This window comes from Peromyscus eremicus, chromosome 3, assembly GCF_949786415.1.
Source record: "Peromyscus eremicus chromosome 3, PerEre_H2_v1, whole genome shotgun sequence".
In the NCBI taxonomy this organism is placed as follows: domain Eukaryota; kingdom Metazoa; phylum Chordata; class Mammalia; order Rodentia; family Cricetidae; genus Peromyscus; species Peromyscus eremicus.
In genome coordinates this window covers 71,908,959-72,053,137 of record NC_081418.1, presented here as the reverse complement: position 1 = coordinate 72,053,137, position 144,179 = coordinate 71,908,959, and the positions used below count along the sequence as shown (strand labels likewise).

Genomic DNA, 144,179 nt, shown 5'->3' with positions numbered 1-144,179 from the left:
AGAGCATGTTGTGAGTAGTAGAAAGATAAAAAACGAATGGCCAAAAGTAAAGGAGACGGGCAAACAAAACTGTGGAGAATAAGCCTATCACAGGACACGCGGAAACGGTGCAGTAGAAATGTTAACTGTCACTTTTTTTTTTTTCTGGGTCTGGGTCTCCAGTGCCATTCTAGCCTCCACCATGGTCAGGTGACACCTAGGGCTGGGGAGACCCATCTCATATGGTCCTCCCCATCAATCTTCCATCCTGATCCTACCCTGTAGCTGCTGGATGTAGACGCTCATGGTAACTTTGGAAGCTTGTGTGGACTTTAGTCTCTATGTGTTGGTGATGCCAAACCTCACGAGCCTGTGACCTTGAATTTCCAAAACGTGGGGCACCTCCTTGTCACCAATCCCCACTGCTACTGAGAGAAAACTTCTACATTGTAGTTTACATATGCTACTTCACGGCACTGTTAGTATTTTAGACTTTAACCCAAACGTTTGAAGGGAATTTCTTGTAGATGGGTGCAGCCTGCCAGTGGGTTCTTGCAATCGTGCAGACCAGTGTGTCTTGCCCCTTACCTGGTATGAAAGGCGGAATATGCAGGGCCGGTGTATCTTTCCTCCTGGGTTTCTTCTGCTCTGACTCAACATTCAGAGTGGCCTGTGCGTTCTTCCCTTTTCTCGGCTTCTTTTTGATGTCACAGTCCTTAATGAACTGGTCTGAAAGGTCATCTGGTTTCAAAGAGGAAAAGGAGTAACACAAATAAGTCTTGAGCCACAACTGGGGGTCTCTAACCACATCCGATGTTAGGGACAGAAGCCATTAGGCCTGAAAAAGAAACGTGTTTATTTTTATCTCATCAATGGAAGAATTGGACAAACGTGCATGTTTTTGTTTATAGACTAGAAAATTAGAACTTGGTAAAGGTTGAAAAGTGTTTAGCGTTTATTATTATTTTATGTTTGTTGTGTTTTTCCCCCCTGCAGGTATGTCTGTGCATGCAGTACCTGCAGAGGCCTGTAGGAGCATCAGGATTCTACTGGGACTAGAATTTACAGATGGTTGTGAACTGTTACATGTTGGCTGGGACCTGTGGGCTTAACCACTGAACCATCCCTCCAGCCCCCTGGTAAAACCTTAAATTTAGAGAAATCAGGAGTCATCAAGGCAAGCAGAAACATTTGACCAGGGCTTCCAGAACTCGCTTAAGCTAAACTTCTTCAGGACAGTAAGTTCACTGTTCATAGCCTCTTTTGGTCAAGAATCGCTTTCTTTAAAGGTCCACAAAGTGTGGACAACAGAGGCTCTCTGGACCCTGGAATGCTCCACTAGAGTGAAGAGTGAATCTCTTACTTGCCTTACCTCTGTGGGCTGTCTAGTTGGGCTTCAGCATCTACAGGGCTTCCTCTGCCCTGTGTCTTTTCAAGTGTCCTCTTTATATGTCTGATCTCTTTACTTTTCACAGCCCCCTTTACTAGATCCTTTCCAGCCTAGCTTCTATGTTACATCATCAGAGGGTCTCACAGCGATGACTCCAGACCAGTCACTAGCCTTATCTTGGCTGCATCTTAAACCAGACATCTTTGTCTGCTCTGCTCTGCTCTCCTATGCATTTCCCTGCCATTATTCAAGCTCCCATCCATTGTTCTGAAATGATTAATCTTCTGCAATCTCCTGCTCCAGACAGAGTCTTCAAGAAGACAAAGATCACAACCTTTTTGGAATTTTGTTCTTAATTGCACCCCTCTCCAACAAGTGTGCTTTAAATGGAAGTTGGACAACTCTGTTCACACCCTTAGTCTCTCATTTGTTGATTCTAAGAACTTAATTTCTAGACGTGTTGATATCATCTCCACTGCTTTAGTGGGGATGATGTTAAATCCATGTGCATGTGTTTTTGTGGATCGGATTCATGTCACCTGTTCAGTATCCCGCCCACTGTGCAATGGCTCAGCCCGAGCTTCCAGCAGATCAGCAGGGAGCTCCAACCTTGTCAGTCTTACTTTCTTAACCACAGCCCTGACCATCCTTTCTCATCTTCTGAATATTAATAGCATCTTTGTTCAGGTAATATTTTAAAGGATGATGTCAGTATTATTGCTGCTATTAGTTTGTGTTTTTTAGATCATTTCAGCAGCCATGAATTCATATTTGTTCAATATATTCTTGAATAAATGGACTCAAATGGAATTAGTGTGAAGAGCTGTTCTACTAGGATTCAATGAAGCTACACAGCAAAGAACCCGCATGTTATCTCTAAGAACTCATAACCTTGGCTTGGATACAGTGTGGGTATTTCTAGAAATGTGAAAGAATGTGGGGAGTTCTGAGGCTAGCCTTTGGGCACTTCCCTGCCCCACTCACCTCTCTTCTCCTTTTCCTTTGTTTGCTCTCTTTCCTTCCACTCTCCCTTATCCCATCCCATAATCCCCTGTGTAGCCCAGGCTGCCCCTGAGCTTAGGATCATTTTTGCTTCACTCTCCTAAGTTTTGGGGTTACAGGTGTGTATGGCTGTACCCCACTCCCACTTTTCTTCCCCGCTTTATGTATTTCTGTGGGGGAAATGTTCAGTTAAACTTCTTTAAAATATTGAAGATTAAATATGTGAACCTTTTATTTCATTTTTGTGGGTCTAGACATATCCTGTGTCATTCATTACTCTATTCGGACAGCATTTCTTAACCTCCTAGTATCTGTCAAGTCACTTATTAGATTCTAGGGATAAAATGGTAAAAAATTGTTCTTGCCTTTAAGTTGCTTATAGTGTGTTGGGAAGATCTTTCATAGTCCATATGTTTAAGGAAGTTACACTAGAAATTTTTAGTAAATCATTCACCATGGTGCTTGAATTATCAACCATCATCATATACAATCAGAACACAAATCAGATGTCATGGTTCTCCTTGGTGACACTGAACAGTGAGCTTTTCCTTTAACTGGAAGACGTTAATGATGTCATCCCATAGTCTCGATCTAATCAACACTTATTGAGGCTGTACTCTGTGAGCGCCCTGGACTGTGTGAAGTTCACATAATAAGAAAAGGAGTTGTGGGAGATTTTACCCATTTCATTGTAGCACGTGGGCTGCCCCAGCTTACCAATGCCTATGTTTTGTCAGTTCGACATTCATTCCATTCCGGAACAAATTGTCTCATTTAATCTCCACACTAAGCCTACGGTTATTCTACAATCATCTCCAGTTTGCAGATCTGGCCAGGTTATTGATAAGGATCAAGCTAGGCTCTTGGAGGTTTTTCTCAGCTATCTGGTCTACCTGGCTAACACTGCAGTTCTTCAAAGTTGTTGCTACATAGGAGTTTATTAGCCCTTCTCCATGTTATACACACTAAAGGCATTGATTAAATGATGTTGCTTAGGATGGGTGCTGCCCAGCTGTGGGTCCCTAGGGTCATAGTTTGCATACAAATCGATTAGCGGTAGGCTACCATCTAAACCCAAGGTGCTACTTGGCACCTAGTACAAAGAGCAAGACATTTGTTTCAATTTTGACTTTCATTTCAATTGTAATTTTCCTTATTTTTGGAGGAATCCTGAACATAAAATATCTTAAAGGCAATCGAGGAGAGGGGAGACGAGATGAGTCATAACCAGACGAGGCATTAACAAAGGCTATGAATATGCAAAAGGCCCATCCATCAAAAGTCTGAGTGTCTCATTTTTAGAAATGGGTAGAGGCAGAAATGTTTCTGGTGTTTTCATTACAAAGGTTATGCAAAAAGTCAGTTCTGGAAAGGAAACAGATTGACAATAAAGCAGAAAAGGGCTATTTAAAATTCTGTCTTGATAGGCAAAGAGAGATATTTGAAATATTTTATTGGCGCTGCACATGGGGTTTAAGTGTGCTGGAAAATACTGGAAACAAGCTATATTGCCACATTCCATTTATTGCCTCAAAAATGCTCTGCCTGGGACTCTGTCACATCCAAAACACAGGACAATGCTTCTCTGCCTCTCTCTGTCTCTCTCTAATTCGAATGAACTTCTCTCCAGTACTTCAGCTAATATTTACGTGGCAGACCCCACAGACTCATGGCTATTTGCCTGTCCATCTGGTATAGGCTGTCACCAGAAGGCACAGGCGATCAGGTTTCAGGGGGCCTTCTCTCTGACTTGCCTGAAAGCAGGATGACAGATAAACCTTCTTTGGCTTACAGGACAAGCATTCCCAAAGGAACATTTACCTGAGTGACTGCAGTGAGGATCGAACTTGTCCAGTATGTCTTCTGAAAGCTCCAGAGGCTGCACTGACTCAGTGGTCATCATCTCAGTGGACATCCTCAGTGGGAGAGAGAGAGAAAGATAGGGAGAGACAGAGACAGAGAGACAGAGACAGACAGAGAGACACACACACAGACAGAGACAGAGAGAGACAGACAGACAGAGACACACAGAGACAGACAGAGAGAGACACACAGAGACAGAGAGAGACAGACAGAGAGACAGAGAGAGCCTTTTCCAGCACTGGAGAAATTAAAGGCAGCAATTTGTACATAAGTATGCCTTCTGTTCATTCATTCACTCATTTGTTCAATAAATACATTGAATGCTAAGTGATTATTATTGTAGGCCCCTACTCAATCCTACTTTTTAAGTCTGCTTCTTATAGTTAATTGCTAAATTTGAAATGTAAGTCAATATCAAATGAAATACACACACACACACACACACACACACACACAGAGCACACATACACACACACACCGCCCTATTAGAAATCGCTGTATATCAAATGTTCATTATTTGGCTAGTTAAGGGTTCCAGAATCCAATAAAGTCAAAATTAGACATGAGCTGGCTAAGAGTTAAAGAAAACATCAGCCATACGTCACATGTAGTTTCTGTGTTGAGTTCTGTAGAGTATGATTATATCTATATAACAGATGAGGAATGGGAACGCACAAATTCATAATTAATTTAGTTGTCACACGTCTTAGTTAAGCTTAGATCAAAATCTAGTCCCAGTTAGTTTTAGGCACTTTAGTCTCTTAAAAATAAAGCAAATCCTCTGAACCCAGAGTTGACTACATAAGGCTCCTGAGTCCTCACCACTGTAATTTATAAAATAACTCAGCTGCCACCGCATGCAATTCATGAGGGCAGTAGGTACCCAGAGAGGGAAAGCTTGTTCTCTGTGAATATTTCTACTTTCTTCCTAGGGATTCTTGACACAAAAGCAAGTCTCTTCCTGTCCTCAGATTCCTGCCTTTCCTGGAACACAAATCCATGAACTTTCACTGTGATAGTTATAGCCTTGTCCAGGAGGAGTGAAATTCTGCATGGATACATGTCAAGTCTGAATGAGAAATGCATTAGTTGAGGTTTCAAGAAAGTCTTTATTAGAGTCTGTTTCTTGTGTTCCCATCTGATAATTTATTGCTGGTATCCAGAATAACAAGGGTAGGGTCAGAGGGAATAATGAATAAGGTTAAAATGACTGGGCTGGTCCTCTTCTCCTGCGAGTCCAGAGCCTGCTACATGCAGAGAAACCACAGATCATCCACAATGACAGTTTGGGAGCCCCGAATGAATTAACTCCTTCGCCTTTCCTGGGAAGGCTGAGGGATTCTCCCCCAAGAGCTGAGGTCATTGCAGAGCAGATGGGCCATTAGCTGATCACTTGAGCCTGGCTTTTAGTGTCACTCTTAGCAGACTGTGTGAGTGACTTCAGCAGAAATCAATTCAGACCATTGTTCTTAGTGTCTGGGCAGAAAGTGCCGACTCCCTGGAACCATGAGACAAAGTGTTGTACCCTTCTGTAGGCTATCCTCTGCCAGTATTTTTGAAAAGGGAAGAGTGGGGTCTATGCCGAGGGCTCGAGGAAATGTGACAGACTCAACATGGTCCTATTTAATGAAACTTCCTCCTTTCTGCAATGTCTCAGGTGTGCTGGTAATCACCCCATGGTGGTCTGCTGATAGTATCCATCCATAGAATAAACTGAAGTTGAGAGAGTTTAGACTTACCTAAACTCATTACTCATGACACGCAACCAGAATCATTGCAGAGACTCAGGCCCTTTCTGTACACACTTCTCAGATGTGTCTGCGATATTCCCCTTCTCCTCTCCAGCTGCTTATACTGGGACCACATTTCCTGTGAGTCCAGTAGTTGGTTATTTACTTTGAACCTATATGTTTAAGCCAAACAGACTTGAAGTAATAATACTTTCCCCATAGAGTTCCTGTGAAGATGGGTTGGATTGCCTTGTGTTTAACACATTGAGAGTGCTTTCTGTTGGATAGCCACTATTATTTACCTTTGTCTATGACAGTTGATGAGAACTAGCTGCATAACTGAAAAATCCTAAGAAATAATAGAAACTTGCACTTTCGTGTAGATGTAGAGCTGGGGAGAACCTGCCTTCATCTGAGATAAGCCATCTCATCAGCAGTGGACCACCAAAGGAAGCATCTATACATGGCTGGTGAAGTATACATAATCCAGGATGTCGGAGCCACCTGGACAGGCTGGGGCAGCCAATACCTCATCACAAATCTGACAATAGCTCCTTTCAAAGACAACTCAGATTGCTTTGTCCACAGAGGAAGTGATTCTATTTTAAACCGGTATGATTGAAATCCAGCCGTGATGTACTACTGTTTGATAGATTGGAGGGGCCGGGAGACCATTTTCAGATCTGGGATTTTATGTTACAACAATATCAGAGACATTTGGCAGAGATATGTTTTGCCCAGAGGAGTATAAGACACTTTAATCTTGGATGATGTCATTATGACTGTCCCGTCATGAAATCTTCAAAGAAAATAAAGAACTTCTAAGAATGATGAGGGAGTGTTAGATTCAGGGTTGTCTCTTCGATGGAGGTCACTTATCACTGCCTGAAGAGTGTTGGTGTGAGATGAACAGAGCCCTACCCTGCTCTCCACTCCCATGCTCAGAGGAAAAGAAGCTCCTACCATGGTGAGATACAGGTCTGTCTCATTCCTGCCCCCCCCCCCCGCCCATGTATTCCCCTTTAGCTCCACCTGCATCCCACACAGGGTGTCATAGAGGACCCTGCACTTGTCACGATGTACAGGGAAGCTTTCAGTGACTCTCTTGCCTGTTTGTTGTCTGTAATTTTGGGAGTTTCTGGGGAACCAGTTATTTTCTTCCAACCTAAATAATTGGTCCTCTGGGTCCTTAGATTGCAACCCCAATGCTTAGGCCTTCTGAGGTGCTTTTTCAGAGACTGCACTAGGGGTGTTTCGATTTTAGTCAAGTGATTTGTGATTCCTTTGTCATTTCCTTGCCTCATGCTGTCTCAGCAGGGTCTCTGAATTCTCACTTTCACTCAGTGATGAGTATTAGCATAGGCACACCCACCCTCACCTGAAGCCAAATGTGCTGTGGAAACCAGGGCATTTTCATTATGTAAGATTCCCAGAAGGGCCTCGGGGAGCTCCAGCAATCTTATGCATTATTTCTACAGCCAAATGCAAGGATTCACAATAAAGGGTGCAAGGACAAGCTCCATGAAGCTTCATCTCCTTTCAGGTCAGGTTTTGCTGCTCAGTGAGTTTATGGTGAACTATATACCAGCAGCACCATCCTTTGTCTTTCCTGTTTTTCAGCTTTCAGATGTCTCAGAGAATAAAAGGCTGATTATCTGAAACATTTTCTTAGTGGTTATTGGAAAGAATGTGGGTGGCCCATGGAAAGTGTATACTAGACCAACCGTCTTAGTTTCAGGATCTTAGGGAGATTTCCAGGATTCTATATGCTAAAATCTTGAAACTTTCTTACTAACTCTTTCCATAATGGACCCAGTCTTTTTTTTTTTTTTACTGGAATACCTGCAGATGCAAATACCACTCACTGGGAGTGAAGACCCATCCACTGTTATCATACTACACAGCCAATGTTGATGACAGCTGTCACTCAATCTTTTGAGACTAGAATCAGAGGGCCAAGGAGCTAGGCATCCAGGAAGATACCTCACTAAGGTGAAGAAGAGCCAGAGGGCCAGTGCGTGTCAGGATAGCTATGAAAACTCAGATGCAAGGCCAATCTCCACTCACCCAGGCTACTTTCAAGGGGCCAGCTGTGCTGCCTCTGCAGCTTAGCTTGAGGTCACAAGCAGGCCCAGGCATTTTGTTTGTTCTCTTAAGAGTGTAAAGATAGACATTTTAACCCATGGGCAGGAAATTGCCCCAAAGGTGACACACTGTGAGGCAGCTCTAGGCAGAAGCAAAGTCTTGGTTACTTCCTCCACCGTCTAGCAAAGTTAGCTTTCTCATCTGTGCACTTGATCCTAGCCCAAAGGCCAAGAAGAGATAGCTTTTACACTGTAACTGGGTGTGCCAGATGCTGTTCCCTAAGGCAGCTGAGAGTGCCAGCATCCAGCCAGGAGCCAGGCACACACTGACCCACCCTTCTATGAGCGGATGCCTTCTTTGCTCGCTTAGTTCCTGTGATTATAATGCCTATATGTAAATTACTCTAAATTGCCACACCAATCTCATCCTAGTTCTGGCCCTTTCTAAAACTGCTAATAAAATTAGCACACCCAAAGGCACAGATCAAAGGCAGAACATCCCTTTCCAGGCCTCAAGATCAACAGAAGCAAGTCTCACAAGAGGGTGGGCACTCCGTTAGCCATCCAATATTCTAAAGGACATCCCCAAACAATTAAGTCTAGCTTTACTTGATGCAATAAAAGCTTTGAAAAAAATTATATCTGCAGTCCAGTGTAAATCTGGTTAGTACCCCCTCTGACTTTGCACAGTTCCTATCCCCGCCAACCTCTTTTAACTGAGGGGTGAATTCAGGCCCCAGCGCACCACATGCACAAACAGAATTTCTTCCTTTGGAAGACCCGAGCCTGCACGCAGTCTCCCTCAAGGACTGCCTGTGCCGTAAAGTAGGATTCGAGGGGGAACTGAGACAAGCACACATTGCCCAGATGGGGAAGGCCTCCTGGAGTATGAAGACACACCACACTCAGCTCCAAACTTCACAAAAGCTTTTGTTTGGGGGGGGACGCGTACTGTCAGAGAACTCAGGACCCTCGCACCCCCAGAAAATTGGTGTGACAATTATGACTTTGCCCCAGGGAGCCCTAGATTAGCCTTGCACACTGCTTTGTCCCACCAAACACAAGGAAGCAGTGAGTTACTGGAAGCTTGCTCTGTATTTTTTTTTTTTTTTCATCACAAAAGTTCCTGGGGTGAAAATCCAAAGCACTTACCAATCAGTGCAGGTGCTGAGTTGAGAAGGCAGAGGCTAGAGGCAGAGTGCTTCTCACCAGGCCCGGCTCTTACTCCTCAGGAGCACTGGCTGCCTCTGCCCTGCTCCAGCTCCTCTTATCTAGGGACCAGCTGCTGTGGTTGCCATGGGGATGTTCTGTTTCTCAGGCACCAGGGCCAGGGGGATGGAGAGGGAATGATAACTAACTTGGTCATTCCTGCTCTCTGCAGCAACAACTGTGTATTATAAACAACAGCATACAGAGTCTATGTTGAGTTCTTAGAAATCTATACAAACCAACTCCACCTGGGAATCCTCCTAAAAGTTCAGCAGCAGATTTAAAACCCTTTTTCCAGGGGTGGGGTTGCCTGCCATCACAAATGTGGAAACTGAGGCCCAGAGGTTAGCAGCTTGTCACTGAGGAGCCACACTGAAGTTGGTGTCCAGAGCACAGTGTCACAATGAGGAAAGAGATAATGGTGGTGTCACTCACTAACATTTACGGACTGTTAACACTCTGAGTGCCAGGCACCCCTTCCAAATTCCTTTAGCCTTGACAACCTTGAAGTGAACAGCTGTAGCAACCCCCATCTTAACAGGAGAGTGAAACTGAGAGGTCACACCATCACCACAAGTGTCTCAAAGCTTTACAGATTTGTTCAGGAGGACACCAAGTCACAGAAAACTCAGGACCCTTGGAAGACAGATGTGAAAGTGGTCTTACCATTATTAAACAGCAAGAGAAGGGCCTGAATCCAGCAACTGATGCTAAGTCTCCGTTCCTGGCCACTCTGTCCTACTGCTTATCAAAGAACATTTCAAAAAGCCCAAAGCAAGAGAGAGCAGCCCCTGACCACACTGTTTGGAGGCCAGAAAACCTGCATTCTTCTAAAGGAATCAAACAAGATGTTCCAAAGGAAAAAAAAAAAGAAAAAAAAAAAAAAGCATATGCAGATCACCAAAGGCTTGGGCTCAAGTAAGCTGCTAAAACACGCTGGCCTGTGCGAGAGTAAAGCTCTATATTCTGGGTCAGCTTAAATACCTTTTGCCAGTATTTCTTTAAAAAAAAAAACCACTTCCTGTAAAAAAAAATGAAGGCCTTTAATTCCAGCACTAAGGAGGTAGAGGCAGATGAATCTCTGTGTGTTTGAGACCAACCAGGTCTACAGAATGATTTCCTGGACAGAGAGAGCTCCACAGAGAAACCCTGTCTTGAAAAACCAAAAACCAACCAACCAACCAAACAAATAAATAAATAGAGGCTGCCAATGGATCATTTGGGAAGGAAGGTTCTCATGCCTCATTCAGAGAGTGTGACTAGAAGCAGCTCCCTGCTTCCAGCTGCTTGACACCTCACCAACAGCCTTGCTGGTCACTCCATTAGCAGTGTCTTCCTTCCAAACCTAGGTAGAAAGGATGCATTTTCTTCCAAAATGCTTAAGTTTTCATTTCAAGTGTCTTTTTGAGGTAACTGTTAAAAAGCATGCAACTTCAAGAAATAAATCAGAAGGAACCCCTGTAATCTCCAGGTGGTCCCCTCCCCGCAATGGAAGCACCTCGACAAACTAGTACAGTGTCAGCGCTACCACATGGTACGGATGTCATCATATTCAGAACATTTCTGACATAACATGGCACCCTCCTCAGGCATGTACATAGGAAGACCTCCCTCTCACTCACCCATTTCCTTACCACCAACCTGTTCGATATTTCTGTGATTTTGTCATTTCAGCACTATGATAGGATAAGCATGGAGTCCTGCAGGAGAAGGCTTGGGACTGGCATTTCTCTTTCAGTACAGTCTCTGAAGTTTCATCGCTGCCTACCCCAGAAATCCCTTCCTTTTTATTATGGAGTAATATTCTGTGATACCAATGTGCTTAACCATTCACCTCCTGAAGAACACTTGGGCTGTCCCCAATGTTTGGCTATTACAAATAATGCAGCTCTGAACATTTGTGTAGAGGCTTTTGTGTGAACAAAATCTCTTATTTCTCTTGGATAAGTGCCCAGAAGTACAATTTCTGGCAATCAAATGTTTAATGTTATGATACCATACAACAGCTGTACCGTTTCCCATCCCCACTAGCAGAGTGTGAATGCTCTGGTCTCTCATCTTCAGTAGCTTTTTGTATTGGCACAACTTCCTAAGCACTAGTCTCATTATGTAGTGATAGCTCATTGTGATTTTAATTTGCATCACCTAAAATGACTGTGATATTAAACATTTTTCATGTGCTTATTTGTCACATATATATTTTTCTTGTGAAGTGTCTCTCTGCATCTTTACTCATTTTCTAATTGGATTGTTGTTTTTTAATTGTTGAATTTTCAAAATTCTTTACATACTCTGGATACTAGTCCTTAATTAGAAGTTTAGTTTGCAAATATTTACTCATAATTTGTGCTTATGTTTTTAACCTCTTAGTAGAGTCCTTCACAAAGGGATGGTTCCTAAAATTTTACAGAGTCAAATTTATCACTAAAAAGCATGGGTAACTGAGGTATTACTGAGTTATACTGACTCCTCAGAACTGAACTACTTTATTGTAAGGCATTCTAGCCTGTGGAAGTTTTTAAATTTCTTAGTCACTTAATTCTCCACAGTTCAAAGCGTATGCATTCCTACATCTCTCTGTGTAGGCATATGCACTCTCAAGTTCAAGTTGGTGCTGCTGTGGACTCCCCTATCCTGCCCACATACATTCAACACACCCTCTAATTGATCATGTCCCTCCCCCACTCTCAGCATAGATGAAAATTGCAACTGAGATGGCAGATGGTAATGCAGATGTATGCCTCGGAGAGCTTTAAATAACAATCACACGTGCTCTGGTGAAATCACCGACCCATGGCCTGAACACTCCTGTGTAAGCGCAAGAGGCTACTGTGTCTGCAAAATTATCTGTAGTGCGCGAATCCCTCTGATAGATGGCTGAGGCTTCCGCCTTCCTTGTTGGATATCCAATACTAACTGTCTCTAAATGAATGCATTTTCATTTTTGTTACAAATATTGAATCCTTATGAATGAGACTGATCTCAGAAATACACAATTCCAAACAATTCATTTCAGTTAATAACCCATGAAATGGGCCCTTAAAATATTTGCTGTTCAAAATCAATTTACCAAAGTTTTCATGTGGATGGGTGGTGTGTGTGTGTGTGTGTGTGTGTGTGTGTGTGTGTGTGTGTGTGTGCATGTGTGTGTGTATGTGTGAGAGAGAGAGGGGGTGTGTAGGAGATCCCAGATATCTTGGAGATGTCTTGCTTGTCCGTATCTGCCTCCAAGGGAGGGAATTATCTTCCTGGGATCAATACTTTCTGGTAAACAGCTGTCTGTGCCTTTGCCCTGGGCACAGCTTTGGATATAATTTGGCTCCTGATAATGGGGGGCATTTGAATTAAGCACAAGAATATCTGATATCTAATGAATTCCTTGCACCAAAAACATATAACATAACTTAATCTTCAACTTTTCTTTCATTTCACTTGGGGTTATGTGACGAAATAGTGGAGACAGAGCCTTTGTATACTGCATTCATTTCCCTCACCAGTGACACTTTGTAACACTGGTCCAGAAGGTCCCCAGATCTGAAAGAGGATGTTGGTGTTAGGCCCAGCTGCCTTCTCATTGAGATTTTCCTGTATGTCTTTTGCATGTGGGTGTGTCGAGTTCTATACTTTTATTGGCCAGATAGGCTTATGTATGTGCTGGTACAGTGTAGGTACATGTATGCACCAGTACAGTTCAGGTACTGTATGCTCCAGTACAGTGCAGGCACTGGTGACTCCACAATGCCACTGTCCCTCCTGGAGCGGGTTTTGTAGGGGTGCAGCCCCTCTATCTTCCCCCCACCCTCCACAGTAGTCTGTGCAGTCACTACTCTGTCCTCTGTGGCTGTAATTTAGTCATTTCACCCCGTGTTCCCTGGCCTGACGACGTTTTCTGAAGTTCTCACTCCATCACCTCACTATATTCTGGTTAGTGCTCATCGCACCCCCATGAGGCGTATGGTCTCACATCATGGTACCAGTGTAAAACCTGATTTTCTGGGGCTTAGGTCCTGGCCAAGGCACACAGCTACTAGGAGTAAGAGGATGGCTGAAAGCCAGGTAGGTGTCTCTTCTCCAGAGTCCATGCTGTTCTTTGTCTCACTCTGTGATGAGAATGACACTTCCTGTGTGGCCTCTTCATGGTTCAGCTCTTCCACTCCCACACATTGTTGAAATGAATCTAGTCCATCATTGGTTCGTTCACTAACACATGTTCTCAAAGCTATACATCTGGCTTCTGAATAAAAGAGCAATCCCTAGTCAGGAGAGCAGAAGCTTTCCCTCAGTCACTAATCCAAAGGTTTGCTTGAGTATCAATTCTGTCGCAGCTGCCCAGATGTGCAAACCACATATGTACTAAAGATAAGATGCATTGCTAACAATGTACTGACTGATAAATCTCCAAGGTGTGAGAGGGGGGGATCCTGGTCACTGCTGACCTCTACAACACCCGAGAAAGAGTAGGACTGTGAGAATGAATTCTTTTGGTCACTTCTTTCCCAATGTGCTGTTATAATTTCCAAGTGTGAATTGTCCAGATTTTGAGAAAGCTTTACTACAGAGGCAATGCAGGAAAGGAAACAAGCCCGATCCCCACAGTGTTGCCAAAGCCTATCAAATGTTCTGTAAGTGTTCTTAGAAGGCTGCCTTGTTGGAGGGAACCAGAAAGGGGATTGATGTCAGCTAGCAGATGGCGAGAACAACAAACACAACACATGGTTTCTGCGGGCTTCCGAATGCAGGGGGAGCCAGTACATACACTCTCCCAAAGGGCACATAGAATTTTAAGGTATGTACAATGTACTTGAAAGCCTTTTTGTGCACAGGGAAGGAACATTTAAAAATGTGGGATTGCCATGTTTGAATTGTGCTACAAAATATTAGTAATTAATTTCATCAACTCTCCACAAACATAAGGAAAAGTGTTTAGTAGGATTTTTACTATGTGGATAAAAGTCTTTTTAAATTTTAAGATTTTTGCCTCTTTGGTTTCAACGGTATGAAAGATGACACCCAATTTGGGGATGTGGGAAAGCAAATTTTAAGCCCAGCATGTATCTGCAATAGCAGCTATAATTTCTGCACTTGGTTTTAAGAAAAGTGTGTGCCTCATCTCACCAAACTCATAAAGCCCAGGGAAGCTCTCTTGCATTTGCTGGTGAGAAGGTCAGTGCCCCAGGTGTTGGCAAGGGTCTGTGTGGAGAGCTTCGATCTGCTTGCTGGCCAGGTAATGACAGCTCTGGAGTGCCACATATGTGCAGCCCATGTGCTTTGGTCTGGAGGGGTTGGGAAAACTGTCCAAGCTTTATTAGAAAGGAAGTGCATGGCTTCTCATTCGGTTGTGTGTTCTTTGGGGTCTGGGTTAATGGTACAGAGAAGATCATCTCTGTAAGATGTGTGTCCAATTAGACATTTCCTAGATTCTCACTGGCATGCAGGAAACTGTAATGATACCAATAGCCTTCAAGGGCAGTTTTGAGCATTTCCACTAACAACCAGGCTCACCTGGGCTGATTCCATGTTATCTACCTGGTGGGCCATTGCTTCATGAGCAGTTCCCTCTCCGCTCTCCATACACATTCTATCTCACACATATGATCTACCTGGAGAGACAGCAGAGGGCTTGAGGTCACAGAGAATGAGCTTATGTCCTATCTTCTCGATTTACACTGTGTTGATCATAGATAATTTAATCTCTGAAATCTCATTTTCCACCTAGAAAAGCACTATAGTCATGCTTACTTACAGAGTTGTGATGAGTATTAAGTGAGATGATATGATCAAAGTGTCTGATACAATGGTTGATCCATCATGGGCTTCTAAAAATACTCATTATCTTTCTTTTGTTTAACCTACTTTTTTTATTCTAGTAGTCCCATTAATGAGAAAAATCTAAAAATCGAAGTTCAATTCTGTTCCAGTGGGATCCTCCTGGATCAGCTTAGACAAACTCTATGCTTAGATACTCACTAGAACTTTGAAAATCATTTACAAGAGCAGCTTTTAGCGATTATAACTTCATGACTTTTCACTCCATTCATTCAAATAAAGGGGGAAAGAGGCTTCTGCTACTGTCTGTAATGTAGAAAATTGCAAGATTTAAGGAATTAGTTTTTTTGAACCTACTATAAAGATGATGATGTAAAGAAGTCTAGTGATTTAAACTTAATGAACTAATTCCTATTAGGAGAGAAGGGAGCCATGGTTGACTTCATCTGTAGCAGAGGGAGAAGAAGGAAGCCATTGTAGGTGGAAATACAGGGATTCCTCAATGGTGAGGTAAGGGCTGGGGAGACAGTTGAGAACTATGAAGATCCATGGCCAAATAGAGTTTACCTCTTCCCCAATATCTTCACTGAATGCACCAAGCTCTACAGACTGGGCAAAACAGAGAGGCCTGGGACTTAATGAACCTTGTATAAAGTAAGTGCAGTGGCCCGCTGAGTGTTGCTTTGAGGGTGGGGGAGCCAAGGGAGCCTCAGAGGAAACAGAAAACTGGTTACTGCTACTTAGCTTTTACCAGTGTAAATTCCATATAGACTATAATAAGAAACACAAGAAATATAATTGCCAACTAAAAGTGCAAGAAGGTACACATGAGTATTCCATACCCTTAAATATGAAAAACAATAAAGCAAAGATCATGAAAACTGACAATATAAAATTTACAGACTGATAAAAAGTAGATTAAACAAATTCAGTTTGTTTGAAATACATATGACAAAGACTGATTGTCTTTAGTCAAGAAAGAGTTCTTACATATTGAAGAGAAAGAGAAATAGTTTCCCTCCTAAAAGGATTGAATTTACAGATATCAAAATCATGGTGGAAAATAGAGTCCCAGCCATCCATCTCTTGAGAGGTTAGATCTGCTCCAAACAGGCAGGACCTGGTGATTGACAGTCAGCTTCCCTAGTTTCTGTTTGTTTGTTTGTTTATTGTTGTTGTTTGTTTGTTTTTGCCTCACTTTCAGCTCAACTCAACCAGAAAAAGAAGTCAAATAGTTTTATAAACTGATCCTATTGGATGTTCAGCTTTATTAGCCTGCCTCTATCTTCCTGATGCCAATTTCATATTAGGGCATACCAGTAGTCTTTTTCTTTTAATTGTATTATAAAATTCTGCATTCCAAAACCTGTCTTTGAGTCTGACAAACTCATGTGATGACAGCTGACTCCTTTACTATGGCCAGCTCTGGATGGATAGTCTCTACTTTTCTCATGTTAGTAAATCTTATTTACTCTGTTCATATGAGAACAAGCAGAGGCTACTCTGATAGCCTGAACATGGTATGGGAGAGGGCCAGATGTTTCACTGTGCTAGCTTCATGAAGTGAGACGAGAAGGGTGAACAATGTACATCAGGTAGCTGACTTAGCAGGCTTGTGAGGTAGCCATTACAACACATGGTGCCAAGGTACGATGAGACTCTGTAACAGAGGTAGGAAGAATCATTGCATCATATCTTGCTTTAGTCAGGACTTGGGCTTGAAGTTCAGTAGTTGCTGGTGTATCACTTACAAACATACTTGACCTCTTTAAAATCCAAGCCATCCAAGAGTTACCAGTTAGAGGAATTAGGAGAACAACAGTGTTTGCAGAGAGATGTGGAGGAACATAGAGGAGAGAAGGTGGAAGAGAACTCCCCGAGGCAGGAACAGTTGAGGACTGATGAACAGTGGGTAGGAATGTCTCAACTTCGTGGGGATTGGGCATGTGATCTATGAACGTTTGAGATTGGCTGAAAGACAAGGTATCAAATCACTCATATTCTCAAGGTTGATTGTCTTCTAACATTGCTATTTCTGGGTCATCTGAAGAGCAACCCGAGAACCTGTCACAGGTGGGAGGAGGGTTGGATCCTTGTCCCAGATCCTAGTGGGACATGTCAAGGTTGCACACAGTTGCACGCTTACTTCACAAATTTTCTCCGTTAGGTAAGGAGATAAACTGAAGACTGGAGGACAAGGAAAATAAGGGGAATTTGTTCTCTCTTATTTTTTAATTATATCTGATCATCAAAAATGGCTGTAGGCAGCACTTCAGCCGTGGGGAAAGTGCCCATTGAAAATGATGTTGAATAGCAGACCTCAAATCCCATTCTGTGAGGAATAGTCTAATAAATCCTGCCTACTCTTTGTCACCCACATCAGGCTGCACAAAGGAAGTGGCCCCTTGGGCAAAATGAGGAGTCTTATGAAAATTCTGTTTTCCAACAGATGCCCTATTGTTTTCTCTGACAACAGCGCTGAAGACGTTAGATCATGATGTACGAAAATCATTCTTTGCTGTCAGTTAGGGACTAGATGGAGAGTGTTGCCATAGTCACTTAAAGTGCTCTGTATTTAACTCTGGGTACGGGTTTTGAAATAAAAAGCAGATTCAAATACTCAATTGGGGCAATACAGCCTTTCCTAATTACATAACAGTAATTCAGTGTTTTTTTTTGTTGATATACTATTCTTTGTGTGGCCAATGAAGGTTAAACAGATATTTTGGGCAGATAGTTTTTCTGGGAGAACTTGTGAGCTCTTCTCGGTACACAGTAACCTTCTCTTTTATTTATAAATAAAACATAAATGGGAAATAAAAAGGGGAAAGAGAAGGAAAGGAAGGAGAAAGTAAAGAAAAGCGGGGAAGAGAAAGGAAAATGAGAAAGTGACATAAGATTGAGTGTTGTGCCAATTGTTACCCAAGTTCCTGTCTTACTGCTTTTTGTTTCTTGTCCTATGCTTGGAATCAAATACTTACAAGGTAGCCAGACTAATCTCTTACAGTGCACCATACATGTGGAGCATATTGCTTCAGATACTCCAATGGTTTCTTGTTGCATTCAAAATAAAATTCAAACTTCATTTGGCTTAATAGACTACTATAGTTTCGGACATCCCCAAAGGCTATATGGTAAAGGCTTGGTCATTAGCCTGTGGCATTTTGGGAAGCAGTAAAACTTTTAAAAGGGAAGTACACAGCAGGAGGAAGTTCGGCCGTCTTGTCCTTAAAGGGGCTGTTAGGACTGTGGACACTTGCTTTCTCTTTCAGCTTTCTAGTGGCTCTGAACAGTTTACCCTGCCCTACACTTCTGCCATCATATACTAGCCCACCAGAGGCCAAAAAGCAATTGGGTCAACCAACCATGAACTTTACCCCATGGAACCATAAGCCAAACTGAACCATGATCCAAGCTAAACCTTTTCTCCGCCCTTAAGTTGTTTGTCTTGTTAATAGGGCAGAATGGCTGGAAGATAACTGGTTCACAAGCCCCTTGCTTTAGCCCCTTCTCAATGCTCCTTCCTTAACCAGCTTGGGTTGGGGTGACTTCTGCATTTCATAAACAGGTCAATGCTTCATCCCCAGCCCAGGTGCATCTCCTTGTTCTACCCTCTCCGGAAACATTCTGCCCTCAGATGTCACCTTCTTCCTTCCTTCCTTCCTTCCTTCCTTCCTTCCTTCCTTCCTTCCTTCCTTCCTTCCTTCTTTTCCTCCTTCCTTCCTTCCTCTCTCCCTGGCATACTCTCTTTCTTTCTTTCTTTCTTTCTTTCTTTCTTTCTTTCTTTCTTTCTTTCTTTCTTTCTCTCTCTCTCTCTCTCTCTCTCTCTCTCTCTCTCTCTCTCTGTCTCTCTGTCTCTGTCTCTGTCTCTCTCTCTCTCTCTCTAACATGTCATTGGGACATAATTTGAATACAAGCAACTAATTTAGGAGCTTAATAGTATATTTATAAAATTATGCCTCCATCTGTAAAGGCTTGAATCCTTACCAACCTCTCCCATTCCTCACCTTGACTCCCACCCTTAGATATCCATTGAAGCATTTTCTGATTCTGTAGATATGACTTCTGAATGCATTCTGCAAACAAGAACATAAAATACATGAACTTTTGTGACTGACTTCTTTCCCTTGTTGGTATAATGGGATTTTGTTTGTTTGTTTGTTTTTTGAGGTTCATCATGTTGTAGTTAGTATCAGCCATTCACTTTTTTAACTTCTGAGAAATACTCCATTGTATTGAGCTTTATCTACTCCTACACTTAGCTACTCATCAGCTAATGTAGATTTGTGTTGTTTCTGACTCTCATGAGCAATGCTTCTGTGAACATCTGTGTAGAAATCTACATAGAGCCATGAATTTTTGTGGGTAGACAAGAGTAGAATTGCTAGGCCAGGTGGTAATTCTGTGTTTATCACATTGACAAACCAATCAATTATTTTCTAAATTGGCTATGCCCATTTCTACTACCATAAAAATTATAAAGAGTTGTAATTTCTCTGCATACTCAACATTTGTTGACATGTGAGTGGCTTAGTTTCACTATTCTGGTCTGTATGTCACTGCCCAATGGTTGATGGCATAGTGCAGTATGACCACCACATCAACTATCATGTTGTTTAATTTATTAATTATGTTATATAACTGCACTTACTATTATTTCAATTTTATTACTTTTATGCATTCACTTATTATATATATATATATATATATATATATATATATATATATTACCTATTCATGTCCTGAATATCTACCAGAATATAAATTAAGTGAAAGCAAGACCTTGTCTACTTTGTTTTGTGTGTTCGAGAGACTACAATCTTGACTAGCATAAAATATGCACTCAGTAGCCATTTGTTGAACAAACCAGCTATCCTACTCAGTGATTCAGTGTGTAATTATATCTAAGAGAAGTTCCTTTAAATGCAGTTTTATGGGTCAGAGACTCTGTCTTTGATATGCTCTTGGAATTCAATCCTTTTAATTTGTAAACTAACACTAATGGCTATACTCCAGATTCTGGACATGATTCTAGTCTTATGACTACAAGAAAGGGAAATTCAGATAGCCATACATCAGCCAGACTTTAATCACCATCAGCATCCAGTATGACCACATACTCTGGTACCAACCAGTTGGTACCTGAGCTAATTTCCATGACTGTAGCTTGAAGTTTTCTCTGGTCCCTCCTGGGCCTGCAGCTGCTCAGACCCAAATAAACACAGAGAGGCTTATATTTTGTTTGTAAACTATATGACCTAATGGTTCAGACTTCTCGCTAGCTAGCTCTTACATCTTAAATTAACCTATTTCTATAAATCTGTACTTTGCAATGTGGCTTGTGGCTTACTGGTACTTTACATCTAACTTCTCCTGGCAGTGGTTAGCAGCATCTCCCAGCTCTGCCTTTCTCCTTCCTCTCTCTCTAGTTAGAATGTCCCGCCTAACCTTATTCTGCCTCACCATTGGCCAAACAGCTTTATTTATCAACCAATCAGAGCAACACACATTCACAGCCTACAGATTGACATTCCACAGCATATGACCAACTTCCATATTAGACTCCTGTTCTTGAACCCATGTCCCTAATGCATGGAGTCACTAGATGCTTTTGCCATCTTCTTTTCTTCTGCTCTTACTAGAGCAAGGCTCTTTCTCTTCTGTGTTTTCAATGAGTGTAGTCTTATTTGAATTCTAGCACTTTAGACCTGGAGTCCTATAACCTGTTATTTGACTTGTGTGATATCAGTGTCTGTCTGCTGCTGTCTGTGTATACTCTCTCTTACTATCATTTCTGCATTCCATGGTGCAAAATGCCCTGGATTCCAATTCAAACTAATATATTCTCTCTTGTTCCAATCTGTGACTCTGGATGGCTTTTTTTTTTTTTTTTTTTTTGGCTAATGGCTAAACAGGGACAGACAAGAAATCAGATTTCAAATATAGAATCTACAAGTGATGAAGACTGATTGAATGTTTGAGACTCTTCTCTCAATCCTTCCTATCCCAATATTCTATTTGTTCACATTTTTACTACTGCTGTAGCTTCTTAATTGTACCTTTATAACAGGTCTTGAATCAAGACTGAATTTCCAACTTGATCCTTCTTTCTTCCAATTATCTTGACTATTCTAGTTTTTTATTTTCCCATGTAAACTTTAGAATATCATCATTAATTTCCTTAAAGATTCTGCTGAGTTGGTTGTAATTTAATTCCTAGATAAAATTGGGGTATTCTGACATTTTACCAATATACTATTGACTCTTCCAATCAATAAACACATTATCTATCTACCTACTTCCTTTTTATGGCTTCTTTCATCAATGTTTTGTAGTTTTTCTTCAATGGATAATTAAAACCCAATGGTCAAATAGATGGCTCTGTTTAAATTAAATGAATAATAAAACCAAACCAAGAGTCATGAATCTGCATCAGAATATGTGGTGATGGGGTGAGTAGTATTACAAATGTGGGATGTGAGGGAGGTAAGAAAGAGTGAGGGGAGAGAGTAATAAGAATACATTGTCTATATGGATGAAACTGTACAATAACAAAATTAATCAACAAAAATCCACCCTTAAAAGCATCAGAGAGCAGCTGAAGCCTATAGCAGGGATCTCTCCACTTGCCATAACTTACCTGATGCATGTAAATACATTTGCTAAATGTCTTGACTTAAAACTTTCTTTTGTTCCATGTCTGTATCAAAAGCATATAGCAGCACCCATCCAGGGCAATATGAATCCCTGTTTTCTGGCCATGTACTCTCATTTGACTCAGAGTATATCTTATTCCCTTTTAAAAATCATGTATTTTGTAGCTCTTAGTAAAAAAAAAAAAACATTTGTATATTTTTTCAAATTTATAAATATTTCATTTATTTGCTGTCATTTAGTTATGACTTTATTTTTCTGATTATTCATTGCACTTTACAAAAAGGCAGATTTGCTCCACTGAGCCAGCCAATGCAGTCTTGCTACACTCTCATAGCTCTTCTGTAGAGCCTTGGGAACAATTTTTAACTTTTTAAAACATGTATGGATTTCATTCACTTTTCTTGCATCTTTGCTCTATTTAAATCTTCCAGTAAAATTTTGCATAAGAGTGGTGAGAGTAGGCATCCACGCCTCACTCCTGATCTTGGCAAGCAACCAATAATCTTTTCTCTATTGGTGATGATAACGATTGAGTTTTATCAATGTCCTTCACCATTTTTGTGATGTTCCCCTTAATTTTTTTTATCATGAAACTGTCAATTCTATCAAATGTTTCTTCTGAATATGCTATGATGATCAGATGTATCTTTCTTATGGTCTACTAGCAATAAAATTATATTAATTCATTTTGAATAGCCTATATAAACTATATAAACTGTCTATATATGTCCTACTGTATTATGATTTGCTATTCATTTTTATGAAAATATAAATCTATTGAACAGCCATTGAAGACACTTAAGCAGATCAATGTACTTGACTTATGTTTTTAAAAGGCCATTATGGCTATTGAGCAGCCAGTAGATAAATGAAGTAATGAATTAAGTATTCTATGACAGCCCATTATGAATATGACTGTCTGGATAGGTGAAGTAGATTGAGTGTTCCAAGTTGCAGAATACAAAATGTCCCTTCTAGCCCTATCTCAGAGATACTCTCCTGATCTAAAAAGACTCAATTAATCTCTTTGAAACGAAAGGTTCCTGTGAGAGGCAGTTCCTGTTGGATGAGGTCCCACATTGTCGGCAAGAGTTTAGAAAACACCTTTGCTTCAAGCCATCTCAGACATGGTAATCCAGGAGGAGTCAGGCACCGCATCTTAATTGATGTCATGATAAACAGTTGCATCTGCTTTCCAGGAGAGCCAGGCACAAACTCCATGTTCCATATCTATGGCAACTGAAACATCATTTTCTATTATGTTCTATTTAGTTCTGACAGACAAATGATTAATTAGCACAATCAGTGTCTCTCCTTGAAAATGGCCATGGATCAGTGTGTCTCCCTTCTTCATGTAATTGAATCAAGGCTCACACACCTGTTTCCACTTCCTTTAAACAAACACCTGCCCACTAACCAACACAAAGCAATATTAAATCTCAACCAGCCTTGTGCATAAGTACATTGTTCAACCTGACCTAATCAAGGCTGAAAGGTAGGAAAGCATGGGGTTTAAAGAAGACTGACTAACTCTCATCTACACTGGATACCTGCAGCTTTGTCCCAACTCAGGCTGCGTGACAGAACAGGCCATGACTAGCTGCACTCCCGAGTGATGAAGACTTTGCTTGGTCTTCCACCTCTGTGACGTTATCAATTCCCCTAACACTTACATGCCTCTGTTTCCCATCATTACAATGTAGTGAGGACAGTTACTTCAGATGCTTGTTTCTTATATGTGAATCACACCCAAAGAGGGTTTGGTGCAGTGTCTAGCCCATGGTTCTCAACCTGTGGGCTGTGACCCCTTTGGCAAACTTCTGTCTCCAAAAATATTTACAGTATGATTTATAACAGAAGCAGAATTACAGTTATAAAGTAGCAATAAAAATGATTTTATGGTTGGGTGTTACCACACATAAGGAACTGTATTAAAGGATTGTAGCATTAAGAGGGTTGAGACCCACCAATTTAGCCTGTGTTAGACAAGCATTAGCATAATTTTTAACTATAATAAGAGAGTATTAAGAACAACTATGCAAGTGATTTCTATTAAGTTTAGGAGGAGTGTGTTGGCTGTAGTTTTTTGTTTGTTTGTCTTTTGTCAACTTGACATAAGGTAAAGTCATCTAGGGAGAGAGAACACCAACTGAGGACATTCCTCCATTAGATTGATCTGCAGCCAAGTCTGTGGGGGCATTTTCTTGATTAGTGACTGATGTAGGAGGGGCCAACCCACTCTGGGTGGTGTTACCCCTAGGCAAGTGGCCCTGGAAAGTCCAAGTGGGGCAGCTGAGTGTGAGCCTGAGGAGAAAGAAGCACCCTCATGGTCTTTGCTTCAGTTCTTGACTCTAGGTCAGTAGTTCTCAACCTTCCTAATGCTGTGACCTTTCAAGACAGTTCCTCGCATTGTGGTGACCTCCAGGCATAAAATTATTTTGTTGCTACTTCATAACTGTAACTTTGCTACTGAAAATTACAACAATGAAATAATTTTATGGTTAGGGGTCACCACATGAGGAACTTGCCTGTAATATCAAGAAGATACAATCTCTAAGCAAATGTTTTGGTACCCTGGTTTTTACAATCTTTCTGTCTCATCTTCTGTGATGTTCCCTGCACCTTAGGTGTGAGAGTTGTGTTGTAGATGCTATCCATTGGGATTGGGTACCACATGATCAGTTGTTCTCAGGTGTGAGGGTTGTATTGTAGATGTTATCTATTGGGACTGGGTACCATATGATCGGTTGTTCTTAGTATCTTGGCCATCTGTACTTTTCTTTAATGGTCTCTGTGTGCTGCAAAGAGAAGATTCTTTGATGAAGGTCAAGAGATATACTTATCTGTGGGCATAAGGACAAATATTTCAGGTACAGTTAGGAGTTACACTGTCATAGGAAAGTGGCAGTAGAAGATTCTCTGCTAAGATCCATGATGTCACTCCTCACAGGGAGTTGACTAGGTTTCCAGTATCAAGCATAATTTCCTTCCTGTTGAGAGGATTTAGATCTAATTAGACACTTGTTGTTTATCTACAGAATATGAGTGTCACTATCGCACTTTTAGGGATATCTTGACATACTGGTCATTCTTGTGGCCCATATTCACAGCTGGATAGGGCTATTGCTAGCTTTCTTCCCTTGGCAACTTTCACAGAACTTCTAGAAACTATGAAAACTCATGCTCAAATAGGAGGCTTTCGGGTCAGATCCATCTCGAATCTTCCGAGTCCTGTGTCTAAAGTTGTGGTGTCTTCAGCAACCAAGGGCAATAGTAGCAGCCTATATTGTTTAGGGAGTCTTTTGGACTCTCCTGACCAGTAACATGAAAAGAAGTTTCTCATGCCTGGTACACAGGTTTTTGTCAGATGTATTACTAATGATTCTCTAAAGCAGTGGTTCTCAACCTTCTTAATGTTGTAGCCCTTTAATTCAATTCCCTATGTTATGGTGACCTTCAATCATAAAATTATTTTCATCGCTACTGCATAACTATAATTTTGCTACTGTTATGAATCACACTATAAAATCTGTATTTTTCAATGGTCTTAGGCAACTCCTGTAAGAGAGTCCTTTGACACCCAAGGGTGTTGCAACCCACAGGCTAAGAACTGCTGCTCTAAAGGAACAGAATTATAGAACAAATTAATACAAACATACATGTGTGTGTAACTATATATATATATATAAACTATTCACATATACAACTATATATGTGTGTATACATATCACACACACACACATGCATATGTAATAGATTTATTAGAGTGGTTTAGAGGCTGTGGTTCAAGCAGTCCAACAATGGCTATCTCCTAGTGGAAAGGCCAAAGATCTGGTAACTGCTCAGTCCAAGGGACTGAATATCATGGCATTCTAAATCAGGTGCTTAAGTCCCAAGAAAGTCTTAGAGAACTACTGGGTGTTTGTCTGTATTGGAATCCTGAAGAAGCAGGTTCTAACACCAGCAAAGGAATACTTCAGGGACAGAATAGATGGAATTGTCATCAAGATGACGGCAAGCAGGCAAAAAGCAAAAGATTCCTTCATCTATGTCCATGTTCTTTTATGTGGGCTGCCACCAGGTGTGACCCAGATTTAGGGTGAGTCTTCAACCTCAAATAGTCCAACCAAGAAAAACCCCTCATACCCTTGCCCAGCTGCTTGAGTTTTAGTTAATTCTGGATATAATCTGGTTGACAACCAAGATTAGCCATCAAAGATTGTCTATGGCTTTGGGGGACAGCATTGTTATCCCATGTGGCAAGACTTTGTTAAAAAATATGTAATCCATGTTTATATACATATATATATTATATGTAACTTTAGGTTACTATGAAATAATATGATTTACTATGGCTTTTTCAAACATCTTTAGTGTTACTGATCCCTTTTTACCTTTCCTTACCTTCTGAAGAATATCATATAATATCAAAACATCCACAATATAATCTAAAATAACCCATGTAGAGCAAACTAAGAAATCTTAATACCCTTCAAGGGAAAACATCCCAGACAAAATACAAAGACTTTTAAACATATGTATAATTATATATACTCTAGAAATAAGAGATAGACATTGACAACAAAGTGAGAGAATGTAGGTATATCAAAGAACCACATGGAAACTTTAGAAGTAAAACATGCCATAATAGCAACAAAAAAAATCTACTTAATTTCAAAAGCAGAATTCAGATGTAAAACAGGGGAATCAAAGAGCTTGAAGGTAGGTCAACCAAAATTATCCAACATGAAAAACACAAAGGGGAAATTTTTGTAAAATATGAAGTACTTCAGAGCACTGTGGAACAAAAGGACAAGATTTTGTGTTGGCAATGTTGCAGCTCTACAAGGAAAGGAGAAAGAATTGATGCATTAATACAAAAATAAGTAATAGCTGATTATTTTCTAAGTCTAGACTAAGTCATGTAGTTATAGACATGAGAAGAAGCTTAAAGAAAACAAGTTAGTATTCGTTGTAGTCAAGGAACAGACACATGTTATGGGAATTTTGTATATAATTTCTTCCAGATTTAAGAATCAGATCAGCCAAAGTTTTGCTACAGATTAAGGATTTCTTTTGTACTCGGGACTAATACCACCTCTTGGAATTGCCTTTGCTAATAACCTCTGCATGATTAGTTAAGGAAGCTTTAGCAGCTCTTGGGCTTTTCTGGCTTTTTCTCGAAGCCAACATCAGCCAGATCTCCCCTCTGGGGTGAAGAGGATAGTCGAAAGCCCAGCTGTACTTGAACAATACCAAGTTTCCTCAGATCACCAGAGCTCTGGCACGGTCAGTGCCTATAAAAGTAAGTGGCTAGTGGTATCATTATTAAATTTCCAATTTAGTCAGAAATCTGCCTCAGTTTCTCTTCTTCCTCCACCATTTCTGCTACCATTAGCATAGACCCCATAGAGCTGTTATGAGTCCAACTGTCAGTCAGAATGTAGAAAAGAGGTCTGAGTTAAAGACGTGAACATACATGAGCTATTTTACTGGACAGCTGAAAGTGGAAATGGGGGTTACTGTGAACAATGAAGAGACTGAAGTAGAAGGCCTTCGGGAACATCTCCAACATCCACTATACAGGAAGTGGGCAGTCAGAACAGGTTTAGGAAGCAAACAAATGGGTAAGCAAGTGAGACGGAGGAAAAACCTAGAGAGTGGAATGACTTTTTAAAATGGATGAGCTCCCTGAGAAAAGTGTGGCCCATAGTTTCAAATTCTGCCCATAGACTCGATATTAGTCACAAATACCTGACCGTAGCTTCCACTATTTAACACTAAGCTCTTCCTCGATATTGTCACATCATCCAAATGATCTATTATTTTATCCCAAACCTTTCAAATAATCTTATGAGGTCTTTGCTAGAATAGCCAAACTTTTGTTAATTTTTAGTGGGTTTTCTCTTTTTATTACATAAACAAAGAACCTTAGATTAAGGTAATTCACTCATCTTAATGCAATGTGTGGGAGATAAATACTGTTTTTATACAGAAACCTTCCAAACACTGTGCTGCAAGCCCTTATATGAACCAAACACAGGCAAAATAACTTGATTATTTTTTATTAGAAGCCATCAAGTTTCCAGAACCAGTTTAGTGGAATTGTAGAGAGGAAGTAGAAATGAAGCCAGGTTTATAGCTAAATTGGAAATGAAGATTATTCATACTATTTTATTTGTCCTAGACAGGCTCTCATGTCACCTAGGCCAGCCTCTAGCTCTTTCTATAAATAACCAAGAGTGACCTTTAACTTGTGATCCTCTTCTCTTCAATTCCCACATGCTGGGATTGTAGGCATATGACAACATGCCTGATTTTATGTGGTGTCAGGGATGGAACCCAGGGTTTCCTGTATGCTAGGCAGCTACTCTGCTAGCTATGTCCTAGCTCAGTATGCACACTCTTATTTTAGAGTTTCCTCTGTGCAGAAGGATGGGAAGACTGAAGGCACAATGGAATATCATTAAGAATCATATCTGAGTCTGGAGAAATGGCTCAGTGGTTAACAATGATCAGTTGTTTTACAGAGGTCCTAGATTCCGCTTCAACCAGTCACATGGTGGCTCACTGTTGTCTATAACTCCAGGGAACCCAATGGCTTCCTCTAACCTCTAACCTCTACATGTACATAGTATACTTATGTACATTCAGGCACATACACATACACATAAAAATAAAAACAAAAACAATTGTTTTTGGATGTTAAAACAACATCAACACTTCTTCCTGCCTTTCCATCTGTATATGAAGAGGCAGCAATTTTGTGTTTGTTTGTGAAAGTTCTTACTTATTTGACAAAGAAGCAATAATGTTAAAAAAAATTCAAATTACCTTCTGCTGATACAAAAACATCATTCTCACCTCAAGATGAATAAAAGATAGTTTATTCTGGAGCCAAATATAAGTGATCCTGATTTGGGGACACATTTCAGGTTTCCATGAATGCCGTGTTCAAGTGTTGTAACAGTTTCATATGTCCTCAAAATAGAACCAAGAGATTCATTCATCAAGGCACTTTAAAAATATATCGGCTAGATCATGAGGAAGTTAGGCCACAGCAAGTCAAGGAAATCTCTGTTACAGGATCAGATGCTATCTGGTGACATTGGCTTTTGGTTGGTGGGAGATAGTGGCTTGCTAAGAATGTGTTTAAAGTGGTTTCTATAGTCACAAAGATGTTAGGTCAGACACAGGTATGAGCAATGAATGGTTTTCAAAAAGGGCTAAAATTAGCCCAAGATAATTTGTTCTGAAACATTTTAGCTCTCCACAATCAAGAAGTTCTGTATTTTGGCCTGGTGGAATCTTTCCCTATGTCCTACTTTGGGAACTTCCAAAGAGTAACTCCAATATTTCTAAAGAACATCTCTCCCTAGGTGGTCAATGATTCACAGACCAATCAATAGAATGAGGCAGCCGTCAGCAGGTTTACAAGATTTAGCAGTTTCTTCTCTCTGTCTCTGTCTCTCTGTCTATCTGTCTGTCCATCTGTCTCTGTCTCTGTCTCTGTCTCTGTCTCTGTCTCTGTCTCTGTCTCTCTCTCTCTGTGTGTGTGTGTGTGTGTGTGTGTGTGTGTGTGTGTGTGTGTGTGTGTGTGTGCTGAGACAGGATCTCACTATGTAGACCTGATTGGCCTGGAACTCTCTATGTATACAAGGCTGGCCTTGAACTCAAAGAGCTCTGCCTGCCTCTGTCTACCACATGCTGTAATTAAAGGTGAGTTCCACCACACCACACCCTGCTGGTTATTATGATATAAAGTGTTCTAGATAGAAGCATAAGCACACCCTGTATAAGTCAGGGTTTACAAGAGGAACAATGAAGGTATATTACAAAGGGGATTTACTAGGTTGGCTTACAAGATAGACACTGGATAGTCTAGTACTAGCCACTTACACACTGGAGAGACTGAGAACTGCTCAGTCTACAAGGCTGGATACCTCAGCTGTACCAGTCTAGTGACCTGGAAAGCCTGGAAGATGCCTGGAGATCTTGTGGTCTTCATTATGTGTTTAATGACAAAGCAGCTGGGCTTTGATGTCAGTGAAGGTCGGTGAAAGGTAAGAGCACTCAGCAGTGGGTAATGAGTCTGGCAGGCAGAAGCAGGTTTTCTTTCCCCCACACCTCATTATATCTAAGCAGCAGCTAGCAGGTGCTGCCCACTCTAACAGAGGGTTTCCCCTGCTTCAGTGAATCCTAGTAAATGTCCTCACAGGCTCACCCTACAGGCTTATCTTTCAGTTGAGTCCAGTTTCAACCAGCTTGAGAACTACAATTAACCATCATTGATTGATGTAGACTTACTTGACAATCACACCCCTCTCTTGTAGTACTGATCTAATACTTGTGATTTTTTATTGGTATTCCCTTTTTCTCGAGCTTATGTATACTTTCTTCAACAACACTGAGTACCTTGCCACCAGAAATTTCATTATATATCTTTATCACCAACATTATTTCTATGTACTTTGTGATTTAAATATGATATATTTTTATTGCTTGATTGACCTTATATTGATATTACTGCTGTTTTTTTTCTCCTAGACATGTATTTTCATACTTAAAGAAATGCATATGTATTTGGCTGGCTTCTATAGTTCAGTGTCTGAGAGATAAACAATGATTTAGTGAAACCAATGTGAAAGACCGAGGGGTTAAAATAGAAAGACAGAGCTGGCAAGAGGATAATGTCAGAGACAGTAATTGTTCAAAGAACTTTGCCTTTATGATTAATTATTACAGGTGGATTTCAAAACAGTTCATGATATCCAAACCAACACAGACAATAGGAAAGGAAGACACCCGAACCCAGAGCTGGAACTCAGATCTCATCTTATTATCTTTTTATGGATTTATTTTCTGTGTGCATGCATGGACATGTGCTTGTGTGGGCATGTGAACCTCTGCATACAAATGGAGATCAGAGGACAGCTTGCATGTGGGTCCCTGGGATTGAACTTAGGTTGTCAGTCTTCGCAGCAAGCTTCTTTGCCATCTGAGCCATCTCACTGGTCCTCAGGTCTCATTCTTTTAGCCAAAATTCATGTAATAGGGAAGATTAAAGACTAACTCCATAAAATACCCAAGCTTTAACAGGAGAAAATGGCTGTTATTTGTCTCAAATAAAGCCACGTACTTCCACCTTCCTCCCTTTCATACAGTCTTCTAAATTCTAAGGTGGAGAAATTGCAACTCTGGCCTTTCTAAGATTTGTGTGTTACCAGGGAAACAGGAGGTAGGGTCCAGAGCTGATTATGAGAAGGAAGGGCTTCTCTCAGAGCTCTTCAAGGATATAAATCTCTGTCCAGCTACTTAACAATTACACAGAGTGCTATGTTAGGAGCAGGAGAGTAGAGTGAGGACAGAGAGGCATCAAGATTGGCATATGAAGGAAGCCAGTTGGCATAAAATATGAAAACCCCAAGCAAGATTTACATGTAAGGAACATACCATGTATGAGTAGAACCCATAATACATAAATACAACCAAGATGGGTGCTCTATAAATGACCCATAAAATGTCATGAATCACGTGGCCCAAAGCTGTTGAGCTTCTAAAATTGACCAGCTCTCAGGCCCACTTCCACCCTCAGAAATGCTGTCTTCATAAACTGTATCTATTTCTACATTATCCACGTGTCCTAGGTTCAATTCTTTATTCCAGGACATAAGAACCTAGAAATCATGGTGGGTGTCCTCTGGGATCTGGTTCACCCTGTAACAGTTGGTGAGTCATTAGCCAGGAAGATTTGCCTGTAATCTCTTCAACATTATAACTCAAGGGAGACCAGGATGCTTTCCTTTGGTCCTTTCTTTTCTTCCCTTCTCCCTTCTCTTCCTCTGTCCTGCTTTTTCTCCCTCCATCCCGCTCTTTCTTCTCCCCTAAACCATTTCCTCCCTCACTTCCATCCTGCCTTCTTTTTGTATCCCTTTTTTGATTACCCCTCCATGCATCCACACGCAGACTGTGGACCCAGATTCTGGGCCATGGGTGTTTGGCTGCAGTTGATATAATGCGATCTCTGAAGGCAGTCTAAGGTACAAGATCCATCCTATCCTTGTCAGCTTCCTTCCCCTCTGGGGTTTATGTCACCCTCAACTGGAAGTGCAGAGTATGTCTTGAGTGAGCTCTGTGGTCACCATAGAGGGTAACAGTGAAAGTGTAGGCTACATCCTAGCTTAATATGCACACACTCTTATTTCAGAATTTCCTCTGTGCAGAAAGAGGAAAATTGAAGGCACAATGCAATATCATTAAAAATCATTTCTGGGACTGGAGGAATTGCTCAGTGGTTAAGAATGATTACTGCTCTTACAGAGGACCTAGGTTCATTTCTCACCAGTCATATGGTAGCTCACTAATGCCTGTATTTCCAGTTCTAGGGAACCCAATGGCTTCATCTGACCTTTGAGGACTCCTGCATGCACATAATGTACTTATGTACATTCAGACAATACACATACATACATATAAAAAGTTAAAATTTTAGAAAATATGGAAGTATTAGATTGCTGGGATGTATTTATAGTATGATGACTTATTGATATTGAGCATGCCATTGAGTGACTCGGATAAATGAATGCCAGCTGCTTTATTTATCCATTTTCTTCTATACCAGTTTTCAACCTGTGGGTTGTGACCTCTTTGGCAAGGAGGTTTGGCTGTAATCCTAGTACTTGGAAGGAAGAGAAAGGGGATTTCCCAGGATAAGATGGATGGATAGACTAGCCAGTATTAGTGAGGTCTGGGTTCATCAAGAGACCCCATTTCAATAAATGGAAAACACCCTATGTTAACAATGATCCTACACACACACACACACACACACACACACACACACACACACACACACACGCATGCACATGCGAGCGTGAACAAACAAAGGCAGGATGCTTAAGCTTGTTGGAGGTTCAAAATAAACAACAAAAATATTTAGGAGAGACAAAGTACATCAGTGGAATGTTTACTATAATTAAAGGTTATTGGACACCATCAATAGGACAAAATGGCAGCATAAAGAATGCAAAAAGATTTTCGTCAACTCCACATCTAATAAGAGGAATAATATTCAAAATACATAAAGAACTTAAGAAACTAGACCTCAACACACCAAACAACCCACTTAAAAAATGGGGTACAGAGAATTCCCATTAGAGAAATCTCAAATGACTGAGAAACACTTAAAGAAATGTTCAATATCCTTAGCCATCAGGGAAATGCAAATTCAAACTACTTTGAGATTCCATTTTTATACCTTTCAGAGTTGCTAAAATCACTAACATAAGTGACAACTCATGCTGGTGAGGATGTGGAGCAAGAGGAACACTCATCCATTGCTAGTGGGAGTACAAACTCATACAGCCACTGTGTAAATCAGTATGATGGTTCCTCAGAAAATTGGGAATCAATCTATCTCAAGATCCAGCTGTACTACTCTTGGGAATATATACAGATCCTACCAGAAGGACATCTGCTCAACCATGTTCATAGCAGCTTTATTCATATTAGAATCTGGAAACAACTTAGATGTCCCTCAACTGAAGAATGGATAAAGAAAATGTGTTGTATTTACACAATGGAGTATTAGTTGTTAGAAAAAATGATATCATGAAATTCGCAGGCAAATGGATGGAAATAGAAAAAAAAATATCCTGAGTGAGGCAGCCCAGACTCAGAAAGACAAACATGACATGTACTCACTTATAAGTAGATATTAGCTACTAAGTATGTCTGTCTGTCTGTCTATCTATCTATCTATCTATCTATCTATCTATCTATCTATCTATCATCTATCTGTATCTGTATCTCTCTCCCTCTCTCTCTCTCTATATATATATATAATATATATACATAAAAAATATATATAATATATATTGAAAGCCATCACCCCACCCCCTACCATGGCCCTTTCCTAATTTCCTGCTCTCTATTGGCATTCCAAATGAAATATATATATCTAAAGATTTAAAGTTACCCCATACCTATAAGATAAAACAAACATTGTTTGTCTTTCTGGATCTTGGTTATCTCAAATAGAATGATTGTTTCTAGCTCTACTCACTTATCTATGAGTTTCATAACTTCATTTTTCTTAACAGGTAAAAAATATTCCATTGTGTAAATGTGCCAGGGTTTCATTATAAATCAGTTGATAGGCATCTATGCTGTTTCTGTTTCCTGGCTATTGTGAATAGAGCAATAATGAGTATGGATGAAAAAAGAGTCCATGGGTTATATTGTCCATGAGTGCTATAGCTGGGTCCTGTAGTAAGTCTATTTCTAGCTTTTTGAGGAACCTCCACACTGATTTCCATAGTGGCTTACCATCTTGCAATCCCACCAACAGTGAATTAGTGTTCATCTTTCTCCATATCCACGCCAGCATTTGTCATCACTTTGTTGTTTTAATCCTAGCCATTCTGACTGAGGTAAGATGAAATCTCAAATTAGTTTCAATTCACATTTCCCTGATGTCTAAGAATGTTGAACCTATCGGATGCTCAGCTCTAAATGGGACATCTGTATCATACTCTTCCTCCCAAAGTTCGGAGATAATTGCGGAAAGAGAAGCAGAGGTGGTGGATGGCTACAAGAAAACAATGTCTTCCAGACAGAACAGGGACACTCACACATATGGACTCAAAGCGGTTGTGACAGCTCAACCCAAACAAAATCCATGAAAGGAGAGGAGAGGTGGACACAAAGTCTCACTCCTAGGTGAGGTATTGGTGAAATTATTAAGGCCACTCCACGTAGTTAAAAGGGAGATTTATTTAGTGGCATAACTTACAAATGAAGGGATAGGTAGGTTGCAGGGTCTGGGAAAAGATGCAGTGCAGTCTGGCAGTGTTCTCTGGAGAACTCTGCTCAGTCTACCTCCAGCATCCAGGGTCCAGGAAACAAGAGAGATGGCGTATCCGGATCTCAGGTCTTCAAGGTCCTCTCTTGCCCCCGCCTTGTAGGCGTGGCAGTTTACCTAAGCCTCAGTAGGGGTTGGAACTTCCAGATCAAGGTTGGAATGGCTACCCACTACAGTGAGGAGCTATTGGCAATTAATAACTGCTGGGATAAGGTGAGTTGATTTTTTTCTTAAGGCAATGCCCCCTCCTTATAGGTCAACCTCTGGATGTTCACACATCCAGGATCATATGGGCAGTGACATGTTTGTACTCAATGGGTTTAAGAAAAGAGAGGAAAGAAAAGGACAAAAGGTCAGGTGGGTAGGTAAGGGAACTGGATATAAAAGGAACTGAGGGAGTGAATATAATCAAAATACATTGCATGCTACTCTCAAATAGCTAATAAGATTGTTTTTAAAGCCCTCCGTTTACTAAGAAAAATATAAATTAATAAAAAGGCACTGTGCTGGCTGGACCTCAGTGTACAGTCCCATAACACTTGCTCTCCATCCCCAGGAGTGTGGTCATGAGGGGTCTGGGGCTGCCAGGGTCCAGTCCCAGCATGTAGCATGTTTCTGCTTCAAATGTATCTTGCTGCTGTTCCAGGGGAGAGCTGAGCAGAGAGGGCTTCCTGGTGCCACTCCCCTTCAGCTGCTGCCCTGGGCAATGTTTGCTTTCCTTCTTCCAAATCTCTCTCTGTCTCTCTCTGTGTCTCTGTGTGTCTGTGTCTCTTCCTCTCTGTGTCTCTGTCTCTCTCTGTGTCTCTGTGTGTCTGTGTCTCTCCCTCTTTATCTCTCTGTCTCTCTCTCCACTCTTATTTCTCAAGAGGAGCAGCATGCTTTTAGGCTAAACCAAGCCCTCTGGGAGGGACTCTGGATAATTTCCCTGTTCTGCTTTGTAAAGTTTCTGATTTTGTTTTGCTGTGAAACTAGGAATTAGCACCCACCTCTCCTCATAGCTCTTAGACGACTTTCTCTGGTTCATTCCTTGGAGATTCTAGCATAGTCTGAATGCCCATTATCTGCCACCTACCCCAGTCCAGTATTATAGATTTTAAAGAAAAAATGTATGTAGCTACCCTGTGGTTCTGGCACACTGTTATTAGCCATTCAGCAGTTATTAGACATACTGAGAATCCAGAAATGAGTGGCAGAGTGAACAAGACCTCCAGTGGAGCTGTTTCATTTTCCTGGTGAGTGAGAGGGCAAGGGCTGTCTCTGAGTTACCAGGTGTCAGCAGTACTGGACAAACATACATTCTCAAAGGACCAAGAAGAGAAAGGTCTTCAGGTTCATGATTTGAAATAATTTTTGATGTGGACCTTTCTTTACTAACTTGTCACAGATTCAGATAGGGAACATCCCATAAAAAAAACCTGTGTTCTGCCAATCTTTTAAAAGTAGACCATTTTGACAGGGGAGAGATGAAATCTCAAAGTGGTTTTAATTTGCAATTCCCTGATGGCTAAGAATGGTGAACACCTTTTAAATATTACTGAGCCGTTTGCATGTCTTCTGAGAACTCTGTGCAGGTCCAGAGCTCACTTTTTAATTGGGTTGTTAATTTTCTTGGTGCTAGTTTTGAGTTCTATGTATATTCTAGACACCAAGCTGCTACCAGTTGTAGAGCTGGTACAAATGTTTCTTTTTGTAGGCCACCTCTTCAGGTGATTAACAGTTTTCTTTGCAATAAGAAGCCTTTTCATTTTATGAAGTTCCACTTATTGTTGGTACAGCTTCCTGGGTGACCAGACTGCTATCCAGAAAGTCCTTACCAGAACTTACATCCGTAACTATACCTCCCACTCTCTCTTCCAGAAGCTTCAGTGTTTCAGATCTAACACTGAGATCTTAGCTCCACTTGGAATTGTTTGTGTTCAGGGTGAGAGACAAGGACCGATTTTCATTCTTATACATTCCGGTTTACCAACACCATTTGCTAAAGATTCTGTCTTTTTTTTTTTTTTTGGATATATGCTTTTGGCATTTTTGTTCAAAATAAGGTGTCCGTAGGAGCATGGACTTATATCACTGTTGATCAGCGTGTCTGTTTTTGTGGCAGTAGCATGCTACTTTTATTACCATGGCTCTGTCGTATAAGTTGAAAGCCGAAACCATGACACATGTTTTATTGTTGTTGCTTTTTTTTTTTTTTTTTTTTAACAGTGTTCAGGACTGTTTTAGCTACCCAGGGCATTTTGTGCTGCCATATGAATTTTAAGTTTTTCAAGTTTCTTTTTTTTTTCCAATTTCTATGAAGCATTATATTGGAATTTTGATTGGGGCTATGTTGTTGTTGTTTTTACTCTTTTTCTGTTTTGACTCTTTTTCTCCTTCTATTTATTCCCTCTGCCTGCTGGCCACTCCTATCCTTTCTCCTACCTTGCTATTGGATGTTCAGCTCTTTATTAGACCAATCAGGTGTTTTAGACAGGCAAAGTAACACAGCTTCACAGAGTTAAACAAATGCAACATAAAAGAATGCAACACATCTTTGCATCACTAAACAAATGTTCCACAGCATAAACAAATGTAACACACCTTAAAATAATATTCCACAACAGGGTTACACTGGATCTATAGATTGCTTTTAATATGAGGGCCATTTTCACAATATTAATCTTACCAATCCATGAGCATGGGAGGTCTCTCCATCTTCTGATGGCTTCTTGATTTCTTTTTTAGTATTTTGAAGTTTCATTCTGTAGGTCTTTCATTTCTTTGGTTAGGTTTATTTTAGTACTTACTTTTGCGTGTGGCTAGTGTGAGTGGAATTGTTTCCCTTATTTCTTTTCCAGACCCCCTACAAATGATGCACGTTACTTACAATGCTTTTGATTGCCCACCAGAATTTGACGGTAAGACTCTATTGCTGAAGATATTATATATACTTGTCATGGGACATACAGAAATCAAAGTGGCACTGACAAGAAGCTTTCTCCCTGATGGCTAGCTTTCATCGTTTTGGAAGATGTTGTGCAGGCTGCTAAAGGAAGAAGCCATTAAGAGTCTTAGCCAGATGTGAATTCTGTCCTGCAATAATGACCAGTATGGTGAAATACACCCATGGGTAATGGGAGTAACCAAGTGCTTAGTGATTAGATTTAAGGGCCACAGCACAAGAGATAACATATATCTGGTACAACCAAGAACTCATGCTTGGTTGTTCATGGGCCCTAGGGTTGAATACACTACTACAATTCTGCTAAATAGACAAAATATCAAACTGATCTCTAAATTTGAATCTCTCTAAACACAGATGACTTCAGTTTTCACACCTCCTCAGAGAAGTTTCTTTGTGCAGTGGGTGGCGGTTAATACAAGAACTCACAACCAGCCAAAGTGCAGAGAACGTTGTCAGTGGATTGCTCAGCCACAAATGGCACATCCTTATCATACCCCACTCAAGACTCAGGGACCCTCATAGAAGATTGGATGGAAAGACTATAAGAGCCAGATGCCAGGAAGGACTGGAGTGAAACCGTATCTTCTGGACATGACAGAACAATGGCAGTCATTGTTGCCTACAGAAGATTTTTGCAAGGTAAAGTCAATCAGCATTATAGCATAGTGGGTAAGGAATCACAAGCTCCCACTCTTAATTGAGGAATTATGGACAGCTGATGGCTTCTTGGAGAGGAAGAGTCAGTTATCTTTAAGGGTGTGGCCTCTAGCACAGCAACCACATTTCTGTGGATGAGACCATATTCAGGAATACATGGGTAGCACAAATCGAACATGATAGGTTATTTGAAAGCAAAACAAAGTGAGGACATAAAGTTGGGGGTGGGGCTAATGAGTGGTAGTGGATCTTGGAGGAACTGGGGGAGTACGTATGAGTGTGATGAAAATGCACTGTGTGAACTTTTCAAAGAATTAGTAGAGATCTTTAGTTTAAAAAAAAGGTAAAACATTTGAGAGGCTGAGTTCAAGTTCAGGAAAGATGGCTTCCATGTTTTAGATTTCATTTACGTTCTCCAATTTTCAAGAAAGGAGATTTGACATCAGTTTGAATAATCTGTGGTCCGTTTAATTATAGCTGTTACATGTTGCTCAAATTCCAATTTGAAATTAGATACGCAACCCACCATCCCACAGGAAACTACCCTGGAAATACCTCCTCCCATGAAGAAATAACTGATTCTTTGACCTCTTTATAAACGTCCTATTTTACTCCATTTCATCTCACAGAAACCAATTACTACCTCACAAAGAATGAGTCATTCAAGAGTAAATTCTCTTATCATTAGAATCTTTCGGCTTCATTTTTCAATGTTAGCAAAATTATTTTCTTTTGAGGAAATCTAAGGTTTAGCTCTACAGAAAGAAAGAAAACAGAACTAAGAAAGATCTGTTCAACACACAAAGTCTTGGGGAACATGCTTCTGGAGAATATTTTTCTGTGCAGCAAACGTGAATTTCTTTACACAAATCTTTGTGGTCTTGGCATAAGCTATGTATCAGAACAACCTTCAAGGTTGTTTTCTTTGTCTCCATCATGCAACTTAGGTCTTCACTCATGCAGAACAAAACCAAAGAAAATATGTGACTTGAATTCCAACTGTTATTTCTGAAATGAGCCCCTCTAATCAAGGCTTTTGGCTTTGAATCCTGAAATCTGGAGGGGGTAAAATCCACACGAGGAAGATCCCTGGAATATGCCACAGAAGAGGCCAAGTTGTTCCCTGGCAAATTCCTAAACTTGAAGTCTGTTTACTCTTTCCTTCTTTTTTAGTTAAACAAGTAGCTTCAGCTTCATGTAAAAGATGTGTGTGTGTGTGTGTGTGTGTGTGTGTGTGTGTGTGTGTGTGTGTTTATCTACTTCCTGAAGGTACTTTCTCTATTTTTATTTCTATTTATAAACACACGATCCAAGATCTCCTCAAGAATTAACTTGGACAAGATCAACATATATTTAAAAAAAAAAAAAGGAGGAAACAGAGCTTGGCATCATTCAGGAAATGCAAAGGAATTCTTGTTTATCTTGATGGTGTGACAGCAGTTAAGAGCTAAAAGTTGCTAAAATGGTAGGTACAAAAGGATTTCTGTATAGTAGAAAACACTTTATATGAAAGCAACAGAACCTATCTGTTTACAAAAGTCAAATGTGGTCAGTATGTTAAGTTTTTCAAGCTCTTCTAAGCATTATTTGCCTGAAGTAAGATTTTTGCCAAACTCAATGCAGAATGCAGATAGAAAAAGAGTTACTCTGGTTGAGTTGGGCCTATTAGTAAGCTCCACACAAGCCCCAGGGCTTGACAGAGTTTTAAAGATATATTTTGTTCTAGAAAAATCAGTGAATCCGTGTCAGTTTAATCCCCTACTGCTGTGGGATGAAAACTTCAAACTACACCCTACTAGAACCCAAACCTCAGACAGTTTAGTTTGGGGTGTGTATGTGTGTGTGTGTGTGTGTGTGTGTGTGTGTGTGTGTGTGTGTGTGTTATGCATAGGTGAGTTTCTGCTCTGGAATTTTGTTGTGGAGATATGTGACAGGACACATAAAGTACTTGGTGCAGCACTTAGCTAAGGGTAAGATGGCCAAGCAATGGCATCTACTCCTCTTACTCTTGTCATCCTGCTAACGACAAACACTGCATTTACTTACCGAGCCTTGGCATCATTCCAGGCTTCAGCTAAAGGGCTGAATAAGCATTCTCTATGTTAATTTGTAGATGATGACCTTGAGACCTACAGAGCTCAGTTTATTAAATACAAATAATTAGTTGTGAAATTGGATCAAACCTCGGGTTTATTGCCGGAGTTGAGTTGCTTCTTATTAACAAACCCAGGACTCAGCATACCTTTTTATAAGGCAAGCTTTAGGTCTTTGAGCTCTTCCTCACTACCAGAGTCCTCCAGAAAAACAGAACCAACCGGAGATAAGACATTTATCACATGAACCAGTAAAGTCAGTGATTACAATCAGTCTGAGTCTGAGAACTGGAATTCCAGGTGATATTTGGCAATCAGCCCATCAGTCATTAAAGACAGTGAAAGTTCTGGGTGGGACATAGAAGTGTTTCTACATTTTTTTTGTTCACTTTTATCTTCCTTGTTGGAGAGCTGGGGTCTGCCATTGACTATGTAGAGCTCTTTGGGGATTTCATTTGCCATTCTTCATTCAAGCAGTGGGTCTCTGTCTCCTCCTTCACATCTGAAGTCATCTTTCCTGGAGGTTAAAATGATCCACACACAAATCCCTTTTAAGTGCAAGCTTAGCTTCTCCTATAGCTTGAAATGGTGTTGCTTCTGTGGTGAGATCATCCGCTTCCCTGTCTCTTGAGAGTGCTACTTTATTCTGTTCATCTATTCCTCAGGCATTTGTTAATATTCTTCCAGGGTAAGCTGCTTTGCTCACAGACTGCTTCTCAACAGAATGAAGGTAATGATCACATTGGACTTAGTGATGTGTTCATCTTTGCATCAACAATAGCCAACACATATTGAGCATTTAGTCTCTGAGGGATATTGTGTTAATTACTGCAACCAATTTACTGCATTTATTCTGTCCAACAACCCTTACGTTACACAATAGAGTGTTTGCACAAAACATACACATCTGCGTACTTTGAACACTTTAAATCATCCCTAGATTACTTGTAGTGCCTAATAAAAAATATATGTTACAAAATAGTTGAATGATGGCAAGAACAATGTCTATAATGCATATGTGATTGTTTTCTGAATATCGCAGAGATGTTAGTTAAATCTGTACATTCAGAGTCTGTGATGTGAAGGGATGTAGGGATATACAAAGTAGTTCAGAGGACCAGCACTTCAGATTGACATGAGAACAAAGTAGGGCATGAGGCCATCAAGCAGGTAGTAGGCAGTCCGGTGACACACAGGCAGGAACCACAGGCTCAAAGGCTGCAGGCAAAGGCAGCTCAAGTCTGAACCAAGACAAATGTTGACAGTCTAGAAAAGGAAGAAACTTAGGATGTACAAAAGCAATTAGGAGCCAGTTTGCGCTGGAAGTTGCATCATACTGTGGGAACCAGAGGAGAGGTGTGGTCCAGGAAAGTAAGGCAGCAGCAGAAAGGAAAGGGCATAGTGATTCCTGGCTGGAGCAACATTTTGTCAGCAGACTGCTCTGGGATTGTAGTCTTGAGATGACTTTCTTAGTTCTCTGACATATTATTCTTAGGTTTTCTCCCTGAGTCAAGGAAACATGACCGTATGGGTGTGTGGCGGAGACAGTTTGTCAGTTGCCGAGGCATCTCAGAGAGAGAGAAGCTAAAGGCATGTCAGAGGCTAATGCCTTGTGCTGTCACCAGGCTATGAGAAAACAGCAGTGATGCAGTAATTGATACCGAGGTGCCAGTAAAGGCCACAAGGAGACAAGGCAGATGGGTTCATCTGAGTGTGTGTGGTAGGAGGATGGAAGACTGGGGTTTAGAAGGGGTTGGCGCTGGGGTCATACATATGGCGCATATGGATGCTGAAGATGAGTGAGTGGAGATGTCCACATTCTAGGGAGGTACAGCAGGGGAGACAGTGGATGGTCCCTGGAAATCGAGCCTCACTGAAGTCATAGCAACCAAAGCAGGAAGATAAGGAATGAAACAGACTAGTAGATAGTTTCCAAAGGAATATTGTCTTAGGTTCCTAGCTAGGAAGTGTCCTCTGCTTACTCATCCTCTCATACAAACAAGAAGCTTCCCTCAGGAGTTCTTATGATGCTGTTTCTGACTATTTCATTTTTCATCTATTCTTGATTCTAGTCATCCCTTGGCTTTTATATCTACCTCCATGGGTTTTCCCTGTAGTAGGAGCCATGCTGTTCCTACAGCTGGATGGAAACAACTGGACAACTTTTGACTTGAAGAACAACAGTAAGCCATAGGCTTATAGCCAGCAGCCTCACCTCTCCGGAGGTTCCATGGTGGTATCTTTTTGTGATTGTAAAAGGTAGCTAAGACCCTATGAAATCCAGTTTACACTTATGGAGACTTTCTGTTGCACTTGCAAGAATACATGGCCTTAGACTCCTGACCACGGCCTGGAGGGAGTCAGGGTCCTCACTTAGGTCCTCACTATCACCTACCACAGTTGGCAAAATAGCGTTTCTACATCCCAGCCTGTGAACCTTCCTCTCTTCTGCTTTCCAGTCTCTTAAACCTGAATTCTCCAGGGCTTCCGTCTTCTTACCTTCAAGTCTTTCCTAATAGCTCCCTTTGATGAGGCCCCCAGGGCACTTCCCTCCCATGTCACATGGTGGCTCCTTCACAAACTGTCTGTATGGAAATGGTATTTATTTGTTGTTTCTCTCACTTTATCCAACTCTTAATGCATAGACATTCTGTCTTGCTCACAGCTGCCTCCAGCATCAGCAGTATCACATCTCTGAACATGCCTTCCAGGTACCTGAGCAGACTCAGATACTTATCTGTCGTAAAATAAGGTCACATTGTCTTTTTCTTGCTTTTTGATTATAAATACATATGTGTGTTTATATTTGGCCTCCTCCACTAGGACACAGGCTCTCTCAGGGTAGAGGCCATTCTTTTTCTTGATTTTAATTATAGATACATATGTGTGTTTATATTCAGTCTCTTCCACTAGGACACATGCTTTCTCAGGGTAAAGGCCATATGCTACTCAATGACTGTAATATACCCCAGTCAGGCACATACCGGGTGACTCCTTATTATGTAATCAATGAATATTAAAATATTCTGAGTTTAATCATAGAATAGAAGGGTACATAGGATTTGAATTTCCTTGTTACAGCTGTTCTGGGATCTTCCATTTTGTACAAAGGTCATCAAACTCTCTGGTCCAGCAGAGATTCCTCTACTGTACTACTTGATGAAGGACCCGGACCTGACTCTGTCATAGCTGGTGACTGTAGAGACATCCCACGTCTGGTCTCAAGGTCAGAGGGACCAAGAGCAACTAGCTGAGCCACCCCCGAGCAGGGAATCTGCTGCCCATTGCTGTCAGGCAGGGCAGGCTCGGGGGACACAGTGTGGGTTTGAACACATGAACTCTGGCCGTACTCTCCCTCTGTCCATTTGCATTGTTGCAGATTTGCACAGTGTTCAGGTAGCTCCTCTGAGAGAAGGTCTAGCTGCTGAAAGAAAAGACAAAAGGGAGTGTAAGGAACAGGCTAGGAAGACAGAGCCATGGTGACATGCTGTACTGGTTAGTTCCTTGTCAGCTTGACCCAAGCTAGAGTCATCTGGGAAGAGGATCCTCAACTGATAAAATGCCTCTATCAGATTGCCTGTATATCTTGTTTAATACTGAATGTGGCAGGGCCCAGCCCACTGTGGGCAGTGCTGTCCTTCGGTAGATGGTCCTGGGTTGTATAAGAAATCAAGTTGAGCAAGTCTTGGAGAGGCAGGCAGTAAGCGGAAATCCCCCAGTCTCCACTTCAGTTCCTGCTTCCAGGTTCCTGACTCGAGTGACTGCTTTGGCTTCCCCCCGATGGTTAACTATAATTTGTAAGCCAAATAAACCCTTCTGTCTCCAAGTTGCTTTCAACCAGGGTGTTTTATCGTAGCAACAGAAAGTAACTAGGGCACATGGAGAGGAATGTGTGGGTCCAGAGATCTGAGCTGTAGAGAGAGGCAAGAAACCAGGTACTACTAAGAAAGCCAGAACTGCTCCCCAAAACAATGTCTGTTTCCAAAGACATTTTACAAAAGACAATAAATAAGCTACATTTACTTAAAGACCATGAGTTTCTACTCCCCTCTCACTCTTAACCCTAAACGATATCCCCCATGAAACTTACAAGTTTTTGTTCAGAGAAGGAAATCCTTAAGATCTTTTAAAATTTTTTCAATTGATAATTACGTACATATCTCTTTGTAGTTGCCTAAGGAGTCCAGGAAAGGGTGTTGGGTCCCCTACAGCTAGAGTTACAGGTAGTTGTGAACTACCGGTCATGGATGCTGTGCACCAAGCTTCTGGAAGTGCTTCTAACTCCTAAGCCATCTCCCTGCTCTGTCTGTAACCTGTATCTTTGTTGTGAGCTGCTGTCTTTGAGCAATGTTAAAAAGGAGAGCGGGTTCTTCACAACTTACAGAAATGTAACTGGAGAACTACACAAATCCTATAGGTACCCACTAAAAAGAAACCCAAATGTGACTCTCCGCATGTGACCACGCTCTACTCTTCCCTCACATTTCCCTCTATTAACAATCTATGCTAAAGCCGGGCAGTGGTGGTGCATGCCTTTAATCCCAGCACTCGGGAGGCAGAGCCAGGCAGATCTCTGTGAGTTCGAGGCCAGCCTGGGCCACAGAGCGAGATCCAGAACAGGCACCACAACTACATAGAGAAACCCTGTCTCAAAACAAACAAACAAAAAACAAATAACAAAAAACCAACCAAACAAACAAAATCTCTTTAATAAACTTCAATTCTGATTCATGTTGCCTTCTCTTGGAATTATTTTCTTTGATAAGGTCATGAATTCTGCTTGTACTTGAATGGAGACCCCAGTAAGAAAGAGGGATTCTTCAGGCCACTGCCGGCATGTGGGAGATATAGAATGGAACTGTTTCTCTGTCCCTGGTGGTGACAGAGACATGCCACACTTACACCAAACAGTTACCTCAGACTTGAAAGAAATGTGTTTATGAGGTGCCAAGGTTCTGTAATGGGCACTTTGAGCCAATAGCAGGGTATAGTAGTGACCTAGCTCATGGATCAAAAGGCTAGCTTTGCTATTCTGGGATCTGGGATTCTTGTTCTTACATGGAAAATGGGTAATAGTACTTTGCTTTCCTTTAGATGGCAGGAGAAAGTGTGGAGTAGCTATAAACCCGAGCCAACCACCGCCCAACAGCTGTGTGGGCAGGAGCAAAGCAAGGTCAATCTCTTTATGTGTAAAATGCAGGTGTGGCCATGTAACATGTCATGCTACAGTCTGAAATTGTCCCACCACTGGCTTCTTATTGAAAGCAGCTCTCCCATGAGTAGTAGGCTGGAGACATTTAGACTCTGCATCCACTTTGCGTCCGTTCTCCACCACACCCCTTACCAGTAGGACACCCTCTTTGATTTGCCTGGCCCGGTCTCCTAACTGAAATGCCAGCTCTGCCACCTGCTGCCTCAGGGCCTCTCGCAAAGTCCTCAGGTCCTCAGCCTCTTCCCTGCATGAAGATAATAAAAAAGGAGACTTCAAAATCACCACCAGATGCAGTCTTCCATGCCCCTCTCACCAACTGGGTCCTGCCTTTGATATTTCTTCTGAATTTTATGTGTATCTCTCTCTCTCTCTCTCTCTCTCTCTCTCTCTCTCTCTCTCTCTCTCTCTCTCTCTCTCTGTGTGTGTGTGTGTGTGTGTGTGTCCGTGCGCACATGCCTGACACAGTGGTGAGCAGAGAGAACCTTGCAAGCCATTCTCCCGATGGAACTCAGGTAGTCAGGCTGGGCAGCGTGAGTGAGTGCCCTTACCCACGGAGCCATCTCTCTGGCCTCTGAAATTGCTTAAAAGAGACATTGGCCTTCCACATTTGATTCAGCTCTAGAGGTAAGTCTGCTACTAGGGAAGGTACCCCCCCACCCCCATCCCCCGCGCGCACTCCCTTTGCAATGGGAGCTACAGATTTGCACTTTATGCAAGTACACTAACATTGAGCTGCATCCGTAACACACCCTTATAAAAAAGAAATCCTATCGTGGTATAATTTATGTATCATGTTTATCTATTTCAACATACATTATTTGTAAGGAAGTTACCAAGTTGGATAAGGATGACCAGCATGCAGCACTAGAACATGCCATCTCCCAATAAGAACACACAACACCCATGCCCTTTACTATTAAAACCTGTCCCCACAGTCGCAGGCAATCAATGATGCATCCATTTGGGTAATATTTTTAATCCCTGTGACAATAATGTACATTTCAAAACTCTAATAACAACCCCCCCCCAACATTTGCTTTTGTGCAAGCCTCATTCCTATCAATTAAAGAAATCCTGCTGGCCTTTCCCATCCTCCCAGCTGATTGCCCCTCTTCTAACCTCCCCAAATAGCCCCAATCTTCAATAAGAGTGTGCCCATCCAGTGATGGCTCTCTCAGTTTCACACTGAGAAAGCAAAACGAAGACCATGAAAGCAGAGGAAAAGCCGGCCGATTTCTCATTAGCCCTGCTCCATCATGCTCATCTGCCTTGCTTGCTCTGATTACCTTCCCTTGCTCCAGGTGTGTGGTCTGGGACTTACTTTCATGCTTGCCTTAGATAATTACCTTTCCTCTTCTGACATGTCCCTGGGAAAGAGTGCCTGCTGTCCCATGAAGTGCTGTTCAATTTCCTCTAAGTGCTCCTGGAAACTCTGGCACACCATCTTCATGGTTTCCATCTCATAGACTGTGCACTGACAACAGACAGAAAACCCGAAGCTGGTGACCTGTCTGCTAACACCACTGGAAGGCTGGGCTCTGCCTTCCTTCCCATTTGGAATTCACTGTTTGCAAAGACGCCCAACTACTAACATTTTTTAGAAGAGACCAGGGAGACCCAGCCCGCAGCTTTGGATGAAATTAGAGGTGGCATTTGACTAAGACAAAGGGGAGCAGTTGCTGAGTGGTACTTGGGTGGGAATTAATTATGTACTGGGGAGTCCAAGCCAGTCCTATACAATAGGGAGATGCAAGGAGGTGGACAGAGGAGAAGAGGCAGAAACATCAGAATGCAGACTTACACTTAGAAAAATGGAGCTTCCTTTAATCTTTCTCAGTATTAGTACCCAGAACCCCATCACTCTTAGCATCGAGAACACTGAACACATCTACTCATGTGTAGTTGTTCAGGAAAATCTGCTTAGAATGCTAGTTTTACCCTTGCTTCGCCATAATCCTCGAAAAGGGAAATCTGCAGGATCCACTTCACCCATCCTACAATCCCAACTGAGAGAAACGTTAGGCATCCATGCTCTCTACAAGCTAGAATCAAGACTTGAGCTCTTCTTGTCCCCAGATACCCTCAGTCTTCAACCCTTGCTATCTTTGGAGTTTCAATTTAATATCTTCTTGCAACCTCCAAGAGTTATGGAATTCTTTACAGCTAGTAATTCTGACCTGTAGTGAGTTGACAAGAATCCGACATACCACTTGACCATGCCCTTAGGATGACCACCCACTATCATTCAATTGAATTGCTTACCTAAGTGTTGTGGGATACTGATCACACTGTGAACCCTGAGTTTGCATTTGCTTTAATTAAATAAATTAACCTTGGCTTAGGAGGCTGACAGAAAGTAATCATAGAGTATCACAGGGCATCTGGAAGAGATAGAGAGACACTGGAAGTAGAAGGGAGGGGTTTTGAGTGGCGCAGCTTTTTTTGGTTTGGCAGAGATGCAGGTAAGGCGAAAAGGGCTTCTTGGACACTAACTTGAAATAGACACTAACATGAATGGCAGTGTGGACACGACAGGGGTGTTACACCCATGAATTCTCAACAACCTGGCTGAGAATTCAACCCAGCCTCTCTGAGCTAGCAGGTTTTCACCCCAGCCTTTGAATCTTGAGTCTTATTTATAAATAGAACAATAGAGATTTAGTCAAAGCTACCTTTAACAGCAGTGACAGAGCCAGTGCCTGTGGGAACAGAATTCCCACCAGGCTGTGGCTTGAGAGGCAGAAGCAGGCCGGTACCTGCAGAGTTGCAGTTGCTGGCTGGAACAGCAGTAGATTAAGGTGTCGTCACAGTGATGAAGTAAAACAACACCTAAGAAAGCTCAAGGTTGCCAGAACACACACACACACACACACACACACACACACACACACACACACACACAAATACTTGGAAACAAACAAACAAAAACTAGTTCTCACTCTCATCAAGCACTGATTGCCTGTAGCTTTTCATCTAGGGGTAAAGACTTGCTTAATTTTCTTCCATATATGCTCTCATGGAATCAGGTGTGGTCTTTGTAGGTCTTGTGCAGGCAACCAGGTTGTTGAGAATTCATGGGTGTAACAGCCCTGTCATGTCCACACTGCCATTCATGTTAGTGTCTATTTCATGTTAGTGTCCAAGCAACCCAGCTGTGTAAAGGTCTTCCGAGTATCCTGAAGTCCTTGCTGTCTACTGATGCCCTAGGATTAAGGAATTTTATTTATCTGTGTTTTATTTTCTAAGGGGAGGGTTAACCTGGATTAGATATTCTCCCTTCCTGAGCTCCAAATAGCTGGCTCAAAATAATGCACATTTATCATGCAACAGGATATAACAGCAGACATTCCAGTCTCTGGTTCTTACAGTCTTTCCTCCCTCTCTTCCAGGATGTTCCCTGAGCCTTAGATACAGGGGTTGTGCTATGGATGTCCTGTTTGGTACCACAAGGCTCACATATTCTCTGCATTCTGACAGCTGTGAATCTTTCTAACAGACTCCAGCTGCTGCAAAAAGAAGCTTCTTGCTGAATGCTGAGAATTGTGGTGAGTAAGCCCTGCCAGGAAGGGAGGCACAGAGGCACAGACTCTACCCTTCCTTCTTTGCAGCAGTCACTAAAAGGGCTCACAGTTGTGAATGAGTGTGTTATATAACCCAGAAGTGTCTTTCTTAAGCCATCCCTTTGAAGTGAACCCAGCTAAAAGTCTCCATGGGAGGATGGAATTGTGTGGGCTTTGGAGAGGTAAATGGTATGAAACTCGTTTGACTGACAGGCTGTGGAATCCACCGTCCTCTGCCTCTGTTTCTGGAAAGTCCTCAAAATCACATGGTCAAGATCATGGCAGCTCTGTGGTTACTGGTTTACCTATGTGTTTAAAATACAGTCAGCTCACAAACACACCTGGCCCGCTGCCCTTTCGCCATTTTCTACTTTACTAAATCCACTGAGCCCCTACTCTCTCTCATTCTTTCTTTAACGTGCCCATATCACTCCTGCACAGGTCAAAATGAAGTCCAGCTCTTTCCCTTACTGTCAGTAGTTTCTGAATCAAATAAATCTGTTTCCACCACTTTGGCTGATGTCCTCTGTGCATCTGAGAGTCACTGAGCCCAGTCTGTCTGTGGGACACCACGCTGATTTGCTGATCTCCTGTCAGCTCTCCCTCTTGTTTTGCAGGTTGTATGGGATGATTCTTTGTGTACACCTATGACCCAGATCCTCAGGGCCACTGCCATCTGACTTCAAGTGCTGTTAATGCTTGTGGATTCTAACTGTTTCTATCAGACCCTCTTCCAGATCAGTAAGAGAAGCTACTGGCTGCGGCTCACCTTCCTCCTCCCTTTTTCTCTTAACACGAGTCTAATGCTTTACAAGCAGCAATGTGTCTAACTAAAAATCTGCATTCCCTAATCTTCTCTCCCAATGCTGATATCCAAAGAATGGGATCACAGAGGATGTTGTGGGCTTTTGAGAAGCAATTTTAATGAAAATCGTTTAACTGCTGGGCCATGGACTCTACCATCCTCTGCCTCAGTTTCTAGAAAGTCCAAGATTGGTTTTTATCTTTATCCTCAAAATCACATAGATCATGGCAGTGGTAATTATTATTTCACCTAGAAGCTTCATAATGGGAATATTATTCTAAGACTGATACTTTGATAAGAAAATGCCACATCATGTTGTTTTGAGTTATTTTATCCTGCCTGATATATTTAGCTTTAGCATGAATGAACCCAAACCAGCTGAGGGAAGTCTTTGACACATATTGATGTTGACAAGAATGCTTAAAATATTACCAAATTACGGCTTATAAAAAATGGGAACCATCTTGGAGTCCATACAAGCATCTTTTGTAGATAAGTGTTTAGACACAAACCCTTTAACAGCTGTGTCTGTAGTCAAAAACGTTATTCAGATTTCAAATCCAAGTCACATGGTGGATCTTTTCCTCCTCAATATCTAACCAACTCACTTCATGGAGTGAAGTGTAACAAGACAGTATGAGGAGGCACATTTCCCTCAGGAGGGAGCCCACTCAGTGTTTGGAGTCAATTCAGGTACAAGGGAGGGCAAGGCCAGACCACAGCAGCACAGTTCTCAAGCAGATTGATTTCATTAACATTGGGCTTCAAGCCTCAGCTCGATGCTTGGGGGTAACCCTTTGTGAATGGAATTTATGTGCTGTAGGGCTTGGATTTGGGAATAGCTGATGGCCAGGCCAGATTGTGATTTAAGACTGTAGTGCTGTGGAACATTCTAAAGTGCTGCCATCTCCTGGTCATTCAGAAATACACAGTTTAGCCCCAGAACCGGCAAAAAAGATTTCAGAAGAAAGGAAAATGCAGGCAAGGGGAATGGGAATGGGGATGGCACGTAGGTGTTGATCTCTATTGTCTGATGTAAAATCTGGGTCACACCCACATAAAACACAAGGTCTGCTCTACTGGATCAACTCATTGATGCAAACGTCAACAGTAAGAATGACAGTATAAAACCAACCCAAAACAACAACACAACCTTTCATGTTCTAATTAACTCACACTTTTTAAACTTGGTACAATTTCCTTTTCTTTTAACCTAAACCTATAGAAGACTCAGAAATCTTATTTCTAATGCATCTTATTCTGGAAATATGTTTGGCTTTGTATTAACATATTTTAATTAAATTACTCCCAAGAATTCACATATAAAAGATTAATTACATGAACAAATAAGTTTTCCACTAATAAATTAATGTGAAAAAAACCCTTCATGTACAATTACAATTCTAAACATATCAATAAACCATTCTTCTAGATAAGCTAGAAGACCACAAAGCCTGCTGTGGGCTACTCCATAGTGTTGTACATCATTGGTTAAAAGACAATGGAATGGAGGATATTTTTCCAAATCAAGATTTTATCCAAATTTGCTCTTACTTTCAACATCTACTTTAAATGACTGTCGTCATTTGACAGATAGCATCCATTTCTGTCTGAAAACCCATGGCCTGGTTCCTAGTTAATTTTGTCCTAATATTTCCTAATCCTAGCTATCCCATAGCATTCATCAAGCCACGTTTCCTGCAGAACCTTTTTTAAGGTTTCACAGACCCAACCAGGCGAATTCTCAGGCTCAGTCACAGCACATGTCACCACATGAGCTGCTTTCCTTCACCATTCTTCAAGTTTCTTGAATAATACCCTGCTCATAGCACAAAGCAACCTCATGCATACCTAAGTGTGTGGGTACAAGTGTGTGTGTGTGTGTGTGTGTGTGTGTGTGTGTGTGTGTGTCTGCAAACAGATACACATATTTGAGCACATGAATTCACCATTCCCATTGAATGAGTATTTCTGATCCCTTAAATTTAAAGGAAAATACATGGCTGTCTAGTAAAACTCTGTAGAACATCATTTCAGCCAAAGCAATTCCCTTTGTGTCTTTTCTGTACAATTACAATTTCTGGTTTGGGTGTTGTTGTTATTGGGGCTATGTATGTGTCCATGTTCATGCATGTGTAGGTATGTGTGTGCATTTGAGTCAGAGGTTGACATCAAGTATCTTCCTCAATCATCTTCTGCCTTATTTAGGGGTTAGACTCTCTAGATAAACCTGGAACTCACCTATTCAGCTGGATAGGCTAGACAGTAAGCTCCAGGGAATCATCTATTTCTGCACCATCACCCCAGCACTGAAATTACAGGTGCATGCCTCTACCACATCCAGCTTTTTATGTGGGTATCAACAATACAAACTCAGGTCCTCATGCTTGTGCAGCAAGCACCTTACGGAACCATCTCCCCAACCCCTGATAATTCCAGACTCGAAGAGGAGGAGAGCTAAGGCATCGTTTGGCAAGGGCTGGGAAAGCATGGGGAGCAAAATCCACACTCAATTAACTGCTGCTAGTTTGACACCTACATGCGAGTCTGAGGATGTTGATTACACACAATGGGTCACAAAACCTTTCTATGCTGTAGTGCCAAATGAAGCCGAACATCTGTTTTCAGATGTCAAATCATTCCACACAGCTGGAAGTATGTAAGTCTTAGGTCTCCTTCTGACAGAAATAGAGAAGGGAAGACTCTAGTTCATATTCAGGGAAACTTCTGGCGCTGGCCCAGGTTCAGTCTCTACCTCTATCATAAGCAGCCGCCTTAACCTTGAACCAGCTTTGGGTCCCTACACCTGAGTTTCTCCAGGTCTCATCAAGTTGATTGCAATTCTCAAATGCAATTTGATGCAATCATCTTCTAGCTTCTCAGTCTACTAGTACATGCTTGTTATTTCTCTTTTTAACATTGCCAAGAAATTATTTACATTCTTTTTAATTGGCAGGGGTGACATGATGAGAAAACAGATTTAACATCTTACCACAGCATTATAATTAACAAATTATATTGGGTATGACTTGAAGGACTCATCTGAATTTTTGGATGTAATTTTGATTGTATTTTTCTTGTCATTTCAAATAGAATGTAAAACTAAATATAATTTAATTTATGCTTCTTTGTAAGGTCTGACTATGTAGCCTTTAGCACTTGCTACGTAGACCAGACTGACCTTGAACTTATAATGATCCTCCTGCCTTAATCTACTGGTTAATGACGTTACAGAAATATGCCACCATACCTGGACTAGGCTTTCATTACAGAAAAAGGGATGTTTATTTCTATGGTCTAATTGTTTGTATAGGATTTCAAATGCCACCTTCTTTAGCTAACGTTCATGCCCAGCATGATTTCATATAAACTAAATGGTCAAGTGTATGCTAATTGTTCCAGAGCTATGGTGTTCAATCTTGACAACACTTACATTTTAGACTAAATAATTGTCTGTTGTGAGGCTGTCCTGTGCATGTATAGTAGCATGTCCAACAGCGTCTCTGGACCTTGCTCATTTGTTGCCAGTATCACCCACTACTCTTTCAGCTGTGACAAGCAAAGATGTCTCCAAAGATTGGCAATGCTACCTGATGTAGGGCCAGGGGAGGAAATCATTCATAGTAGAAGAATAATTCCTTAAAGCACTTATAAGCCTTCAATAAATGAGTACAGTGGTGATTTTCCTATTCTCCTAGATTTTATTTGATTTATTTTGGTACTGAAGATTGAGGTACTGAGATGTTCTACCACTGAGCTATATCCCCAGCTCCATTCTCCAGGATTTGAACCTAGATATTTTGACACTAGGATCCCAGCTACACATCAGCCTTTGGCCTTTTCCTCCTCTAAATAAAATACCCAGAATTGATTATAACGCCTAGATGAAGCTTTCTATGATTAGCATAACCTTTATTCTTGGCTCATTCTTAAATATTCTAAATGTCTGGTGTCTTGCAATCTGAAATTTAGTTTCTCAGTTTATATTAGGCTTATGTAGAGTTCTATATGTTAAAAGTCCATATGATAATTTACTTTATTTTTCACATAATTATTCTTATATAGATTTAGATATTTTAAAGTTGGGCACATCTTTGTCTAAGAATTTGAGTTGAGATTCACCACTTAGTGGTTGGGAAGATTATCCAAACTCTCTCAGTTCTAGTTTTTTGTTTGTTTGTTTGTTTGTTTTGTTTTTTTATTTACAAAAGAGATAGTACTTGCCACATATTAGAAATCCAATAAATATTTATGGCATGTAAGAAATTGAAGGTTAAATGACACAATATAAATTAAATGTTTAGAATAGACATTCAGTATATTTTTTGTAGAATTAAAAGATATAAGTGAACCCATTGCGCATTGGACCATAGTACTCAGTAAGTCACAGTTACTCTGCAATGTCTCTGAACAGCTGTAATTATCAAGGCCCTTTACTCTTTGTATGTAAAATTTCAGATGTGAGAGTCTCAATATTTTACTTGATAGTTATCCTGGAACTCCTAGATTATCCCCACCCTGAAAATGCTGAAAAAGAGCATGAAAAAGACTCATTAAAGACAAGTATGTTAATCTAGGCTTAAAGTCCATTGACATCACTCAGCTTTTAGTAAACCCAGTACTCACATTTAAGCCAGTTACCAAAGGTTGACCAGCAGTCCCTCTACATGACATCAGAGGTTCATGCAATACAGCAAAAATAAAACAGTAATACAAATTGATGATTAGAGTCATTACCCCATCAATTAATATCACCTTGAGCTTTCTTGGTGTTAAATATTGTGATGAGTCTCTAATTATGTTGAGTGCTTTACAAGCCTTTATTTCATCCCAAAACAACTTTATGACAATGGAATGAATCAATTCCTCGCATATGTCTATATGTATGTATGCATGCATGCATTTCATGGTACCAGGAAATAAATCCAGGAGTTTAAGCAAGTACTTTACCACCGAGTAAGATCCACAGTACTCATCCCATTGTTTTACATGAGAGCCCTAGAGACACAAAATGGCCCAGGTAAGATTAGATAGCCCACTGAATTTAAAACCCAGAACTTCTCAGTTAGACTGACTTAGAGATAAGATGGGTCCATTAGTGTTATATACATATGACATATGACATGTTATATACATATGTCTGAAACATATGAGTTTATCTAATAAACTACAAGACACTCAATAAGCACTCGTGTTTGAAAAAAAGAGTTATGCCCTGAGTTTTCTCTGCCATCAAAGAAGATGAAGGCCATTTCTGTGGCGTTAGTGGCATATCTACAGCTTTGTAGAGGAAACACTTACAGAACACAAGTCCCTCACAGTAGTGTCCTGAAGTATTTTCAATGTCTTCGTGAACCGGGCTTCAGGATCCTCTGCATGTGAGTACAGGAAATGCCTGCAAATAGAGGGTTCTGGGCCAGGGATTTGCCTCCTTCCCTGGCAATTGGGACAGTGATGACAGCAGACACAACAGTGGGCAGGTATGGTGTGACAGAGGCCTGTTGGGGAGGTGCTAGAAAAACCTGTGTCCAAAGAGATGGATTTGGTGAGGGGCCAGGGTCTATGAATTAAGGCCTTATGTGAGGGCCTGGGTTTGCATTCATATGTGTAAGTCTGAACAGCAACATCATTGACCTGCTTTGCTTCTGTCTGCACTCTCAGGTCTGTGGTATTAACAGGGTCACATGGACTGCAATCTAAAGCTGTTCCTTTATAGTAGGTCCCCAAGTCTACAACACTCTGAGCAGCTGACACCAGATTGGAGGACATCTGGGTTGTCACAGACCAAGAGCTGGCAGCATTTGAGTCAGTGGGAGCATCTCCAGGTGGCTTCTCAAGGTGGGGAGCTGACTTATCAGAGTTTTGAACAAGGTCACCTTTATAGGGCGTGGCTCCTCCGTGCTGTTGAGAGTGCTGTGCTAGCTTCTCCTGCACTACTGAGCTTTGTTTGGTGTCGGGGCAGGCCTTGCTGCTGTCCTCTGTTCCTGGGATCTCAGAGTCCACGAGATAGAAACTGTCTGGAGTCTGATCAATCCTGGATGACCTTGGTGACTCAAAGCGGTGCCTTTGTATCAGCATTTTCCCAGTACCCTTATGTCTCAGAGATCTGTCTTCCTTTTCTGTGACAGGAGCCACCATGATCCCCATTGTGTTATTACATGTAGAAGTGACTACAGTTCCAACAAGACTCCCTGGGTATTCTCCCACCATCGTGGTCTTGGTGAGGGTCGTATCTGGGGTGAGTATCTTTGGTAGCTCCTCCATAGCCTCAAGTTGAAGCTCCTCCTCCTCCATGGATGCTGAGACCTTTCCTTCCAATATACTCCTATCATGGCTTGACAAAGATGAGCTCACCATACTCTTGGTTTCAGAGCCATTGGACTCTTGCTGACAGTCCTGCCATGGTGCTGGGCTATGACTCTGATCCCTTGGTTTGCTACCTCTACCCTCAGTGGGACTCTGGCTGCCTGGCAAGGAAGACACCTGCAGGAGAAACCAACATGGGAAAGAATCAGGAAGTTGCAGCAGCATTATATGCATATATGTTACCAGTGACACAGACATCATGAGCACAGGCTATAAACTTGAAATTATATCAGATTACTACTTCACTTACCACCTCTTCCCTATGATGTTCAGTTCATAATTTAGAAAAACCAAAGCAAAAGGGGAAGGAGAGGAAAAGTGAGCACCCTGGCACTTGGCCTACTATGATTTTATCGTTCTCTGTCCATTGAGTATATATTTGGTGTGGACTTAAAAACTTTCCATGTGTGGTGTGTGGGCGACCAGCTACCACTTTTTTCCCCTCAGGGTACTCTTGAGGAGAGAGGGATAAGAGGTTTAGATAGAAGGATAGAGGGGAGAGAAAAAGACAGAAATATGGGACAGGCTCAGGAGGAACTGGATCCTTATCCACCAGCCCCTTCTGTCTCTTCTAAAGGGCCTTTTAAAGGAATGCCAAGGGGTGGAGCAAAAGACCTCCCCCTAGCACAGCCAAGTGCAGACCCTTCCAATCACCTAGTAACCATACACGTGGTCAAGCAATCCTCTAATGCAGCTCTGCCAGGTAAAGCAAGCTCAGATCTCACTAGAAAACCTTTGTGGGCCTCCACAGTAGTGGGCACTTTAGATTCATCCTTCCAAGTTCTTCAGGAGTGCAGGTATGATTGGGGATGGTTGATAGGAATGAAACGTGTATAGTAAGCATTCAGTGCCCCATTCCAGCCTCTCCTACCTGGAAGGGATGGGGGTCTGGCAGCTCCTCCAAAAACCCACTGCTGTCCGACTGACAGCTGTTGGTTCTGTCCACTCGGGTGCCTGTGGGAAGAAAGAGACCTGGAGGTTAGGCAAATGAAAACATGCTGCCCACAAGACCAGTAGCAAACCCTCCCCATGCCTGGTAGAGATCCTCTATGGTCTGACCATGAAGGACTCAATGGGGGACTTGTAAGGACATTTTTTTTCCCTCAAGTATCAGAAAGCTCATGTAAAACTGCATCTACAGCTTCCCAATACAAGAGTAAAACAGACCAGTGGAAGAACTTACTTCCTAAAACACAATACAATTGATTGTGAGCTGAATCTTTACTAAAGACAAGAAAATCCAAGAAGTGCATATACCCCTAAACATCACATTAATAAAACAACAACCCATTCCTATGTAATATGCATGCACATATATATTCTTTTTCCTTTAACTAAATTTTCAGTATGAACCCTCTTCTAACTTTTCCTGGACTCTGATTCTAAGACTATAAGGCCAACCTCTAGTGTAGACTGTGGCTTTTCTTAACATGAAACACTGGACAGGGCAGAGAAAGAACAATGGTGTGTGAACAGGCATCATATGTACATGCTATGTTGTGTTGTGTTGTGTTATATTGTTTTGGGTTGGGCTGTGCTGTGCTGTGTTGTCTTGGGGTTGAAAGAACAGGTGCCTGATAGCAAGTCACTGTACTAAAGATTAAACTATGGCATTTTATTTTGAGGCAGGGTCTCACATTGCAGGCTGGCCTCAAACTCACTATGTGAGCCAGGGATGATCTTGAACATCTTATCCTCCTGCCTCTACTTCCTAAATGCTTGGACTACAAGTTTACACTCAGCACACTCAATTCTACACAGTGCTGTGGGCTAAATCCAGGACTTTATGCACGCTAGGCAAATACTCTGTTAATTGAGTTTCACTCCAGCTCAAATTATTGGATTCCTGTTTTTCTCTAATAACACTTGCTTACACTAGAAGGCTTTATTTTCTCTGGGGGAAAAAAAAAACACAAAGTGTGAGTCTGGAATTTGGTCAAAAGGGTGATTGTTGATAGATATTATGCTTAGATATCTGTGGTGATATTGTGTTCCCCAATATATTGTGCTCCCTAATAAACTTATCTGGGATCAGAGAACAGAACAGCCACTAGATAGACATAGAGGCCAGAAAATGGTGGCACATACACCTTTAATCCTATTACTTGGGAGGCAGAGATCCGTTTGAATCTCTGTGAGTTCAAGGCCACACTAGGAACAGAGCCAGGTGCGGTGGCACACACCTTTAATCCCAGCACTTGAGATCTCTTGTCTTTGCTTGGAAAAGACACATGCCTTTAATCCCAGGAAGTGATGACAGGAAGCAGAAAGGTATATAAGGCATGAAAACCAGGAACTAAGGCCCTTTAAGCTTTGAGGCTTTTAGCAGCAATTCAGCTGAGATCCATTTCGGGTGAAGACTCAGAGGCTTCCAGTTTGAGGAAACAGGATCGGCTGAGGAGTTGGCGAGGTGAGGTTAGCTGTGGCTTGTTCTGTTTCTCCGATCTTTGAACATTCACCCCAATACCTGGCTCTGGGTTTGTTTTTATTAGTAAGACCTTTTAAGATTCGTCTTACAGATATCTGGCATCCAAGTAAGAAATAACGTAATTTTCCATTGCTTGGACAGCTAACTGCTGATGAAAAGCTTAAAGATCTTAGCTACTGCTTAGGTTTTTCAGATCAAGTCTTAAGGATGCCTTCATTGACAGAAATGCTTTCTACCCGTAGGACTGTCTTTAGCCAGTTTTAACTGTCATGTGTCTGACAAAGTAGAAATGGTCTCTGAGGTGGTCCAGTCAGCCCACGCCTAGCTCATTTGTCCTGGGGTCAAAGCTGGAAGACGGATGCTGGCCTTCCTATCATTAAGTAGCATATTCCTATCATTCCTCATATTCTTTAATTCAGACTCAAGAACAATAGACATAAGCATTTTATAGCTGAACCTGGCTGAGATTGAGGAACTCAGAGGAAAACTTTGAGGTAACAGTTCTCTGCCATAACCATCACTTCTTATCATGCTGTTAGGGATAAGATATGGAAATAGTCACCCAAGATTGACCTTAAAATGACTTAGGCTTTCAGCAAGTTGGAGTAATAGGGAGTAGACTTTCTCTACTTCAGAAACAATCTGACACTGGACAAAGGACGAAAAAAATGGTTTTAGTTGTGTTTTAGGACAGCAGACAGCAACTCATGAAAGCGATAACTAAGCAGGCTAGTGATGTGAGCTCCATGGTTACCCAGATATCTGCCTCTAGTTTTCAAGCCTTGGTACAGGAAGAGGAAATCATAGAGGTTTGGAAGACACCTTTAATAAAGGTGTCTTGAGACTCCAGCAAGACTGAACCATCTGGAGTTTGCTAGGCAGGGTGAGAGAAAAAGAAAGTCCTGTGGAGGAAGAGTTCTCAGCTCCCTCTTGAGCTATGCTCCAGCATAGGGGAGAAGCCATCTGAAGGCATTGGAGGAAACAGGGCTCAGCATTCACCCAGGGCCCAGAATAGGTTGTGATTCCCACCTGCCATATATGGAAACTTCATAATACATAGAGCACAGTGAAGGTCCCGACTTGGAGGTGAGGACTCAGTAGCCTGAGAATAAACATTGTTCTGGTTCCTCACACTATCTTAAAAATAAGACTCAAATGCATCAGAGTGTTTCCTGGCAACTCAACTCTGCCCCAGAAGTAAGCTCAAGAATAGCTTTTCAGGAAGGCAGCAATACTTACCACATGCAAAATTAAATCTACACTACTTAGCATCTCCTACAAGATACCAGACATGTGAAATGTTTGCTCACTCTTTCAATGCGAAGTTCTAAACCTATGGTCACACTGAGGGCCCTTATGAAACAGCAGGTCACACAGCAAAGTACAATACAACAACAAAAAGATGGAAATGTGTGGGAAATCTCTGTAGGGAAGAGGATGGGGAGGGAGATAAAGGCTGGTGGGGAGGAATAATCAAAATGCATTGTATACATGAAGGAAACTGTCAATGAAGAAATATAATTAACCGTAAAAGAAGCAGGTAAATATGACCCAAACAGGGAGAGAAAAACTGACAAATGGAAACCAATCAAGAATTGATGATGATGTTAGAATAATCAGACAAGGACATTAAGACACTTATAACTATATGCCATATGGCCAGGAATCTAGGAATATGATGAGATGTGTGAAGTGCAGACATTGAAGGTGTGTGTATGTGTGTGTGTATTGTGTGTGTGTTTAAAGACCTGAATCCAATTAAAGATGAAAATTATACTGTTTATGATAGTTTATAATTGATAAGAATAAAAGCAAATTAAAGACTGTGTAATAAAAAAACTTATGAAAAGAAGACATAACTTTCGAGATGCTTCCAAATCAGATATGGAAAATAAGATTTTAAGTGGTAAAAACCACATCAGTGCACTATGGAACTGCTCTGGGTGGCTGGGTATATTAATAACTAGAAAATTCCAGAGAGCATGGAAAACACTTGAAATGTTTGACAGAAACAAACCCCTAGCACACAGAACATGAAGAAAACTGTACCAAGGTACCTCAGAAACAATTTATTCAACACCAATAATGAAGAGAAAAAGCCTTAAAATCAACTCCATATAACATACACCATGAACAAAGATAAAAGCAGAGGGAGAATTAGCTTTGAAAACAATCCAGGGAAAAGATAGGTGAATGACTCCTTCTGAGGATAGACAGTGAAGAGCCTGAAAAGAAGTATCAAACATTTAAAAAAGATTTAACTCCTTTCAAAAGATAGCTGAAGACTGGGGACAAGCCAGTGGTTGAGTAGTTACCTAGCATTGTTAAAACCTTGGGTTCCATCCTCAGCTGTGGGGGGAAATTGATTGCATAAACAAAAATGATAATAAATAGTGTGGGATACAAAATACAAAAACCTAGGAAGGTTTTTGTACTATTATAACATAGAGCAAGTTATATAGCAGGAACTGGTCAAATAAATGCCTTTAAGTATAGCATTCAATTTTTATAGAACATTAACCCCAGTAATAGAATATTTGCTTGTTACCTATCAATAAAAATAATATTTACCATTTATTATTGGAAAATTATTTTATAATACTTAATTTGTGTATTATATTTAAGACTTGGCCAATCATTTTATAATCAAGCTCAACCAGTATTAAAACTTGTCAGCCGAATACAGGGCACGTGAGAGGAGAGTGGGGTTAAAGGTTTTAGTGGAGATAGGGAGATTGGGAGAGAAGAGGGAGGAGGATGAGTTAACGGAGGGTAACATCAAGAAGCCTAATGTGCATCCACTAGTTTTCAAGCCAATTTAAAAACGTAATCTAAAAACAGGAGTTTGAACATAAGTTCCTTCATGGGTGGAAAATGCTGCTCCAAGAAGACATGAGTTCTTAATTGAAAATCTGGGTGCTGAGCGCGGGATGCCTTTATAGATGAGTTATTGGCCAGAGGCCCCAGAACTACCCCAAACAACATGGGCTACTGCTATTGTTCTTGGTTGCTAACCACAACTAGATGATATGTCCCTTTCTCTGAAGACACCACTCACTTTGAATGTAGGACATACAGAAATCAACTTGTACTGATCCAGAAACTCTCCCCTTGACGGGGAGCTGACATAGAGCCAGAAGGGGCAATGCAGGTTGCTGGGAATGAAGCAACATCAATGATCTTATCCAGATGTGAACCCCATACACTTTAATACTGACATGCCTGGCAAGATGTGCCCATTGGAGCAATAGGGGCACAACAGTTTGGTGGGCAAACAATCTCTTTCTGATTGGATCTGAGGCCCCACCCCACAGGAGGGAGTTCATGCCTGATACTGTACACCTGGTCAAAAGCCCATGACTAGAGGAGTCATAGGGCCCTAGAGGGGAAACTTACTAGTGTTATTTGGCAAAATGATCATGTTGTCAAATTATTTCCTTAATATTTCTATTTCTTTCTACAGATTTGTCTTGCTGGGGTTACGGCTGATGCAGAGACACATAACTGGTCCAAGTGTCAAGCATAAGTAACCCCAAGTGTTCAGCTGTGGATGAGGCATCTATATTAGCCTCTTCCTCTACCTCACAGTATTAAAGGCTCAGAAGAAAGAACAAAAAGAATGGACGAGCTGTTAAGATGGGGAGATCTGTGAAATGCTAATTTCTAGACATGACATTCATCATTGCTTCACAATCAACCATAGCAGTGGTACCTGCACAAGAACAAGCCAGTCAAAATCCCAGCAATTCCAGCACGTATTGGAGAACAGTTATTTGACAATTGAAAGATGCTGAAGAAGGGAGAATCACTCTCCTCTGTAGATATGGCCTATAAATAGGTTGCCTATGTCCTCATGGATAGCCCCACACCTATCTGCGTATAGGCAGCACTAGTTGGACTCAGGGAGTTTCCAATAAAAACAATGACGAAAGGAGGAAAAAGAAGAAGATGGGGGTGGATACTAGGGAGCATTGGAGGGAGGAAGTTGTGGTGATATTTTATTTGTGCTGAAATGTGGGGATATTTTATTTGTGCTTTAATAAATAAAGCTTGTCTGGAGATCAGAGGAAAAAGCCAGCCACAACAAAGAAGTCATACAATGTTAGCACACGCCTTTAATCCTATCACTTGGCAGGCAGGATCTCTGTGTGTTCAAGGCCACACTGGAAACAGAGCCAGGTGTGGTGGCACACACCTTAAATTCCAAAACTAGTTAGCCATGGAGGTCTGGACAGACAGACAGGAAGTGACAGAGCTGTGTAGGAGGAGGAAGTGATGTAGCTGAACAGGGAGAGCAAATCAGATGGCAGAACAGCAAGGCATATAGACGTGGGTGGACAGGAAGAAACTCGCGTTTGGAAGCTGCAGAGTTGGTGAGGTAAGGTTGGCTGGTGGCTTTCCCTATTTCCCTGATCTCTCTAAGACTTTCACCCCTATATTTGGCTCCGTGTTTTTTATTTAATAAAACCATTTAGAAATTCATCTACAGGGAGTGGTGAATGAATAGGATCAAAATATGTTGTATAAATGTATGAAATTTCAAAGGTTAAACAAAATATTATTTTAAGAAACTTTTTCTGGTCCTTTTGAAGTTAGGAAAAATCCACTGTTTTGCAATTTATGTGAAAAGTAGATAATTATTATAGTATATCATTTCAAAAGCTTGGTGTAGATTTTCTAATTTTTTTGTACATTACCCTGACTACTTTTCCTAGAGTGTGCCTACTCAACAGCTGAGTGACAGACCATCCTTGAACACTTTCTACATCAATTTCCTATTCCAAGCTACCTTATGTGCTTTAGGGCACCTGGCAGCCTGTTTCTTCCACTCAGCCCTTAGGAGCCCTTGACAGAAGACGTTCAGTAAGTAGGACTAACTTTCTCATCTCCTTCATCACCCCTGACTATAGCATTAAGAGCAAAACATCCTTGGAAGACTCTTAAGCCTCGGGGAAGGGTAGAGAAGGCAGGATGTACAGCCATTTGTTTTGGTGAAGGGTTTGAGCCACAGCCTGTGAAAGACTCCCAGCACATCATTGTTATTCACCTTCCCAGAAAATCTCTACAAGATTCTTGTTCTGGAGCAGGAGCCGAAAGTGTGATGTGTGATGTGTGATGGCTAATGCCATGCTCAGAGGAAATGATGTATTTTGCCACTAAACCAAAATCTGTCCATGTCTGGTTTGTCTCTAACCACTTGGTACAAATGGAAATACTTTTGTCCCTGAGATCTGCAGCTGATTTATTCCAAGGAACTCCACCCCTCAGAATAACCAAATATCTAGATACTCAAATCTCTACTCAAAATGCCGAAATACTTGCGTATGATATATACATATCCTTCCTTGCCTTGTGAATCGTCTTAGATTACTTACAATAGCTAATATAATTTAAATGGTGTATAAAAGCTGTACTGTATAGTTTAAGGGACAGCAAAGGGGAAAGTCTATGCATTTAATATATACAACATATTTCTAATAGTTTCAGTCCAGTGTGTACAGATGAACGAAGCGCTTCTGGGTCTGGGGGACTCACTGTAAACAGTCCAAAGCACTAAAGGTCTCTACATCACATGAGTCATTTGTTCTAATGGGTGTGTATTTGTGTGTTAACAATAGTTTCTTTTCATTAACTATACTCATATAAATCACATAATTGTTAAGTCTCACTAAAGTGAAATCTCTGGAATTTAATTAAACTTAACAAAGGGCCAAACTGAGATTTCACTTCCGTGGTAAGACTCAACAACACAGTTGTACCTGATTCTCTGGGAAGAGTGAATTTTCATTTTGTGTTTGCTTTAGAAGTCAAATGTGTGCAACCTGAATTATTCTGAGAGATTTAAGGAAAATGTGGGACAATTTAGGAGACTAAGATCTTTGCCCCTTACAAAGGGGTTTCAGTGACTATCAACAACTAGGTGCTGGATTTTCTCATTTTAAACATCTGTTAGGGCTGTAGGAGTTAAGCCAAGATAAAGGATGAGAAATCACCTAGCCCGCGATGGCTATGATGGATTATTAAGCAAACAGATAAATACAAATGAGCATCGTTTATCACTGCTGCACCCTCAAGTTCCCACACAGGCAGGAGGGCTTGACTTTCAGAATAAGAACATGGCCTTTGAAGAGTAACAGTGGCACTAGCACAGCTGGCCATCCTGCCCAGTTCCTGAAGCCTGTGGGATCATGCCTAGGAGAACTGGAGCAGGTGCCTACTGCCAGGGGACCCTCTGTGGGCACTTAATTCCAAGGAACCACAGCTCTGGCCTAACCTGCTAAGTGAGGCCTTGTTTTTCTACCTTGCTACCTGAAGTTTTTTTTTCTTCTTCTTCTAGCAAGGACTTATCACCATTCCATTTTCACTGTTCCCTGTTCTAAACCAATTAGATAAATGAGACTCTTCAGCACCAAAAGCTCTCTGCTGGTTTCTTCTTGCCCTCACCAACTGCTGGTTCCTCAACTCTGTCTATCTATACCATGGCTCAAAGAGGCTAAACTCTCCATATATTTTACTGACATCCCATTAGCACACCCAACTGACTCATCTGGAAGATTTATAGCCAGATCTACTAGCTTCGAGTTCCGATTCTCCTTCTTAGGAGCTGTTAGGCATCAAGAAGGTTAATGCCCAATAATATATATGTGAAACCATGAATACATAAATATCTTGTCTAACTACAGGGAAGTTCCTCCCAAGCAGCATCGTTTTAACCATTATAATTCAGTCTCTATTGGTATAACTGTTAGCACTATTAATGACTGCTGTGGCTAGCGTTAATATTCATTAGAAGTCAACTTTTGCAGTGTATAATTGTCTTCTGGGACTTAGATTTTACATTTTCAGTTGGGTGGGCCCTGCCTGTAGGCAGGACTGATGAAACTATGTTAACACTACTTTGCCAGGGAGAAAGACGCCTCAGGCACTTTGTGGAAATGACCACCAGATGGCAGCATAACACCAATCACAGAGGAGCTAGGTCTCTGCCGAGACCCTCTAACTAAAAGGAGCCGCCTTTCTGGACTGTATCAATAATAAAAGCACCTGAATTGCATTGAAAATAGTCTGAGTTCAGAGCATCTCAGAAAACAAAAAGAGTAAGGAGTTGAAATGTAAATTGGAAGGAGATTAAAAGAAAGGAGTTATGCAGGAACAGGAAGTATGCAGAAATCATACAGAATAAGAAACATTTTTCACCCTCAGACTTTGGGGTTAACCATTTATATCAATAGATTCTGCGTTGTCTATTTAATTGCCAAGTGTCTAGCTGATTCATTGTCCCAGGGTAGAAAATTCCATGACAGCTCAACAGTGAGGCTGAGTCCCATGTCTTAGAACTGGTGTGGACTTACAGATGAGGCAAAAGCAGATGGCCTGAGGAGGGGGTAGGAAGCCCAAGATGAGCAGTGGCTGCTTTGCCCAACAGGAAGCAGTGAGGAGTGTTTGGACTGCTGTGGTTATCACAAAGGAATTTAAAAATGTTAATTTCAAATGCTTCAGAACATCTTTATGGTTCTGTCTTCAGGTCCCCACATAAGATGTCAAAATAGAGATACCTACAATTAAATGCTGCAAGCTGCAATACTTTCCAGGGCAGCAGTTCTCAACCTGTGGGTCTCGACCCTTTAGGAGTCAAGCAACTTTTTCACAGGGGTTGCCTAAGACCATCGGAAAATACAGATATTTACATTGTAACTCCTAACAGTAGCCAAATTACAGTTATGAAATAGCAAGGAAAATAATTTTATGGTTGCACATCTCCACATGAGGAGCTGTAATAAAGGGTCTCAGCATCAGGAAGGGTGAGAATCACTGTTATAGAGACTTCCTTAGAGTTATCATCCAGCTAGTTTACACATTCTGCTGATAAGGAATTACTCCCATGTGGCAGAAACCATACAAATTTAGAAAATCCGTCTGTAATAGAGATCCTGATCTATAGCCCATCCCATTGTAAGACCTGTGTAAGAGCCTTCTCTGAAGATGGCTCTTTGGCTTTATAGGCATTTCTCCTCACCCGTGGGGCCCCTTAGGCTCACCCTCACAGGACAGGGTTTCCAGGTCATTTGTCCTTTGTATTTTTGAATAAGCACAATTTGCTCAAAGACCAAGTCCCCAAATCTAGCTTCAGGAGCTGAGATGCTGTCTGGCCAGCACGGAACAGAGAAGAGTGATTCTCTTCTCCCTCCATATAGTTAAGTTTCGCGCACACACAGGTCAGTCAGGAATGTGTCCCTAGTGCTGGGTTATTTTGAGATCTGTCCTTGTTTTGAAAATTAAATGAATGACTCGGTTTGCATCCTTGTGAGATTTGTTTTGGCTCCTGTGAGATTGAGATTGTGTCACTGAGAGGTTGACTTCCATTCTGAAACCTGTCTCTGTCATCTCTGGCCTTCCCAAACATTTCAGCTGTGAATGAAGTCCTTGCTACTATGGTGAAAAGAACAGGGCATGGGGGCAGAGCCATGGATGTTCCTAGAGAACCCTTCATTCCTAAGAAACATACATTGGGTCCCCTTGGGTCTTACATTGCCCTAGATACTGTACAGTGTCAGCAAAGAGCCTGTTCTCATGAGCTCGTATTTGCCTTGGCTCTGTTCCTGGAACTGAGGAGAAGATGGTATGTTAAAGGGTTTAGAAAACCTTTTTGAGAAGTTAGTGCTTCTGTCCGTGTCAGAAGCTCCGGGTAGCACAGTTTCCTCTGTAGAAAATTTCTATAGCACATCTGAGAGCATCCATGAGCACTCAGATGATGCTTTGCAAGCTCTCGAAGCTTAGGATTTTCCTCTCCTTTTCTCTTATTGCTCCAGATTCAGCAGTTTCTCCTTCATTCTTTAGTCAGAATAGCTACATTTATTAGTCACTGGAAAATGTTTCTCTAAAATGAACTTATTTGGCTTGATACCATTAAATATTAATTAACAATTCACTATTATGACAACAGTACACAGTGATGAAGACTCCTGAGAAGATGAAAAAAACTTACAGTCTAATCAAGTATTCTATGTACTCTAGCTTAGTGTGTTTTCACTGAGCACACGTGCACATGTATGTATTACAGAGTAATCATGCCCACTTCATAGCCTCCTTCTTTTCAAGTAGTATATTGTGAATTTTTCTTATGAACAATTCCTAAAATGTGTGTGTGTGCATGTGTAAGCACTTACATTTTCTCTGAATAGACTTCTCTCTTTTATGTTCTTTAGAAGCCTGGAAAGACGACTTTTAGTTTCTTAGACTATTATTCTTAAACTATTACTTGTAATAGTCTATTATGTAGATTAATGAATTAATCACATTTTAAAAGTTTACTATTTAGCCCAACTACAAACTTTGCAAGCTACAATAGTGGCCTGCCTTCAAGATATACCCACTGGTGCAACAGTAGCACAGAAATTAGGGGAATAACCAACCACTTCACGATTAGGTTTAGGCACACTCCATGATATGGAACCTACACCTTGTATTGTTAAGGAGGTCAAGAACTTGAGACCAGATAGGTCGTGGGCACTAGGAGAACACCAACTATTACTAGGCTAAATGAACATAGTAATAAAATAACTCCTAAAGATATAGTGCTGTGCCCATAGATCAGCACATTGCTTGTCCGTCATTAGAGAAGCTTCTTCTTCCCCTAGAGAATAATTAACACCCACAACTGGACAATGTGCAGAGAGTGAGAGACTTTGAAATCCTTAGTCTTAAATGGTACATTTGCGTGAAACTCTCTCACACGAAGCTCAGGGATCTATGAGAAAGAGGAGACAGAAAGATTATAAAAGCCAGAGGTGGTGGACAACTCCAAAGGCATAGCATTTTCTAGACACAAACTCATAGAGACTGTAACAGTATACACGAGACCTGCACAAACTCGAGCCAGACAAAATCCCAGCACTGAGAAGGGGAAGTGGGCATAAAGTCCCATTCCTAACCAAGAAACTATTTGCAAGTGATACCTGCTGGGAGAGGGAATGTTGGATTTCTTCAATGGAGTGACACCAGATATATCAACTATGCTCTGGGGAAGAGCTCATGCTCGGTATTGGGCTAATACAAAATGGACTCCATGCTTTCTGTTTGTTTTGTGCTTTTTGTTTGTTTGGTTTGGTTTTGGCGGTTTGTTTTGTTTTGTTTTTTGTTTTAAGAGAGAGAAAGAACATGAATTTGGATGAGTAGGGAGGGGAGAAAAGATGTGGGAGGAGCTAGGAGAGGGGAAAGGATATGATCAAATTACATTGTATGAAAAAATATTTAAAATAAAATTTAAAAATTTTTACTATTTGGAGCTCATCTTCCAATGTTGTCTGCTAAATATCTATCTATCTATCTATCTATCTATCTATCTATCTATCTATCTATCTATCTATCTATCTTATTTCAAAACAAGGTTTCTCTGTGTAGCCCTCTCGGTAGACCAGGCTGGCATTGAAATCACAGAGATCCACCTGCCTCTGCCTTTTGAGTGCTTGGACTAGAGGTATGTGCCACTACTGCCCAGCAAATATTTATTTTTTTAATCCCGTTTTCTTTAAGAATGAAGATGATGCATCTGTCTCTTGTTCTAAATTTGTCCTTATTTAATAAATTTCTGTACATACTTTTTTAAAGTACCCTGTTTAACTGTCTCTTTTTACTTGAATTGTCGTATTTTTGCCCATTCAATTAGCTCTTCACTTTTCTTTGCTTCAAGTATACATCAAACTTTAATGAACTCTAAATCATTTTCTTCATCAAATGTATTTTCTCCTTCTGTCATGGTTATTTTGAGGTGCATTTGTCCTATTGCTTTGGATTTTATGTTATGTACTTTTGCGACTGTGGTGGACATAGCAAAAGCATGTTATATTGGATGAGAATCCAAGCCCTTCCTTTCTGAAAATCAGCACAATGTCTAGGGCCATCCCATCCTGAATGCCCCAATTTTTTCTGAAAGTAAGCATCACTCTTAGCTCAGGACAGTTTTTCTTTTGAGCTGGAATTCAGTCTGGGGTCTCTGTCAGCTGAGCCTTACTGGTGGCTCTCAATCACCTACAAGATGCAGAACGTAAGTCTTACTTTATGTCTTCTACTGGTGCATTTAAATACTGACCACACTTTCATGTTGAGGTAGAACTGGTTTAGTTTGCACTCATTTATTGAGTGTGTAAGTGGATGGACCACAGTGTATAGCAGAGACTAGAGGGCATCTGTCCTCTCCTACCATGTGTGTTCTGAGAATCAAACTCAGTTCAGCCGATTTGGCTGAACTGTCTTTCTTCATTGAACCATCTTGCTGGCCTACTAGGACAGCTTTTGAGCTGCATCACAAATAGCTTTCCTGGAGACTTAAAGGAAGCTCAAGGAGATGTGAAGCATTCTCCATACCATCTGGCACTCTGCATTTGGCTGTATTATCCCTTTTCAGTGTTTACTCTTTGGCCAACAGTAGTATATTTTATCTGATTGTGTTTTTCTTCTGGTAATTCAGAAGACATATAGCATGTTATTAATTTTAATTACTGATACTATACGATTTAAATGTATTTCAGATAAAATTATTGTTATTGAACATCAAACAGTTGACAGTATTGGCTTGCAGCTAGTCAGTCTTCATTGACATTTTTTCCTCGGCTGTTCAGCTTTCTATGGTATTTTCCACAATTTGGACACAGTCACTGTTACTCTTGGTATTTGCTCTTTGGAGAAAGCCACTTTCACCTGTGTGACATTCATAGAGCTAGAAGCTTTGGATGCTGCCTTGCCCATCCTCTCACACAGGCTACTCTGTTTTAGTGGACCTTGGGCCTCCCAAGCTTTTGCTTATATGAACTATTGCATCATATGTCAACCTAGAAATCTACAGATTTTTTGAGTCATAAGATGTCCACTTTAAAACACAACTAAGACAGCTCTGCCTATCTTCTGTCATCTGAAGTAAGGGTTTGCTGATAGGTGACAGCAAGAAAAGTCTTCTTCATTGAGGCCACAAATGCACCATTCTATTTTTCAATACTTAGTGTAAGCTGCTTTATCTAGCATCTTTTCATGCTGTTTTCTTTAAAAAATGTCTTGTCAGCACTCCTTGAAAAGTCTTAAAAAGGACTCTTCAAATTAATTCATGCCAAAGAGTGACCCAGTGACGTCTGTCCCTGCTCTCCCTTCCCCGACAAGATATGCCTCTGCCCAGAGGGAGGTCAAGAGGCATTAATAGAATGGAATAATCCAGAAACAGTTGGCCATGGACCTTGAAATAAAACAAGTTGGAATTTTATTCTAGAGCAATATTCTGAAAATAGAACAGTAAATTAATTCATTCCTCAAACAGTATCTTCTTTGTCTACATAAACAATTTTTATTAGCCATTCTGAGATAAAACAAAGAGGGCAGATCCAATTTTGAGACGTAAGTCTGATTCATTGTCCTAGAGGAATGTGATACAATGATAAATTTTAATTTAGATCTGGGTTTATCCCTTATTTCAAAACAGAGAAATAGGAATTCCCAGGACTAAATGAGTAGGGAATTAAAATTCTGACTAACTTAATACTATGAAAATTTAAATTTCCTATTATCTCACATAGTATCATGAGTTGTAATTTTAATTTCTATATTGACTTGCCTAGCACAGTTCCATTGGTAAACAGTCCACGTTTTTCTCTTGTGAAGCAGACTGGGAGATATTGCTGTTTGAGTCAACTAGTTGATTGGCAAGTTATTAGTCAATTGTTCAACTAAGAAGAATTATTCCTTTTACATGGCATTCTAGTTCTTCAAAAGCAAAAAGTCCAAGATAGAAAGGAGAGAAAAATCGTTGCAAGGCTGAAGAACTAAGATTTTCTTCAAGTTGAAGGCTATGACTCTTTGGCATGTGGGGGCCCTGGGTTTGATTCCCAGCACCACATAATGAATAAATACATATCAAGTTTATGATCTCTTCTCTAGCTGCATTCTAAAGGACAACTATGAACTCGTGGCTGAGTGGGAGATAGAGGGCTTCCTCAAGAGACCAGCTGTGCCTCAGTTATTCTCTACTCAGCCTCCTGCGCCCACGTCACCATCCACTCCTGTCATTTTCTGACCCCACTTGTGCTTTAGGCTTTGCCTGGTGTTCAGTCAATGGGAGATGACCATAGGAATAGAAGCTTGATGATCAGGAGGAAGAGCCCAGGCTACATATTCATTGCCCCTCCTCCAGGATGCCTTTGGAAAATGGTTCTGCATTCACGAAAAGAACACCTGTGGGTCTCTCTTCAAAGGCCCTTTACAGGATTCTGCTGGTCTTGCACACATTAGGTGGAGTGGCTTTGTGATCTCACAAACCTTCAGATACCCCCATCTCTTGGTAGTTCCCTGAATCTCATTTTAGCAAATGACTCCCTTTCAAAACTTTTTTCATTTGATGCCCTTTGTATATTTTTCTTGCCTGAATGTTATACCTAGAAAAGCAACCAGAAAAATCTAGAATTGTGGAATAGTCTATCTTTCTACCATAATTCAAACTAATCTCCTGTTCAATAAAAAGAAGCTTTGCAATTTTAGAGACCTCAACTCACACTATCTTAGAGGAAAGATGGACAGAGGACTGGGACATTGCCTTCTGTATCTAAATATGTAATCCTTTCATTACTACCTTACTTACCTATTTATATTTTTATAATTCTCAGAAGGATGTCTTTGATTTTTTTTTACACTATTGATATTCCTAGTCACTTTTAGTTCAGATAAAATATGTTTGTATGTTATTGGTTATTTATGGAACAATCACCACTTGTTGATTGGCTACTATGCAGGACCTAGGTGACAGTGGAGCAAGATGAAAGACAGTTCAGCCATTGAGGTGCTCACCCAGCCTGGGAGCTACACATCTGAGATAAGATATACAGCAATGAAGCTACTGTGATCACCCCTTTACTATGACTTATAGTAATGAAGAATACCCTCAGAATACTGTTTACAGCATATATCTTTTAGAGACTTATAACTCACAAGGAACATCCTCTAAGTATTGAAATTAAGATCACTTAGTCATAAAGCTAGATGACCAGTCCTGCTGCAGGAGACTTGCTTCATTGGTTTGTCCCATAAGCATGCACCAATGGTGTGCTTATTGTGCTTCCATCATGTGCTGTGTGGGGATATCCAGTGTGGTGGAAGGCTGTGCTTCTGCTCTTCACATGTTTCCAGACTAGTGCTCCAAAGTGAACTCTAAGGATACTTATTACCAAGTATCCTGGTTGGCTTTTTGTCAAATGGGAAGAGGGAACTCACTTGAGAAAATGTCTACATCAGAATGGCTGATGGGGCATTTTCTTGATTGATGATTATTGTGGGAGGGCCCAGTCCACTGTGGGTGGTGCCACTCATTGGGCAAGTGGATCTGGGAATTATAAGAAAGCAGACTAAGCAAGCCATGAACAGCAAGCCAGTAAGCAGCACTACTCTATGGATTCTGCATCAGTTTCTGCCTCCAGGTTCCTCCCTGACTTCTCTCAGTATTAGAATACAACCTGAGAGTTGTCAGATGAAATAAATCCTTTCCTTCCTAAGTTGCTTTAGTGGTGTATTATCACAGCAATAGAAACCATGAGTAAGACACCAAGTAAAGCTGTGGTATAAGACTCTTAACTTATGTCCCTTTAGCACTAACTCTTTACAACAGGATTGCACTGACATGCAGAAAATTGCTTGAGTTCCAAATGGCGAAAAGTCTTCAAAAGAGCAAATATAAAGAACTGCTATAGAAAAATAGCAAGTTAAACCACTGCATTCACCTCTGTGATATCCATAGTATCAAGAGAGGGACAATTCAGGAAGGACAGTCACCAGCCTGGGAAGAGCAAAGCCTGAAGGAAATGTATTAAACTGTAGCTTGTAGGAGCTGCCCAGCTAGGACAATGCACAGCAGTGGTTCTCAACCTTCCTAAATCTGCGACCCTTTGTTACAGTTGTGGTGACCATCCCCCAAACATAAAATTATTTTCATTGCTTCCTCAAAACTATAATTTTGCTACTGTTATGAATCATAAGGTAAATATCTGATATGCAAGATATCTGACATGTGACCTCTGTGAAAGGGTCATTTGACCCCCCCCCCCAAAAGGATGGCAACCTACAGGTTGAGAATTGCTGATGTTCACTGTGATTAGAACTTAATACGCACAGTAGCCACTGATACAAAGTGACTAACTTCAGATAAGCAATGTAATTATCTTTAGCTTCATCAAACTCGTTGTGTTGAACTGGACAATGCTCCAGTCTCTTCTGGATTTTGCACGTATACAAGAAGAATTAGAAGAAGCAAAAACTGTAGCAGATTTTAAGATTGAATTCCTTTTTATTTCTTGGCAGAACATGTTTTTGCCAAGTTTGCAACCCACTTGAACTTCTGTCTGTTCTTTGATTTTAGAATCAAGTTAGTTTCCTTGCAACATTGGAAAAATCATAGATTTAGACCTAGTTTTAAAAACAAGTCTTAAAGTTTCTTGCGGATTTTTATCATTACCAAAAATGTATAATTAAAATCTCTTCTTCTTAGCATCTACTATAGTTGAATCTGAAATATCGTCTTTAATTTCAGGTGAGATTCTGAAAAGGTCTTAGAGGTCATATTTGGTCCAAGTACTGACTCTTCACCAGGCCTGCAGATGACTGACAGGTAAGTAATCATGAGTAGAACTTGGCACCTCTGGCTTCGTTATATGTCTCCTCTACCTTAAGCTTTGGGTCAGATCCAAAAGTATCCCCACAGGCAGGTCAAATAACTTAACAGATATCCATCTTCCACCAGTAACACACCTTTTCCAAGGCTGAAAATACCAAACAACTATGATATTTTCAAGATTTACAGGGACACTATAATCTACAGATGACCAACTGACAGCTTGTATGGTATTGTTCCTGATCCCTTGAGTGGCACCTACATGTTCTGGCTGGTTTAAGATACTGGAGAATCAGTAAGATATATCAATATATATAATGAAACATTTGGCCTTTGTTGGAGGAAGGAATCGCATGCTGGTGAGTGAGTTACTTCTTTCTCATGTATTTCCCACTCCCTCACTCTTCTTCCTGATGAAACTTCTTAACCAATCAGGTTAATTTCTATCTGAGATTTATTTGGGGAATACAATCTATGGCACATGGTACAGGTACTTTGTAACTGAATGCTAGGATCTAAGTATTTACAAATATGATTATTAAAAATAGTAGGTACCAACATGTAAATGCTAATTACTGCTCTCTTAGGGAAAACCTCAATTAATAATAATTGACATTAAGAAAATAATGAAAGCCATAATTGAGAGCCATGGTTACGTATTTTGTCACAGCCACAGTCAAAGGAACTGACATACATGTTTGACTGGGGAAAACATGTTCTTAGAACCTTGGCTCTAAGATAATATTAGCATTACATTAATAACAAACTGTTAACTCTTCCAAATTGAAAAAATGCCAATGATTTGTGCTTGTAAGAAAAGTAGGATTCTCGCATTATTATCACAGACTATAGCAACCAGGGACTTAACAGAAAACTAAGACTTTTCAGTAAAGCCCAACACACTACTTCTGCTGTCCATTCTTGATCAGCAATTGTTCCTAACAATGGATTTTTCCTATGTAAGAATGAAAGTCTGTAGATTTACACATATTTTGCCTTTAGGAATTAAGGATTTCCATTTTAAATGATTTGTTATTTCACTCTGCTTAAGACATTTCTAAATACTGTACATTAATAATCATTGAAGATGGTTTTGTCCCCCAAAAAATGGCATGGGAAAATTTACATGTTACTTTCAAGACAAATCTATACTACAGTGGTCCCTATTTATCTAAGGTTTTGCTTTTTGTGCTTTGAATTCCCACAATCAGTTTCAGGTTTGAAAACACAATGGAGTACAAAAAGGTATTTTGAAAGCTAAGAATGAGACAGAAAGAAGAGAGGAGCCATATCCGTGTAAGTTTTATTATAGTTATAATATTATATATACTTACAGTATTTTGTTGTAGTATATTATTTTATTTTCTTACATTGCTTAGTTTATATAATAAAATTTATCATAAGTTTATATACACAGTGGTTTGGATGAAAAATGCCCTCCCCCATGGATTTGGAAACTTGGCCCTTGGTTGGTGGTATTATTTGGGGAGGTTATGGAATGTTTAGGAGGTGGAGTCTTGCCAGAGGAAGCACATCACATCACTGTGGGTGGGTTCTGAGAGCTTATTACAGCCTTGTCCCACTTCTAGGTCACACTCTTTGCTTTCTGTGGATGGTTGGAGATATCATCTCTCAGCTTCCTGTTGTGACAGCCCGCTGCCATACCTTCCCTGCTATTATCGATGCTCCCTCTGCAACCATAAACCAAGATAAAAATCTGTCTTCCATCAGTTCCTTCTGGGCATGGTATTTAATTATTGCAATGGAAGAGTAGCTACTATACTATATAAAGGAAAGGAGGCCTCTATTATGTGTCTTCATATCTCCCACAGACCATAGGGGCCTGCTATAGTAATGATAGTACAAGCCGTTGTTCTGTTCACAATTACTGTCCATGACAGTCTGTAGAGATGACAATCTTTACAGTGTAAGACTGAATGGAATTTATCATCCTTGTCATGAGAATGGGAGCACTGGGGTTTGTAGGCTTCTGGGGCACTTACGTCATACATATGCCAAGGTTCTAAGAACATGTTTTCCCCACTCAAACATGTATGTCAGTTCCTTTGACTGTGGCTGTGACAAAATACGTAACCAAGGCAATGTGGGGAACTAAGAGTTTGCCAGGGTCCGAGGGTCAGTCTGTTATGATGAGGAAGTCATGGCAGCAGGAGTATGAAGTAGGGACATAGTGTGCCCACAATCAGGAAGCAGAAAGTGATGACTCCTGCTGTTTATTTCATTTTATTCCTTTTATTCAGTGTAGGACCCCATTCCACTGAAGGAGCAGCACACAGAGTGGGTCTTTCCACCCCAATTAACTAAGTCTTAGAAACTCCCCCTCAGCCATGCCCAGAGGTTGATCTCCTAGGTGACTATAGATGCTATCAAGCTGACTGTATTAACCATCACAGCATACCTATCATTTTTTTTTAGTATTTACCAATCAGTTCTGTATCTATGTCCAAAGAAGAAATGAAGATACATCAGATGTGTATTTAGAGAACCTATCTCACTTTAGTTTTTTCAGAACAAAATTCTGATTGTGGTGAATTTTAGAACTTTTTTGACCAGTGCATACTTTAGAGGAACTATGTTAATTGGCTTGAACTAAGTTACATTCTCAAGTTGATGGCACAGAGTACTTAGAGAGCACTACTCTTTTTGTCTGTTGGCTGGTGGTGGCAGAAAGCACCAGCAGTGGACCTGATGGTGATGTGCAGCTCTCATCTTTGATGCAGTCTCAGAGAATAAGGAACTCAATTAAGAGGTCTAAGTGATGAGAACACATAACAAAAATCTGTGGATACCGACAAAGGCTATCTAGTGAAACTTTACTCAAGGTCAGAGAATCTGGGCTTGCTCTACCAAGCAGGGCTGCATAATGGGATGATTTGGCCAGGGGTGAGTTTACCAAGTGTTTGTAAGGGTCTACACTTGGCTGTACAGTGTGCCTCAATGTTGCAAGGGGGAGGTCTTTTGCCTCTCCCCTTGGCATATTATAAAAAACTCTTTTGAATAAACCTCTGGGCAACTGGTTATTGACCCAGGGCCCTCCCGAAGCTATCCTGTGTCTCTGACTTTCTTATCATCTCTTTCTATCTTTCTTCCTAATATTTCCTCATTCCTCTCTCCTCCACCCAAGAACCCATTGATAGGTCAGAGCTGGACTTTGACAGACTCCCACAGAACCCCCAAGTCTGGGTCTTCTCAATGCTTGTTTCTAAAGTATGTAAATTGACAGTGGCATTCAGTACTCCCTCCTCACAGGGTCTTTCTGAACCAGCTAAGCTATCATTACTTTCTATGCCAGAGCACTATGAGTTTCTGTTGTCACACTTTATATTTTATAACCTTTAAAAACATCTGAAATTTTAATTAATGCCATAAATTCATTGTGTATCAGGCATGGTCCCAGGATAACAAGTATGCATTACTAAATAAAATTAATGTATTCATGAAGATCACATACCTATAAAGTGTTTAACTTTTTGTGGAGGCCTAACATCTTCATCTTTGTGCTGGGAACTGCATGAGTTCAAAAATATTTGTTAAACTACTACAATGAATATAAGTGTAAAACTCAGCATGAAGCTCTCTTTTAAAAATAAGTGATGGATTTTGGGAGGAGAACCTACAACCACCTCTTTATTAAACCAGCATGATTCCTAATTATACTCTAAATACTTCTCTTCATACTCACAGAAAAGTGTAGTCCTCCCCTACCATCAAGGAAATTTCTCTTTGCACCAGACAGTGACCATACAGAAAACCACACCAATCAAAATGCAGAGTTGTGGATCACAGTCCCAGTGGATACAGTTACAAAACAGCTCCTGCACCTAAGGCTCAGGGAACATTGCAGAAGCGGGGATGGAAGGATTGTAAGAGTCAGAGGATGGAGGAGTTTGCTGTGAGATTATGTCTCTAGTCAGGTCAGAAGCTACACCCCCAAAGTCTCACCAACATGAGATAAAAAAAGACAACAACAGACATGCTAATGTAATGTTGGAAAGCCTAGGCAGCCTCAACCCTACACAAAGAGCTATAGGGAATGAAGGAATGATTAGAGTGGGAAAAATAATCTTCCCTTGGGAAGAGCACACCATTCTGTTGTCCAATACTAATGATCAGCCGTAAACACATATATAAGTGATATAATACAGACCGAAGAGGCTGTATTTAGGAACATATATACATACATGCATGCAACAACAATCAATGAAAAAAAGAGGCCATGACTTTGAAAGAGAACAAAGACGGGTATATGAGATGATTTAAAGGGAGGAATAAGAAGGGAGAGATAGCATAATTATATTATAATCTCAAAATTAAAGGAAAAAATAAGCCATGGAGATGAATTGAGTATCACCTCAATTTCACTTCCATGAACCTACACCAAGCAACAGTAACTTATTCCAGCCTTTGAAATACAGTTTTATTAGGAAGCTTTTATGGATTCTTCTTCACTTCCCTTACTTTTGGTGTATAAGATAATATCAGAAATTGTACAGGTATTTAGATATTTAGCATTAGATGGTTTAGACTAAATGACAACCTAGTACTTCATGTTCTCCAAGGTCAAGAACAAAGGTAGTATAGTGAAGAGGTCCCCAAATGCTCATATTCTACATATCAGCTGCTTGTTCTATGGCAAGACACTCCACTGAGCCAAAGGTCCGCATCAGAAAATGCATATTAATCCTGACTTTATAACCTGTGGCACATGTGACTGGAAGGTAAAAGAAAAGCACTTAGGTACTAGACAACTGTGAGGCTTATGTGAGTCGCCAAAGTAGCACAAAGGCCATTTAGTGTGGTTATACTTCAAGCAGAGCAAAGAGAGTTCCAATGGAGATCTGCATTGCAGAGATGCCTTTAAACCCAAAAGGCAGAGTGCTGTTGAGTATACAGCATAAATATAAACATACTCACAGGATCTGGCTTTAGAGTGAAATACAACAGACTGCTGATCATATGGGGATTTAAAGGAAAGGTGGCCTTAAACAAGAATATCTTTCCTTCTGGTGTATCTTGCCACCAGATATTCTACAAGTAGAAAACTTTAAAGCCATAATCCAGTAACAATCAGGTAATTATAATAAACACATACCCTGACTGAAGCATAATTAGATAAATAACTTTATAATAAAATGAACATAGAGTAGCATGAACATATATTTTGTTTCATGCTTGTACACATGCCCAGGAAACTCTTAAAAAACCTCAGTCATGCACCTCCACATAACACTGATACACGGCACAAACAGAGAGTGGAGGCAAGAACTCATCTTCAGCAGCTGGGTGGTTGAAGGTGTGATCCAACCCGACAGAACGACACCAAAGAGTGGAAAGCTTTTTTTGTTCAAGTCAATTAAGAAAATCTGATTGATCATTAGTTGACTGCTAGATTATTAAGCAGAACTTCAGTGGCTACACATGGCAGAGAACGTGGAATTGAGAGAATTATTCCAGAAAAGTTAACATCAAACAGATAATAAACCACCACAACAGGCCGGGTGGTGGTGGCACACACCTTTAATCTTGGCACACACCTTTAATCCCAGCACTCAGGAGGCAGAGCCAGATGGATCTCTTTGAGTTCAAGGCCAGCCTGCTCTACAGAGCAAGATCCAGGATAGGCACCAAAACAAAGAGAAACCCTGTCTTGAAAACAAAACAAAACAAAAAAACCCCGCAACAAACCATCACCACCAGAATGTCAATGGGAATGTTTGAGCTCAAAAATTTTCATGTTACTTAAAAGTCCCAGTGTATCACAAACTATTCGAAGACACAATAAGAAAAGTATGATTACTATGCAGCAAAGTCAAACAAGATAAACAAAATCAGCCAATTAAAATTCTTCATGAAGAAATGCAGACATTGCACTCACAAGACAAAAAACAATAAATCAACAATTACATAATATGCTTATCATATATTATATATTTGATATATATTCTATATATGTTATATATGTATATATGTGTGTGTGAGAATTAATGGAGTAGCATTTGAAGAAGTAAAGCAGTGTGAACATTAGTATAAAAACATATAATAAAAGCCAAATAAAATCTCAAAGGTCTGGAGCATGATAACTAAAATGAAAAACACAGTATAGTACCCTGTGCATCAGAAGTGAGCTACCAAGTGAAAGAATCAGAAACTTCTAAATAAGTTGACTGCAAATATTCAGCTGTCAAAACACAGAAAAATGAAGAGTCCCAGAAATTGGTGGGATACCATCAGAGGTGCCAAAACACAAAGTAGAATTCAAGAAAGAAAATAAAAGAAATAAATAATTCAATAAAATTTCCTATTTTGAGAAAAAAAGAATATAAACTTTCAAAATTTAATGAAGTCTAGGTAGAATAAGCTCAGAAAGAAGCATGATTAGATATATGATAATGAAACTCTCAAAAACAAAAACAAAAATCTTGAAACTAGCAAGACAAAAATGACTTAGAACATAGAAGAGAAAATCAGTGAAGGTAAGAACTGTATGCTTATCAGAACCCATAGGAGCCAGAGGTGTTGAAATGACATTTTCAAAGTAGTAAAACAACAAAGAATGCCAATCAAGAGGTCAAAAATTCTTTATCCTATGAAGTCATTCTCCAAAAGAAAACAGCATTTAAGGGATTTCTGGGCCTAGAGAGATGGCTCAGCCGTTAAGAGCACTGACTGCTCTTCCAGAGGACCTGAGTTCAATTCCCAGAATCCACATAGCAGCTCACAACTGTCTGTAACTCCATTTCGAGGGAACCCAACACCCTCACACAGACATACATGCAGGCACAACACCATTGTACATAAAATAAAAATAACTAAGTTACTTTTTTAAAAAGACATTTACACACAAATAAAAACTAACAGAATTCATCAATGGCAAAACAATTTTGTGAGAAAAAATGATGGGAGTCCAATATGAGAATGAAGGTTTTACATTCTTTTAAATTTTTAATCTTAACATTGCCTTTATTATTTTAAGCTAAGACACTAAAGTGAACAGGATAAACATTAAGGGGAAAAAAACCTTAAAATTTGAAATAATACAAAGTATGTTTTCTAACTGTTTTAGAATTAAGGCAGTTAGATCCTTGGTAGTTGGGTGAACAGGAAAAAGGTAATTTAAAATACTTTTTGTTTAAATAGTTAAGGCAGCCCACTTCCTGTTTCTTCTCCTTTTCCAAGATGCAGACTTGGTGGGCTTCCACTAACTCACCTGCTATTGGGAACTACTACTCAGTTGTGACTTTCAAACATTTGGGAAGGGGGGGGGGCTTCTGTAGTGGGAACCAAATAGCTAAAAACCTAGTTTTTCCTGCCTTTTTATTCTTTAACTCAGTGATGAGAAAGAATCAATTTCTGCAGCCCTAAATTACGTCATCATGACGGGCATAAGAATGAAACTGGAAATTCACAACAAAGGAAATTTGAGAAAGTCACAGATATATAGAATTCTTTAAAGCACAGTCCAAAATAAGGAATGGACTAAATGGAAAGGATAACTAAAGACCTTTGAAAATGCCATATGGAAGTCTATTACTGTAGAAGCTCCCTAAAATATATGAACACACATATGTAAAAGAGGTTTCTACAGAGTTACCTTGTAACAAGGAGCCAAATGTTCTTATTGTACATATTTATGAAATCTGTGAGCTGCAATAATGACTGGCCTGTCAAGATACATTTATCTTCGGATCCAAAGCCTGCTCTACAAGATGGAACTTTGCTTGGTTCCATTAACTTAGCTAAAAACCCATGACTGGCTAGATTATAGACCTTAGAGGAAAACCTAGTACTATTATTCTGCTAAATAGACATGGTAATAAAACATCCTCCAAGTTCTTATCTTTATATTCATGGTGATTAATACTGAGACTCATAACTGACAAGTGTGCAGAGAATAAGAGACTTTGGAGGGCTCAACTCTAAATGGGACATCTGTATTATAACCTCTTCTCCCAAGGCTCAGGGACCATTAAAGAAGAGGAAGCAGACAGACTGTAAAAGCATAGATTTTTGTAGTGAAACAGTGTTGACTGGACATGGCCATGTAGTTTAATATATGAACTCACAGTGGCTAGGACTACATGCTTGAACAATACTCAAACAGGATCAAGTCAGCTGGAATCTCAGCAAGGATGGAAGAGGGGTTTATAAAGTCCCACCCCCATCTTTGAGTTACTGGAAACTTATGGATCCTAAGAGAGGAAGATTCGGTGATTGCTGTGGGATGGTCTGTATGTCAAATGTGTTGCTCTGATTGGTCAATAAATAAAACACTGATTGGCCAGTGGCTAGGCAGGAAGTATAGGTGGGACTAACAGAGAGGAGAATTGAGAGAACAGGAAGGTGGAGGGAGACACTGCCAGCCACCGCCATGACAAGCAGCATGTGAAGATGCCACATGGCAAGGTATAGATTTATAGAAATGGATTAATTTAAGATGTAAGAACTAGATAGCTAGAAGCCTGAGCCATTAGGCCAAACAGTTTAAATAATATAAGCATCTAATTATGAAGGGGAAGGAGATAAATACAGAAGATGAAAGGAGGAGAGTACCTTAAAACTCTATAATATACATATGTCTGTGTTTTAATATATATACATTATTTGAATAAATTTTCTAATCTAGGCTGACAATGCTCCCTCCAAGAACCAAAGACTACACAACATGAGAATCCCTCTTTTGAGTTGTTGGTAAGAGTTTTCCAAGAGACTCCCCCCAAACATATAGGCTATGGTTATTGCCCTTGGTTGTCCCCCAGAGGTAGAAGTCCCTATTATTGAAGACACCATGTATTTTAAACAGACCTGGAGGCCTCTGAGATGGAACTGGCCTAAATGCCTCATCCCTGAAAGCTAACTTCAGTGGTACCGGAAGGCAACATACAAGCTTCCAAAGGAGAGAAGCAACCAACAGTCCCACCCAGCTATGATGCCTGTCAATCACAACAGCAACTAACATGGCACTTGACAACCCTAAGCATGCAGTAGCAGCACACATACCTAGGCAGTAACCAACAGCTCTCTAAGTAAGCTTAAGAACTTCTCAAAGAGTGAAATTACGCCTGGTACAGGAAAGCTAACCACCACCTAGAGCTGGTGAAATCGTGGATCTTGAAGGAGAACTTATAACCACTTTACTAACTAAACCAGCATAATCCCTAACTACAACTAAATAGTTGTCCTTATACCTACAGATAAATGTAGTCTTGCCTTCATCAAGGAAACTTCTCTTTGCAACAGAAACCATTATAGAAAACCATTACAGAAAATGCAGAGTTATGGATCCCAGTCCCATTGGATACATGTGCAAAATAATTCCTGTACCTAAGATTCAGGGAACATTATGGAAGAGGGGGTGAAAAGATTGTGAGAGCCAGAGAATAAGAGGTTTGCTCTAAGACTGTGTCTGAGGTAAACTCACAAAGTCTCACCAATGTGACTGCCTAAACATGAGCTGAACAAGGACAACAACAGACATGCTAATGTGGATAGAGGAAACCCTAGGAAGCCTCAACCCTACAAAAAGAACTACAGGCCACGAAGGAGTGCTGAGAGCAAGGCAAATCATCTTTTCCAGGGAAGAGCACACTAATGTACTAATGTGTTGTCCAATACCAAATGGTCAGCCCTGAAAATATACACACAAATAACATAATATAGACCAAGCAGGTTATATTTAGGCATATATATATATATATATATATATATATATATATGTGTGTGTGTGTGTGTGTGTGTGTGTGTATGTGTGTGTGTGTGTGTGTGTGTGTACATATATACATGTAACAACAATTAATGAAAAAATGGCCATGAATTTGAAAGTGAATAAGGAGGGGCACATGAGAGAGTTTGAAGGGAGAAAAGAGGAAGGGAGAAATGATGTAATTATATTATAGTCTCAAAAGTAAAATGAAAAATTACAAAAAGGAAAGCTAGAAAGACAGCTTACTGCTAGCACACTTGTCTAAGGTGTGCATGTCCTTGGGTTTCATTTCCAGCATCACAATACCAAATTCAAAACAGTTTAACTGTGACGGTGGTGCATGTGTAAATACCAGTGTAGGCAGAAAGTCCTCAAGTGAAGCCACCACCTGGGCTACAACGAGAATTTCAGAACAGGATTCATTAAATAGTGAAACCTTGTCAAAAACAAACAAATGAACTTCAAACTAGGTCTTTAAAATTAATTTCAAGACAGTGAGAAGAGAAGACCAAATTAAATGCACAGCATGTGGAATGAAGGAAACAATGGAGATTACAGCAGAGATAAACTAAATAGATGAGGAAAAGATGAGAAAGAATAAAAGAAACTTGTTTTTTTTTCAACAAGGAAGAAAACTTACTTTATATCGATTCAACGAGTGAAAAGGAAATTTTCAATTAATAACTTGAAAACTAAAAAGGAATAATCATCAATCTTTCAGAAGAAATGAAGAGTACAGGAAATATTGAAAAAAAACTTGATGATTTTTAGATGAGATGTCTGAATTCCTAGAAAGATGTAAGACACTGAAAAGCAGTCTTGGGGAAGCTAAAATTGATCTATGACAGATACTTCCTAGTAATTAAATAATAACTTAAAACATTTCACAAAGGAAAACTCATGACTATTTGACTTTGGTGATAAATTCTACCAAATGTTTAGAGGAACATTAATAATTCGACATTATAGCTAAAGCACTGATAACAATTGATTTACTCATAATTCTTCAACAAAACACAAGGGGAGAAGGCATCTGTGACAAACTTCTGAGATAAATAACTTACAGGGAAAAGAGCTTATTTTGCCTCACAAATGTAGAGGTCCCATTGTTTTGGTGATATGGACAGGAACTAGTGGCCATGTGGGGGAGCAAAATTGCTCATCTCATGATGGTGGAGCCGTGTAAAGAAAGGACAGGCCCAGGTTCTTGAGATGGCTAGTCTCTATTGTCTGCTTGTGTAGACTTAGAAACAATAAGGAAACAGACCTCTGAGTATGTCTACAACATTGTTTCCAAGAAACATTGATGAGGAGGACATACCCACTATAAATGCTTGTGGCACCTCCCATGGGCTGGATCAGAGACCGAATAAAAAGGAGAACACAAGTCAAACATCCATCATTCATGTTTCCTAGCTGTGGCTGCAATGTGACTAGCTTCATCCAGCTCCTGCCTCCATGCCTTCTCTGTAATGACTGACTGTCCCCTCCAGCTGTGAGCGGAAAGACACCTTTCCTCCCTTGGGCTGCCTTTGTCAGGCATTCTGTCAATAACAATAAGAAAAGTAACTAATGCAGCTGTGGAATATTATTCTAACTGTACGAAGATGTGTTACGTTTGTTTATGCTGCAGAATACTACTTTAACTGTGTAAAGGTATGTTACATCTGTTTCACCTTGCCTGCCTAAAGCACCTGATTGGTCTGATAAAAAGCTAAATGACCAATAGCTAGGCAGGAGAGAGATAGGCAGGGCTGGTGGGCAGAGAGAATAAGTAGAAGGAGAACGCTAGGCTTGAGAGAAGGAGGTGAGAACTAGAGAAAAAGAGAGGGCCACGCCCAGAACCAGAAGCCAGGCAGCAGCCAACCAGACATGGAGACAGCAGAAAAGTAAGACATACAGGAAGAAAAAGAAAGGAAGGAAGGAAGAAAGGAAGGAAGGAAGGAAGAAAGAAAGAAAAAAGGAAGAAAGGAAGAGAGGTAGGTAAACAGCCCCAAAGATAAAGAGAAACAGATTAAAATAAGAGCTAAGCTAAGACCAAGCGTTCAAAACTAATAATAAGTCTCTGAGTCATGATTTGGGAGCTGGTTGGTGCCCCCCCAAAAGAAGGCCTGCTGTATAATGGTGCTCTATCATCTCCTTCACAGCCATTCTCCAATGACCATGAATTGTACCTACTAGGTCTACCCTTCAACATTTCTGCCATCTCCCCAAAGTACCACACTGGGAACCAGTCTTTGCTGTATGGACATTTGGGTCATTCCATATCCAAAACTTTACTGATTCAACTTAAATATGTGTTGGATGCTAAATCTGGACAAAGATATCACCAGAGGACTATGCATACAGATGAAAAGGCAACAACAAAATATTCATACTAACTCACTAACATGAACACAGAAATGCATGTATACTAGATTATGCTCTACAACCATATGAGAGTTATCTCAGAAATGCAAAATATTTCTGATTTTTTATATCAGAAAATTGCTCTCAATTAATATTCAGTAAATGAAATACAAAATCGTGTTTATGGCAACCTCAAACAATATAAAGAAAGCATTTGACAAAACACAATATACTTTAATGATAAAAAACACTCAACAAATTATAAATAGAGCTGATTTTACCTGAAAAAGGGGGCATCTATAAAAAGAACATAGCACACATTGCACTTAATACTAAGAGAGTGGATGCTTGCTTCCAAAGATTAACAAAGTAAGGTATCCATTCTTTCCATTTCTGTTTCTAGGAAAATCCATCAAGAAAAATAAATGAATAAATACAGGATGAATGTAAAGAATTAACATTAGATTTGCAGATGACATGATCATATGTGAATATATTCTACATAAATTAAATACACATATGTTCTATATAATCCTATAATGCACCACATCTAGAATTTCATTGTACTGATGTCTCATGATTTGAGGAAGTTTTTATTCATTGATTATCTATTTGTATAAAAAATTTATAGAAATGATCTCAGGCTGCTTCTATATTTTTAATTTTATTTGCCTTTTTATCATTGAATCCTAGGAGTTCTTTATATATTTTATGTCTGTATTCTGTATACATTATGTCTGTATATAAGATCCACATATGTGTATCATATATACACATAACATATGTATTCATTTTAGAATTGTATGTACATATATAGAAATATTCTGATTCTGATAATTCCACTAAATATATATGTATGTATGTATGTATTTCTATATATGTACATGTAATTCTGGTAATTCCACTAAAAACTATTCAAGTAAAGAATGAGTTTGGTAAAGTTGCAGGATACAAAACCAGTAAAAAATTTCAATTCTATTTCTGTATATAGCAGGAGCAGTTTCAACTCAATGTTAAGAAAATCATTCCATTTTTATAACAACAAAAAAATTTCAGAATAAATTTAACCAAAAAGCTGCAAGTCTTCAAAATGGGAAGTTCCAACACACTGTTGGTGTTAAAGATGACAAGATAAATGAAATATATATATATATATATATATATATATATATATATATATATAATGGCAGAAATATTATTAGTAATAGTGTCCAACTTGATATTAAAATGAAGTTAGTCCAATTTCCATCTAAATCCCAAATACTCTAGTGTGGAAATCGAAAAGATGACTCTAAATTTCTCGTAGGAATTCACAGACAATATTGAAAAAGAATGAAGGTGAAAAGCCCATATTTCTTTATCTAAAACCCACTGCAAAGCTACAGTACAAGACAGGCTAGCTCTGGCACAAGGACATAGAGACCAATGGGATAGAATGGAGTAGCTCAACAGAAACATACCCACACACTTAGAGTTTATTCAACGAAAGTACTAAGGTAATTTAATTCCTAAAGAGTAGAAATATAGACATGAATGATGCTTTGTGGCATCCAAATAGCCACAATTAGAACAATAAAGTTGAGCCTTCTAATTTATATCAACCACAAGAATTAACTCATGTTGAATATGGGCAATTTTCTAATGTCTCATATCCTATACTGTAAGACTACCATAGGATTATAGGACAAATCACCATAAATTTTACTATGCAATGATGTCTTAGTTATGAAGCCAAAGGAATAACTGAAAAGAGAAACTCAGACATATAGGACTTCACAATTTAAAACTGAATTTCAGATGGGATTATCAACAACACAAGCAGACAATCCATGAAATGGGAGATAATATTTTTAAAGAATATATGAAATATGCAATAAGGGACTAACATTGAAAATATATAAAAAGCTCTCAGGACTCAACAACAGCCAAACTCTCAAACTCCAAATTAAAAGCAGGGTTTGAAATTTGAAATTTCTCCAAATCTGTTATACAAATACTTGACATGCACATGAAAAGTCAGTATTATTCATCATGAGGGAAATAAAATTCAGAACCACAATAAGGTACCACTAGTAGTGTATCTAAGATACAAAGCCAGATAATAGAAACTGGGTGGAAAGATCAATAGGTAAGAGTGCTCGTTGTGCAAACATAAAGACCTGAGTTTAGGTCCCTGCATTCACATAAAATATCTGGTGTGGCAGTACATACTGGTGACCAGGTGCTGTAGGGGCAGATACAGATGATCATTGGGTCTCTCTAACCTCCAGCTAACTTTGGGTTTGGTAAGAGACTACATCTCAAGGAATAAGACAGAGGTTGATAAAGCACAACATCTGATGTCTTCCTTTGGCTTCTGCACCCTTAAGTAAATGAGCAATGCCCCCAAACATGTGGTCCTATACTACATATATGACAATCACACACCACACAATAGCATAAAATAAAGACAGATAGTAATAAATACTGACAGTAATTAGGAAAACTGGAACTTTTCTTCTTTGCTGAAGGAATTAGGAAATGATTTAGATGCTTTTTGAAACATTTTAACAAGTCCTCACAATGTTAAACAGTGAACTACCTACCACATGCCCCGAACTCCACTTCTAGGTATGTACTTAAGAGAAATATAAGCCTATGTATATACAAAACCTTAAACATGAATATTAATAGCAGCATTCATAATAGCTCTTATTCAGAAGCTGTCAGTGTAAGTTAATCTTAATTATCAACTTGATTAGATAGGGAAACTCCTGGATGATTAGCAGAGCTCATTCTAAGCATGTCTACAAGGGCACTTGCCAGACATAATTATACCTTGAGGGCATCTAACAAATGGTTTATCTACTGATGGGTTAAAATTTGACTGTACTATTGTGAGTTGATGAACTGTGGATAGTGACACGGCTCCGGTGTCCTGCCTTGACTCATACTTCCTGTATGCCTGACCTGAGCTACTCTGCTGACCCTTCCCACACAGTAACAGACTGAAACCACTGAGACTCTGAGCAAAGTAAACCCTTAATCCTTCTTCCTGTAAGTTGTGGCTGCTGCCATAACAACAAAATTTACTAACACATGAACTTAACATCTATTAGCTGATGATAATCAAGTAAATTGTAGCTACCCACAAGATAGACTACTATTTTGAGGCAGCAAGGGATCTTTTTCTGGTAGAGGATAAAACATGGATGAATCTCAACATTAGGATAAATGAATGGAGTCATTCAAAAAAAGATCTCATTTTATATCATTCTATTCACAAAATATTTGTGAACAGTGTAGGGATACGATATTGATAGTCATAGTCTGGGAAGAGTGGATATCAGAAATGAAAAAAAATGACTAGTGATGGTTCTGAGATTCAATTATGGGGTGATGAAAATAATCTACAATTAGTAGTGACAGTTAGACATGAAGGGTCAGTTTATGGCATGTAAATTACATCTCAATACAGTTGTTATAAAATGACTGAATTAAAGAATGAAAACAAACATGTAAGGGAAGGAGATAATACTTTGTTTTAAGAGCTGGAAAACATATGAAAAACGTTAGCTTACTTCCCAGAGGAAAATGAATCCTAAACAACAAAACAAGAATGAGCGCCATAAATATATCAGAACCATCAAATGGTACAGGAAACCATGGTAGCAATGTCTTTCATAATTGGAGGTAAAGGAAGGCATGAAGAAAAGTCGATTCAGTAAGAGCTGTTTGGGGAGAAGTTAGATTGTAGATTGTCTTCCTTCCAAGCGTATAATGTTGAATGGCTATTTACCTCCAACCCAGCCAAATGATGGAAGTTTATTTATTGGATCTGGGAAAAACAGAGGATCCAATGACCTTAACTTGGTCTTGTGCCCATTGTACTGCAAACATGCACACACTGAGTTCTGAAAGCCAAAATCTCTAAGCTGCCTTGACTAGCTTCCCAGATCACTAAATGACTGAATGTTACTCTAGGCAGGAGATTAGAAGAATAGTCTCTGAGGAATATAAGTAGTTCAAGATAAATGATCTAAGTATATCATACATGGGTTGCATTTAATGTTATCTACTCTAGGCCAATCTGCATTTAAACTTAAGTTCAACAAACTCTTTACGTATTCAGAATTCTTGTAGATAAAATATATATGAATATATATTCTTATATATACACTATATTCTTACATATAATGGTATAATATAATTAGTATAATATAATATAATATAATATAATATAATATAATATAATATAATATAATATAATATAATATAATATAATATAATTTAGAACTTGAGGTCATACATTTGTGACTGAAATGGACCCTAAACATACCCCATCCAGTGGATGAAAATAGGTCCACTGTGAAACTTTAGAGCAGTAGAGATAAGAAAATTGACATTAGAATTCTCGGTGGCCAAATATTGGAGTGAGAGGACAATGGGACAAGATCTTCAGAGCACTAGGTGGATTTCTGTGAACCCAGAATTCATGCTGAGCCAGGATGCCAATTAAGTACAAGGAACATATGAAAACATTTTCAGATACCCGAGTTATCAAAAAAAAATCTTCCAGATCTGTGTAGTGCTTAGAAAACTACTGGAGACAGTCCTCCATCAACATGAGGAGGTCATTAATCAAACTAGAAAAGTTGGGGCCTAGAGAGATGATTCAGCCAGTGAAGCACCTGCCATACAAGTGTGAGGACCTGAGTCTGGATTCCCAGTACCCATGTGAAAAGCCAGGTGCAATGGTGCAAGGCAGGAGGATCCTCAGGGCCTTGCTAGCCAGTTAGTCAGGCCAAATAAGTGAAATGCAGGTTTAGTGAGAGACCCTGTCTTAAAACAATAACATGGAGAGTGACTGAGGAAGACCCTCAGTCATTGTTAACCTCTAGCCTCTGTGTGTACATACACTCACATCCATACACACACACACACACACACAGACACACACACAGACTCACGAACACATCAACATGTATCACAAACATGCACATGCATATATACTCATGTGCACACAAAGAACATATATATGTATATATATATATCACATGCACACATGCATGCATACACATACAGATACTCATTTGCACACAAAAGGATATATAAACATGTATATGCCAAATACATGTATAGGCACATATACATCTATACACACATGAACACATATACATACACGAAAGAGAAAAGTTCTAAGGAGCAAGTTCCCAGCTGAATTCAATTCAAAGGAATCTCCAACTGGGTGATGCTAACAAATCCTAAAATGACAGCCTTGAATGAGGAAATGAAAGTAACTTGTGGGCAGTAGGAAAGGAACATTAAGGACCAAACTTTGTAAAAGAATTCTGCATCTTTCAAGTCTAATGAAATTGTTGGAGTACAGTCTCTTTAAGTAAATGAGGACAATACCTAAAGAAAGATGAAGACAGGAGTTGTAGGAGAGAAATAATCAACCTAATAAAGAGCAAGGCCAATGTAAGGATGAGATCTCCAGTGCAGGCTTAGAGTGTTCCCGTTCAGTGATGCAACAGAGAGGAAATTACCAAAGATGAATAACCTGAGTTTTAATTGAAACTACCAGTTCATCAGCCTATGCATCATGTAAAAGTTTACCTTCTGCAAAAATATATTGAGAGTATATTAGTAGGTATAAAAATAGTTGACAATATGCACCAAGGAAAGTAATGACAAGGAAACAAAGCATCGGCAATCCATCAAATCAGTTTGCCAGCCATTGCCCTGGGAACCTCCTCCAAATGGCTCAAAGAACTGTCTTTACCCATATCTCTGTTTCCTTTCTCAGCCTCTCCTTGTAAACTTTCAGATGCCTCTTTAATTTCCATGCTGAAAACTCTAGTTGACACACGATTTGATTTTAACATGTGAAAACATTTGTCTGATGGGTAAAATTTTATTTCCTCTAATCTTAAACTCTTTTGCTTTCCATTTCAAGCCAGAACAACAGGAATTTATGGTCCAGGTTGACACGATCTTTGTGGAGTTTTATTACATGCTTTTGTTTCGTTTAAGTCTCTGATGCTTAACCATGAAGAATCTCTCTCTCTCTCTCTCTCTCTCTCTCTCTCTCTCTCTCTCTCTCTCTCTCTCTCTCTCTCTGTCTGTCTTTCCTCTCTCCCCCTCTCTCCTTTCTCCCTGTCTTTCATCTCTGCATTTATTATACATTAAGGTTTAACTTTATTGGAGTTTTTCTATGGAAAAATATGGCCTCTGAGAAATCTCTCTGGGCCTGTTTATCCACTGAACATACAGCTATTGAACTTCTAGTCTGTGTCAGATCCCAGAGAGTGTGGAATTTCTTGGCTAATGCATGGCAATATCTTTGGACATCTACAAAATCATAACTTTTTCCATTTTATAGTTAATAAAGATCGAACATTAGGTTTTAAGTAGTAATATTCTCAAGAGCAGAAATTTGTACTATCAATACAGTAAGAATTATAATGATAAAAATGTGAAATGACTTGTAGATGGACTCCACACATGTTAAATGTTAATGAAAATAGAAAATCTATAATGTCCATATTTTATTAAAAACAATTTTACAATCTAATTGATTAGTGTATCCATCTGTGACCATGATTAAACCCATGAGATGGCCATGCAGGAAAGCAAACTGCACATGTTGAAAGAAATAGATGATGTTAGACATCATCACTGAGGTCTGTGTGAGCACCAGAAGATGACTGAGTTGGCAGTAGAAGAAACCAATCAAGCTCTCAGCTGTGTTGGCTGAGACCTTTTCCAACTCCCTTCCCCCTAAAAGACCAGCCATATCCCTGGCTTCAGCTTTCCCAGAGAAGGCTAGGAGAGGAAATGTCAACTTACTCTAAGGCCAGAGCAACCAGATAAGATGATCACTTACAGAAGGAGGAACCCCAGTATCTAAAACATTTTCCTGTCATCACTTCCTATAGATGATGTCTGCTACACAGCCAAGACCTAGGATCTCCATTACAACGTCACCTGAAAGAGTGGTGGGAACCTGTGCATGTCCCCTTGTTCCCCTCAAAGCCCTTCCTTGATCATCGCCTTGACTTCATGCTATCTGGGACTTCTGGCCAATCACAAGCTTCATAGTTAATGGTATAGGTTTGCTGATGCACTGCTCACTTTCTCCTTTTGGCACCAACTCTACCTCATTCCACTTTCTCTTTAGGAGTTCCTAGCAATCAGCCAGACCTTGGTCACAACCTCCTTTCTTTCTGAAATGATCTCTTTAAGCTCAAAAAATGTGTAAGAGATGTATTTTCTAGCTCTCTTTCAAATCAGTCCCCAACTAAAACAAAGCTTGCTGGTTTCTGACTCTACTTGACGTAAGCTACATTGTGAAGAAACTTAGTGATGCCTCTTGTTAAGCATCAAGCTTAGCACATGGGAGGTGGAGCTAAGCATGCTTGCCTTCATATTCACACCTAACAGAGCTTCAGCTACGGTGTGGCTTAGAGTCGTTATTACTATCACAATTTATGTTATACATGATATAACATGCAAGTGGTGCAGGATTATTTGGTATTAACTAAAGTTGACCCCTAGTTAGATAAGACATTTTGGGTTGCTTTCCTTCTTGGAATATAGCATCTCAACCACAGTAATATGAATTGGTCTCCATATCCCTTCAGTTATATTTTCTCTATCCATAAGTCCAGTTCCATTTACATTTTTCCTTTAGTGCACTATTTGAATAATCTAGGGTTTTTTTTTTTTGAGGAGGTGACTAGGTAAACAGATAAGTTCTGATGAGAATGTCGCTTTTATGAGATAAATCAACGAAATCACAGCTCATTTGCTTTTTAGCTGGGTGACCCTGATCCAGTTCTGCTGGCTTTGATGCCCTCCTCTGTAAAACAGAAGAAACTTTATTTACTCTCATGATCGTTTTGAGGATGAGTTAAAAATAGAGTTGTGGTTATAGCTCAGTGGTAGAGCATGAGCCAAACATGCATGGGGTCCTAGCTTCAGTTCCTAGTCCTCCCAAAGGAATAAACAACTAGAAGGCACTGTAGACTAGAAGTTGTACTGACTATATCTTGGTGCTGGGGAGTTGGCTCAGCAGTCACAGTGCTTGCTGTTAATGTGTGAGAACCTAAATCTTGGCCCCCAGCACCCACATAAAATCTGACTTACACATCTGTAACCCAAGTGCTAGTGAGGGGCAGACATATCCTAACAAGTGGACCTTCCTAGCCATACAACCTAATTAAAGTAATGATCTGAGCTCCAAGTTCAATGAGAGACCTTGCCTCAAAGTCAAGGTGAAGAGCAGCAGAAGACACCTCTGTGTCCCTGTGGGACACCTCTGTTCTTCACAGGTACATGTAAGGGTGGACACACACACATTGTTTTCTTACTGCCTAGCACACAGAATGCTCAATAGTGTTTTTTAAAAGATTTATTTTATTATTTGTAATTATATATGTAAAGGTGTGTGGATAGGTATACACAAATGCAGGTACCCACAGAGACTAAAGATGCCAGGGCCCCTAGGAGCTGGAGTGATAGCAGTTGTGAGCCACCTGACATGGGAATTGATCTTGGGTCTTCTGGAAGAACAGTATGTGATCTTAACCACTGAGGTGTCTCTCCAGTTCTCACTAGTTTTCTTTTTCCCCTCCATTTCCTATAAACTCCATGTTAACCCCTTTGTAGATGGAATGACAACTCTTAACTGAGAGAGAGCTAGTGATATACATGCTAAGTGTTCTTAGAGATGTAATGATGTAATGGTAGAGTTTGGAACACATGCTTTGTGTACAGCTCATTTTAAGAAGTGAAATGAGTTAAGACTTTTCATGGAAGAATAGATGTACCTTGTGGAGATCCCTGAAGGCGTGTCCCTGGGAAACAACTCGTGGCAGAGATGGTAGAAGAAACAATAGCTGAGCAGAGACCTTGAAGGACACATGGCTTTTGACCTTTGCAAAAGTAGGTCAGAAGTGGATGCCATGAAAAGGGAACAGCACAGCCTCAGAGACCCAACAGTAGGACATGGGGAAAGGAATGGGGTATTTAGTAACCTCAAAAACACAGAGAGGGCAGGTGAAGAAGAAAGAAAGAGAAAGAAGACTACAGGATGGGCTGAGATTAGAATCAGAAGGATCTTGCACTCAGTCCTAAGGAGGTTCACATTCATTATATAGATGGCTTAGAGCCATTCATCATCAGGAAGTAAAAGCCTCCTGAACAAGAGTAAAGTGTTAATCTACAGAACTTAGCATTAGACAATTGCCCTTTTCACTCCATGGTGGGTAATACTCATGCTATCTGAACACACTCAGTCAATTAAGAATACTGACTGCCGGCTGCAGAATATCCCCATCATGCCAAAATGTCTGTGGAGTGGGTGGGGAGGGGGAAGAAGGTGTGATAATTAAAAGAATTGTTACTTGCGATGTCACAGGAGCCGATGTGTTAACTCCACATGCTGGGAAGCTAGAATGCTCCCAGCTGCCATGGGGAGGGAGGATTTTGATCCCTGGCACCACTCATTGGGACAAGATGAATCACAAATGTGTTAATAGTGAGGTTCCATGTCATAACGTGCCAGATGGAGGTGGTTACATCTCTGATTGATTGCCTCCTGGCCAAGACAGGGGTTTTCCAGAAGGCGAATGTCTCCAAATTGGCATCCAAGCTCTAGGGATCAGCAGGTCTTTATTATGGTCAACAAGGACCTGACATTCTCTACTTTATGAAGTGTGGCTGCCCCCAAGACATGGGCAGCCAGAACCAGTATCTGGATAAAGAAAGATGTGTTGAAGGTGTGATTGACAACAGAAACAGTTTTAGGCTGGGCAGTGCTTGTGTGGTTAAGTGTGGTTGTTAGCCAATCTGGATGTATTGAAAATGAGAGGATGTGGATGGGGGTGGGGTGGGAAGAGGCAGTACACGTTCTACTTATAAACAAAATAAATGAGAGGGAGAGAGAGAGAGAGAGAGAGAGAGAGAGAGAGAGAGAGAGAGAGAGAGAGAGAGAGAAAGATGTTTCCAAGTCTGAGACCCCAAATCCCCACAGCAGATGAGCATGGATGCCAGGCAGAGACCACGGGGCAGAAACAGAGCAAAGGACAGCGATATGACCTTCCTGTCTGTTCCCTTGCACTCACTCTGAGCGTGACCACCCAGCCCTTTGTTGTTGCTGCTCCCCCCACCCCACCCCCGTGCAAGCTTCCAACTATAAACAGCCAACTACAAGGGCAATAACAGTGGCATCCTACTGGGAAGGAAGGCAGCCTCTCACAGTCTCCTGAGCAGGCGCTGGGTCCTAATACAGGACAGAGAATAAAGCTTCATTACAGAACAATGGAGTTAGCTGCCAGAGCCTACAGATTTGAATAAACAACAAATAAGCAACATCTGCTCCAGCATATGTGTATGGTAAAAAAAAAAAAGTCACAAAATAAAAGAATTTGTAAATGCCAAAAGCAACACTAAACTGCCAGGGCTACTGTAGAGTGAATTTTTAATTGCACATGCAAAGAGGCAGGCTGTGGGTATTAGTCTCACATATGTCTTCTTGCTGCCAACCTGGGAGTATAGATGAATTTAATTAAATAAGGATTATCCCTTCTCCCCAGTACAATTACTTATTTATAACAATGATAAAATCGCCTAATAAAATTGTAATATTTTTTAAAACAAGGCTAGAAAATACCCAGCTTTCTGTAAAGTTGTTCAGGGCTATTTGGGCTTGAGTATGTCTTTAAAATTAAGTCTATGTCTACTGCCAAGGAACGGAAAAAAAAAGAAAAAGAAAGAAAGAAAAGAAAACCACCATCACCACCAAAATGCAGGCAGAATCTCATCATAAAGCTCGTCACATAGAAACAGACAGAAACCACATTATGGAGAAATATAAAGATGACAGAGAACAACATGGGAATTTGCTTCCATGGGGTGTGCAGAAAATTAAGCAATTGGACTCGTATTGAGTGCAGACAACTGAGCCGAGGGACTGGGCCCCTGAGACCTGCTCGCCACTAGTCTGCTGGTCCTAATCTGTCTTCTGAACAGGCAGTTCCTGGAGATCAGTTCCTTTCGTTTGGGAAGATGTGCTGTTGCATGGGCATTCTCTACCTTCAAACACAGTATCTCTCAAATCAACCAAACAGAAAGAGAGAGAGGTGGGCATCCTGTTCCTCTCCTCAGCAGCGATGCAGTCTATCTACAACTCAACAACGCACATAACCAGGGAGGCCTTAGTTGCTGGTCTGTGTTTAAAGCTGCCATGTGCAAAAAGACTCATGTGTAGGATGCTATGGAAGAAATCTCTGTCTTCTGCGGTGTGGGAATCTCAGTTTATTTTTGAGTGACTTTCATAGCTTTCCTGCACAAGGATTTAAGGTGAGCGCTGAGTGCACCATCAGGAGCATTCTTCCCAAGTCCATCCACAAGGCAACAGAATTTCACATGGCTGACTGGCCAGCTTCTGCAGTGTTTGGCTGTGTGGTGCCAGGCCCACCCTACATTCCTCCTCTGCCATGGGGCAGGTGCTGAGTGTACGCTCCTCAGAGAATGCATGCCTAATACCTGGGAAGAGGCATGCAGTCTGTGGTTGTGCAAAACAACACACAAGGAGAATTTCAAAGGATACTTACTAGGGTTCTCAAATTGACCCTCAGCTCTTTGCTATTCATGCATTTCTTTTTTTTTTCTGTAAAATTCAGTAATTATCTGTTTTCTGTTGATATTCGCAAGTTCTATGAGAATAGGGTTGTCTTTCCTCTCATTTCGAGTATAAGGAACTTGAGCATCCATAAATTGTGGTATCTTCCAGGGAATCCTGGAATTAATCTCCATAGATACTGAGGGGTGATTATATTGAAGTCCTTGCTAGGAACTAACTAAAATACTAATATTTTGAGAGTATCCATTGTCTCTCACATAGTACACATTGTCACAAAATTAAATCATTACTAGTGAATTACAATGGGAACTTCTGATCCAGGGATGTAGGTCAGTGGTAGAGTCCTTGACAAGTAGGCATCAGGCCCTGGATACCCAGCACCGCAGGTGAACAAATGTAGCATTAGGACTCACTCTTCTAACTAAGGTTCGAGGAGCCCAGATGTGACATGACCAGTGTCGGGGGCAGTGTGCACGAGTCAGGCACTGGGTTCCACCCTCAAGTGGAGCGGTTTAGCAGAAGAAAGAGAAACAGGAGCAAATAGTTTATCTCTCTCCAGGTGAGACCAATAGCTGCGCCATTTGCTCAGAGGGGAGGGGGAGAAGCAAGAGTCCGGTGAGCTGACTGTGTGAGAAATGAGAAGGGTAGATTGAATTAGTGCCTCAGTGCTTCGGAAGCAGCACCGGAAGACAGGCTAGAGGGAGGCAGGGACAGAGACAGGAAGAACAGCCAACGTCTAGTATTGAGTGATAACTGAAGAGAAGCCCAGCACAGGGACAAGATATAAAGGAAATGTGTTCAAATGTATCTTTTCTAAATCTGAAGCAAAAGCACTACTAACAAACACTTAATAATTTATTCTTACTAATTACACAAATATACTTAATTTTATACAGCACTTATAGCTCACTTTTGTTGAATAATTGTTGGTTTTGTTTTGGACTAATTAGAAGACACAGACAAGTAAAAGAGAGAAAAGCCAGATGCCATTCTGCCATCAATGGTCATCATTAACAGCACTGTAATTGTCTGTCGTCTGCCTGGCCGTCCGTCCATCCGTCTGTCTATCTAGCTTTACATATCTACAGATTTGTCTATTTACTTACCCATCTATTTGCCCATCAACCACCTATTTTTTATGAGAGAGGTTAAATATTTGCTGAAAATTAAATCTGTCCGTTACACAATACAAAAGGAAGAAAGGAAAAAACGTACATCTGAAACCAATCGCCATCAGACAAGTAGCAGACTGTTAACTACAGTTTATCTCACACCAAATGTTTATGCATGTTGAAGAAATGATAGATACTTTTTACTTGAGACAGGATCTCTCTATGTAACCCTGGTTGTCCTGGAACTCAATGTATACCAGGCAGACCTCACACTCACAGAGATTTCTCTGCCTCTGCTCCCTGGGTGCTAAGATTCAAGGCAGTAATACCACACCCAGCTATAGACGTATTTTTATGTGTATGCGTTTTTAATGTAATTGAGAGAGTTGTCTGTAGGAACAGACTTCGGTATGATGTCGTAGGCTCTCAGCTATGGCTTTCACCAACGCATCATGACAAAGCAAGCCCTAGTCTAGTCTCACTCTCAGTAAAGTCCTCACAATACATTTATGCTGCATCGTTTAAATAATTCCCTTAGATATCTAAGCTAGTTCTGACTTTTGCACCTTTTTAGTATTTTGAAGAGTAACTTTCTAGTGAGTGTATAGAGGCCCACATGTAATCACAGTTGAAAATTTCTGATATAAATTGTCCAATCGGTTTCCTTGAGACAAATTACATGGACACTTATAATTCCATTTAATTTAAATTTTATTTTTTGATTGCAATTGATTAAAAAATTGCCCACTTACATATTCCTTCTGAAACCTTTGATTTTGTTAAATCTTGTTTTTTGTGAACTGTTTGAAAATCTTCAGATATCAATACACATAAAGTACAGAAAAGAAAACAACAAACATTAGATCTACAGGCACCCAAAAGCTCTATCAAAATTTAACGTTTTGTAATTGCTACTTCATTTTTTTTTTTTCAAAATTTCTGGAGATCAACCCCTAGGCATTGCACATTCTAGAGAAATGCTTTACCACTGAGATGTATCCCCTTACAAAGGAGAATGACAGGGATAGGAACCCTGGATTAATTCTGTGATCTCACTTCCACCACCTTTGCCTTTCTGTCAGAGTTAAGCAGGGTCCTAAGGGGTGTTCATGTTTCCCTTGCACATGTATGTGTTTTTCTACTTTGTATATATTTATTGCAAAATGAATATATGGCTAAGGTTAATATATATATTGTATATGCACACTCACACATTCTATTTGTGATATTTACCTGTGTGGAAAATTAACTTGTTTAATATCGTTGATGTGTATGAACCTATTGTAGAAGTAATTACAATACTGAATTTCCTAGTCTACAAATTATGTTGTTAATTTTAACTATGTATCCCATGAAATATAAATATTGTTAACACAATATCAATAATTAAAAAATTTATAATATGTAAAACAAAATTGTATATAAATTTGTGCATATACATCTATGTATATGCATTTATACAGAGGCACATATTTTATACATACAAAAGTGTTATAATGTGCAACACACATATACTTTCCTAGAATAAATGTCATAGCAATTATCTCTGGTTTTAATTACACTTGTGTTCCTCTATAATTTAAATAGATTTTGCATGTTATATTATTTCCTTTCTATGTCAATGTTTGTTTCTTCTCCACTTTTATACGTTTTTGTCTTCTATTACATTGTTGTAAAACTATATTTTCTCCTGTTAAGAATTTAGTGCTTGAGTTTCACTTAGCAAATGATTTATCTCTGCTTTCTTTCTATGTTAGCAGTTTCATTTTTATCATTTTTTAGCATTTGTTTCTTTGTCTCTTTATGTGCGATATACCAGTAGTGCTTCTCTGTGGAGGTCAGAGGACAGCTTGGAGGAGCTGGCTCTCTTCTTCTATCACCTGGGTGCTGGGATTGAACTCGGGTCATCAGGCTTGGCAGTGAGCACTCTTACCACCATGCCATCAGAGGCCTGCCACTTATCTTTATTAATTTCTAACTTCAACATATGTTTAGACAAATGTTTTATTCTTGCTGAGTTCTAACTAGATAATGAAAACAATTCATATTGTCAATTTGCATCAAATTGCTGCTTTTTAAAATAACTCTACATTTTCATAAAATGTCTTCACCATAGATATGTTATCAGAATTAATAGTTTCAACTTACACTACCAGCGATTTTATTTAGGATGGAGGACCCAACCCTTACAAGCTGTCTTTTTTTTTTAAAATACGTTTTGTTTATATGAGGTTGGAAAGTGTTGAATTTAATACTCTACTGGATTTAATTTCTATGGAAAAGTGGCCTATACCTGTGTGTATCTAAGAAATGAATGAAATAGTTTGCATTCATAAATTGTTAGACAATTTTTTAAAAGTTCTTAGAATACTGTAACAGAATATTTATATAAACTTTTTTTTAATTTATTTTTATTTTGCAATACAATTCAGTTCTACATATCAGCCACAGATTCCCTTGTTCTCCCCCCTCCCACCCCCCCACCTTCCCCCCAGCCCACCCCCCATTCCCACCTCCTCCAGGGCAAAGCCTCCCCCCCACGGACTGAGATCAACCTGGTAGACTCAGTCCAGGTAGGTCCAGTCCCCTCCTCCCAGGCCAAGCCAAGCGATCCTGCATAGGCCCCAGGTTTCAAACAGCCGACTCATGCAATGAGCACAGGACCCGGTCCCACTGCCTGGATGCCTCCCAAACAGATCAAGCCAATCAACTGTCTCACCCATTCAGAGGGCCTGATCCAGTTGGTGACCCCTCAGCCATTGGTTCATAGTTCATGTGTTTCCATTAGTTTGGCTATTTGTCCCTGTGCTTTATCCAACCTTGGTCTCAACAATTCTCGCTCATATAAACCCTCCTCATTCTTGCTAATTGGACTTCCAGAGATCTACCCGGGACCTAGCCGTGGATCTCTGCATCCAGATCCCTCAGTAGTTGGATGAAGTTTCTAGCACGACAATTAGGGTGTTTGGCCATCCCATCACCAGAGTAGGTCAGTTCAGGCTGTATATTAAGTGCATACAATGAATTGTAATATCAGTATCTTGCCTCCTTCCTGATAGTTTATGTTTGATCTATAGAAGCCAAAATACTAGAACTGCTTTTTAAAAAATTTATGATATTTTAATTTAATATATATGCATGTTTCCCCTGAATGTATGTCTGTGTACAATGTGTGTGCAGTGCCCACAAATGCCATGAAAGGGTGTCATATCCCCTAGAAGGAGCTGTTAGCAACCAGGTTGGTTCTGGGAATCAAACCTAGGTTCTCTGGAATAACAGCCAGTGCTTTTAACTGCTGAGCCATCTCTCCAGCCCCAAGATTGTTAATTTTTAAATGAAGTTTATAATTTTGAATAACCTGAAATGTAGTATTTTGTTTTCAATATTTTCTTCTGCTTCAAAGTATGCACTACTAGATTTTTAATATTATAGCTCTTAATTAGTTTCTGTGTTTGTTTCTCTATTATCCCATGTCCAATTTTCACAGCTAAACTTTCATGGTAGGTTTGCTGTAATAAAATGGAATTTAAACAAATAGTAGTTTTATTTTTAGTCTCATGGTGTGTGTGTGTGTACATATGCATATGGATGCATATACATGTGTCTACATGTTAATGTACAGTGAAGGACAGAGGTGGATGTTGTCCTTTTGTGAAACAGAGTCTGTACTCACTGCTTTTTATCAGCTTTATACCAACCTAGACGTATCTGGGAAGAAAGAACCTCAAAGGTGCACTTGCCTCCATCAGACTGGCCTTTAGGCAAGTCAGCGGAGCATTTTCTTGGCTGATGACTGATGTAGGAGAGCCCAGCTCCCTGAGGGAGGTGCCACCCCTGGGCAAGTGGTCCTGAGTTGCCTAAGAAAACAGGTTGAGCAAGTCATGAGCAGCAAGTCAATAAGCAGTATTCTTCCATGGTCTCTGCTTCAGTTCCTGCCAGGTTCCTGCTCTGAGTTCCTGCCTTGGTTTTTGATGATGGACTGTAACATGTAAGCCAAATAAACCCTTCCCTCTCCAAGTTGCTTTTGGTCATGTTCTTTATCACAGAAACAGAAAGCCAAAGTGAAGCAGAGTCGTAGTGGGATATTAGTTAAAGATGTGTTACATTCTTTTATGCTGTGGAGTATTTGTTTAATGATGCAAAGATGTACCACATTCTTTTATGTTACATTTGTTTAACACTGTAAAGCTGTGTTACTTTGCCTGCCTAAAACACCCGATTGATCTAATAAAGAGCTGAGTGGCCAATAGCTAGGCAGGAGAGGGATAGGTGAGGCTGCTAGGCAGAGAGAATAAATAGGAGGAGAAAAAGAAGAGAACAGAGAGGAGCAAGAAAAGGAGGAGTGGATGATGCCAATGGCCAGCCACCCAGCCACCCACCACCCAGCCACCCAGTCACCCAGCCAGCCAGCCAGCCAACCAGCCACCTAACCACCTAGCCAGTCACAGAGTAAGAAGGGAAGAAAAGTATATAGAATCTCTACATAGAGAAAGGTATTAGAGAAAGGTAAAAACTCAGAGGCAAAAGGTAGACAGGATAATTAGTTAAGAAAAACTGGCTAGAAACAAGCCAAGCTAAGGTATTCATGAGTAAGATAAGTCTCTGTATTTATTTGGGTGCTATGTGGCGGACCCCCAAAGAATAAAACACAAAAAAACAAAAAAACCACTACACAGAGTCTCTTACAACTGGAGTTCACAACTTTGCTAGGCTTGCTGACTAGTGTGGATTCACCACCTTTTGCTCCCAGCCCACTATACTCAAGCTTTGTGTGTAGGTGTGGGATATTTGAACTCAGGTTCCCACGCTTGTATGGCAAGTGTTTTATAACTGAGCTATCTCCCAGCCTCTCCCAAGCAATTCCATAGCATTCTCTCAAGAGTTAAACTGGAAGTGCACATCTTGTTGCTCTTCCTATTTAAGTTTACTTCTTCTTCCATACCCTATTCTAACTGTTCTAGAATCCTCTTAGTAACATTTAATGAGAGGAGCAATAAAAAGAGCAGTCGCTAAGAGCTTTATATATATCAACTTGTTTACTCCTTCAGAGAACTTAGAGCTGGATCATCTTGCCAGTGCTCTTAAAGTTTTTCTTTAGAGACACAGAAGCATAAATGCTGGGTAAGTCATTCCCAAGCTGCTGCTGCTAGGGTGTGGTGCTGGGCTTCGCTTCCTGGGTTCACTTTTCCAAGCTTGCCTGCAGCACTTCGAGCACTTTGTCCTCGGAGCGGGGCATGCTTGCTGAGGTGTCCTAGTTTTGGAAGTGATGTTAGGTGGCCCTTCACATTGAAAGAATATGTCTGGTGTAAAATCATTGTCTTACATATTTCAGTTCTAAATAATAGTATGTTGTGTTTTTTTTTTTCCAACTTGTCATTTAGAGTTACTAACAAGACGCTTGATTTTCTTTGTGTTTTTCTGTCTGGAAATTCATGGATTACCTTTGCCTTGCCGAATGCTTTAACTTCATACAATTTATTTTGTTATTTCATGTTCTAATTTTGCTGATATGCTTGGGCTTGGTAAACATTTTATTGTAATATTTATTTATTTTGCCCTAAGTATGATATACATTTTTTTAAAAAAATCCGATTCTACTAAAAGCTGATAGTCTGTGCTTCCACTTGGGTTTGGCCATTGAAGATGAGAGGGTTGGAACAGCAGAAGCTTGGTGTACCTGTCTCCCCTGTCCTTCTGCTGGGTGATACGCAGCTTAGCTGCCTCCTTCCACAGCTTTGAGCAAAAATGCACTCCTGGTTCCAGGTACAACTTCCTTCCTGACTGATCATCTTGACAGTGGCGGTGTCAGCATGAGGCTTCTACATCCAGAATTTGCATCAATTATTATTGGTTCTATCAAATTGGCCAATAGTTTCGTGGAAACTGCTCTTCAGTTACCCAATTTGAATACACCATCTGGTTTTTGTTTGTTTGTTTGTTTCATTTTGCTTTGAAATAAAGTCTTTCTTCTACTTTGTCTTTCAACTTTCCAAATCAAAATGTTCATTTCAGCCATCATTCCAATTTGTTATCATCCCAGATTTGTCTCCCTGGTTGTCTATTAGTCAGTTCTCAAATCATAAAACCAATAGCCAGTGTTTAGCTGGCTGTGTAAACACCACACACTGCAGTGATAATAGCTTAGTAGATGACATTACATTTTATCTATGCCAGTTGTTACCAAATATTGGAGACCATCAATTTAAAACCACTTAGAAAGAAATGACAAAGCCCTGTCAAACTAAGGCCCGTTATCAACTATAAGATATGCCTCAACTGCTGAGATGAAGTCTGGGAAAATATGGTCAAATTCAGTGACAGACCCTTCTCCTGTTCAATAGGTTTCGTTACCTTTAGTCACAGTTTTTTCTGCACTGTGTTGGTGTTCCTACATTAGAACTATCTCCTAACTGTAGAGAGTCATTTCAAAGGCAGACAGGCAGCACTCAGGAATACACACTCTGGAAAAGCAGGCTCTCTGGGCTCACCAGTGACATCTCCTCACCCACTACCCTTGCTTTCTCTTAGTCTTTCTGCAACTTGTTCCTTATTTATAACCATGGTGAGCCAAAAGGCTGAGGAGCTGAGAAACTGGTTCCTACAATTTTTTTTTAAAAAAGCTGTATATAGCTATATAGCATATGTATATTATCTACCTATCATCTATCTTGTCATCTGTCTATCTATCCATCTATCTCTATCTATCTATCTATCTATCTATCTATCTATCTATCTATCTATCTATCTCTCTATCTATTATGTATCCATCCACCTATTTATCTGCTCTTTAATGGCTTTGTACCTGATATAAGTTTTCAGAACCTTGGTCAAAACAGAAATAGGAAGAGCCTAACTGCCCATTAAATCCACTTAGTATTTCCTAGGTCCATCTAACTTTTTGTTTATTACATAGTTTCTTTGTCTTTTCAAAATATTTAGATAATTTTTCCACACATCTTCTACTTTTCAGTTATTTTCTAAGGTAATCACTCTGTGATTAAGTGCTTTCATTGTGTTTTTTTAAAAGTATATTCCATTTTTCTATTAGTGTCTTCCTTCTATCATTATGGTTTTACATTCTTAATTTTTCACAATTTATTTAAATTTGCTGTTCTGCCATTTCATGTATCCACACGAGTCCACTTACTAGCTTTCATATCCTCTTTGATATAAATGATATATATTACATCAGCAGAGGTTTGCTATCCATCTTTGAAGTACTTCTTTGAGCATTACTGACAGAAGTTGTGCCTCTGGTGAGATATTTTAGTTAGTGTGGTTTGAAGATGTCTTTATTATCTTCTTCCATGGTGCTTCACTACAAGCAGATTCTGACATGAATATTGTCTGGTGGTCTCCACAATTTCTGAGGAGAAATCCCTTGTCTTTCAAATCTTTGCTTTTCTATTCTGTTTCTGTGTCTGTTTGAACATATTCTCTTTCATTTGGTCTTTATGACTTTGACCATAACACTTTAAGGTGTAGTATTCTTTGCATTTATGCTGTAGGTATTTGCTAAGCATTTAGAATTTATATTTGCATGTGTACATTAAGGAGTGAATTAAGGGAAATTATTCTTTCAAAATATTTTTCTTGTACAGCTCTCATTGAACAATTCCTTCTCCATCTGCAATCACATGTATAATTAGTCTTCAACATTATTCTACAGGTTTCTGTATCTCAGATAATTTTTCCTGTGGTATTTAAATTTGTTTGCCCTTTTAATATTATTGAATAATTTCTATCAATGGATGCATTTGTAATATGTAACACATGTATGTTAAAGCTCACTAAGTTTTTTTTAATTATTATTTCCAATCAGTGTTTAAAAAATTGGGGGGAGCTGAGTTTGACTTTGTCAAACAGACTGGCCTAAAATTTGTAGTGTTCCTATACTATCCTTAGAAGCTGGAATTACTACTTGCTCAGCTTGCTGTTAAACTCATCCACTGAAGTGTGAATTTTAAAAGTTATATCACTCAATGAATTTTTTGTGTTATAATTTCTATTTTGCTTTTGAGATTTGTTATCATTTTTCTTATTGTGGACATATTTTCTTTTTATAAAATTTAACATGATTATATTTGGTGATTTCAACATCCAGGGTTTCTGACAGCTTTTCTCCATTACTTTATTTTTTGTGAGCATTAGTTGTACTTTCTTATTTCTTCATGTGTAATAAATTTTATTGTGACTAGACACTGAGAACAGTTACTATCTCAGGATGCAAGGAACCTTCATGGAAATCTGCCTATTTTTTCACTTCTTTCAGCCTTTGTTATTTCTTGGTCTTCCTGAAATTTTTGTTCCATATTTAGTTCAAATACTGAGCAGTCCTGTGGGCAGATTTCATACCCAGAATTTGGGGATTTCCTAGCCTAGCCATCTTCTTTCTAGGATTCATGCTTCCTTCCTTTCCTAAATCCTTCTGTCTTTATCCCGGACTTTGTCTTCAGTCTTTTTTGTTTTTGTTTTTGTTTGTTTGTTTGTTTTGTTTTTTGGCTTGCAACACAACTTTCTGGTTGAGTTTTGGAAAGATGCCAAATGAGGCCACCTCAGACAGGAGAAGGCTTTTGCTTTCCTTGAAGAGTCTGCCCAGGTTTCTGTCCTTTCTCTCAAGCATTGAAACTCTCAACTATTTGCCTGCTGATATTCTATTTTCAGTGTCTTTAGTTAGAACTTTTAGAAATACTTTGGGAATTGCAGTTATTTATGGGAAAGCAGCCTATCATCAGAAACAGAATCAGACCTTGAATGCTAGATCTGAGTAGAATTTTACCCCTGGAGCACTGCTCTCCTGGGACATGGAATTTCCTCACATATCTCATTGGGAATGATCACCTCCAGTCACTTCTGCAAGTTTCTTGTAGTCAGTCTTTCAGTGGCAGATATTTCTTCTAAATAACCAGATTTTAAAGAGGTAAATCTTATGGCAACATTCCATGTTTGTTCATTTTCTAAAGTGTCAGGAAATGTGTGTCCTGATGTATTGTGCTGTTTTAGTAAACCATTTCCTTTAATCCCTTGATGGGTTCTTCATTTAAAATCATTCACACAACTTCTCCCACATTTTTTGTCTCATACAGAACCTACACAATCCTCATGGCTTCTGGAATTTAGAAGATGTACGTTCCCACTTTAAATAGCATGCACATGTATTTCCTTTCTTATATTACCTATCATTCTAGTGTTAAATTTGAGAGGTGTAGCAAGGATACAGTATTTATAGCTTTGGTCTCCATAACCTATAAGAAGTCACTTTGCTTAAATTCACAAATGAAGTAGTTACACTTTTTGCTAATATTCAGAATTTTGTGCATGAGTAGAAGCAACTGAGCCTCTCATAAAATGGTTTATGAGATTATCTGTGCTCTCAATTATTTATGTGTAATGTGTGACTTTAAACAATTGCTTCCCATGGTTTTGCAGGCTAGCTTGCTTGGCTGTATGGTTGTCTCCTGATTCTGGGCTAGTTTCAGCTCAAAGTTGACTAGACTAGGCATTGAGGATGGCTCATTCACAAGGAAGTTCATTAGGGGCCATCTACCAGGATGTCCAAATGAGGCATCTCCAGGCAGCATGAGGCTAGTTTCCCAGAAGAAGTGTTCCAGGAGTAGACATCCCAAGATTCAGGAAGTACCCAAGGGATTAAGAATCATCAGCAAGTGTCCTAAAACTGTCCAGCCATAGTCTACTGGCCATGAAAAAGCTCATGCACTAATTTAGATGAAGTCATCTTTGGAATTTTGCATTTTAAATTGCATGAATATAAATATATGTATATATATTTATATTTCTGAATATATATATATATATTTCAAAGTGATACAAGATAATTTTCTTGCTTCATTAACTCAATTAATTTAACTCTTGGATCTCAGTCCTATTTTTATTCTGTTGTTTTGAGACAGGGTATCCCAGGCTGGTCTCAAACTTACCATCCTCCTGCCTCAGCCTCCTGTGTGCTGTGATTACAGACATGTGCTACCACACTTTGGCACAACACTATTTTTGAAAAAAAAAAAAAGATAAAAAGAAAAAAGAAAATCCCACCTGTCCAGATTTTTCTTATTAGGCAAACTATCACTTCTCTCCCTTAGCCTCTCATTTGCCTGACTCCCACATAATCTTTTTGGAATAATTGGGATGGCTTATGTGATATCAGTAGACCTCCTAATTGAATGTCAAGGAAGGCAGTTCCTATTGACAAGGGGACCTCCAGCTTCATTGAGAAGCATTCAATTAGATGGAAAACAGATGCTTATTTTTGTCTTATAAACCTCAATGCAGGTTATGTGGTAATTACTTGAAGAGCAGGATAACAATTTATGTAATCAGCAGGACCCTATAATTACTAATGCATAATTTCTAAACAGCATTTAGCAAAATGAGACCCATACATACACTTTGTAATGGAAAAGATGTGTTTGACACCACACTAAATTAAATTTAAAATTTGCATATTTTCTTCCAGGAAACACACTAGCTTCATCTGCTCTATTTTGCTTGACTAATCTCTGCCTGCTTCCAGCTCCACTGAAGGACCATGGCAGCTGTGAGAGCTGTGACTAGGGGGATGAGAAGCAGGAACAAAGCAGGGCTGCTTGCTCTGTAGTCTAGAATGTAGAGCATCCTCCCAAGAAGAGACTAGGAAGGCTGCAACCTGGCAATTTCTATCCCCTGAGAGTCTGATGCAGGGTCATACAAAATTCAGAGTGCAAGTGTCTGTAGGAAACTTAAAAATTATTTGCACTTATTTCTTTATTATTTGTGGAAAATCCGAGGCCTGCAAAATGGGGTGACTTGTGCAACATCCAGGACCAGGGAGGAGGAAAGCATCCGTTCAGTCTCAGATGTTAAATCCATTCTACCACACACAGCTCATACAGATACTATTGGACAAGCCACACACAATAGGCACAGGGATAGTGAATATTTTCCTGAAAAGTATTTTAAAATTGACATGTATATTTACATTGCAACCCAGACAATATAGAAATCTATGGGACTTTCATGGAGATAATGAATCTCCATGTATTTTAACTGAGCTAAGTACTGGCTATTTTATTCTCTCTCAATTGATGAAGTCATTCATAGCCATTATTGAATTCTTACCTACAATTCCTGAAATCGGGTTAATAGGGTTGCCAATGTCTTCTTCAAAGCTTTGGACCTAAGACATCAAAAATGCATCAATTTCATTAGAAATATTTTCATAACAAATTCACTTTATTTAGTCAATAAACAATGATTATCCACTGATAACCACATAGAGGGAGAAGCATGAGTTGCTGAACCCAAATAGGCTTCTGGGAGGAGGTGGCATGAGGTGTCCACAAGAAGGACTCAAAGAATTCAAAGAGTTCATGGAGGGGGGAGGATCACTCCTGAGTGGGAGGATCACTCCTGAGTGGGAGGATCCCTCCTGGATAGGAGGATCACCCCTGAGTGGGAAGATCACTCCTGAGTGGGAGGATCACTTCTGGATGGGAGCATCACTCCTGGGTGGGAGGATCAAGGTTCTTTCTGGAAGTTGTGCATTAGAACTTTCTTTTGCCACTGAAGAATATTAAATATGTGTGAGAAAGCTAACTAATTATGGCTTGATAAGCTTATGCACAGTAATTCAGATAATCCAGCTGCTGCGTAGTCCTTATATACACACACACACACACACACACACAGAGAGAGAGAGAGAGAGAGAGAGAGAGAGAGAGAGAGAGAGAGAGAGAGAGAGAGAGAGAGAGAGAGAGAGCCCAAAATTTATTTCTAAAGAGCAGGGTTTATTTTTGAAATATTTTGGAAATTAATGGATAATATTCTACAAATGATGGCAAAGATTGCTAAAACAAAGCAGTAACTATTATCTTTAAATAGTAACATAGCTCACTGTAGAAATGTGTCACCCAGAAAATTCTTAGAGAGGTGAAAACAGTTACTGTCTTAATTTTGGAGTGTTTCTTTGTAGGATTTATGTTTTGCAAACTTTTTCTAGCTATAGTTATGAAGTCACAAGTTCTCATTCAAGAATTTGGAGGAGGGTATCTTATACTCAGAATTGATTAGATGTACTTACCAGCATTCCTTTCATTGGTTTTGGTATCTCTAACCAATGTACATCATCACATTTTTAATTGTAACGAGAAACTCTCTTCCCACATTTTTTTCAATTGGAAAACAATAATGGAAGAAAAGGGTGCAACAATTTAAAGTAAACGCCAGGTATATCCTCGAGTTTTCTACCCAATACAAAGTTATTAGTTTTAAAAACCTGTAAAAGTGGAATAAAGAAGCAGTCTGCACCCAATGAAGATGCCAACTGACAATAATACCATTGGTCTCACATGTATTTTCTGAACTACAGTGTCCATTCACTAAAGAAGGGAGGCCAGAGGCTATTAACCAGGAACATAAAGAAGCATATGTCATAGAGTGTAACTGCCTGCATTTCACAAGCATTAAATTCACCTAATACTCTTGGTAACTTATAAAGAAAGGAACTGACTCAATACTGCTTAGTTGAATTAAATACAGAATGTGTTGATCTTTGCATTAGAAATCTATGTAAAATTTTTGTTGTAATTATAGTTTTGAGATTCAAGTCAAATGTGGCCAAAAGCAACATTTAACAGGCCTGGAGGGAAGTGTGATAGATTGGCTTTAAGGGAAAATTTGGCCAACCATAGTTAAAACTCTACTGGCCAGATATTTATGCATATTGGCTATCATTTAAATGCCTCAAAAATCTGTCAATTTCACACATATTTTTTATTTCTTGTATTTCAATTTTTAGATTTGCCATTCAAAAATAGATGTTAAACCCAACATTGGCTCCTGTTTACTACACAGTCTCCCTACACTGCATTTACTAATTCATATGGCATTGAGTGCAATAGTATTTTCCACAGTGCTAATAATACATTTTACAAAAACTTTTTTGTTTGTTTGAAGAGGTGAGTTTCTTTCCTATTGTTTTAGGGTTGTCTCTGATTTATATACATATGAAGCTTTTCACATATACAAGAAAATGTTGAAGTTGGTTATGAAATTCTACATAATATTCTAGTTTTCTTTTTATACATTTAGTGTGTGTGTGTGTGTGTGTGTGTGTGTGTATACATTTGTGGAGGACAAACTGCAGAGTCAGTTCTCTCCTTCCACCAAGTAAGTTCTGGGGATCAACCTCAGGTCTTTAGGCTCAATGGCAAGTACCTTTACATGTGGTGCCACCTCACCTGCCCAATATTTGTTTGTTATGGAAGCCATCTTGGACTACCGTAGAGTACTTTAGCGATATTTAATTTAGGAAATATTTAATGAAATTATTATTTTATTCTTCAAGTAATCTTTACAAGTATGCATTTGCCTTATAATATTAAATTGAATTTAAAATAATGAATAAAATTACAAAACTGGAAGAAAACAGATCTTTGGTAGAATGTTATAAATTGACAAAAAATGATTTGATGGAAAAAGTGGTGTTTTAATCTTGTAAAGGTTCCTTGTAAGGATTTATATAAGGCACATGTGTGCATGCAAACATAAATATGTACTAGGTTCATTGGTAGCTATGTATTTAATGAAACATTTACATCTTTGAGGGGCAGGAGGGTTACTATAGGTATCCTTCCCTGACTAAACCCTAGTTTTCTTTCAAGGCATACTTAAGCTTTACTCTCCCTAAGTTCCTTGATCTTCTCAGCCACCTGGCTACTTAATCATACTTTTTGTTGCTTCTTGGCTATCACAAAACATGTTTGCAGAATGATATAAGGGCCCATCTGTGGACCTGTGCCCATTTCTCCCTGGCATTGCTTTGTGTGCCTATTCTTGTTATCACTCCTTTCAAAGCAGATTCTGTTATCAACTCTGTGCCACTGGCTGTGCCTGGCACATGAGGGCTCAGCAGAGAGGCAACTGCCATCTTGTGATTTATAAATTAAATCAATTACCCCACTCATCTTGGAGTAGTTCAGATATTCAGGGGGTTGGCAAAGGACCCTTCCTTATTCCTTTGTAAATATGTTAATGAACAGTTATCAATAAGCTCATGCCCCATCCTAGTTTTCATTATGAATACAGAGGTAAGAGGAAACACACACACACACACACACACACACACACACACACACACACATTTTATCAACTAAATACAAAAGGAGATATCAGAAATAGAGTGCAAATTAGTATGAGTGAGACAAAAAAAATAATGAAGAAGTAGAGGATACACGTGAAACTTAGTGCAAAGTCTCAATATATGATTATCAATAAATGCTAGAGCAAGTAAATAAAGGAAACTAGCCCCATAAGTTGTCGTGGTATCTTAGCATAACAGTAGAAAAGTAACTAAGACAATAGGAGAAGGCTGATTTCATACCAGTTTGGTTCTTCCTGAAGCAATTACAATAACTTTAAGTGTCTCAGACTAAACTGAATTTGGAACTGTAAGATAAAAGAGCAAAAGGTTGGGATATCAAGTGGATCAACGGAGGCAAGAAGGCAAAAAGATATGGTGGCATGGGCCATTTCCAATAGGAGGCTGAGCAGTAGAGACAACACTCACCTCTTCCATTTCAAAGGAGTCTGGTCCTTTACTCACAATGTGAGACAAGTTCTTAAGCTTGTCCATGTGAATCCACTTATCTATCCAAGTTTTTCTCCTAACTGACCCCTCAGACACATTGGTATGAGGAGACTGTTTTGCCAGTGAGGATGAACAAGGCCACTGCTTGTCCAGAAGAGCTTGTGGAGGAAGACAAGGTAACAAGTCATTGCAGGCTTGGGCAGAACCATGCTCTATAGAAGGAGGCACTTGACTCCCATCATTGCTAATGGAAGCCACTTGTAGTTCCAGTCTATGCTCCCATGGCTTGGTTGGCAGAGTAGAAGTCCCATCTTCCATCTTGAATGGTTCTGACAGTGCTGGGTTACCAACCCTCCTGATATTCTGCCTTGAAGTTCTTAAAAGTTGACTCATTCTTTGCCGATGCTCTTTAGCGCCACTGGATGTGGGGCTATGCATACCCTGTCTTTCAGCTTTCTCTTCAGCTTGGTTCTGGAGGGTGTTAACATCATTCAACAAAGATGAGAAGGCATTGGTCACATGATCCAAGATTTCCAACTGTTGGAACCGGCCTGGAGAACATAGAAATATAGACATTTTAGGATAGTTTTTTTTTCTATGATACTACTACAAAGAAGTAAATAACACAATAAGGACTAAACGATGGGGCCAGTGAGATGGCTCAGCAGGTAAAGTCATTTGCAGCAAATCCTGATTATTTTGGTGTGATTCCTGGAATCCACATGATAAAGGAGAAAAACAACTTCTACAAGTTGTCCTCTGGCCTCCACATATGTGTCGGGGTATACAGGCTCATGTACACAGGCATACACACAGTAAGTAAATTAAAATGAAGGAAGGAAAATGCACTTAAAGAGTGGATAATGTGATTATCTGAGAAAACAAAGACTTCAAGCTGTTAAAACTCAAGTTTTTCCCAGCAATGCCACATCTCTGAAGATGAAACCTCTACCTAATGTGAAGTCACTGTATCACAAGGATAAAAGCCGTTATCTTTTAAATTTAGATGGAGGCACATAACTTTGTGGGTTAACAATATAGTTGTCATATGCTAATTCATTAAAAAACCTAGAGATAAACTCTGAAAACTAAATGTCAAAAGATAAGCTCAAGGGCTGAGGCTGTGGCTAAGTGGTAGAGCGCTTCCCCAGTGGACAAAGTCCCAGCATCCATCTGTACTACTGCAAAAGATAAAACACTTCCTAAAGCAGTAACCCAGGTTTTCAACATGAAGTTGCCCAAGTATGCTTCCCACAGCTTCATGCACTAACTGTCTCGTCAGCGTGTCCGTCATCTCCATCACTCACATATGGGATAGCATATGGAATCAGGAGGCCTGGTTCTAAAAACATCCATTGCTGCAAGTTTAGCCCCACTGTGCATGAGTTAATACACATGCAGTGCTTAGCTCTGTGCCAAACATAGTAAATATTCGTGTTTTTATTTTTTTAACTTTTATAATCATGGAGATATACACACACACACACATATGTAGAGTGGGGGAGAGAGAGAGCTGTGCTATACATCAAAGCAGATATGTAAATAGGCAATATAGGTCTGTGCTGATGTTCATGGCTCCTGATACTATCAAGGGCAATGCCAACGCCAGGGGTCTGGGCTGCCACCTGTAGTTGGTGTCTGAGGGCCTTGCTGCCATGGGGGCCATGCCAATCCTAGTGGCCTGCATAGCCACATGGGGATGGGCCTGGACTGCTGCCGTCAGCCATACCTGGGTCCATTGCCCAGCAGCAGCCAGGGTCTGGGCTGATGTTCATGGCTTGTGTTGCCAAAGGCGTCACAGGAACCATGGGTGTTGAAACCCGAGGCTGTACTAAGACAGCTCTGTCCCTTACTGGCCTGGGGTAGCTGGCTCTGCCCTTTGCAGCAGGAGAGCTGGTGCTGCCACAACTCCCATGAGAGAGTACTCTGGAGAGATGGCGCCACCCCAGGTGTTGGAGAACTGGACCCAGAGGTCCAGACCCATATCCTGGGCCTTGGGTTGGCCCACCCTAAGAGCTACTCCATTTATGACCTGCTGTAGTTCTCAAAAGTACTGGTCCTGCTGAACAATAACCTCAGAATCTCCATGACTCAGGGCAACAACAGGATATCCAAGAGGATTTTGATGGGGGGCTAGTGATGATGGTGTACCAGAAATCAGAGGTCTTGAGCCAGACCGATAACTCATTGCAATGACCATCTTGTGAGTGAGGCTGACTGGACAGAAGGATATACTGCATGACACACCAGCAGCTCCCAATTCCACTAGGATAAATAAAGAGGTGTTGGAAAGATGGAGAAATGAGGTGAGGTTTTTTTGTTTGTTTGTTTTAAATTAATTTTGGGGGGAGCATACTGCAGGGGTGGGGGTGAATATGGAGGGACTGGGAGGTGAGCAGAATTGGGGTACATGATGTGAAATTTCCAAAGAATCAATAATTATGTTTAAAATTTTTTAAAAGTTATTTAAAAGAACTATATTGTTTTCAATCTTTCAAGGAACAAAGAGTAATTAATGAGGACTCCCATTTACTTTCATACTTAAGCATATTATCAATTTGTTAGTCTTTCTTCATAATATGGCTACAGTACTTTAATAATCCAGCAATATATGGAAGTATTGGCTTAATAAGCATTGCAGAGGGACCTCAAGAAGTAAGAGATAATTTAGGCATATTATGCCAGTTTGTAAAACACACTGAATTATTTTCTATTTTGGTATATTGATATAATAAAACCATGGTGATGGGAAAGCAAGGAATTTTATTTTGTAGTACAGCTTTATCAAAACCCTGATGATAACTTAAAGGTTATATGACTCAACAATGGTAACAAGCCAACATAGCTGGGCAAAGATACTCTCTTAGTCATATTTTCTAACTACTATGTCCAAATACTTGAGAAGAAAACTTGAAAGGTGGAGAGGAGAGGTGATTAATTTTTATTCCTGTTTTCAGAGGAGGATTCAGTCGATCCCAGTGAGGAAGGTGTGGCAGATGACAGCCTACCTCATCATAGCCAATAAAGGAAGAGGAGAGAATATGTATACCTGAGTCAGTGGGATTTCTTTTTTCCACATTACTTTTTATTTAGCTCTTTCACTATTCCATACATATATTTAATGTATTCTGGTTACCTTCTCCCCCTATATTCTGGTTACTCTCCCTTCCCCTCTTTTATCTTTTTCTTGTTCCTATCAACTATCCCTTGACCCATCTTTACCAGTCCTTTTCCCAGATTCATGACTCTTGGTTTGTTTAGATTAACTAGAGCTATCTATGTTAGCGTTGGAATGGAGCCTGGAGGAGTCACCAGTGTGTATGCAACTGAAGGTAATTACTTCCTCTCTTCCTGAATACATCAGTAGCAAATAGTTGGTAGTGAAGGGTGAGGTCCTTTGAGTCTCTCTTCCATCCATACCTGAGTGTTGATGGGTCCATTCTTACCAAGACCCAGCCAGGGCAGGCATCTTTAGCAGTTATAAGTTCAAGGTTACAGTGACACCACATTGCTCAAGAGATGGCATTTTGCAGGCCCTCACCCATTTTTTCCACTCTTACAATATTTCCATACTCTCTTGGGTAATGTTTCATGAACTATAGAGAGAATGTTATGAGTGTTTTATTCATAGCTGAGCACTTATTCTCAGCACCTTGTGCATCCAAGAGTCTTTCTGTATCCACCACCATTCTCTGGAAAGCAAGGTTCTCTACATAAGGCTGAGAATAATATTCATCTATGAGTATAAACATAAATATCTGGAAGTTATTTTGCTCTCTGTATTCTATTTAAGCACCAAGACTGTGGGATGGTGCTACTCACATTCAGCATAGTCTCCCTACCACTTTCATAGTTAATCCTCTCTGGAAGCATACAGATATACCCAGAAGTGTGCTTTACTGAATTCTTGTTTCTCAATATAGTCAAGTTAACAATCAAAGTTAACCATTACAAGTCCATGCTCTGTCAACTTGTTACCCAAATTAAATTATAGCATTTAACTTCTGGCCTTCAAAAGACTCATGGATGACTCATGTAAAAACACATCAGTCCATCTCCTAGAGTTTCTATGCTCTTAGCCATGTAGACAGCTCAAAAGTACAAGTTCAAAGTCTCCTCTGAAGAGTGAGACTATGTAAAATCAAAAGTAGGTTATATACTTCTGAAACATGATGGACTAAAATAAACATTCCCCCTTCTAAATGGAAAGATGGAATCACAAAAGAAAGGTATGGGATCAAAACAAGTCTGAAACCCAACAAGACAAACATTCAATCCTGTGGTTCCACATCCACCATCCAGGGTACAGATTGGCATTCTGTGAACTCCAATTGGGCTGGTAAAGCCTGACTACTTTGGTCTTATTATTCCCAGCCTATGTGACTCCTCTCTTGGTCTTGATCTGCTCATTGGCTGTGGCTTTTCATGGCAGATGTTCCATATTGCTGGGATCTCTAACTTCCAGGGTTCTCTTTTGCTTCTTTGGCTTCCCTCTAATAGCTACATACATACATTGTCCTCTCAGGAGGACAAATTTTCTGACATTCCAGGCTTTACTTTGAAATATGTCTGAAAGCATCATAATCCTTTGATTTTTACATACTACATGCTTATAAACCAGCATCATGAGCTGGGTGTGGTGGTGCACACCTCCAGTTACAGCACTTATGAGGCAGAGGCAGACAGATCTCTGCGCATCTGATGTCAGCTTGGTCTACATAGTGAGTTCCAGGAGAGCCAGAGCTCTATAGTGAGACCCTGTCTCAAAACAAAACAAAAAACAAAAAACAAAAAAACAGAAAAACCCAAAAAACAAAAAACAAACAACAAAAAACCAGCATCACATTGATAAAGACAAGGTTTACTGCTATCTCAAGCAGCAGCTGGATGCACTTGAGCTATGACTAAAGCAGCCTACGAGTGCCTAGATGACTACTTTCTTAAGTAGCTTTGTGTGAGCAGGGTAGCCCCAAACTCTTCTTCTAGTCTTTAAAATTAATTCAAACATTTCCACTGAGCCTCTGATTAATAAGGTCTCAACAAATTCATTTATGTCTTTTGCATGTGTATGCATGTGGTATATGCTCCTTTATATGCATGTTCTCCTGTGTGTGGGTGTGTATGTGTATGCAGGTGCACACGCAAATGAGTTTATGTGTATGTGGTAGCCCATTGTTGATGCAAAGTGCCTTTCTTGATAACTTCCCCTCTAATTCATTGATGTAAGGTCTTTTACTGAACCTGGAACTCACTGTTTCGGCTTGTTTAGCTACCCAGCTTTCTCCAAGGCATCCCATTTCTGCTTTCTAAGGCTGGAATTACAGACATTCTACCATGCTTACTTGACACTTAGATGGCAAACACTTTAACCACTAACCCCAGCTCCCGCCCAGATGTTTTCCATGCGTTTTGGGGGGTCCAACCTCCAGTCAACACACTCACTTAGCAAGTCCTTCACCCACTGAGCATCTCTTCAGCTGTGGCCCAATTTTTAAGATGCCTTTAATATGTACTTTCTATTATTGTGATGCAAAGTACTTGGTTTCTTCTAATGGCCTCAGTTGTCTCGCAGTCATGGTCTCCACTCTGCCTTTCCATGGTTTTCTGGGCAAACTCACCTTTCAGATGTTTCCCATTAACATTTTGCTCATTTATAATTTTGCTCATAATAATCATATATTGTTATAAATTTTGCTAGAAGCAAATAGCAATAACCATACTATAGCAGCATACTAGTCTGCTTTGAAATTTTCTCTGTCATACTAATCAGTCCATCATTGTTAAGATCAGCCTCTCTTCAAATCTCTTGGCACAAAGTATGTAAAAGTTTTGCCCTAATATCACAGGAGTGGCTTCCAGTCTGTTCCTAGTTCTCAGAGGGGAAACCTCTCAGCCCTTACAAGCTCCACCTTCACTATTTGCCTTCTATCAGCACTTGGGTCTTCTGAACTTCCTCTACAATCCCCTATTAATGCTGTTTATAGCATCATTCTGGGGCTTCTCCAGTCCACTTACCTATCTTCCCCCAACTTCTCTCACAAACCACTTCCAAAGCCTTCTGAGCAATATTGTCAAAGTCATACCAAAGATCCCACTTCCCTGCTACCAATTTTCTGCATTGTTTGGACACCTTTTAAAGCTGTTACCAAATACCTCAGAAAGAAAACTTAAGGGAATTACTTATACTGGTCATGGTTTCAGCTGACAATGGCCAGGTGGGCATTGTAGAGCAGAGCAGCTTGGCTTGGTGCATAGGGCAGGGCTGTCTGGACTGCTGGGACTTCTCTTTTTCCCCTTTATTCTATTCTGGACTCCTGCCTATGGAATAGGAATGCCCATGTTCCCAGCATACCTTTCTCCCTTAATTTATCCTCTCTGTGAATTCTCCCACAGCACACTAGAGATGTGTTTTAATAATCCAGGCAAGTTGACAATGAAGACAACCATCATCGCAGATACTGTCCTCTGTTCTATTGTCTGGACCCCCAGAGCAACCTATTGAGCCTTCCCTGAGCATATTCTGTGCGCACATGGTTTTTGTTTGTTTGTTTGGTTGGTTGGTTGGTTGGTTGTTTTTTTTTTTTTTTTATCGGAAAGGAGAAACTAACAGCCAATCATTCTGCTGCTTTGAAAAACCTGGTAGATTTTTCACAGAGGGCAGTGAAATTCTTTCAAGACCTTTAGAGAAATTCTTGGGTTTTGGGTGTTTCCAGATAATTCTGATTATATTATTCCCTTATCTTAAGCTTGTATGAACTGTCATCTCTTTGATGAGCTTGGGGACATAATTGTTTTTACAATTGCCTTCTATCCATCTCATAGCAAGTTTTGGTACTTAGACTAAGACAAAACCTACCAATTTAACCAGTTCTGTCAAGTCAGAGAACAACTATCCAGAGCATGTATGAATGTTTTGTGTTGGCCTGGGTGCAAGTTAAATAACTGATTCTTATCCTTCTGCAGTAACTTTGAGGAATGAGACATTCTTTTCAACTCTATCTCCAGTAGCCAACTAAGTTAGCTCTTGCTTACTTTATATTTGACTTCCTTAGCTTTATTGAAGTAAAAGTGTACATGTGTTATGCAGAAGTAAAAGTGAGGCACCCACTCCAGGACCAAACGCCCACCCTTGGTTTCTCTAAAAACAATGTTTCAATTTCACTTGTGAAATTCTTTTCATACAGATTAGCCGAAAGACTATGTAAATACCATTAAGTCTGGATATTTTCTAGAAATTGAAGATTGATCAAAGAACTTCCATTTCTGGAAGGAGGGGAAACCATAGTAACTCTTTCTAGTAGTAAAAAGAATATATCAAAATACCTTCAGGGTTACATACTCTTAAAAAAACCTCACTGCTGGCATTTTGAGAACCATTTCATACAGAGAGAGACAGAGAGAGAGAGAGAGAGAGAGAGAGAGAGAGAGAGAGAGAGAGAGAGAGAGAGAGAAGGGAGGAAGAAGAGGATGAGGAAGATGAAGAATTAGGCGAACAAGAAGAAGAGAAGGAGGAGGAGAAAGAGGAGAAGGAGGAGGAAGAGAAACTAAACTGAGAAATCCAAGAGAAGTCTCTTTCTCAATTAATTACTTGAGAAAATAGTTCCTTTTCATTGATGTAACGTTGAGTGAATTTAAAAGAACTTATTTCAGAATTAGAACTTTGCTATCTTCCCGATCTACATTTTCTCAAACTCTGTCATGTGTTCCATGGAATTGTCCCTTGCTTACCCAAGAGGAGTTCCAGATTTAAATGAGTTTGAACATGTTATCTACCTTCCCTCTAGGAGCCTGAGGACTGTCCATCAACCCAGTGGTAAATAAACTGTTTAGCTACAAGGTTTCTTTCTCCTAACTTATTTGCACAAGTGCAGGTTCTCCAAGAGGATCTGCTGAGATATCTAGCAAAAGTTATTCCATTGACTACGTGCTAGAGAAACACAGCAAGTACACACTGTCTGTAAGGACTAAGTGTAGTTAATCCACACTTCAGGCAGATATGACAGGTGAGTAGCAGACACCTGCATCTCAAGGCATATTCAGTAGCAGTCTAAGCAGCCCCTAGTGGAGGAGAGGGTTTCACTTAAGGCATCATGGTGAGCAGGCTGATCTGTCCCCTGGGGTGTGGCTGGAGTAGATGTTAGAGTACCGGTAAGAGTGTTTCACCTTTGGGCTTACACAGGATTGCACATTCCACTGTCCTCCAGGTTGTGACTTGTTTTGGCCAATAACATCTGAGTAGACCTGTGTTGAGTATACTTTCCCATTGCTATCATTTCCCTGTCATTACAACTAGTGATGCTCCAGATTGTTATAGGGGCAGGGCAAATCCTTCAGTAATACTGGAGCAAATCAGTCTTCCTTCTAAATATACATACCAAACCATGGCAGACATAAAGAGAGATCAAGAGGTCAATCTTTTCTGTTTTAAGTCACTTGGGGTTTTGAATGGTATTGCACACAACGAGTAGTCTATCCTATCAAATGTGGCTCTGAGGCCCAGTACTCAGTGCCAAGTACTGAGAGGCAATGCCATCAGCTCCTACTTACCGTACAAGTCAGGGTTCTCCAAGTCCATCCTCTGCTTCTGTGCTTCAAGAAAAACACGGATGTTGATTCCTCTGGCTGCTGAGCTGCAACCAAGGAATCTGTCTGGGATTTGTGTGCAGATATCTGGCTCATCAGCACCAAAGCCTAGATCCAGGAGAATCTCCACTGGGTCTTTTTCCCAAAATTCCAGCCATTCAGGAATGCTGAGATTAAAAAAAAAATGAGAATATCTTTATCTATAGCAGCCCATTTAACCATAAGCCATTTTTCTGTACTCACCCAGTCTTCCACAATTTGAGTGGAAGGAGATCTTGAACAGACAAACAGATGGTAGGTTTGCTAGAACTCACATAGCTCACTTAAAAGACAGTCGGTCACCCCATCCAGGGACACTTGCCTGTGCTTTACAAACAAAACCAGGAGTTTATCCATCTGGCTTTTCTTTCCCACTGGGCAAGTGTTAAAATGGACGGGGCAGGAAGACTGGGGAGTGGAAGTCATAGACAGTGCACTGACAATCACCTCCAAACAATAACTGATGACAAAAGAGGAAACAAAAAACAACAAAAAATTGGGAATGGAAACTCATAGAAGAATATTTTTTAAAGCATCAGTCTGGGGCATCCTTAGCTACACAAATCTGTCAAAGACATCACTCAACACACAGTATAGGATCAATGTTTCCAAATAATGCTTTCAATTCCCTGGGTAGGATTAGAATATGGTCTAGTGTTTATTTGTTTGTTTGTTTGTATTTTGTCTTGTCTTGGCTGAGAAACAAGAAATCCCTTTGTCAAAATGTTCTAGTCTGTGTGGGCACAGAAATTAAGAATCAGTTACCTAGGAGTTTTATCCTCACTCAAAAAATTCTGCTGTTTGAACTTGCAAATGCCGTGGACTCTGTGGGAACTGAAACATCTCATAAGGTTCCAGCAGGTTTTCTGGCCTCTTCATTAAGGTTTCTGTTTGCTTTCCTTTCCATGCTACTTTCATGAGCTTATGTGAGATGCTTTAGCTAATTTCCTCTCTAGAGCCTCAGTCTCATTAGTCTCATGGGCAATCCCTCTTCCCTGACACCACCAGCATCACGTTCACAGTTTCTGATGTCACTTGCAGAGTTGTTGATTTGCCTTCTGACCCAATCAAGGAAGAAAAGGCAAGTTAGGAACTCACATTGAGTGGTCTAAATGGCTTTCCGGGGATACCTTAATCATTAGAATGATCTGGAAAGCTGCAGTGACAATCAGTTGATTGTATGCCATGGACAAATTGATGTAAAGAAGGTTCAAATGAGAAATTAGTTTGGAGAGAATCCTAAATTCCACACGAAATTTTAATTATCTATTGTTCCCACTGTATAAATTTTTATTCAGTCCATTTTTAATAACCTTTTCGAACCTCTGTGGTTTTGTAAGTTCTGAGAGTAGGTACCTATAACACAAAGTTAACAAAGACTAACTTCCAAAGAATACAGTGTCATGGCCACCAATATGATTATTGATTGACTTGTCATTAAACATATTATTGAATCATTATGAAAATATCATTAACTTGTAACATATTTAATTGCACAAGAAATAAACAAAATGAACTCACCTTTTATAAAATAAAATATTGTGTAAATCTTTGTCCTCAGTTCTTCCCCACTTTCCACTAAGTCTTTAAGTTTCCTCCCGATCCTTTTCTCCCAGGGTGTATACACACTTTGTAAATTTTACCTGCTTGGCCTGTCAATAATAACGTGTCTCTATGCCTTCTTGCACCTTGTGGTTTTAGAATGTGACCCAGTGATAGTTCTAACAGGTGGAGCTGTAGTCTGTATACATCTTCCTTGTTTTGTCAATGAATGAAATTCCAGCAAGTGTACAATCTAATCAATCATTTATTTGTTATTTCCTAGTGATATGTACTTAACCTCCTTTCCAATTTCACTGCCTCTTTTAATATGGTCTTGAAAAATCAGGTTTGGAAATTCTTGGCTCATCCTCTCATCCATTAATTCAACTAGTATCTCTCAAGTACAAATTTATAATTTCCTGAAGCCAATTGTTGAGCAGAATCATTTATCTGGATGAAAGTGCCAGGAAGTCACCTACCTTTGTGGTACCCCTGTGGTGGAATAGCACGAGTTGAAACTAGTCCCTCTGGACAGGGTAGGAGTCTCTGAGAACTGATGCAGAGATCTAGAATGCAAGGGGATCAAAGATGAGTCACATTAATTTAGATTCTCTCAGGAGGTCCTTGAGATGATTTCCCTTCCAGAGCAAGCATTTGTGTCTCCTCTTGTTTCTAATAAGCCAATGGTGGCCACGCCTTGGAAGGAGGCAATGTGTGCAGCAGAGGGGTGCTCCTCCTTTCTGAGCATCGTTATGGAAGGTGTGAGAATTTAAGTGTTAGGTGCCTGCAAGTGCTTATTATAAAGGTGACAGAATGTCTCACTCTTGACAGATGGCAAATCATTGGGGGACCTTTCGGGAACACAGCTTTGCTAGGCTCCAACTTGAGGGAAGAAGTTAATATTATGTGATGAAAGACATGCAGCAAACAACCACTGGAGGTACTCCATGTAATTTCTCACAATGAAGAAGAATTTCATACTTCATGGCTAACAGTCTCTAACCTGTGTCCCCAGAGCTCCTGTGGCCAACCATATGCAATAGTAATGAAGTCCCTTACTACCCAAAACAATGAGAATCACCATATCTGGTACTCCTGTATTGTAAAACATTTTAAAGCACTTCCAAAGAAGATTGAACTGTATTATAATACAATTCTGTTTTATGTAGCTCAGGTATATCATGGATCATATTAGACAGTTGGCATACAATTAAAATTTATCAAACAACACTCTGCAGATGTCAATGTTCCCAAAGAGACCAGGTTACTAAACTTGAGTTGCTAAATTTGTTTTAGTCCTGTCCATACTGAGTAAGAACATCTGGACCCTGCCTCTCTGTTTAATTGTTTCTTTTCATTAAAGATGAGAAAGAATATGTTCCTGAATAATAAGAATTCTAGTTTTAAATGACCACAGAGCTTGAAGAAAGGGGAAAATATATCTTTTTATTTGTTGCCTTGTGTACTGGTTAGTTTTCTGGCTTGTTCTTATTTTTGTTTGTTTGTTTGTTTGTTTGTTTGTTTGTTTGTTTTCAACTTACCACACAGACTAGAGACACTTGTAAATTGCCTCCATCAGATTGGCCTGTAGGAATATATATAGGGCGTTTTCTAGATGGAGGGAAGCTCAGTCTACTGTGGATAGACCCATCCATAGGGAGGTGGCCCGGGCTGTATAAGAAAGGTAATTGAGCATGCCACATTTCTCACAGCATCAGAGAGACAAACTGCCACACGTCAGCCCTCCTTCTATCTTTGAATTTCAGTTTTTCTTTCTGAATTTGAGGGCTCCTTCAGTTTTGCAATGTTCACTTGCAACCTAGAAGCAGCACCGGCATTAGATCCAGAAGAACCCATGAACAGGTGTTTTGATCCAGCCATATGGCCATGAGCTTGTCCCTGAATCCACCTCTTAAGCTCCTCTTTGAGCTCCCTGGGAGATTTTTTTGGTGCCTTATAAATATGTGACTGCATCAGAGCAAAGCCACCGATCACCTAAAGGAGGAAGAACTGTGGAGTGTGTGCACATCAGCACTGAAAATTTAGTTTTCTGGAATAGTTCTGAAATTACAAGAATGACCCAAGAACGGGAAGCATTCCTTGCCTCAAAGAGCTCAGTCAGTCCCAGCATTTTTAAAACTAGACTGTGCCTTAGAGTCATCTGAAGGGTTTGCAAAGAACAGTTCTGAACCCCACCTAAGGTTTCAGTTCAGTATATCCGAGGTAGGCTTTTATACTCAGTGTCATGCAGCTGCGCAGGGAAGCACCCTCTGCAGTCTACTCTCTCCTCCATTAGAGACACACTGCTTCCCACCAACATCTAAACAGTCAGTAGACAATATGCTGTATAACATCATCAGCCAGACAAAAGCATGAATACACCTTCTGTAAATCAACACATTGCAGGAGAATGCATTTAGGCAAATATGATAATTAAGTTTCATAGCAGGCCAGCATTTGCTGTTGCAATCCTCTCACTCCTTTATGATATTTAAGACACCTCTAATTCTGCAAAGACTATCGAAAACACTCCAATCCTAGTAGCTAAGAGAGTGACATTTCAGGAGATCCCAAGAACTATAGAATTAATAAGAAGAAATTATTATCATTGTTTCTACTCCATTTAATGATGTAGATGTAAAATTTCAGAGTGAAGTGACTGACAGCTACGTACCTCATGTAGTCTTTCACAGTCATTTGAACCATTCCTTGTTCATGCAAAGAAGCTGCAATTACAAAAAAAAGAGGGGTAAACATGATTGTCATCCATGTCGGAAGAAGATTTCTCACCTCCAGGTAAGCCTTTGTGGGAAGGGATTCCTGTGTCCATCAGTGTTAACTGGCACTGTCTCTGCAATGAACAAGATACAGTGCACCAAATGCACACTCAGTGTGGGAGTGGGAGGGTGGGGATGGGGTCAGCAGCAAACAGGAAGCTTAGCAAAGGTTTCATGGAAAAGATATTTGGATTTTGAAGTGTGGTTAGAATGTGGTGGATAATGGGGAATCATTGTTAGAGATAATCGAACTGGCATCTGCAGCATGCGTGAAGTACCATTCTGGGGCTATTTTCACAGGATCATTAGCCTCCAGGGGTGCTCAGACAAGTGCAGCAAAGTTAAGGAATTTATTTCCTACCTTTATTATTGATTACAATAATAACAGTATTTATTTCCACACTAACCATGCTCAACCTGCCATTTATACAATTTATTTTATTAATCTTTTTGGATTTATTTATTTTATTCTATGTGCATGTTTGCCTGCATATAGATATGTACAATGCATTTGAGGAGTCCAGAAGAGAGTATCAGATGTCCTGGAACTAGAGTTATGGATGGTTTTAAGCCATGTGGGTGATGGGATCTGAACCTGGATCATCTGCAAAAACTGCAGCAAGTGTCCTTCACTGTAAGTCACCCTTCCAGCCTCTGTGCAGTCTTCTGTGTTCCCAGAGTAAGTCCTTGAAATGGGGCTTGTTATTTCACACTCAAGGGAGAAAGAAAGGAGGCAGCACAGTTATATAAACTTCTCATGGCCAGTAAAATGCCACAGCTTATTTTGGTTTGCTGCTGTTGTTGTTTTCTTTCTTTTCCAAACACCACACTGCCAACAGAATGTCCCGTGGTGCATTTGAAAGCCAAAAAGCGTAATTTACATTTATGCATCAGGATATGAAAATCCATTGTTTTGAGCAAAACATTGTACATGATAAAGATGGTGCTGAGGATCCAGTTGCCCGTTAGATGCTAGGAGGATGGTGCTGGGGGGCAAAATAACTGTTGGACATTGTAGGGGACACTTAGAGGCCACTGCAATATTCAGACTGTGTCACAACATGTCAACAACATCTACAAAAGGAAATATTGAGATCATGGGCAAATTTATCAGAATGTCCACCGGACTTATCACTCCTGGCTGTCCTGTTACACCAAGTGACATGCATAAACTTAGGTGTTGCCGCCTGTACTGGGAGAAAATAAAGCTTTCCTCCACAATAAAGAAAAACAGGTCAAGGTTTGAATGAGAAAACCTGACTGAGGGAAACACAGGGGAAAATGCTGGGTGTTATAAAGGGCTTTAGTTTGGAGCCAGGGTTACTGTCTAGGTAGTGAGTCACTGAATGACGTCAAGGATTCTAGGAACTTGACTGTGTATTTCAAGTTCAGGGACTGGAGATAAGAATACTCATATGCTTCAACAAATGGTCCTGGCATAACTGGATGTCAGCATGTAGAAGAATGCAAATATAGATCCATATCTATCACCCTGCACAAAACTCAAGTCCAAGCGGCTCAAAGACCTCACCATAAAACCAGATACACTGAACCTGACAGAAGAGAAAGTGGGGAATAGCCTAGATACATTGGCACAGGAGACAACTTCCTGAACAGAACACAGATAGCACAGGCACTAAGATCAACAATCAATAAACGGGATCTCATGAAACTGAAAAGCCTGTATAAGGCAAAGGACACCATCAATAGCACCAAGTTTTGGACTAGAAACACCATTGAGTATGGAGAGCTCAATGGGATGTTCTGTGGGAGCTTCAAAGATAAGAATGTTGACAGCAATGCAGAAAATGGAGGCCTGGCTTGTGAAATTTCAGAGGGAAATTTGAAGAACTTATCTGGACCATTTGTTGTTTTGAATTAAGATTCTGTTGTTCTGGTCAGCTGGAGCTGAAGAGTCAGTCATAATTAACAAGAGACCAGAACCACTGAAGTAAAACCTTTGTGTTATTGGGACAATTGATGCTGGTTAGCTGGAGCTAATAAATTAGTGGTGAATAAGAAGAGACCAGCACGGGGTTGGGGATTTAGCTCAGTGGTAAAGCGCTTGCCTAGCAATCGCAAGGCCCTGGGTTCGGTCCTCAGCTCTGAAAAAAAAAAAAAGAAAAGAGACCAGCATCGCTGAGGTGAAATCTTCTGAGAAGTGTTTCCTGAGAACACACAGAAGCTGTGTTCCAGAGGCAGCCAAGGTTGTACCTTGTGTTGGCAGATGGGATTGGTAATATGTAAAAGTCTCCCAGGTGGTACTGGTTTTGAAGGCATGAAAGGGTCATAGAGAGCAACTGAGGCTTGGCACTGTGAGAGGCCAGGAGAGGCCACTGATGAAGGTACAGACAGCCTCAGTGGGAGTTGAAGACCCAGGGTTGAAGGGGTCATGAAGAGAAGTTGAGACTTGGCACCATAAAAAGAGCCTATGAGGGGCTATTGGCAAAAGTGCAGCCCAATTGCCACAAGAGACCCTAGCAGTTTTGGAGATGCCAATATCGTGGGATGACCACCAAGGTAAGCAGTCACTGTGGATTGGAGGCAGAATAAGCTTATAAAGAGCTAGCGAGAGTAAAAATACATAGAATGTACAGCAAAGCAAGTGGGACCCTCATGAGAGTAAGGTAGGATGAGAAACATCCATCTATTTGAACGCTAGATATAGGCCATGTACATTCTCTCAACACAGAGGTTTTTAAATCTTCATCTGGCAGATTTTCACATGGGGTAAAGGACATTTTTTTATAAAGTTAATAAGTAAACTTTTTAAGGAAATGAATCTGGGGGAATGTATCTAATCTTAGGAAATCAATAACGACTAAAATTTACCATTGCTTTACAGAGTATTCTAGGGAATGTGACCTTGCATTTAGCTGCTTTTTTTTTTTTATGCCAATAGACACCTCAATGAGCCAGAGTTTGTAAACAATACTGGCCCCTCACCTGGAGAGGCATTATTAATCCATAGCAGCACACTTGCTCACCGAACACAGCTCAGTCTTGGAGCATCTCAAGATCACAAAATAACAATCAAGTGAAGTTGTCACATGAAAGAAAGCTGATTTACCACCTTATTAACCACATCATAAAACAAGCACAGTACAAATTCTCGGCAATTACTTGAAGACTTGATGTCATGATGAATTAAGTAACAAGTTGCCAAATGGAAGGTAAAATAAATTCCTTTTAACATTTTAGGCAAACTTCCCCTATGGTTTTCTTCCCTCTTCCTGTCAGGATGGCCTCCATTTTTACTTTGTAATCCACTGAGTGAATGCCTGTGCATACCTGGGCTAGCTCATCAGGGGAATTCTGGATTCCTTCTATGCAGCTCTCCCTATGGAGGAGCTCTGTGGTTCTGGGGCGTTTCATGCTTTGTCCTGTGGCTGCTCCTGTGTTCACCAGCCTTTTCCAGTTGTCTGTTGCAGGTTTCCTAGAAAATGTGAATGAATGTGTATGTCCATGCAGGGATCTGGCACTGTGGCCACAGTGAATTGCTCAAACTGTCAGAGAGGAAATGGTCCATTTTCTGATATTGATGAGAAGAATTAACTCAGCCTTGCTACATTAAAACAAAACAAAACAAAACAAAACATAGCCCTTGAAAAAATCCAATCACCCAGAAAATTCTGGTCACTGGACACTGGCTCCTCTTGCCCTGGACTTCATGAAATTTCAGTGACCACACTGTAGCCATACTCCAGAGAACACATCCCTCTGCCTGATACTGTAGTTAGGAGCAAGCTGGTTGCCAGGAAACAAAGGGCAGCATCCAAGGGAAAAAGAAGTTGCTAAAGGTAGCATATGGTCTGTGGAATGTGATGTGGGCCAGGCTTGCTCACAGTGGGGGATTGTGTGGTCTCCTGATACACATGGAAACCTTAACACCATCAGCACCAGCCCAGCTGGGCAAAGAGCTTCCCTGTCTTCCATCATTCAGCCATGTCCCCCAAGGCTTAGCATCAGCACCAGTTAGGAGATGGCTGCCCTGTCGCCTCAATCTCATCATCGTGAATACACACATACAGCTACTGAGGGTTTTTCTAGACTCCTGATACTTTTCTGGACAGTTCTGGAAATGACACAAAATTCAGGCTCAGCCAATGCATCCAGACATGCAGCATTCTCTGCTGCCAAGCTGAGAGTCTGAAGAAAACCCATGCCATGGAACCTGATAAGACTTTTAAAGAAAAGCCTGGTCGATTTCTATTCTACATTCCCCATTTCCCTCAGCCCTGGGAGACCAAGTCCTGGGTTCACAGTGTTTCTGTGTATTGATATCTTGAATCTGCAGAAGCAGCAGCTGGTCCTGCAGCAGGTGGACACACTTGTGGAGAGTCTTACAGACTGCAGTATGAAACTATTGCTTCCCCCGCCCCCATTTTTCTGACTTGTAAGGTAAGCTTCCTGGAGGCCAAGGTTGAATTTGTCAAGGTTAAGGCTTCTCTGGCCTGTTTCCAAGACGAACCTGAAGAAGAGGCACAAGCTAGTGGCCCGTAGTGTGCCAGGACTCACAGGAATTGGAACTCCAAGACTTTCCTTAAAACTTGGAAGGGAGAGCAGAACAGGCCCAGGTGTCTTCGGGGTAGCAATCTGTTGAAGGCAGCCTACACTCCAATTTTCTAGTCTCTGTGCTGCCTGCTTCATTAGTGATTATCTGCCCAGCTCCTTCGAGCATTTGCTACCTCTGATCAGAGCAAGAATCAGAAGAACAGGGGACATCATAGCGGGAGTGGAAAGCTTCCCCTATTACACCAGATGTCCTGAAACTTCTGTAGGCATCAGGCTGAAGGCTGTGTATGCAGAAGGCAGAACTCATGGACACACCTACATCTCCGATGCAGTGAAGCGCCCTGCTGGCAGGGCACCTTCAGTTCCACACTCCATCTTGTTTTGGCTTTGATGCTTTCTCTGCCATTTCCCCCTTCCAGGATCCCTTCTTAGATTTTTTAATGCTGGCTGAAAGCATTTGGAGAAGGTGAAACAAAGGTCAGCAAATTCCTGCTACGGACAAGTTCCCTAAGGATTGGTTTGGGGGAGAATTAAAGCGAGAACAGAAGTCCCTGCTCTGTGGCTTTCATTCCCTTCCATGGTTAAAATTCCCATTCTGCTTCCTTCTAGATATAATCTCCAGCCACCCTCCCTACTGTTAGGTGGACTCCTGCCATCTGAAGCAGCAGATACCACACTTAACCCTGCACAATGGATTACTGGAGAAGACGCAGTCAGATATGCAGAAGGCACTAATTAGCACCTTTGTTGGCTTAGAACGCATTTTTTATTTTGGTTTTCCTAAGCATTTCTGACTGATTCATAGAAGACATTTGGTTCTTTGGAATATCGTCCAATAGACTAATCAAATTACAGTTTTTGCAGTTCTCTGAAATAATAGCATTCTGCAGCTTTCTGCAAATTTAACTCCTGCCTGACCAGAACACTTTGTAGAGGTAATCCACAGTATGTTTGTCTGGTTTGGCAAATTATTAATCCATATTCTTACCCCAAAGAGACTCTTATATATTGTCTGATACTCACATTAAAAATCGTAAAGCTAACTGGAACCATTTTCTCTCTTCCTCACCCTATGTCCTGCTTATTTTCTGAGTGGCATGCTCTCTTCTTCCTTGTTCCAGAGTTGACACTGGTGCAAAGCCTTGCCTTCGTAAGCCTGAATCAATAATAACTTAGGCTCTGAATGTAGCAGCCTCTCCCACAGCCAAGAGAGCATCAGAACCTCACATCTGTTTCCTCCTTATAGTAAGGTCATAAGCCACGCCAATAGAGATGCTCATCAAAAATCGTTCATGACTCTTCTAAGCAAAATCATGACATTCGAATCTTACTGATCCCAGACCGCAGTTACAATTACCCACGCATTTGAAACCGGGCCTTAGATGATACTCCTCTGCTGTCCCATCCTGAGACTGTATGTGATTCCTCCTTTTTGGACTTTCAGAAATTTATCATCTGAGTACATTTTATTTAAAACAAAAATAACTGTCTCCCTCACTGCACAAACCACTTCTTCAGACTGATTACTTTCCTACATACATTTAGTTTTCTTCCATTTCTTTGTCTTTACTCAAACTCTTACTACTTCCATCACATTAAGTGTTCTTGGTTGCCTCATTGTTTTCTTGATTTTTTCATTGACTAGGTCTAATCTTCTGAGAAAGATTTCTAACCTGATAACATCATATCTGTGTTTTATTCAGATCCCTTTTTGATTAGTTTTGGGGCCACTGGGTTTAAAGATGATCCATACCCTAGTTAGGATTTCCATTTTGCCAGGGAGGAGGATCAGGTCTCTAATAATCTGAGCTAGTATAAGCCAAGGGCCATGTGGGTGTGATCTAGGATGGGTCTAACTGTTGTTCCCAAGACAAAGTGCATCTCTATGCAGAATCCAGAAGGCTCTCAAAGAAAAGAGGCCTTGGGAGGCCTCAGAGAATTACAAGAGGCCATCTGAACAAGATTTCAACCTAGGAGACATTAGATGAAGAAAGATTAAGAAGCAGGAGGAGCTAAGACTACAGGGTCTCATTGTGAGGCTAGTCTAGATTATGTTCAAGTTGCCATGATGGAGAAAGAGTAGGATTCTTGAGAGCAAGAGTCGCCACATATCTGTGCCTCCCCGGAGCAGAGTGTCCTCAGCTTCCACTCAAACCCCTCTGGCCTGGGATGGTGGTTTGAATAAGAAAGAATCCCCCACATAGAGTAATATATTTGAATGTTCAGTCATCAGGGAGTGTCACTATTCAAAATGATTAGAAGGATAAAGAGGCCTGGCCTTGTTTGAGGAAGTGTGTCTCTGGGGATGGGCTCTGAGGTTTTAAAAGCCCATGCCACGCCCAGTCTTTCTCTCTCTCTCTGCCTACTGATCAGTATGTAGAACTCTCAGCTACTTCTCCAGCATGATGCTTGCCTGCCTGCCACCATGTTCATTGCCATGATGATAATTGATTAACCTCTGAAACTTTATGCAAGTCCTCAATTAAACTCTCTCTTTTGTAAGAGTTGCCTTGGTCATGGTATCTCTCACAGTAATAAAACAAATGATAAGATACCTGGGTATATAAAATTACACAACCAAACATTTATCCATAATAAGTTATAAAGAAGTTTATTTTAAGCTGGGTGGTGATGTCACACACCTTTAATCCCAGCACTTGGGAGGCAGAGCCAGGCAGATCTCCATGAGTTCAAGGCCAGTCTGGTCTACAGAGTGAGATCCAGGACAGGCACCAAAACTACACACAGAAACCCTGTCTTGAAAAACCAAAAAAAAAACCAAAAAAAAAAAGTTTGTTTTAAAATAATTCTTTTCTATACATAATATAATTTTATCGTTTTTAAAATAAACTACAAATTTCACACTGATGAGATTGATGTGTTCTATTAATACTATCTATAGAACTAAACTTTTTCTGAAATATTTGCCACAGAGTGGAATTACAGAGCATTCAGTGTTTTGGGGAGCTGAATGATATTCTGATTTAATATCATTAAATTAGCTATGATGAGAACATTTGTTGCATAAATACGTAGTACAAAATGGCAAAAGCATGTTTAGAGCCATTTCAGATACTGTGGGAGATTCTGTCCTATTTTCAAGGCCATGTTCACTAAATGATTTTTTTTTTTAATAAAACTCAAGTCAGCAAGTCAAATTTCAGTTTTTAAGATCAAATGTTCTAACAAAACATATCCAAAGACAAACTATCTGATACTTAGACACAGAGGAATGATTGTAGGAAAACGTCGAAAGTTTTACATCCCATAATTAAATTGTTATGCTCCTATAAAGGCAGAAAGCTTTCTATCTACGGTAATTTACTCTACTTCATGACACACAATGGTCTCACAGCATTCCAGGGTGGTCTATGAAATATTCATTGGCATTGCATTATGAGCTTGATGCGTGGTGAGAACCAAGGTGAAGTCATGTGACACCAATCTAGTTGTGTGATGCCACAACACTTCGGGTTCCATTACATATTTGATTTGGAATGAAGTTTTTGCTCTGTGATGTCTTTCTCATTATATATTCAGAAATCTTTTACTGTTGCCAGGTTTTTGGTGACTCCCACAGCTGTGTGACCCCTGTAGAGTCACAGCCACTGTTTAAGAAGCAGGGAACAACAGTCTTCACTCTACATACTTTCCCTTCACGGGCTTTAATGGGCTTCAGCTGGGTTTACTTTGATCCTTTCTTGTGATACAGAGCACCAAGCTTGTAATTGGTTTTCTAAATTTTATGATTTAACATATATCCCTTCAGGAAATAAACACATTTACTCCTCTGGGGACCTGTCTAAGGATTGGCACATACCTGAAATCCTAGAGTTCTGGAGGGAGAGGAATAAAGTTCAAGGCCAGCTTGAGCTATGCAACAAGTTAATGTCTTAAAAAAACATGGTCTAGGGTCTGTAGAGATGGCTCACCAGTTAAGAGCACTGGCTGCTCTTCCAGAGGACCCACGTTCAATTCCCAGGACCCACAACACAGCTCACAACCGTCTCTAACTCCAGTTCCAGAGGATCTGATACCTTCACACCAATGCACATAAAATAGAGTTAAAGAAATTATTTTTTAAAAAAGAACATGGTCTAGCATAGAACCCAGTTTTATGCTGCTTGCTTAGCACCCACAAGACCTTGTGTTCAGTTTCTAGTACTAGAAAAGCAGAAAAATCAGAATATTGAAGAAGATGAATGAATTAACGGTCTACCAAGTAGTAACTGTCACTGTATCTGCTCCAGAAACTGCTTTTCTGACATGGGAAATGGTTCTGGCCTTTTCACTGGTTGTCTGTCAACCATGTCAACTGTGTTACTTTACACGTTGAAGCATTGGTTAATCCTGACTGTCTCTTCTTTACACTGTAATAAGTACATACTTTCACAGTCAGGTAGTAGTGACAATCAGCCTGTTCCCGGGTGGTGGCAATGAATTCGCCACAAACTGACACTGTCTACAGTTTCAGTATGTCATGCGAGATGAAGAGTGAGTAGTCAGTCTGGGGAGATGGATCTTATGGACGTGGTCCTTGGCACTGTGTCCTCAAAGAGGCTCGGAGTGTCTAGTTATGGTGTGGGTAGATCTGTGGTACTCCACCAAGCCCACATAGTCAACTGCTGTGCAGTTAGAAACCAATAAGGAGAGGTTGTCTGGACTCGGCAGTGGGTTTTTTTTTTTTTTTTTTTTTTTTTTTAGAAAGGGAGTAGTGAATGAAAGCGAATGCTGCCCAAGTCTTGCTTATAAGTCACCACCTGCTAGTTAGTAGTAGACAACACTCTGGGGAGACGTAAAGGAGGCCACAGGGTTTTCAGCTACAGTGCCGTGACATTTGTTAGCAAATGGGGCAGACGGTAAGAGAGCATCATTCATGAAGTCTGCGTTAGTTGGGACATAAGTGGGAAGGGCAGCTGCCCAGCCTTCTGCAATTATTAAAATTAATATGGAAAGAAGGGACAAGGGAGCATATCCTTTCTAGTTAGAGGGAGAACTTTCTGTGTTAAGCCACTGTCTCTGGGAAGGAGGAAGATAATGTGACATCACCTTATATCCTGTCAGGGTTTTCTGAGTTTTATCCTCATAATTTCTTAGCAGCAACTGTTTTTCTTCCTTCACTGAAATTTGTTTTTCTTCCCCCACACTTAGCAGTGTGGCTCTGAACTCCCCTAAGCTCTGTGCATCTTTATGTACATACGGACTCATGGGAGGCTGCAAGTCCATCTTCATGCCTGTGACCAAAACTAACCCTTCTGTGACCAAAACTCATGCCATTTGACACTGAGACTCTTGTAGCACAAGAATGAGACCATCTCGGTCCCCACATGGGTGAATCAGTTCACGATGTGATCAGTGAGAAAGGCCTTGGACAGCAAAAACTCAGTTCGCTTGTAGAAGCCCTTCTATTGTTAAAGGCCTTGCTGAAGATGAAGGAACTGCCAGATAGAAGCTGTGCCCCTCTGATCTCAGAACCACACAGACACCGTGCTTCCCTCCTGCCTGTGCCTTCGGAGTTCACCACCTTGGCTCTCATGAGGCCAGACCAGGAGCTGTATTTTCCAGGAAGTGAAGTTTTTAATACAGTGTAACCAAAGGCCTCTCCACATGAGCAAGAGTCAAAGACAGATGTACGCTGAGAAATGTACCTAAGTTTTTGTCTCTTCCTTGAGTCTGAATTAATATGAATAGAGAGATTGTCATATTCAATTTATTGGAAACAAATGTTGAGAAATTTTGACATCATAGAAGCTTCATGGTAAATATGAACCATTTTTAGATGAAATGTGGTCAAATTGCCTTCTATAAACAAACCTCCTTGTTTCTATCCATAGATTAGTGTTTTCCTTTCCTTATTCATCATCAGAGAAGTGTCTTGTTACAGCCTACAGCAGTAAATGCAGAAACACGTAACTAGTCAGTGTGGAGAGCAAAGAACATAGGAGTGCTTAGCCCAAAGTGGGTCACCCACAACACTCTTTCTGGGGCTAAAGGTCTATGTAGGAAGAAGGATGGACAGAATGGAGGGGACAGAGTATGGTCAGGTGTTTTGTAAAAAAGACTTCTCTTAGAATGATATAGCCTTCGTTCAGTGAACCCACTTCAGGTCTAGAGACCCACACAAGAGTGGGCCTGTCAATATTTTATCATGGAAGAGGAAAGGGCTCATGAGGTCTAACTCTCCCTGAGGCACTATTGGCACTTAATGGTTCTTAGGGAAGGACATCGCTTTCTTCAGTCATGTAGGCAGCGATTGGTTGGATGTGATCCAGTAAACAACTTTTCACCCATGCTTATGTGAGCATCCCTAATCAAACGCAGTAGAACACACACATGCCGTGAAAATAGGAGGGAACTTTCTGGGAAAAGGAGATGACAAGAGAAGAAACTGAGGATAACAGGAGGCAATAGGAGATGATGACTAAATTCATTATGTACATGATGACACTGTCAAAGAATAAAAAATAAATATAAATAAATATAAACTATAAAGCACCCAGTGAGGGAGAAAATTTCAAATATAGATTGTTTAAACTTTTAAAGTATAATGTCCCAATTTAAATTGCTTGGCAAATAGTAGTCAATTCTAGTATGTTATTTATTTTAACACCTATGATCAACGCTTGGAGTGAATGCTGATTTTCATTTTCAGTCACAAGATTTCATCTGATCCATCCAGTGGTATTTATAAAATAAGCACGTTTTATAATGGAGGAATCTTAGATCCCATGAAGCCGGGTATTTTCATTTAATGAAGATGGAATCCGTGAGACCTGTACTCATTATTTTAATAATGTTATTATCAAATCCTAGGAAGACAGTGTGATACATTTCCTGTCTCAGAAATATTTGTGCTATTTGGTTTAGGATTTAGTCATTTGTTCAGCTCGAGGATAAATATATCATTAGAGAAGAGATAGAAATAGAATTTTGATACCAAAATACCAGAGAGAAAATAGGTTTAGAAATAAAACTATAGTATATTATGAATAATTAAGCTATTTTGTTTTCATAAGGACACCCCTGTAAATGTCTGCATAGACCCTGAGAGTTTCCTGCTTCAGTCTGAGTGTTTGATGGTAGCAAGGACCCTGGTTTCAGCCCATAACCTCCTGCTGGGGGCATGGCCACACGTTTTGAGTCCTAGTCTTATAAAATCAAATGAGAAGATCAACTTACTTCTGAAAGCCCCTTCTATGTCTCCCTTGAGGAAGATCTATTAACATGAGTGTTTTCCACACATACATCTACTCAGCTCTACAAAGCCCAGATGCTCTGGGTTTTCTTGACTTACCAGAATGGTTGATGGCTTGCTGGAAGTTTTCATTTACAGAGACACTACAAAAGAAGCAGAAGCATTGTGAGCCCCAAACTGTGTGTAAATACATTAGCACCGAGTTGATTTTGTAACTAAACTGAACAGAAAGTCAGACTTAGGTTTCACTGAGAGGACTTTAAAAAGTGAACACACAGTTGGCTGCGAATAGGATTCGTCCTATTTTTGCACTTTTTAATTGACATATAGCTTTTGAAGGAACATAGTAATCCTTCAAGTACCCAGTTAGTAGGAAAATCATACCTCTCCCACTGTGGTAACTCATAGCTGGGAGCCCATCCCAGGGAGGGTTAACCCACATTATTTTCATGGAGCTTTGCAAGAGAAATGTATAAGGCGCACACACATGCTAAAATAAAATAAAGCACCACTTACAAGAATCCAGAGTCCAGCCACTGCTGGATACTTTCCTGTTTGGAATTTTCTATAAAGAAAAAAAAAAACAGATCTGTTAGTCAAAGCACAATCAGCTACAATGACCCACTCTATCATCAGCCACACTCAGCAGCTCTGTTTCCTACATAGTTAGTCACATGTTCATGTAAGCATATTCATTTTCCCCCTAGAGGCACAACCTCCTGGTTTCCATAATCAGCCTCTTCCAAGAATGGATGTAAACTTGCCAAAAGACTATAACTTAAGAAGAAAGGAACAAAATGTTAAGGACTAGCAAAATGAATCAATGAAGGGTGAGAGATGTTAGAATGACTGTAAAATTACCTAGTGTGAATACAATGGGAAGAAAAGCGAATGAGACTTTTGTTTCTCTCTTGTTGGTTCTAAATCACCACGGAACCTCTCCTTATTAAATCCCAACATTTACCTAAGGCAGCTAGCCAGCAATGTTTATTTGCAAGCAGTTCTCTGCCAGGTTAGAAACCAGATTTGCATTCATTCCAGGGACAAATTGCAGCAGAGTCCCAGGATTTCCAAAGGCAACCTGTGTTGAAAAGGCACCAGCCTTTTAAGGTGGATCTTTAGCACTGGCTCAAAAACAGGCAATGAAAAAGGAAAGAAGACAAGGGAGCAGCTCCTGACAGACATTTGCTCTAGTTCCTGTTGGCTACCACCTCATACCCTGGGCTCAGTCTGACTTTGTCTGTAAAACATTTGAATAATCCTCACATAAGTTATCAGGTGAACCAAAACAGCCCATAAGAGATTACGGGTAGTATTGATTTGTGGTGCCATGGTGGACAGAATGGGAGTGTTTTATTATTTATTACTCTGTATGTTATTAAAATGATCATCAGTGCCTCATTCAAGCCAAAAAACATTCAATGAAATGGTGTTCTGAAACAAGGTTCATTGGGAGCTGGGGAGATGGGTTTCAGGGCAAGCGCTTGTTGAGCAAACATAAGGAACTGCATTTGGATCCCCAGCACCCACAAAAGATCAGGGCATGGCTGCACTATAGGACAAAGATCCCTTGAGCTCACTAGCAGCCAGTCTAGCTGAATTGCACTGCCCCAGGTTCAGTGAAAGACTCTCTCTTTATTTCTCTGTCTCTCTCACACACATATGCACAAAGTAGGAGGAGGAGGTGAGAGGGAGGAGGACTAGGAGGGGGAGCATCGTTAGGGAGAGGATCATGAGGAGGAGCACCAAGGGTATAAGGAGGGGAAGGAGGAAGAGGAGTGGGGGAGGGGAGGGAGAAGTTATATGGTTCCAGCCTGGATGCATCTTCAGAATTTTGGAATTTAGCATTAGAAATTAGATTGGAAAGGAAGCAGTGTTTATCCCTTAGTTAGTCTATTTGTGCTGAGGTCCATGGGGGGTCAGATATGTCCATTTCATAGAACTGCTTGGCATCATGTCAGGAACACTTGTTTCTCTACGCTAAGTTCAAATCCTTAGAAGTCACTTGCCCCCAACCAAAAGCCTCACATCTTTCACCACCCATGACAGGACATTTTCTAGATGCCGAGAAGGCCCCTCTTACCTGGCATGTGCATAGAGACCATTGCGCTTTCTTCTTCAGAGCCAAGAAGGAGCTGGCCATCCAGAGGTGTCCATGCCCTCTTGGTATGCCTTAGGATCTCTCTCTTGCTCTTTTCCAGGACTGCTACAGGGGTGTCAGATCCTTGTAATTTCTCCATCATCATGAGGGTGATTCTGCGACCTGACAAAACCACACAGGCAGACAAAGCAGTGACAATGAGGTTTGGCTCAGCCAGAAGGAGGGTGCTAGAAGCAATGGAGCCATCTAAAGTCACCGTCTCACTGACACAGGCTCACCTACTGAAGCAGAGTTCCTGCTGATTTTGGCAGAAGAGTTTCCTCCCTATGGAAAGTCAGACCAGGAATTAACTTGGCATTGCTAGTCACAAGGCCACATTCACATTGATGGATTCAATGTTGTGTTCTGAGATATGAACAGAGAACAGAAAAATTGAACTTTGACAACAAACTTACTTTTATGTCATGCTAGTCTTTGAGCTTTGAGCACATGATAGGTGCTAAAAAAACATATAAAAGTTTTTATTTATTTATTTTACAAAGCTCAGGTTCAAACCCGTCCTTTTTTACCTAAATTATTGTCATAACGTATGTTTCAATTAGCATTAAATCAGTGTTGTAGAATATTATCTTAAGATGCGTTACATTTGTTTATGCCGTGGAACATTTGTCTAATGATGCAAAGATGTGTTGCATTCTTTTATATTTCATTTGTTTAACTCAGTGAATCTGTGTTACTTTGCCTGTCTAAAACACCTGATGGTCTAATAAAGAGCTGAATAGCCAATAGCAAGACATGTCAAAGGACAGATGGGGCTGGCAGGTAGAGATAATAATAGAAGGAGGAATCTTGCAGGAAAAGAAGGAAGAGCAAGAGAACAAGGAGAGGAGGATGCTAGAGGCCAGCCACACAGCCACACAGCCAACCACAGAGTAAGGGTGAAAGTAAGATATACAGAAGTAAGAAAAGAAATAAGCCTAGAGGCAAAAGATAGATGGGATAATTTAAAGTTAAGAAAAGCTGCCAAGAAACAAGCCAAGCTAAGGCTGGGCATTTATAATTAAGAATAAGCTTCCATGTGTGATTTAATTGCGAACTGGGTGGTGGGCCCCACAAAAGACCAAAGACCAGAGAGCAAAAGAGTAAAAAGCAAAAACAAACAACAACAGATCAACCTTTAAATTCAGAGAAATGGCTGAAGAGCCAGGATTCAGCAGTATTCCTAGCACCCTGGTATCAGTGCCTGATCACTAATCACATGGCACATAAACTGCCATTTGCGATGGGTGTCTGATAAAGGCAAACATTCAGGCTCACTGCAAATATCTCATTATTCTCTTTTAAGTTCAGGCAAGCATTATATATTTAAGTTGTGCCATAAAGTGAAGTACATTCACAAGTATAGTTGTAAATCTACTGCAAAAATGACTGATGCTTATGGTAACTATTACTTTTACATTCTAAATCTAAAGACCAAGAAATTTCAAATAGTTAAAAGTAAGGACTCAAAGGTGGACATTCTATTCAGGAATGTTAACTTTAGGATATCCTGTGTAGCAAATTAAAAAGAAATGACAACATTGCGAGGCACAGGTAATACAGATCAGATTATATTTCAGACTTCATGCAGAAGTTGTCTGGTATACTAGAATTCAGAACACTAGAGAAAGTAGCTCCATGGTCAGCATTAAAAGCATAGTTATGTGATTTCACATAGGTTTTGACTCCTTAAAATTTAAAGAAAAAGTTGTCGTTGTTGGCAGCATCTTTCATTCAATGGGTATGAGGGAGGATGAGAACATCAGCTTTGACAATGCAAAATTTCACAAGAAGTAAAATTCCAAACTTGTGCTCAAGGCTATCCTGAGACATCCTTAGACTCGTTAGAGAAAGATGTGTTTCATGAGCCCTGGTGCCTCCTCTAGAAACCCCTCTGTTTCCAGGAACATTTGAAACCTAGGGCTGGCCGGTTTCACTTCACCCTAGGAGGAAGCCTAAGCCTAAATTATGTTGTTCCCAGAACCTGAAACATCCAGTGGTTTCTCTCCCCATATCCTTCTACTTTAAGGGCCATGGCATTGACCCCTGTGTGTATAAAGAGACCCACTAATGTGGACGGTTGCTTACAGCATGTTTAATTTTTTAAAGGTGCAAAACTTTATGTGCCAAATCTTCACTTTGTACAAACAAAAAGCTAATATGTTGAAAAAAGAAAACACAAATGTACCAAAAGGTTACCAGATTCTCAGAATGCTGAAGACCATCAAAAGGTGCAAACAAGTGGTTCCACGGAGATTCTATTTGAGTTTTCTTTGGTTTGAACAACATCAACCCAACTGTTCCCTTTCTCATCAGCCTATAGCAATGTTAGGAAACATGAAACGCTCATGCAGTGACAATCATCACAGGCTTTGCCAAGAAGGCTGTGTTACACAACCGTCTCCAGAGTAACACATGGGCCAGAGCAAAGGGTCTTGGGAAAGGGAACTCCAGTTAGTTTGGGCAGCATTCTTGTTGCCTGTTTTGTTTGTTTAATTTTTCTTTTGCATTTATTTGTTTGTTTATTTATTTATTTATTTATTTATTTATTTATTTATTTATTTATTTATTTAGTGTGTGTGTGTGTGTGTGTGTGTGTGTGTGTGTGTGTGTGTGTGTGTGAAAGCCATGGAAAAGATAAGGAGTTCAGAGGTCTGGTCTATCCTTCTGCCATCTGAGTTCTGAGGACTGAACTCAGGTCCTCAGGCCTGGTAGCCAGTTGCCTCTACCCACTGAACCAGCGACCTCACCCAATCCATTCTTGATTCTTATGTGTTTAAAGCAGCATATCTGACAGCTCACAGAGCCCTGACTTTCACCTCAGTTTCTTTGCCTTCTGAACGTTGGAGGAATTCACAAACTTTTCTTAGACCACATTCCTTCACAGCTGGGATAGTTGTAAAATAACTACTTCATAGGGAAGATTAATAGGAAATCTATTCAAAACGCCCACATATTTGCTAGCTCTTCCTTCTATTTTTGTCTTTTTCTCATCACTATCCTGTCAAGGACTGCCAAGTGAAGGAAACAAATCACCAGTTGTTCTGGTTTTGGTGCTATGCTGGCTGATTTTATGTCCACTTGACACAAGCTGGAGTCATTTGGGAAGTGGAAACCTCAACTGAGGAAATGTCGCCATCAAACTGGCCTAAGGAAAAGCCTATGGGGCATTTTTTTTTAAATTAAGGATTGACAGAAGAGGGCCCAGCCCATTGTGGGTGATGCCTTCCCTGGGCTAGTGGTCCTGGGTTCTATAAGAAAGCAGGCTGAGCAAGCTACGAGGAGCAAGCCAGTAAACAGTACTCCTCCATGGTCTCAGTGTGAGTCCTTCCTCCAAGTTCCTGCTCTGTTTGAGTTTCTGCTCTGATTTCCTATTATGATGAACTATGACGCAGAGGTGGATGTGAAATAAACCCTTACCTCCCCAAGCTGGTTTTGGTTATATTGTTTTATCACAGCAATAGAACCCCTAATTAAGACAATTTCCATTGCTGTGATAATATATCCTGACAAAAATCCACCTTAGTTGGAAGAAAGGGCTTTATTTCATCTTACAGTTCTAGAATCTGGAGCATCATTGAGGGGTCATTGATGTAAAAACTTGATCCATTGTCAAGATCAGGGGGAAACAAATGTGAAGACAATGCTTGCTTATATCCAGCTTCTTTCTATCCTATAGGGAAATTGCTAACCAGGGTGAGATGATCCCTCTATGTCATAAAAAAATAAAGAGAATCATCCTCAAAACA

At 40.2% G+C, this 144,179-nt stretch overlaps 2 protein-coding genes across 2 annotated transcripts in view; both read right to left on the bottom strand.

Moving 5' to 3' along the window:
* The window catches only part of Ppp1r17 (protein phosphatase 1 regulatory subunit 17), a 10,217-nt gene extending 5,931 nt beyond the window's left edge, over positions 1-4,286 (bottom strand). Inside the window, exons 1-2 of the mRNA XM_059256688.1 lie at positions 4,193-4,286; positions 568-720 (exon numbers count right to left, since the gene is read on the bottom strand). Coding sequence (XP_059112671.1) covers positions 568-720; positions 4,193-4,286 — 247 coding nt within the window. The remainder of the gene's footprint in view (positions 1-567; positions 721-4,192) is intronic.
* A 39,065-nt stretch (positions 4,287-43,351) lies between these two features.
* Positions 43,352-140,536, bottom strand: Itprid1 (ITPR interacting domain containing 1). Its single transcript, XM_059256687.1, has 13 exons — positions 140,374-140,536; positions 138,807-138,855; positions 138,390-138,433; positions 126,478-126,529; positions 124,283-124,369; positions 122,187-122,389; positions 113,619-114,190; positions 110,171-110,228; positions 57,051-57,133; positions 55,115-56,296; positions 46,795-46,922; positions 45,581-45,692; positions 43,352-43,660 (listed from the first exon to the last, which is right to left on the bottom strand). The coding sequence occupies exons 1-13, from the start codon at positions 140,534-140,536 to the stop codon at positions 43,352-43,354; spliced, it is 3,042 nt and encodes a 1,013-aa protein (XP_059112670.1).
* Between the last annotated feature and the right edge of the window lie 3,643 nt (positions 140,537-144,179).

Bases quoted from the DNA above. Each gene is read 5' to 3' on its own strand.
- Itprid1 (XM_059256687.1), bottom strand. From the start codon at position 140,536: ATGATGATGGAGAAATTACAAGGATCTGACACCCCTGTAGCAGTCCTG. The intron at 57,134-110,170 runs GTAAGAATTCAA...TTCTTCCCACAG, and splicing joins CCCGATTTCAGGAATTGTAG to GCACCCGAGTGGACAGAACC. The intron at 45,693-46,794 runs GTAATTATCTAA...ATCTTCATGCAG, and splicing joins GACATGTCAGAAGAGGAAAG to GGAAGAGGCTGAGGACCTGA.